Here is a 144,179-nt window from a genome sequence, read left to right on the forward strand (position 1 = left end):
AAGGTAAAGTTTGCCTATTTGCGGATGATACTAAGATTTGCAACAGAGTGGACACCCGGGAGGGAGTGGAAAGCATGAAAAGGGATCTGAGGAAGCTAGAAGAATGGTCTAAGGTTTGGCAATTAAAATTCAATGCGAAGAAATGCAAAGTGATGCATTTAGGGAGTAGAAACCCACGAGAGCCTTATGTGTTAGGCGGGGAGTGTCTGATAGGTACTGAGGGGGAGAGGGATCTTGGAGTGATAGTATCTGAGGATCTGAAAGCGACGAAACAGTGCGACAAGGCAGTGGCCGTAGCGAGAAGGTTGCTAGGCTGTATAGAGAGAGGTGTGATCAGCAGAAGAAAGGAAGTGTTGATGCCCCTGTACAAGATGTTGGTGAGGCCCCACCTGGAGTATTGTGTTCAGTTTTGGAGGCCGTACCTCGCAAAGGATGTTAAAAAAATGGAAGCGGTGCAAAGAAAAGCTACGAGAATGGTATGGGATTTGCGTTCCAAGATGTATGAGCAGAGACTTGCTGACCTGAACATGTATACCCTGGAGGAAAGGAGGAACAGGGGTGATATGATACAGACGTTCAAATACTTGAAAGGTATTAATCCGCAAAAAAATCTTTTCCGGAGATGGGAAGGTGGTAGAACGAGAGGACATGAAATGAGGTTGAAGGGGGGCAGACTCAAAAAAGATGTCAGGAAGTATTTTTCACGGAGAGGGTGGTGGATGCTTGGAATGCCCTCCCGCGGGAGGTGGTGGAGATGAAAATGGTAACGGAATTCAAACATGCGTGGGATGTGCATAAAGGAATCCTGTGCAGTAGGAATGGATCCTCAGAAGCTTAGCCAAAATTGGGTGGCGGAGCAGGTGGGGGAAGAGAGGTTGGTAGTTGGGAGGCGAGGATAGTGGAGGGCAGACTTATACGGTCTGTGCCAGAGCCGGTGATGGGAGGCGGGACTGGTGGTTGGGAGGCGGGAAATACTGCTGGGCAGACTTGTACGGTCTGTGCCCTGAAAAAGGCAGGTACAAATCAAGGTAAAGTATACACATATGAGTTTATCTTGTTGGGCAGACTGGATGGACCGTGCAGGTCTTTTTCTGCCGTCATCTACTATGTTACTATGTTTTCCCTCGCGGCACCTTATGCCTGGAATATTTTATTTTTTATTTACTTTTGTTACATTTGTACCCTGCGCTTTCCCACTCATGGCAGGCTCAATGCGGCTTTCATGGGGCAATGGAGGGTTAAGTGACTTGCCCAGAGTCACAAGGAGCTGCCTGTGCCTGAATAGACTTCCTGAGCCTACACGTCTAGCTCCATCTCTACCTGTTTTCAAATCTATGCTGAAAACCCACCTTTTCACCACTGCTTTTGGCTCCTACTACTACTCAATTACCTCCCCTTGTTCCTTCTCACCCAGTACTTCCCTCGTCCTTAATTGTCTTGTCCGTCTGTATTATTTTTAGATTGTAAGATCTATTGAGCAGGGACTGTCTCTCTGTGTCAGGTGTTCAGCGCTGCGTGTGTCTGGTAGCACTATACAAATGTTAATAATAATAATAGTCAAACCCTGAAAACAAAATATAAAAAAAAACAAACAGTGGATTTTTATAAATTTGTCCTAATAGTCCAGTAACATGTACTAAAGCAAGACAATAGTGCCACCCAGTGACAGAAGAAGGTATTACCCAAAGCCACTGTATTTTCACTTTTTCCCCCCCAGACTAGCAAGAAAAGTTATCCCTGATCTGTATTTCCTGTTATTCCATTGTCTGGGGCTCTGGGAATCTAACACATTAAGGCATGGTGGGGAGTAGGTCAGTTTACTGCACTGCATCCAATGTAGTCACAAGGAACCAGGACACATGTACAGAAGAATTTGCCCCTCCCCACCCCCTTCTTAGAGAACAGCATCTCCTGTTTAATATCCCTCAAATGGCAGCTTCTCCAGACTGCATGGCCCAGGGGCCCTTTGGACAGAAGCACAGGCAGAATGGCTCTGAAGTAAACTTCTGTGTTTCATGGAGAAGTTACCTTTCAGATTACTTTGAGTTACAAGTCTTGAGGCATAATTATAATAGCCTGTGCACTGCATTTGGTGGAGGCTTAAAATGCATAAATCCATTCCTCCAAGCCCTGCAACTTAAGGCTGTAGGAAGAGTGATGATAACCAATAGCGTAGCCAAGGGTGGACCGCAGCACACACATGATGTGGCTGGCGGGGATTCCCAAGCCCCACCAGCTGAAAACTCCCAACATCAGTCCCTCCTGCATCCCTTGTAAATAGCAGATCTTAGCATCAGTTTGAGGCAAGTGATGCCAGCTGCCATTTGGAAGAGTGCTGGCTGCTCAAGGAGGAGGAAATCTTTAGCTGGCAGGGTTTGGGGATCCCCGCCAGCTCAAGTATTTAATATTTGGGGTTTGTGGACAGAGAGGGGTGGAGAGAGGAGCAACCAGAGGGGGGCCGGGGGGAGGTAAATTCCATGCCCACCCACCTTGGGCTCAGGCCCATCCAAAATTAGCCATCTGGCTACGCCCCTGAAAACAACATGTGAATTCATAGTAAAATGGTAAATGACGGCAGAAAAAGACCAATCAATCCAATTTTTTCACAATGTCAGGAAGTATTTTTTCACGGAGAGAGTAGTGGATGCTTGGAATGCCCTCCCGCGGGAGGTGGTGGAAACGAAAACGGTAACGGAATTCAAACATGTGTGGGATAAACATAAAGGAATCCTGCTCAGAAGGAATGGATCCTAAGGAGCTTAGATGAGATTGGGTGGCAAAGCCGGTGGCGGGAGACGGAGATGGTGCTGGGCAGACTTATACGGTCTCTGCCAGAGCCGGTGGTGGGAGGCGGGACTGGTGGTTTGGAGGCGGGGATAGTGCTGGGCAGACTTATACGGTCTGTGCCAGAGCCGGTGGTGGGAGGCGGGACTGGTGGTTTGGAGGCAGGGATAGTGCTGGGCAGACTTATACGGTCTGTGCCAGAGCCAGTGGTGGGAGGCGGGACTGGTGGTTTGGAGGCGGGGATAGTGCAGGGCAGACTTATACGGTCTGTGCCAGAGCCGGTGGTGGGAGGCGGGACTGGTGGTTTGGAGGCGGGGATAGTGCTGGGCAGACTTATACGGTCTGTGCCAGAACCGGTGGTGGGAGGCGGGGATAGTGCTGGGCAGACTTATACGGTCTGTGCCAGAGCCGGTGGTGGGAGGCGGGACTGGTGGTTTGGAGGCGGGGATAGTGCTGGGCAGACTTATACGGTCTGTGCCCTGAAAAGGACAGGTACAAATCAAGGTAAGGTATACACAAAAAGTAGCACATGTGAGTTTATCTTGTTGGGCAGACTGGATGGACCGTGCAGGTCTTTTTCTGCCGTCATCTACTATGTTACTATGTAATCCATCTAGTTTGGCCAGCTATTCCTGCTGGTAGTCTTTGCCAGCAGCCATACAGCATGACTGCTCATTACATACCACTCCTTTATCACCATCCTCCTTTTCACTCCTCCACCTTGTGTAAACGAGCATATGAGATCCACTTTCGAGTTCACACCCAGCATCCCTCCCATCCCATATCTACTATCCACATAACACCCCCATCCTCAAAATATCACTGGCCAAAGAGAACAGCCAGGAGCTCTCAGCCATCATGCATACACATATGGGCCAATATTCAAAGTGATACCAACCAGGACCATTTCTGTCTGGCAGTGGCATAGCTACGTGGGGCCACGGGGAGCCTGGGCCCCCGTAGATTTGGCCCTGACCCCCCTGTCGACGACCCTCTCGACCCCCCCCCCCTCCCGCCACCAACCTGCCGTCGCCTGCCTTTGCTAGCGGGGGGACCCCAACCCCCGTCAGCCGAGGTCCTTTTCTTCCCGCAAAAGGCTTCCTTCTGTTTCTGACGTCCGATGTCAGACTCTCAGAACGAAGCCTTGCAGATCAGCTGATCTGCAAGGCTTCGTTCTGTGAGTCTCGTCAGAAACAGAAAGAAGCCTTTTGCAGGAAGAAGAGGACCTTGGCTGGTGGGGGGTTGGGGTCCCCCGCCAGCAAAGGTAGGTGACGGCGGGAGGGGGGTCAAGAGGGTCATCAGCCGGGGGGGGGGGCAAAGTTGGTGGTGGCGGCGGCAATGGCGGGGGGATTGGGTGTTGGCGGTGCCGGGGGGGCTAAAATGTGCCCCCTCACCTCAGGCTCTGGACTCCCCTCCCGCTGAAGTCTGGCTACGCCCCTGCTGTCTGGTTAAATCGCCTGTTCAGGGCTCACCAGTCATTTTCAATGGCACTAAGGTGGTTACTGCCCCTGAAAATGTCCATTTAGCGCCTATGTCAAAACCAGCTATTCTGGGGGCATCTCATGGGCGGAGTCAGCACTTGGCCAGATAATTGCCAATATTCAGCACTTAACCAGCCAGGGTAACCACACAAATAGGATGGCATAAAAGTCAGTCCTATCTTTCTGCAGTGACCCATGGCCAGTTAAGTGCTGAATCTCACACTTAACAGACTAGGCTGTAGCTAGCTCCGCAAATGTGGACTTACAGTAATCCAGTATTCTTTAACAGCAACTGTGCGTACAACTGTCATTAGAACGCATCATCCCAAGAATTTACCCCTATCTGTCTGCAGCGTCCCTAGTTTACCCCTTTTTAGAGTCTAAGGAAGGTCATTTCCCTCCAAGATTTAGCCAGATAGTACTACCTCTGAAAATGGAGAGGATACAATGGGAACTGTTTGCATTTCATATCTGTTAATAATTACTGAATAAAGTCTCATGGGTCACATGTAAATCCATTAAGATCTGTAGAAATACAAGGTCAGCAAACAAGTTGTAGGTATTATCTTTTCATTTTATTGTTATGCTACGGCCGTCATGTGTGTAAGCCCACCTGAGTCCTTAAGAGCAGAGTGGGGTTGAAATTTACAACAAAAAAGCATTTGATTGGACCAAGCTAGAATATTTCAGACTAATTTTCACAAGTACACACCCTTCATCAGGTTTGCACTGAATGTTCAGGCATCCTTACCTCATTTTGCACAGACGTCGTGAACAGACTATTACACTTGAAGCAGCAAATAACAATAGAGAGGGACAGCAGAACCCGTCTAGACTCGCCATTCCTGCTACATTACTCAGAGGCCACCTGAGCTCAGGCTTCATCCCCACATCCTGGTATCTTAGCATATTTTATGCTTATTATCCCAAGTTTCTTGAATTCTCTTCCTGTTTTGGGCTCCAGCACCTCTGCTAAGAGAGCCATTCCATCTACTGACCACCTTCCTATGGACAAGCACTTCCTTGAGTTGCTCCTCAATCTGCTCCCTTGAAGCCTCGCAGCTTAGCAGAGTTTAAAAAGGGTTTGGACGGTTTCCTAAAGGACAAGTCCATAAACCACTACTAAATGGACCTGGGAAAAATCCACAATTCCAGGAATAACATGTATAGAATGTTTGTACGTTTGGGAAGCTCGCCAGGTGCCCTTGGCCTGGATTGGCCGCTGTCGTGGACAGGGTGCTGGGCTCGATGGACCCTTGGTCTTTTCCTCTACTTGGCTCACTTTTATTACATAGAGCAGTGATTTAACCTATTGTGATGTCATAGTGGCTCATTCCACCAATAAGAGCCAACCTCATTAGTGATGTCACAATGGCTTGATTGTATATAATGTTTGTATGTTTGGGAAGTTTGCCAGGTGCCCTTGGCCTGGATTGGCCGCTGTCGGGGACAGGATGCTGGGCTTGATGGACCCTTGGTCTTTTCCCAGTGTGGCATTACTTATGTACTTATGTCCTCTACTTGGCTCACTTTTATTACATAGAGCAGTGATTTAACCTATTGTGATGTCATAGTGGCTCATTCCACCAATAAGAGCCAACCTCATTAGTGATGTCACAATGGCTTGATTGTATAGAATGTTTGTACGTTTGGGAAGCTTGCCAGGTGCCCTTGGCCTGGATTGGCCGCTGTCGTGGACAGGATGCTGGGCTCGATGGACCCTTGGTCTTTTCCCAGTGTGGCATTACTTATGTACTTATCAGGACCTCTTGTTCTAGGAACTTCCTTTGTATTAAAAATGTTTTTGATTTCTTCTAAAATATAAAAACTGTAACACTGACATTCTGCTGAACGCAACTTGATTTGTCAAATCAGATATGCTTGTTTCTGTTGCTGCTTTTCAATTTGAATAAAATAAAGTGAAACATAAAAACATTTTGCTTCTTGTGCATTATTCACAGTAGTTGAGTTTCTATCCTATCCCCCCCTCCCCACCCTCCTCTCTTGTTTATACTTTTACATAGTCACAACAAAAAGGTATCGCCCACAAATTATGTGTTGACATAACTACATAGGACCTAACTGTAGACATTCTGAAGGTCTCCTTGAGAAAGAGAAGATTTTCTGAAGCTGTTCTCTCACTTAGATGAACCAAATTCTTCTTGGAATAAGAAATTACGGGACTGCTTTGGCACGCTTAAAAGTCTTCTCTTCGACACATTCATCTGTAGCATTTCTCTTCTTTGGTTTCTTACAAACCTGGGCATCAGTCACCTCCTGAATAACCTTGTCTTCACCGTGAAATTGGAAGTTTGTCTTTAGAGCTCCATGGTCTTTTTCTTTCTTTTCCTTCGCAGTTGTCTTTTCAACAGGAAGGTCTTTAAAGCCCTGCAACTGAAAGACACAACATAAACACAAGCTTGAAACTTCAAACATCAGGATTTTCCAGATCACTCCAACATGAAAAGACATTTTTGGGGCTTTCTTCCCTTTCTTTGTGAGTCTAAATAGATGTATTTATTGGGGAGGAGGGGGGTGTCTGTCTTTACTTCCTTGCACTCTAGAGTTGTTTGTGTTATATTAATACTAGTAAAAATGGCCCGTTTCTGGCGGCGATGAAACGGGCGCTAACGGGCAGGGGACTCCCTTCCCCTCCCCTTATGCGTGTCTCTCTGCTGGTCTAGAGGTACCTGTTTGGTGGGGGCAGGAAAGAAAGAGCCCCCTCTTTCCTGCCCGTAGCGGTGTGGGAGTCCGGCTCTCGGCGTTTCAAAATGGCCGCCGAGAGTTGAAGTCTCGCGATGCAGCTTGAACTCTCAGCGGCCATTTTGAAACACCGAGAGCCAAACTCCCACACGATGCAGCAAGTAAGCTACCACCACCGCTACGGGCAGGAAAGAGGGGGCTCTTTCTTTCCTGCCCCGACCGAACAGGTACCTCTAGACCACCAGGGAGACACGCGTAAAGGAAGGGGAGGGGAGGTGACAGGGGGAGAGGGACGTTGCTGAGGGTGAGTGTGGTACCGTGGGCGGGGCGGTAACTTCTCGGGGCTATGTGGCGAAAGGGGCCGGGTTGATGTGGACGTCGTGGGCGGCTGGGAATTTTTGGAAGGGGAGGAGTAGGGAAACACGATCCGCGTGTTTCCGTACTGCTCCCCGTGCGTTAATTAGCCTTGTTTTCGTGTTCCGCCCTCGACATCATCACATGTGACGCGAGGGCGGGGCATGAAGATGTTGTGGCTTCACCACCATGAAACCACGAACCGGTGTGTGAGTGACGCATTACCAAAAGTGTCCTCAGAACGTTGAGGGCGCGTTTTATTATAGTAGATGTTATATGTATCAGTGTGATCCCTAGATAGGGGAAGAGAGGAGAGTAATGATGAAATCAGCACAGAGATAGATAACCTTCCTCAGCCTACTTGGGATTACTTTAGTTGCTGCAAGTAGAGGATGAGGGCAGTTCAAGAAAACAACTTTATGCACAGACACCCCCTGAAAGGGAAACCAAGTCAGAACTAAAGGAGAACTTTACTGATTTGAGACTTGAATTAATTGATTACATTGACAACTATACACTACTATTACTGCTTCACGGTTCTAAAGTGCTGATGGCCTTACACAGCACTACACAGATGCATTTTAAAAAGGCCCCATTATGCTGAACATTGGCTCTATCCGCTTAGACCCCAGAATGTCTCATTTTATTCAGATGGCTTTTAGGAAGACATCAAGATGTCCAGGAACAAGTTAACATGTTTGCTCATGGTTAACTCAAAAGTTCAAAGCAAGTTCTGTGGTTAAAACAAGGCAGCTAGACTTATCTTTGGAAAACCGCGATTTGAAAGCGCAAAACCCCTCCGCGAAAAACTACACTGGCTCCCAATCAAAGAACGCATTGCTTTCAAAATCTGCACTCTGGTTCACAAAATTATCTATGGTGAAGCCCCGGGATACGTGACAGACCTGATCGACCTACCAACTAGAAATACATCCGAATCAACACGAACGTAACTAAATCTGCACTACCCAAGCTGCAAAGGACTCAAATACAAATCAACTTACGCATCCAGTCTCTCCTACATAAGCACACAACTGTGGAATGCATTACCAAAACCCTTGAAAACTACGTACGACCACCTAAACTTCCGGAAAACACTAAACACTTATCTGTTTAAAAAGGCATACCCTACCGATCCAACATAAATGACTGATCTCTGCAACACAACAAAACTAAAGAACGTAATGGACATAACACAACTCTTCTGTTCTCCGATTCCCTAATGTGGCTGTGCCACATGAACTTGATCTTACCACAACATCACTTTGTATTTGTTTACACCGAGTCTGTAACGCCTCTCCGGTACTATGTAAGCCACATTTAGCCTACAAATAGGTGGGAAAATGTGGGATATAAATGTCACAAATAAATAACAAATAAATATATATTTTTTAAAGTTTTATTTGTAAAACAAACTGTAAGCAGCCAAGAGACACAGTTATTACTTCAGTGTCTAGATCAGTAAACTTAAAAAAACAAAGAGAACAATAACATTTCCCTTTTTTTTTTTTTAAATTGTCCAACCCCCTCCCCACCCCCATCTATCACCCCCTCCCACACCTGTACATGCCAGTAGGCAACAAAAATTCTGAATATACAGTCCAAAAACACAGTAACAAGTAAAACATATAAATTTCCCTTCCTCCAACCCCCCCCCCCCCCCCCGGTCCATATGACCCTTCTCTTCCCCTCACAGCGAGTCCACAAAATAAGCCCACATTTGCTTATATGAGTCCATCTTGTCTTGGCGCAATGTTGTTAATCTATATCGTTCTCAAAGGTTATGCCAACTTCCCTTTCACTTGTTGTATGGATAGAACATCCCTTATTTATTTGGATTTATTTACCGCCTTTTTGAACGAATTCACTCAAGGCGGTGTACAGTAAGAATAAATCAAACATGAGCAATAGACAATTACAGCAGTAAAAATAACAATACAAGGTATGGCATAGTATACTACTTCCTGATCAATGAAGCTTGAAGTAGAAATGTAGTAAGTTTTAAAGTGTCCCTTAAACAGGAGGAAAAAAACTCCAACCTTTACAGACTTTGAGGCATATTTTCAAAGCACTTAGCCTTCCAAAGTTCCATAGAAACCTGTGGAACTTTGGAAGGCTAAGTGCTTTGAAAATATGCCTCTTTATCTAACAAATGGAACCTCAAACCTCCAACAAGGGACCATGCCTAAGTACATATAACACCTTGTATATACAGGAGTGGATTACTATCATAGGTTCCTACAAAGGAGAAGAGAAAAAAAGCCCAAACGAAAAAAACTCATCTTAAATGAGAAAACCGTATGGGTTAAAAAACTGTCCTCCCCTCTTGTAAAAATTTAAAGACTCTGTAAAAGGAACACCAAAACCAAACCTACCTACGCTAACCCCAACCCAGAACCAGACTACCTATTAGGAGACCCCTCGGGAGAAGAGAGCCCTAAGAAAACTAACTCGAGCACTAAAGCAGTAGGGAAAACCCAAACCTGCCCGCTCTTAAGTAAACTTAGAAGCCCCCCATGGCCAAGCATCCAAAGTGAAAAAAGTTATTTATACTTAGCTTTGTCCCAACATGGAAACTTCAAAAAGAACCTGCATAGTTGTTTTGTTAGGAATGCTGGCCACTAGCGATCTGCAATCCCCCAAGGGCTCCGGAGCCTTGCAAAAAATATATTTGATTCGACGAAAAAACGCCGACCCTCCAACAAGAGCGCCTTGTTTCGCCACCCTCGTGGCTGCTTCAGGAAGGGCGCTTTAAATCCATCAGCTACTAAAAAACGACGCTGGAAACTGAGTCTCTGTCGTATAAGTGCCACAGATGGTATACTTCGGAGAAAATACAAATACGCCATAAAACAAACAAAAAGACAACACTACAAAACAATAATAGGACCAAATTACAAAGACACACATAAACTCTTCAGCCTTGTGAACAAATTGCTAGATACCACACCAGTTACAAATAACGGTGAAAATATACCAGACGTCGACAACCTTGCGAAGTACTTCAAGGAGAAAATCATACTATTACGACACAAAATACCCGCCAGTCCCATAGAATACGCCACTCTTCTAGACTGTCTGGACCCAGAAGAAGGAGCACACCCAGCAGACAGAACCTGGACCGAGTTCGAACCACTACCAGAAGACCTCATCTCTAAAGCTCTCAAAAAATATGCCAAATCCAACTGCAAACTAGACGCATGCCCAAACAGCCTCATGAAATCAGCCCCTCAACAATTCACAACTGACCTAACGAATCATGTAAATTACATGCTACAAAATGGACTCTTCCCAAAAGAAAAAGGAAAAATCTTACTCACCCCAATTCCAAAAGATACAAAGAAAAACCTGAGCGAAATTACCAACTACAGACCAGTAGCATCCATACCACTAATAACCAAGATAACCGAAGGGATGGTAACCAAACAACTCACAAACTATCTAAACAAACACTCAATACTACATGATGCCCAATCCGGATTCCGGTCGAACCATAGCACAGAAACAGTACTAGTCACCCTTATGAACAAATTTAAGCAAATAATAGCAACCGGGAACAATATACTCCTCCTACAATTTGACATGTCAAGCGCCTTTGACATGGTCGACCATGAAATCCTACTACACATACTTGAATACTTCGGCATTGGAGGAAATGTCCTAAGCTGGTTCAAGGGGTTCCTAACCCTGCGCTCGTATCAAGTTACATCACACTCAACCACGTCCAAGGCATGGATACCGGAATGTGGAGTTCCACAAGGATCACCCCTCTCACCAACTATTTTCAACCTAATGATGATCCCCCTAGCAAAACTCCTATCAAACCATAACCTCAATCCACATATATACGCTGATGATGTGACAATATATATCCCCTTCAAACATGACATCAAAGAAATCTCCAACGAAATCAATCAAAGCCTACACATCATGAACACATGGGCAGACACATTCCGTCTGAAATTAAATGCAGAAAAAACTCAATGCCTGGTACTCACCTCCCAACACAACACCAACGAATTCAACGCGATAAACACACCAAACCTAAACCTTCCAATCTCAGAAACGCTAAAAATCCTTGGAGTCACTATCGACCGCCACATAACACTGGAAACCCACGCAAACAACACAACTAAGAAGATGTTCTACTGCATGTGGAAACTGAAAAGGATAAGACCACTCTTCCCAAGATTCGTCTTTCGTAACCTAGTGCAATCCCTCGTCCTCAGCCATCTGGATTACTGCAACTCATTATACGCAGGCGGCAAAGAGCAAACACTAAGGAAACTCCAAACAGCCCAGAACACAGCAGCCAGACTCATCTTCGGAAAACCAAAATATGAAAGGGCAACACCACTACGAGAGAAACTACACTGGCTTCCACTGAAGGAACGCATCACCTTCAAGGTATGCACACTAGTCCACAAGATCATCTACGGCGAAGCCCCAGCCTACATGTCCGAGTTGATTGACCTACCACCCAGAAATGCTAGGAGATCTTCCCGAACATACCTCAACCTCCATTTCCCTACTTTCAAGGGCGTGAAATACAAGACGCTACACGCGTCAACCTTTTCTCACACGAGCACGCAGCTTTGGAACTCACTGCCATGCAACTTAAGAGCGATCCACGAACAAGCATCCTTCCGCAGATTACTGAAGACCCACTTGTTTGAGTCAATCTACGGAAAAAACCAAAACACATAGAGTCTACACTCACTTACATCAATGCATCACACATCCACTCAAGATCTCTCATTCCCCCCAATTCCACATTACTCATACATACACTTACAGGAATAGGTAAACCATGTGCCTAAATGTCTTAACACTACCATTAAACTTCCTATTATCTCCTCCCAAAGTCTCCCTGTTGATGTCCCATTGTGATATTCCTAATGATAATTTGATTATCTCGCATAACTTGTACAATGTAACCCATAACCAAATTGTATCAACTGTATTCTCTGTATTCATATCTTATTGTAAGCCACACTGAGCCCGCAAAGAGGTGGGAAAATGTGGGATACAAATGCAAACAATAAATAAATAAATAAATACTACTTGCAATGGCAACACAATACGTAATAGAACATTTTAATTGACAGTGAAGGGTATAAGCAAAGATGGAACCTATAGATAGATAAGAGAGTAACAGGAGTTAGAAAGTAAGGTGAACATACAAGGTGCATATACAATGAAACACAAACAAACCTCTCCCCATGTCTCATTCCACACATGAAGCACTCCTGGGATCAGGGCCTATGGGGGGAGGGGAGGGGAAGGGACAGCAGCAGAGTCATTTGGCCCAAGTCTTATACAGAAATGGGGGCTCTGTTTGGAAAAAAATGTTAATTTTGTGTTCAGCTAAAAAAAATGTATTATGAAACAAATTCAGCTGCTGGATTCTTCCTCAGTTATAAATAAGTCAGGCCACTGCTACAGCTAAATATTTGCCTGATATCCACTAACATCATTCTATTGAATAGAATGAAGTTGGTGGATATCATCTACTCTGATGTAAGATCTTCTGTTAACAGGAGCAAAGCTTGATTAAGGCACAGACAAACTAGACACTTGCCTAGGGCCTTGAATCATTCTGGCTGCTGCGAAAGTCAAAAGCAGAAGTCTATCTTTAGATTCATCAAAACCTGGAAGGCCACCTCCAGGTTGTTTCTGCCAACATGGCTTAAGCATAGTCAAAAACAGATCCCCCAAAACTGAGGTACCTTTAGAGCAGGGGATCTCAACCTATTCCTCGGAACAAACCTAGCCAGTCAGGTTTTCAGGATACCCACAATGAATATGCATGAGAGAAATCTGCATGCACTACTTCCCATTGTATCCAAATGTGTCTCATGCATATTCAGTGGGAGTATCCTGAAAACGTGACTAACTGTGTCCTGAGGATTGGGTTGAGAACCCCTGTCTTAGGGCAAACCACCACATATGCATATATGTCTCTCGGTCAGAGCAGTATCTCTAACATGTGCCCTGCACAATGAAACCCACTTATTTATTTTAGTTACATTTGTACCCCGCGCTTTCCCACTCATGGCAGGCTCAATGCGGCTTACATGGGGCAATGGAGGGTTAAGTGACTTGCCCAGAGTCACAAGGAGCTGCCTGTGCCTGAAGTGGGAATCGAACTCTGTTCCTCAGTTCCCCAGGACCAAAGTCCACCACCCTAACCACTAGGCCACTCCTCCACTTCACTCATTTACTCACTCCACTTACTCATTTCACCTGGCATATAATGCCATCAAAACAGCATTTTTAAAGTGTTTTCCACTACTTGACTAGCATATGAGATTTTATGAATTTGTTGATATATATCGCTCCATTCCCTGTTTTCCACAAACCTGTTGGTATCCTTCTCCCACGCAAGCGTTCTCACGGAACCCGGGATGGTGAGCCCGTGACCTCTGGGGAGGCGCATAGCAGAGGCGAACCAGGCATTGAATACAAACAAGATACCAGACATGGCAAATAGACTGAGCACACTCAAGACAAGGTGAAACCAGTGCCTGGCTAAAGCGAAAACCAGGAACGGAACTTAACAAAAGCAGGAACCAGGAACAAAGGAAGGGCACTCATACGGGCCGCAAGGACGAACTGGAACCCACCCATAACACGGTCCAAGCATACGGGCCGCAAGGCCGAAATGGAACCCACTCATACCAGAGGGAAGGGAAAAGAAACAGAACGGAATCTCTTGAGCAAGTACTACTCAAGCAGTGCACACACACTGCATAAAACAGAGTCACAAACAAGTGGTCAAAAGACCCTACATACAGGCACAAAGAAAATGAAGGGGAAAGGACAACCCCACTTAGACTCACATGGTAGAAACCACAAGTAAAAGATAAGAATACCACGCAGGGAGGCAGCACAGGGCTGTGCTTAGAACCACAGCTATAAACGAATAGTCCTAACCAAGTCAAACAGAAATCACACAGAGAGGTAAGCTCAAGGCTGAGCTAGTAGTCCCAGCTAACCGAAAGAGCTGTCCACTCGTGCCACACAGAGAGGCAGCTCAAGGTTGAGCTAGTAGTCACAGCTAAACAGAAGAACCACCCACTCAAACACAAACAGAACCAAACAGAGAGGGAGCTAAGGGCTATACTAGTAGATACAGCTAAACGAAAAAACAGCCCATTCATGCCACACAGAGAGACCACTCAAGGCTGCGCTAGTAGTCACAGCTAAACAAAAGAGCAACCCACTCAAACACAAACAGAAGCCAAACAGAGAGCTCAGGGCTGAGCTAGTAGACACAGCTAAACGAAAGAACAGCCCACTCAAACACAAACAGAACCAAACAGAGAGGAAGCTCAGGGCTGTGCTAGTAGACACAGCTAAATGAAAGAACAGCCCACTCGAACATAAACAGAAACCGAACTGAGAGGACTCAAACAGAAAGCACACAAGGAAAACTCAAGACAAGGCCACACAAAGGAACACTCACGGCTGTGCAACACAGCACTCAAGGGTAAGGGGTAGCCACTCATAGGAACACTCTAGGCTGTACCATACAGCACTCAGGAAAAAGGAAAGCCACTCATACACGGCTGTGCCACACAGCACTCAAGGATAAAGGGAAGCCCCTCATAGGAATACACAAAGCAGTGCCAAAGAGTCAAATAACAGACACTAGAGACAAAGGGAAAAGCAAGCAAAAAATGAAGGCTGCCTTTACATACACAAATCAGATAAGGAGCAATGCTCACAAGATCCAGGAAACAAACACAGCAGACAAAGACTTAAAGCATGCTAAAGGGAAGAGCTGCTTCTAATACAGAAGTCAGAAAGAATCAGTGCTTACAAGAGCAAAATAACAAACACTGCAGTCAAGGTTTAAAGAAAACAAAAGGAAAAACAAACAGTGTTCTTACCAGAACTCAGCCAGCACCCACAACCGGGTAGGGAAAGGGAAGGAAGGCAGAGACAGAGCAGACAGGGCACACACAGCTGCACAGAAGCAAAGTAATCAAGGAAAGCAGCTGGCAACAACCAGCTCTCTGAACAGTGAAGGTAACAAAGGAAACCACACAGGGTAACAGAACAGGCTACGCTGTAATGTTCTTCACTGGACACTAACAAAGATATTTCTCATAAATCTCTCCTCCCACCAGAATTCTTCAGGATTTCCTTCTCATGTTTAGTCCATTGTTTCAGAGCCACCAGGAAAACCAAGACTAAAAAAAACAGCACTGTCCAGTAATGCAGACCCCCCCACACACACACACCCTCACCTCTCTGCTCTTCCAGTGTCTAGGTTCACCATCTTGTGCTCTCTCTGCACCACGACCACCCCTCTCCTCAGAAGATGTGCAAGGATCATTGTGTCCTGAAAGAAAGAGCTGTGAGTTCACAGTAGGAGCAAACTCAGTTGCAGATTCAGGGCAGCTGGACACAGGGCCTTGTCCGGTCCTAAGCATCTCTGACACAGGGCCCAATGCACAAAGCTTACCATGCTTGCAACATGTGCTTTAGACAGGCTATAGCGTTATTTAGCGTGTAATAAACAAAGGGGTTCTGTGTCCCTTTTATCGTTCCCCGTAGCAGCTACCACAACCCTATGCAAATACATTAGAAGCTCATTAGTATTAAGATGAGCATTCCAAGGAATGCAAAAACATTTCTGTGCATGCAGCGCCTACCTTTAATGTGCAAATTTTATGACAGGTCTGGAGCTTTCCTTATGGGAAGCAGTTTGCTTGCACTGTGTAGTGCCAGCAGACTGCTCCCCAAAGGTAGGTGATCAGTGCACAAACCCTTGACCCTGTAGGAGTATTTGCTGTGATCTCACCCACCCTGTGTGCATATGAGAGCACCTTTACAGCCAACATGGACGCTGCAACCTTTCACCTATATGTCTGACTACCAACTGTGCAGAAGTCAGAATTTCAGCTTGTAATAGATTTACTGAAGCCTGCACCACCTCCAAGGTCACTCTGTATCGGGGGAGAATGCATGTCCCTGAGGGAGAGAGAGAGTGAGAGAGAGCTTACGAGATAAGACGGACAAAGGAAGCTTCATACAGATGCTGGGAGTACATGGTGGGATTATTTCTGATTGGCTCCCAGAAAACTGATTGATCTGAGAAGCGGGAACAGAAGGGGACTAGTTCCTGAGAGAAGAAGAAGAGGGAAGAACAGAAGAACAGAAGAGGAGAACACTTGCATTTCTGCAAGCACCTAATTTACCTGAGAGACTTACTGATAATACCTGGCAAAGCTTTTCCCCAGATTACAGCTGTCTACAGGATCTATACTGAGTCTGTATCATCTGTGGCTGATCAAGACAAGTGCATCACCTGAGCTTGTGGGACCTCGCTGAGACATTCGGCTGAGGCATCGGAAGGAATCTGATCTGGTAACCGGGACGGTGAGATCATAGTTTACTTCCTTCAGGCTGGGTTAGATAATTAGTCTGTGCTCGGACCCATCAGATGTGTGACGTCAGGATTTATGATCTCTAGTTGCTGTTAGCCTAGTATAAGATTTGTGTGGTAATCATTAGGATCTTGGTATTGTGTTTATCTGTCATTACAGATTAGCCAATAGGATAATCATAGTTATTCTCTATATTTTTGGTATCATTGTGCATGCAATCAGGAATTGCTGATGCTATAAGCTGATAAGAGTTTTCTATATTTTTGTATATAACACTGTATAAATAAACTAATATATTCCATTGGTCTGTCCGTTATTTTCCATGCAGCTAAGGTTGGGCAGAGGCCACGCCCCCTAGACAGAAGCGAGTACATAGGTAGGAATTGGCCTCTTACAAAATATATATATAACCACCTACAAATTGGGGCTCTCGTCCGGGACGGTTGGTGCAAGAATATCAGAAGTTAAAACTTTTCTGGGTCTTTTCAGAAAGCTGTTTTAACTCTCTGTTTCTTTTTGCACGAACTGCAGATTTAACCTAGCTGACGGCAGACTTTGTTTATACAGCTGTGTTTTATTGCTGTAATTGGTTGACAGATTTATTACTCTGAGCTCCAAAAGAGAAAGAAACGGTTTCTCTAACTCTCTGGAAGGAAAACAGGGTGTGTTTAGTCTTTAACATGGCGACCGGCACGGTTGGCACATTGCCTGAAATTCTCCTGAGTGAACAGGAGAAGGGCGTGCTTAAAATATTACTGCCACTCTCTCATAGTAAGACGAAACCAACTCCTCCTACAGTAGAGTCTGTACGTGCTTTATTTAGTAGCAGTTCACCGAATAGCTCAGAAGCATATGCTACGGTTTTAAATACAATTATAAAAGAGAAACAGCATTTGTCACAATGGATGCTTTGTGAACTGGGCGTGTCTCTTTTGGCAGTTAAAGACTCTTTGATGAATGAGATAAGACAGGTATCTGTACCTCTAACAGATCGCATAGCGGAGTTGCAGTTAGATTTGTCCCAGACTAGGGAAACTGTCCAGGAGCGAGACAGTGAGTTAGCTGCATTACGAGTTGATTTACAGACTGCCAAATCTGCTTTAGCAGGGACCAATGTAAGCCCCGCCCCACCTCATTCCTCTGAAGAGATTTGTACGCAGTGCCAGACACTGGATGATGTGTAAAACTTTGCAGTGTGACCTAACTGATTGTGAAGCACTTAATTACACATTAAAGCAAGAAATTGCCCAGTACCTCGTGTCTTTTGATTCGTTGCAAGAGAAATTTTCTCGTTTGACTGATGCATTACACAACCAGATTAGGGAAACAGATAAGTTGCAGACATTAAATCGGGAGCTAAAACAGGTCTCAGAAGGTGTTCAGAGTGAGTTGCGCAGGGAGCTAGTGGCCACTCAAGAACAATCTGTGTCTGTGTTTCAAGATTGGCACGCAGCCAAGCTAGAGTTGGCTGAGTTAAAAGAGAAGCAGGAGACAGTCTCACTGCAATTACAATGTACAGTGAAGGACAGAGATTCATTGTCTAAAGCATTAGATGAGTGCACTGTAAAGATTTTCACAATGCAGCAAGAGCTTACGCACATGGCGCAGGAAGAAGTACCGTATACCTTAGAGTTCCCCGACAGTTTTGCTGCGGGTCACCCAAGCCCAGCTCCCGAAATGAACCGTTACGTGAGCCGGGAGGGACCCGAGTTAAACACACCCATTGGGGGCATGGCTTCGGCTCTTTCCCGCCCCTCTGTACAATCCAGCCCCATAGTGGCTGGTGAACGAAGCAGCAGACCCGAGACAGTGACACACCCACTGGGGGCACGGGTCCAGGGACTGCCTGCTGAAATCATCAGCTCACTTGGTCAGGTGCCTAGCTCAGGGCCTCAGCCTTCGGCAGCTCCACCCAGTTTTAGCGATACACCTGCCCCGAGGTTCTCTACACCTGGTAGTGATCAGCGGCACTTCAAGCCGGAACCCAAGAAAGGAATGTCTATGGAGAGGCAGGCATATGTTATAAAGATGCTACGCACCGTAATAGCGCCTTTTAAAGCGTCTGCCTCGGTATCCATAGAAACCCATCTTAAGGCAGTGCATGAACTCCTGCAGACCATGCACGTCTCTTCTGAGGATGACATCAGAGCCCTCCTCAAATGGACCTTTAGTACCGAGTGCCATGAAGTTCTAGATTTGATCATGTCCGATAACCCCGATCTACGGTCAGTGGAGCAAGCCTTAGCGAAGCGCTACGGTCTCTTTGCCAACTCTCTGGAAGCTAAGCGTGCAGCGTATACTATTAGTTGTAATCCGGAGGAGAGTCCGCGGGAGTGGGCCCATCGCTTGAAGCGTGCATTTTACCAGGGGGGGGTCCCGCCTGATTCTAAAGATCTTGAATTTGGCGATTTCAGGGAACTTTTTATACAGGGTCTGCCTGATCTGATAAAGATTCCCTTGGCAGGAAAAAACGCAGAACCCTATTCCAGCCTTCTAAAGCAGGCTGAAGGAATTTTTGAAATCTGTCGCGCCAAGCCAATCGCAGAGACTCCGAAACCGGCATCCAAGAGTCGCAACAGGGTGATACCACCCGCTGTTTGTGCGGTCACTTCCACGCTTTCTCTGGAAAACAAAGCGCCGAGACCAACTACGCCGCCGGGCTCTCAGGCCCTGCCGCGGGATGCAGCGCCCCCTATTGCACAGGAGGGACAGCAACAACCTAAAAAGAAGCGGTTTAATCAGAAGAAGTGGAATGCAGAGAAGATCCGTGCTATGCAAGCTCAGCTGGACCAATTGCTGGCAAGATGTTCAATCGCGGAGTCTAGCAATGTACCTAAGACACCTCCATCTCATAAAAAGGTCAAATTCCAGAAGCAGAAGGACCAGTCTTCTAGACCGCCGACCCCTCCGGGGCTTAGTGTTAAATCTGTTGAGGTGGAACAGCCATCCTCTTCGGAGGAAGAACAAGCATGACTAGACGTGGCCACGACACCTGTTACCGCAAGCGTCCCCACTGTCCACGTGGATGCGTTGTCGTCCATCAGTGAGGAGTCCCCCGTGAACCATGCTGCGTCTCAGCCCTCGAACCCGGAAGGGCCTCTTTCAAAAGACTCATCCCAGGAAGTCAGGTATTTTCTAGGTAAGCTTATATCTAAAGGTTACAGATATACCGTGGAGTTGTTAATTCAACAAGTACTTTCCTGTGAAGGTCTCCTGGATACAGCCTCAGAGGTGACTTTGGTCACCCAGGGCCTGTTTCAGAAACTAGAGGCATCTCTAGGGGGGGGTCAGGATGTGCTGCGTGTCACACCGTGCGACTTGTCACTGGTGGCCTATGGCAATCAAAGTATTGGAACTGTGGGACAGGTTTGGCTATCTTTACAGCTTGGACAGATGACCGTCAGGCACCCAGCCATCATCACTACCAGTGAGGGTGAAGAATTTCTGATTGGAAATGACCTTTTGAAGAGATTTCGGTCTGTTTTGGATTATGACGAGGAAACGATCTGGTCTAAAGTCACTCGACCCCTTAAATATGTGCGAGGGAGATACTGGCGTACAGTCGGTGATGCCAACTCTGTGGAGCTACAGGACACTCCCCTGCGGACTGATCTCCGGTGTTCCGCGGATCCGCCCATGCGGGGGCCTCCGTTGACAGAGGCACCAAAAGGGGGTCAGAAGCATGAAGAGCTGGTGCAACAAGCGGACCATCTAGAGATTGTTTCACAGGACTCAGCATCACTTGACATCTCATCTCCTATCTCTGGTCCTGATTTTGCTCATCCTTGCAAGGTGACTGTCATCACCCAGAAAGGTGATGAATTCACCATACCAGTTCAGGTGGCTAACACCCAATTGCTTCAAGCTACTTTACTGTTCACTAGTGATCTCTCCTACATCAGTGACTCGTTGTACAGCCAAATTCGTAAGTCTGTACAACTTCCCTTCAGCAGATGTTCCTCTACTTCGGTACAGGTACCGGGACAAGGCTCCAAGCCGCTTGACGGAATATGTGGCCTTCCCTTGACTGTGGGAAAGAAGACATTCACTCACCACTTCTCTATTGTCCGGGGCTTGAGGGAACCCTTATGTTTGGGGTCAGATTGCCTTGCCCGACTGGGAGTTTATGTGGACCTGGTGAATCTAGTCCTGTGGAGTAGAATGCAGAACAACCCAGTGGAACTTGAACCTACGGCTGTTTGTTTGAAGTCTGGACAGACCATTCCCCAGGTCTGTGAGGTAGTCTGTGACAAGGATGTAACCATTCCAGGTAGGGTACGGGATTTTTCCCTCAAGCTTCGCCTCGCTCAAGGACAACGTCTGCTGGATGATGTAGTGTTCTTTAACCCACATGCCCACTTTCGAGACCTTGGATTGGCAATTGGTGTTCTGCCATGTTTGGAGGTCACCGGTACCACCTTATACCTGTTGGTCACCAATCCACAGTCTGCTGAAGTTGAGCTATCTGCTGGAGATTCTTTTGGCTTTCTGGTTGGCCAGTCTTTCCATGATGTCGAGGTAAGTTTGCCTATCCTTGGCAGGCTGCCTTCTTCTTGGGACACCTGCCAGGGGGGGGAGACGACTGACAGTTGGTTTACCTCTCCCAGGGGCCTCATATCTCTCGAGTTTGTTTGGCCCTATGATGCGACGTGTGCTCAGGTACAGGTGGAAGATGACTTCTTGTTTCTGTCCAGGGAAATGTCTGTACCTCAGAAGCCTCGAAGGGTGAATTCTGTGGAAACCTCAACCTTGCAGGAGGACATTGAAGAACAGGTGGAAATTTCATCCAACCAACCTTTCTCAGAGTTTGATGCTATGGTGAAAGAGCAAGTGGAACAGGCTGATGCTTGTACTACTCACATTGAGATGGTGACAGGTAGGGAAATGACATTACCAATTCATTTGTTGTACAGGACTAATGATGTGAACTTGTCCAGTGCTACCTCCACTCATGAATATGTCACCCATTTGCGTAAGCATTTGCAAAGTGCCTTTGCCTTTGCTCAGAAAAATTTGGAAAGTAGCGCTAGAGGTAGAAAAGCCTATTATGATCAAGGGACTACCTCTAAAGAATACCAAATTGGCGACAAGGTATTCTACTTCAATTTTGCCAGAAACAAGGTTAAAGAAAGGAAGTTTCTGCCTAGTTGGCGTGGTCCATTCCCAATAGTGGAAAAAGCTTCACCTGTGGCTTACCAAATTTGCCTCAAGAAAAATACTAAGGGTGAAGACACCCTTAAATGGGTCCACATCAATCAGTTGAGACCACGTCATCCCAGTCATTTGATTCCAGACGTAGGTGTTGATGACACGAACTGTACTAACACCCCAACAGCATAGTCTGTTTTCTTTGTACCTTGCAGATGCAGAAAAGAACCCTGATGATCGTGTTCTGGATCTCCGTGCTGCTGGGATCGTGGTCCAAGATGATCGAACCTGGTCCCATGTCTGGAGTTGTTCTGCAAGATACCCCTGGCTTCCTGATTACCCAGTCCCAGATTGTTCCCCAGAAAGTAGTTGTGTCCCTTGACCCAATGCATGTACTACTGAAACATTTCAATATGAGTCACTTATCTCTGTCTGCTGTTACCCATTCCTGGTTTTTCCATTATATGCAAAATGCCCGTGCACAAGTGAAGAACATTTTGCATCAACTGGACAAAGTCATGGTACAACCTATGCAACCTTATAATTCCAGGTCCAGATCTAAGCGTTTTCTTGGTCTGGCCGGTGGTTTGATTTTTTCGGCCATTGGTTCCCTTTTTGGTATTTCCATGTCTGTTGCCAATGTAGTTTCTGTCCAAAAGCTGCAGGCCAATATACAAGCCATCCAAGCAGACTTGAAAGCCATCGAGACCAAATTGGTAGTCCAACAGAGCCAACTTGTGGCCCAGGGTAAAACTATTGCTGATACGGTCACTCTTGTGAATTTACATACACATAAAATTAGTGCTAACACAGCTGATTTGTTGACAATTAAAGGTACCATGAATGAAGACCGTGTGTTTATACAACCTGTTAAGGACCTTATCCAGGATTTATTTAGGGAAGTAGATACCAGTGTTAGTAAGCTAATGCAGGGACAGATACCAACGTACCTAATACCATCTGATGTTGTTAAAGATGCCTTTGCCAAAGTTACCCGTTTGTCTATTGAACCTTTTCAAATTCAAATCGCATTTCATTTAGGTACTGCCTTTCCCCTTTATTTGGATATGGAGCGTATGGAAATTGCCTTCATCCTTAATTTGCCATTTATTATGCCTGAGAATGTATACCAGCTTAAACAAGTTGTAAATGTAGGTACGTGGCATGAGAATTTGTACCTTAATGTTGATACACCTAAGTATGTTGCTTACCAACAGGATGCTCCGCAACATTATTTGGTCCCTAACTTAGACCTTTGCCACAAAACTAAAGATGTTAATTGGCTATGCCCTGGTAAACCTTTCCTGAAAGACACAACAGAAGCTCTTTGTGGCTTGTCCACAGAGAATGTCCAAGAGAAATGTAAGGTTACCGTGTCAAAATATGACGATTTTTCTGATACCACTGTAGCTGTACTGGATACGGTATGGTTAGTTAGCACACCTAGTACGGAACTTACTGTCACCTTTCAGAAGCATGATGTAATTAACCGTTACACTCTTCCTTGCAATGTTTGTGTGATCGCTGTACCCAAGTATGCTGTTGCCCATGTAGGAGGAGTTTCCCTGTTTTATCTTGACACAGACCCGGTTGTTTCTGAGTTGGAAGTGCTTGATGTATTTCGTGGACATCCTATTGACTTTGCTATGGACCTTATACCATTTTACAGTCCAAAGACTCTCACACTGTTGAATTATCTGTCGACCATGAGACTCTCGAGGTTGCAGATTACAAACGTCGTTCATCTGATGTCACCCAGTTCCACATGTCCACTCACGTTGTCATCCCACTTTTGACCATCTCGTGGGTCATCATGTTCCTGTGTGCTGTAGTGTTTTGGAGAGACCTTCGTCATTTACGCTATCGCGTAAACACTTTGTCACCTACGGCGATGAGATTGCAAGACTTTATGTAGTTACCTCTAACCAGAGTTTTGCCAACAAGTTATTCCATTTTTACTTTTCTGTACTAATATGCTTTGCTTTGCATGATGTGATTTTCATGATCTATGTGATTATGGTTCATGATTTGTTTGATTAATTTTCATGTGTTAAGACTTTTAACTAACTGCACATGCGGGTTCTATTATTCAGTATTTTGCTGTATTAGCATTTGTGATTTCCTTGTGAACATTATTTTGCTTAATTGAACTGTTTGAAGAGTGTTAGTTTGCATTAGTTGAGATTTACTTGAAACTTTTTGTAGTTTTGACCATGAAGTTTGTACCTGAATCCTGACTGAACTGTCTGGCTTATTTTTGTAGTTAGGTTGGAGAAGGCCTTTACTCCTTTGTAGTAATTTCCATCTCCAAGGGGGGGAATCTGTAGGAGTATTTGCTGTGATCTCACCCACCCTGTGTGCATATGAGAGCACCTTTACAGCCAACATGGACGCTGCAACCTTTCACCTATATGTCTGACTACCAACTGTGCAGAAGTCAGAATTTCAGCTTGTAATAGATTTACTGAAGCCTGCACCACCTCCAAGGTCACTCTGTATCGGGGGAGAATGCATGTCCCTGAGGGAGAGAGAGAGTGAGAGAGAGCTTACGAGATAAGACGGACAAAGGAAGCTTCATACAGATGCTGGGAGTACATGGTGGGATTATTTCTGATTGGCTCCCAGAAAACTGATTGATCTGAGAAGCGGGAACAGAAGGGGACTAGTTCCTGAGAGAAGAAGAAGAGGGAAGAACAGAAGAGGAGAACACTTGCATTTCTGCAAGCACCTAATTTACCTGAGAGACTTACTGATAATACCTGGCAAAGCTTTTCCCCAGATTACAGCTGTCTACAGGATCTATACTGAGTCTGTATCATCTGTGGCTGATCAAGACAAGTGCATCACCTGAGCTTGTGGGACCTCGCTGAGACATTCGGCTGAGGCATCGGAAGGAATCTGATCTGGTAACCGGGACGGTGAGATCATAGTTTACTTCCTTCAGGCTGGGTTAGATAATTAGTCTGTGCTCGGACCCATCAGATGTGTGACGTCAGGATTTATGATCTCTAGTTGCTGTTAGCCTAGTATAAGATTTGTGTGGTAATCATTAGGATCTTGGTATTGTGTTTATCTGTCATTACAGATTAGCCAATAGGATAATCATAGTTATTCTCTATATTTTTGGTATCATTGTGCATGCAATCAGGAATTGCTGATGCTATAAGCTGATAAGAGTTTTCTATATTTTTGTATATAACACTGTATAAATAAACTAATATATTCCATTGGTCTGTCCGTTATTTTCCATGCAGCTAAGGTTGGGCAGAGGCCACGCCCCCTAGACAGAAGCGAGTACATAGGTAGGAATTGGCCTCTTACAAAATATATATATAACCACCTACAACCCGACCCACCCCCACAACCTTAAAAATCCTCCCTGGCAGTCCAGCAGAACCCCTCCCAGGAGTTCTTGCTGAAAAAGCCAATGGTGACTGCATGAACTCTTGGAAGTGTTTGGCTGTATAGCCAAGAAGGAGTCAGTTCAGGCTTTTCCTCTCGTTTTTAATGAAATTAGCAACATTGATGAAGAAGTGATAAGATTGGAGAGATTTGGAGGGGCATTTTGGATATGATGTCTAAGTCCGACTTTGGATGTTTTGCAAAAGAACGTCCAAAATCTAAACAGGAAAGAAGGCCATTTTCAAAAAAGAAAAACGTCTGTCTTTTTTCAAAAATACTGTTTTGAACAAAGTTTTGTGATTTGGACGTTTTGTTTTTTGGTCTATTTTCGAAAAAAAAAAAACCCGTCAAAGTGCAAAACACACAAAATCAAGCCAATGGGATGTAGCAGGAGCCAGCATTTTTAGTAGACTGGTCCCCCTGACATCCCAGGAAAACAATAGGGCATCCTAGAGGGCACTGCAATGGACTTCATAAAATGCTCCCAGGTATACATCTCACCATTGCTCCCTTACTTTGTCTGCTGAGCCCCTCAAAACCACTACCCCCAACTGTACATGACTACCATAGCTCTTACGGGTGAAGGGGGCACCTATATGTGGGTACAGTGGGTTTATGGTGAGTTTTGGAGGGCTCACAGTTTCATCCACAAGTGTTAACAGGTAGGAAGAGGTATGGGCCTGGGTCCACCTGTCTGAAGTGCACTGCACCAACCACTAGACTACTCAGGGACCTGCATGCTGCACTAATGGACCTGAGTATAACATCTGAGGTTGGCATAGAGAATGGCAAGTAAAAATTTTCATCACATTTTCCAAGGGTGGGAGGGGGTTAGTGACCACTGGGGGAATAAGGGGAGGTCATCCCTGATTCCCTCCAGTGGTCATCTGGTTATTTAGGGCACCTTTTTGTGCCTTATTCATTATAAAAACAGGTGTAGCTCAAAACGTGTTAGTTTTAGTCCTGGGCGGTTTTGTTTTGTTCCATTATGGCTGAAAAACATCTAAGTCTTAGGAATGCCCAAGTCCCGGCCTGAACACACCCCCTTGAGATTTGGACGCACTTCTGATGGACTTCATAGAAAAATGTCTAAAAATAGGTTTTGAAAATACTGATTTGGACATTTTTGTGAAAAAAACATCCAAATGCTGCTTTATGTCACTTTTTAGACGTTTTGTTTTGAAAATGAGCCCATCGATGTGTTAAAAAGGTGACATATACATACTTGTAGAGGATTATTTTGAAGTTAGAATGGAGGTAGAACATGTAAATTTATCCCACATTGCGAGAATCCTGAAAACCTGACTGGCTAGGAGTGTCCAGAGGACTAGGCCGAGAACTCCTGTGGAACTAATATGTTGTATAGCTTGTTTGATGCCATGAAAATAATCTTCCTGACAGGCCCAAAAGACACCTAAAGCTGCTGGATTTCTTGATTTTCTCCACAAACGCTCAGCTTTGCAGGTCTGTCTTTTGAGAAGTCTCAGTCCCTGATGATACCATGGGTGCGGATGTCGGCTTGTATAAGCGAAAGACTGAAGAAGAGCTACTAGATCAATGGCTTTTTGGAGGGTTTACTTGTGTGCTCCCTTACACGGAGATTAGCCAACAGATTGTCCAGATAATGAGAAAGCACTGGCATGTGGTTCAACTATATCCGTGTTTCCCAGATTTCCCTGTTATTTCTTATAAGCGAGGGCAAACTATAGGGGAAAGGTTAGCTGGGAATAAGTTTGGCCCGTCTAGACGGAGACAGAACGAGGGGGAGCATGGTAGACGTGGTAAATGTCAATGGTGCAAATGGTCAGTAGTACAATGGAAGGACCAGTTTGGACTGATCCTAATACTGGAAAAATTTTGAAGGCTAGGAATTTTATAAATTGTGATACCAGGAATGTTATATACTGCATCCAATGCTCTTGTAATTTGGTATATATAGGGAGGTGCAGTCGTCCCATAAAAGTGCGACTAACTGAACACAAGAATTGTGACACAGAACACTCAGGCCCCCTTAGTGGAGCACTGGCTCGCTAAACATCATGTAGTGGAGGAAATCAAATGGAGGGTCTTGGATTATATACAGCAGGGTATGGAAGGGGGCTCCATTAAAAAGATCTGAAATTATAGGGAACAATGGCATATTTATAACTTGAAACCAGTTGCCCCTGGAGGTCTAAATGCAGAATTTGAATGGGCTACCCTAATTGGTTCCAGCGCTGTCCAATAAGAGTAGGGGGGTCCGATATGTCAGAGAAGTTAACATTTAAATAGATGTAGGAAGAACGCCGTCGCCATCTTGGCAAGGGGAATACCGGAAGTAAAGTAGCGAAGCTGGCGCTAAAACGGCAAAAGGGTAACTACGAGATATTTATTAACTTTATCTTTTTGGTGTGAGATACATTCCATAGGGGAGGTCCTTGATACAGTTTGACAGCGAAACATGCATGTCGGACATCTTTGAGCCCCCAGTCCGAAAAATTTACACAGATAAGTGTTTAAATAATAAAAGTGTTGGAGGAAACATTTATCTAGGATCCAATATATTGATGGCTCCAAAATAGTTCAGCAGCAGCTGCCTCACTCCCCTCTCCCCCACACCCAGATCTGGCATTTGCATCCCGCCCGCAGCTCCACAGCACCTCCCTTCTCTGTTCTACCTCAGCACATTCCTCTGTAGCAGCTCTACTGCCTCCATCAGACCTAGAGGCTTCCCTTTGCCCTGCCCTCACTGACATCACTTCCTGTTTCCTCCCTGGCAAGAGGATGTGGCAGAGGGAAGCCTGTGGGGCTGGCCAGGCCGTGTATGTACATTGCTGCTGTCAAAAGTACTTAGGTATGGGGGTAGTTTCAGAGAGAGGGGAGATGCTGGGCAGCCCCAATAATTCTAAAAAGTTGGCTCCTATGCCTCAAGGAGGGGGAATGCTGGATCTGGGAGCGGAAGAAAAAGAGAAAAATGCAGGACAAAGGAGAGGGGATTTTGGAGGGCCCATCCATCCAAAGTCTGGGCCCACCCAAAATGAAAGGTCTGGCTACGCCCCTGGAGCAAGACATCCAGATATCCTGGAAAACAAAAAGCCCCAAATCTGTTAATGAACCTCCAGGACAAGAGTTGCACATCTTGCTTTAAATAATAGGAAAATGTCTTCTCCCATCCCGGAGACACTGTGTTAGCAAAGAAAGCACATCTGGCTGAGGTGAAAAGCAACAAAAATACTGCTCCATTCTGGAATTCTTCCAGGTTTTACACCAGACACACCGTCTCAGAGGTTACTGTTTCCAACTAGAACGCACTGGCTGACTGGATCCGGCTCAGCTGAATCTTCAACCAGATGTTATGGCGCTGGCTCCAGTCACCTGGTGCCTCCACTTCCCACAGGCGCTCCCGTTCCTCTGGATAGAACTGCAGAAATTTCTGGCAAACTAGACAGGAAAAAAAAAAATCAAGGCATCAAAGTTTGTTCCAGAGTCCTGCACCCTTTGAAGGGTGAAGAAGAACACGGCTTCTTCTGATTCTCTTAAACACGACAGGAACCAGATTTCAGTCTAGCAGCTAAGGGTGATCAGAATGGACACATGGGCTCTAGTTGTTCCCAAACATGACTCCCATTTAGCATTTGAAAATTCACATAACCCCAGACAGCGACCAAAGCAAATCATTACTCAAACAACGTAAGAACATTCAACGTGTTTCTTGGTTTCAGTAGCATATGACTAAGTAAATCCATGTTTTTGAAAGTAATTATTATATGATGTACCAGGGGCGTATCTGGACTCTGGCGGTAGGGGGGGGGGGGCAGAGCCAGAGGGAGGGGGCACATTTTAGCCCCCCCCCCCCCGGCGCCACCGATCCCCCCCCCGCCATTTCCGGACCCCCCCCCCCCGCCACTGCCAGACCCCCCCCTCGCCACCAATGACACTCTCCACCCCCTCCCGCCGCCGCCAACCCTCCCCCGCTGCTGTCACTTACCTTTGCTGGCGGGGGACCCTAACCCCCCGCCAGCCGAGGTCCTCTCTTCCATGCAGGCTGCAAGTTGCAATGCTTCCTGTTCTTCTGAGTCTGACGTCCTGCAACTTGCAGCCTGCACGGAAGAGAGGACTTCGGCTGGCGGGGGCTTGGGGTCCCCCGCCAGCAAAGATCGGCGACGGGTTGGTGGCGGGCGTGCGGGAGGGAGGGGGAGGTGGAGAGGGTCGATGGTAGGGGGGTCCAGGGCGAAATCTGCGGGGGCCCAGGCCCCTGTGGCCCCACGCAGATACGCCCCTGTGATGTACTCACCGTCTGTAAGGCATCCCTCCCCCAAGAGCCATCCAGTCCTCCCCCAGCTCATCCCTTATCCTCAGACTAAACCAGGGTTTCTCAACCCAGTCCTCGGGACACACATAGCCAGTCAGGATTTCAGAGCATCCACAATAAATATGCATGAGATAGATTTGCATACGCTCTCTCCATTGCATGGAAATCTATCTCATGTATATTCACTGTAGATATCCTGAAAACCTGACTGGTTAAGTGTGTCATGAGGATTGGGTTGAGAACCCCTGGGACTCCATTCCTTTTATCTTGCTGCACCTCAAGCCTGGAATAGACCTCCCGAGCCTGTACGTCTAACCCCGTCTTTGGCCATTTTCAAGTCCAAACTCAAAGCCCACCTCTTTACCACTGCTTTTGACTCCTAACTCACTTGCCCTGTCCTTTATCCTCACCTCTTTATTCCCTTAGAGAGGTGTGAGAGAGGTGTGATCAGCAGAAGAAAGGAAGTGTTGATGCCCCTGTATAAGACGTTGGTGAGGCCCCACCTGGAGTATTGTATTCAGTTTTGGAGGCCGTATCTTGCGAAGGATGTTAAAAAAATGGAAGCGGTACAAAGAAAAGCTACGAGAATGGTATGGGATTTGCGTTCCAAGACGTATGAGCAGAGACTTGCTGACCTGAACATGTATACCCTGGAGGAAAGGAGGAACAGGGGTGATATGATACAGACGTTCAAATATTTGAAAGGTATTAATCCGCAAAAAAATCTTTTCCGGAGATGGGAAGGCGGTAGAACGAGAGGACATGAAATGAGATTGAAGGGGGGCAGACTCAAAAAAGATGTCAGGAAGTATTTTTTCACGGAGAGGGTGGTGGATGCTTGGAATGCCCTCCCGTGGGAGGTGGTGGAGATGAAAACGGTAGCGGAATTCAAACATGCGTGGGATATGGATAAAGAAATCCTGTGCAGTAGAAATGGATCCTCAGAAGCTTAGCCAAAATTGGGTGGCGGAGCAGGTGTGGGAAGAGAGGTTGGTAGTTGGGAGGCGAGGATAGTGGAGGGCAGACTTATACGGTCTGTGCCACAGCCAGTGATGGGAGGCGGGACTGGTGGTTGGGAGGCAGGAAATACTGCTGGGCAGACTTATACAGTCTGTGCCCTGAAAAAGGCAGGTACAAATCAAGGTAAGGTATACACATATGAGTTTGTTTTGTTGGGCAGACTGGATGGACCATGCAGGTCTTTTTCTGCCGTCATCTACTATGTTACTATGTTATATGTTACTTACCCTTAATTGTTCTGTCTGTTTACCTGTCTTATCTAGATTGTAAGCTCTTCGAGCAGGGACTGTCTTTTTGTGTATGGTGTACAGCGCTGCGTATGCCTTGGAGCGCTATAGAATGATAAGTAGTAGTAGTAGGATAAACCACTCATACACTCTCCCCCTCCCCCCTCTGCCCTGCTAGGTTCATTCCCATACCTCTCTGTACTCTAAGACTCATGCGCTCCCCTTGATCAATCCTTCTTGCCTCTTCCAGCTCACTTCTTTCCGGGCCAATCCTTCATTTTCTCCTCCACCATCACAGGCAGGCCTCCTTCATTCTCTTTCCCCACAGACTCAATCATTCTTTCACTCTCCCCTCACTCCTTTGCTCTCTTATCCCAGGTTCACCTCCTCAACTCTCTCCTCCCCCCCCCCCTCAACCATTCACCTAATCCAATCTCCCCAGTTCACTCCCTCAATCTCTCCCTCCTCTCTAGCTTCGCCAGTGATCAGAAGGAAGGGGAGCAAGAACACTGTTAAGGTGTGCTACAGCTTATCTGGTTGGCTCTTTGCTCTTCTAAGCGTCTGCTAGCCGGCGGGCAACCATACAACAAAGCGGAGCTACTGGCTCTTTGCTCTGCACTCTCCCATATGTGGCTGATAGAAAGGTATCATGCATTCTTTTTTTTTTTAATCCACAGACATGCTCATGGCACCAGATGACGATTTTGTAATTCCCATTTGGGATTAGGATCCACAGTTTGGGAAACAATGATTGCGGATATAAATGGAATTGAGGCTTTTGTAAAATCCCTAGTGGCAGACTGATGTTACTGCAACTCAATTTAACCTTTGCTAACCAGCCACTTAGGGGATTCACAAAGCGTCCTTTTATGAAGCTGCGGCAAAAGGAGCCTGTGCTGGCATCGGCGCGTGTTTCTGATGCTCACTGAGGCCCCCATTTTACTGCAGCAGGTAAAAGGACCCTTTGCGCGCCTCTTTTTGGGTGGGAACAAGGACTCCCGCGCTACCCCAGCGGCAGCCCAATTACCACCGGTTACACACCAGCGCAACAAAAATAAAACTTTTTTTGTAGTGCCAGAAATGACGCGCGCTGGGGATGGGAACTGGTTACTGTGGTAGCCCGGCGGTATGTCCCTTTTAACGAGCAGTACACCCTCGTTGGTTGTAAAAGGGCCCCTTAGTGAGAAAGTGTGAAGTGTATTGAACAAACACCTGAACCTTTTACAGTACCATAGCAGTTAGACAGCACATACTGAGCTCAGTTTTTCAACCATTAAAAGTTTCATTGCACAGAAACTATGAAGTAGTAGAGATTTTTTTAAATGAATATTTAAACCCAAATAGAATAACACAGTTAAAAATCCATTTGTAAGATTAAAAAACTGTTTCAAGGTGCTTGCTTGCTTTGTACTTTAAGTGCACGTGAATTAATAAAACCTTTTAAGCTAACAATGTTGTACAACCTTTTTCTTCTCCAAACTCCAGTTATAGTTATTTCCAGAATCTCCGTCTGACCAACTTTTATTAGTTTACAGAGACTCAATTCAAGGTCTACATCAGATACAGTGGTGGAAATAAGTATTTGATCCCTTGCTGATTTTGTAAGTTTGCCCACTGACAAAGACATGAGCAGCCCATAATTGAAGGGTAGGTTATTGGTAACAGTGAGAGATAGCACATCACAAATTAAATCCGGAAAATCACATTGTGGAAAGTATATGAATTTATTTGCATTCTGCAGAGGGAAATAAGTATTTGATCCCCCACCAACCAGTAAGAGATCTGGCCCCTACAGACCAGGTAGATGCTCCAAATCAACTCGTTACCTGCATGACAGACAGCTGTCGGCAATGGTCACCTGTATGAAAGACACCTGTCCACAGACTCAGTGAATCAGTCAGACTCTAACCTCTACAAAATGGCCAAGAGCAAGGAGCTGTCTAAGGATGTCAGGGACAAGATCATACACCTGCACAAGGCTGGAATGGGCTACAAAACCATCAGTAAGACGCTGGTGACAACTGTTGGTGCCATAGTAAGAAAATGGAAGAAGTACAAAATGACTGTCAATCGACAAAGATCTGGGGCTCCACGCAAAATCTCACCTCGTGGGGTATCCTTGATCATGAGGAAGGTTAGAAATCAGCCTACAACTACAAGGGGGGAACTTGTCAATGATCTCAAGGCAGCTGGGACCACTGTCACCACGAAAACCATTGGTAACACATTACGACATAACGGATTGCAATCCTGCAGTGCCCGCAAGGTCCCCCTGCTCCGGAAGGCACATGTGACGGCCCGTCTAAAGTTTGCCAGTGAACACCTGGATGATGCCGAGAGTGATTGGGAGAAGGTGCTGTGGTCAGATGAGACAAAAATTGAGCTCTTTGGCATGAACTCAACTCGCCGTGTTTGGAGGAAGAGAAATGCTGCCTATGACCCAAAGAACACCGTCCCCACTGTCAAGCATGGAGGTGGAAATGTTATGTTTTGGGGGTGTTTCTCTGCTAAGGGCACAGGACTACTTCACCGCATCAATGGGAGAATGGATGGGGCCATGTACCGTACAATTCTGAGTGACAACCTCCTTCCCTCCGCCAGGGCCTTAAAAATGGGTCGTGGCTGGGTCTTCCAGCACGACAATGACCCAAAACATACAGCCAAGGCAACAAAGGAGTGGCTCAGGAAGAAGCACATTAGGGTCATGGAGTGGCCTAGCCAGTCACCAGACCTTAATCCCATTGAAAACTTATGGAGGGAGCTGAAGCTGCGAGTTGCCAAGCGACAGCCCAGAACTCTTAATGATTTAGAGATGATCTGCAAAGAGGAGTGGACCAAAATTCCTCCTGACATGTGTGCAAACCTCATCATCAACTACAGAAGACGTCTGACCGCTGTGCTTGCCAACAAGGGTTTTGCCACCAAGTATTAGGTCTTGTTTGCCAGAGGGATTAAATACTTATTTCCCTCTGCAGAATGCAAATAAATTCATATACTTTCCACAATGTGATTTTCCGGATTTAATTTGTGATGTGCTATCTCTCACTGTTACCAATAACCTACCCTTCAATTATGGGCTGCTCATGTCTTTGTCAGTGGGCAAACTTACAAAATCAGCAAGGGATCAAATACTTATTTCCACCACTGTAAGTATTTTTTTCCTTTATTTTTTTAACCCTTTAATTTCTTTAAATATTTTTTTTCCTAAGAACTGATTCTTTGTGGTTTAATTATATTTTTCAGGGCCTTCTGATTTATGAAGACCCGGTTCGGCAAATTTATGAATTCCACCCTAGCTCTATCATAAGTATCTCTATCAAGATTCTCTCCAGTATGTGCTGGTGTTGACGGTGACTCATCAGGAAGATCTCTTGACAAGGCTTTGGCCTTGCTTGCAAGGGGCCCTTGCTGCTCCAGCAAAGGAAGATCACGGACACCCTCAGGATCTGAGATACCTGTACTTTAAATAAATAAAAGGGATGCAAAACCCTTTCCTCCCTTATCAGTATTACATAGATAAATTTGATCTGGGACACTGTGGGCATTCTCTACTTGTTGCCCAAGATCCTCTGTAACACTAAATGTCTATCTTCTAATATATTTCCACCTTTCATGATGTATTGTAAGCCACATTGGGCCTGCAAAGAGGTGGGAAAATGTGGGATACAAATGCAATAAATAAATAAAATCTACATTTTGAAACCCCTCCTTTCCATTAATTTCTATGGAAAAAAATATATTTCCTTATAAAAGTCAACATTACTCAAATTTTAATAAAAATCACATTTGTATCAGGTGTTCAGCACTGCGTGCGTCTGGTGGCGCTATACAAATGCTAATAATAATAATAGCCACCCTTGCCGAAGGAATGGATCCTCAGGAGCTTAGTCAAGACCTAGAATTTACCACCTGATGGCACTGTGACGCTACAAATGATTTTTCAATCAAAGGGTCAGTAAATCCTAATTAAAATGACTTTGGACAATCAATGATTTCCACCCAGAGGGAGAGGGGTACTTGTTCCCTGCATGGATACAGATATGGCAAAGCGTGTCTCACACCAGCAGGGAGTAAACAGGCATCTGTGTACAAAATTCAATGTAAGCCCACGATTTCGAACCCAGGATGGACAGAAGTGAGAAAGTAACTGTAGTTCCCAATGTATCCGGTAAAATCTAGCAGCTCTTATCTCTGCTTTCTTCTCCAGTGCTAGTTCCAGGCTTTGGGCTTTCTGTCTTGTGGCACTGTGTGCCTGCAGTGGCCTTCCCGAGTTGGCATGTCACACCTCCTCTCTGTCCCATATTCGAACCCTGCTCAAGCGCCCGCCTTTCGAAGGTTGCTTTTTAAAGTTCAAACCCTGGCTCTTCCTGATCATAGCTCTGCTGATTTTAATCATATTTATTGTAATACGTTTCCTGAAGGCTCCTATTTGTCTTATTTGTGTGCTCCGACTAAATTCTAAGCTCCACTGAGAAGGGACTATACAAATAATCCAGTCCCTTTTTTATCCGTCTCTAATTTATATAGCTATTCCTGTTTATTACTGAAAATAAGGCTGAAAAAGAGCATCCTGCCAGGATTGGATCTAGTTCAATAAACTGCTGCTGTCAGCCAGGAACCTACTCAGCAACATCCTATTGAACAAATGCACGTGAGTTATTCATTGACCCCCCCACCCCCCTTCCCATGGTTCTGTGCCACATGCCTCACCTTGGTACATTTCAAAACATAAGTTTAGGCCTGTGATAAATATAGCTTAATTTTGTTGTTTAGAAAACATAGAGTCATATTTTCAAAGCACTTAGCCTCCCAAAGTTCCATAGAAACCTATGGAACTTAGCCTCCCAAAGTGCTTTGAAAATATGCCTCAAAGTAACATAGTAGATGACGGCAGAAAAAGACCTGTACGGTCCATCCAGTCTGCCCAACAAGATAACTCATATTTGCTGCTTTTTGTGTATACCCTACTTTGATTTGTACCTGTGCTCTTCAGGGCACAGACCGTATAAGTCTGCTCAGCACTATCCCCACCTCCCAACCACCAGCCCCTCCTCCCAACCACCGGCTCTGGCACAGACCGTATAAGTCTGCCCAGCACTATCCTCACCTCCCCAGCCCTGCCTCCCAACCCCGGCTCTGGCACAGACCGTACAAGTCTGTCCAGCACTATCCCCGCCTCCCAACCACCAGTCCCGCTTCCCACCACTGGCTCTGGCACAGACCGTATAAGTCTGTCCAGCACTATCCCCGCCTCCCAACCACCAGTCCCGCCTCCCATCACCAGCTCTGGCACAGACCGTATAAGTCTGCCCTCCACTATCCCCGCCTCCCAACCACCAACCCCTCTTCCCCCCACCTGCTCCGCCACCCAATTTCGGCTAAGCTTCTGAGGATCCATTCCTTCTGAACAGGATTCCTTTATGTTTATCCCACGCAAGTTTGAATTCCGTTACCGTTTTCATTTCCACCACCTCCCGCGGGAGGGCATTCCAAGCATCCACTACTCTCTCCGTGAAAAAATACTTCCTGACATTTTTCTTGAGTCTGCCCCCCTTCAATCTCATTTCATGTCCTCTCGTTCTACCACCTTCCCATCTCCGGAAAAGATTCGTTTGCGGATTAATACCTTTCAAATATTTGAACGTCTGTATCATATCACCCCTGTTTCTCCTTTCCTCCAGAGTATACATGTTTAGTTCAGCAAGACCTCAGTTTTTCGGAGTCATGGGGCATTCAATGGTTTTTCGCCTCCACTCTCCTATCGTCACCAGTCTTCATACAATTTTTAAATTTTTAGTTTTGTAATTTTTTTTATTATATTTTTGTTGTTCGTTCAGGCTTTTCATGCAAGTATTCAGTGGCACACTTATATAGATCAAATAAACAGGAAACAAACAGGCAAACGGTTCAAAAGGGGCAGACCAGCAGGGAAAAGTGAGCAGACCAGTAAAAGACTAAATAGTCCAAAATACAGTTAAAAGAAGCAATTTTATTGAATAACAGCAGCAGAGGGGTAAAAACGACCACCTCTTTACTTACTATATTACAGCTGCACCTATTTATTCTATATCACTTTGTTAACCTGCTCATATCCAGCAGACCGCCAAGACCTGTCGTTTCTTTCTTTACAACATCCGTAAAATCCGCCCCTTTCTTTCCGAGCACTCTACCAAAACCCTCATCCACACCCTTGTCACCTCTCGTTTAGACTACTGCAATCTGCTTCTTGCTGGCCTCCCACTTAGTCACCTCTCCCCTCTCCAGTCGGTTCAAAACTCTGCTGCCCGTCTCATCTTCCGCCAGGGTCGCTTTACTCATACTACCCCTCTCCTCAAGACCCTTCACTGGCTCCCTATCCGTTTTCGCATCCTGTTCAAACTTCTTCTACTAACCTATAAATGTATTCACTCTGCTGCTCCCCAGTATCTCTCCACACTCGTCCTTCCCTACACCCCTTCCCGTGCACTCCGCTCCATGGATAAATCCTTCTTATCTGTTCCCTTCTCCACTACTGCCAACTCCAGACTTCGCGCCTTCTGTCTCGCTGCACCCTACGCCTGGAATAAACTTCCTGAGCCCCTACGTCTTGCCCCATCCTTGGCCACCTTTAAATCTAGACTGAAAGCCCACCTCTTTAACATTGCTTTTGACTCGTAACCACTTGTAACCACTCGCCTCCACCTACCCTCCTCTCTTCCTTCCCGTTCACAGTAATTGATTTGATTTGCTTACTTTATTTATTTTTTGTCTATTAGATTGTAAGCTCTTTGAGCAGGGACTGTCTTTCTTCTATGTTTGTGCAGCGCTGCGTACGCCTTGTAGCGCTATAGAAGTGATAAGTAGTAGTAGTAGTCTCTTGTAACCAGAGCTAATATTGTGATGTCATAATGCCTCAGTCCACCAATAAGAGCCAACCTCATCAGTGATGTCACAATGGCTTGATTGTCCTATACTTGGCTCACTTTTATTACATAGCTCTTTGAGCAGGGACTGTCTTTCTTCTATGTTTGTGCAGCGCTGCGTATGCCTTGTAGCGCTATAGAAATGCTAAATAGTAGTAGTAGTAGTAGTAGTAGTAAGCCGCATTGAACCTGCGGGGAAAGTGCGGGGTATAAATGTTACAAATAAATAAATACATGAGTAAATATAGATCACTAAATACTTGCATGAAACGCCTACCTTTACATGGTAGAAGTTTTTAAGACAACTGCTGATGAATGAACAACAAAAATATAATTGTAAAAAATTTATAAAACTAAAAATTTAAAAATTGTATGAAGACCGGTGACGATAGGAGAGTGGAGGCGAAAAACCATTGAGTGCCCCATGACTCCGAAAAACTAAGGTCTCCTAAACAACAAAATTAAGCTATATTTATCACAAGCCTAAACTTATGTTTTGAAGTGTGAGAGTGTTTTTGGACTTGTGCTAGCTATCGGAGCTTCAAGACAGTCACCTTGGTACATAGCAGCAGAAATAGGACAGCTGACCCCCAAGGCACCTTCGGCTGAAAAAGAGTGGCAGAAGTCCCGCAGCATTCCCGTGCCCAGGCCACGTCGCCTGCACTTCATTCTGACAAACATGGTGTCCAGGACCGGAAGGAGGTAACAAAGGCTGGTGCAGCCATCACACAGGCTACCTAAGGACACACAAGAGAAATCATGACTCCCGTTGGGCTGAGCAGAGAGACACATTGTCAAAGTCTGAACAAACAAACGGAGGAAATTTATAAGGACTGTCCCCCAGTTTTCCAACTACCTCAGTGAAAATACATTGACAAGGGCCTTCCAATCTCTAGTTACTTGTTACTAAAAAGTGGCATATACATACAGGGTTCATTTTATGGATTAAGAATGGTTGGACATGACACATTCATACTTTTAAATCCTTTTAGGATATACAGCTTGGAGAAGAGACGGCTGAGGGGAGATATGAGAGATGTTTATAAAATACCGAGTGGACTGAAACAGGTAGATGTGAATCGCTTGTTTACTCTTTCCAAAAATACTAGGACGTACGCAAAGAAGCTACTGAGTAGTGGATTTAAAACAAATTGTAGAAAATATTTCTTCACTCAACGAGTATTTAAACTCTAGAATTCGCTGCCGGAGAATTTGGTAAAAGCAGTTAGCTTAGCAGGGTTTTAAAAAGGGGTTGGATCATTTCCTAAAAGAAAAGTTCATAACCTATTATTAAGATGGACTTGAGAAAATCCATCTAGGATAAGCAGCATAAAATCTGTTTTGCTGTTCTGGGATCTTGCCAGGTATTTGTGACATGGATTTACCACTGTTGGAAATAGGATACTGGGCTTGATGGACCTTTGGTCTGTCCCAGTATGGCAATGCTTATGTTCTTATGTTATGTTCACACATTTTTTTTTTTTTTTTACAAAACTGAAGTGACCCTGCTTGATGACACTAGTGTGGAAGGACCTGTACATGCATGGTACTCTACTCTAGATGGCCCTTAAGAGTTTTGTTTTTGTTTCTCCAGCCTGAGTTTGGTTGGATGGCATTGCCTACTTGTGAGGACTAATGTATTTCTGTCCTAGGAGAACATTTATTACAGACTTTCTTTCTCTCTCTCTCCTTTCTATCAGTTACTGGGTTTCTTTTCTACTCTGTTGTTTTAATATTGTATTGTTAACTACACAGAAAGTCTGCTACCGTGTTTCCCCGAAAATAGGACATCCTCCGAAAGTAAGCCCTAGTAGAGGTCTTGCTTAAATTTGAAAATATAAGGCATCCCCCGAAAATAAGACCTAGCAGGGGAGGCCTTATTTTTCGGGGAAACATCGGGGTCACCCCCCCCACCCGAGATCGCCGGCTCCCCCCCTCGATCAGCGGCTCCCCCCGCCCTCAGTCACTCCCGGAACCAACCTCTTAACCGCTTCCTTTCACCTTCGCACTCGCCGCAAGCAGCAGGGCTGGCCACTCCTTCCTTCCGTGTCCCGCCCTCGTCTGACGTTACGTTACGTCAGGCGAGGGCGGGACACGGAAGGAAGGAGTGGCCTGCCCTGCTGCTTGCGGCGAGTGCGAAGATGAATGGTGAAAGGAAGCATTTAAGAGGTTAGTTACTTCCGGGAGCGACTGAGGGCAGGGGGAGCCACCTATCGAGGAGGGGAGCCGGCGATCTCGGGGGGGGGGGGGGGGGAGTGACCCCGATGTTTCCCCGAAAAATAAGGCCTCCCCTGAAAATAAGACCTAGCAGGTCTTGGGGAGCAAAATTTAATATAAGACAGTGTCTTATTTTCGGGGAAACACGGTAATTGGGCTGAATATCAAGGCTGAAATAAACAAATATTAGCAATCTGGCTTTCCCTGCTCCTCTTTCTCCGTGCTTCAGTTCCTTTACCACAGAAGACGCTTATGACAATTATAATTCCCTGGTCCTTTCTGAGTTTTAGAAGAGTCTCTACCACTAGAGAAATTAAAGGGTACACGTACACAGACCCTCCTCCACCAATCAAGGAGGGGAGCACATGAACAGGATCATGAACCTTTAGGAAACCAGATTTATTACTCTGCCCAAGAATTGACAATGTCCCAATCAGAGAAAGGGAGGGGGAGTCTACGTTTCCCAAGAACATAAGAATGGTCCATCTAGCCCAGTATCCTGTTTCTAACAGTGGTCAATCCAGGTCACAAGTACCTGGCAGAATCCCAGAGTAGCAAGATTCCGGAATTCCAAAGAGTAGCAAGATTCCGGAATCCTTAAGCTTAACAAGATCCCATGCTACCAATCCCAGGGCAAACAGTGGCTTCTCCCATGTCCATCTCAATAACAGACTAACTTCCTACTGGGCATAGTTAGGGGGAGGAGGTGCAGCCCTTCTCACCTGAGCAAGCTCTGCAGGAACTCTTGGCTAAAGACTGGAAGCTCAAATGGATGGACTTGGGCTACCTGAAATTTCATTCAGGCTCTAAAAAGGCAGTAAGCTGGGTGGCTTGGAACGATAAAAACCTTCTGAGTATGGACTATGCCTTGGAGAAATGAAACTAGGCGAATGTATTGGGTTTTTGTTTTGTTTTTTTTTTCGTTTTTTTTTTGTTGTTCTTCTTGCTTTTCAGTGTAACAACAGCAAAGGTAACAAAAAAGTTCCAGAAGTAAGTTGGTCAGTCCACCAGTGGCATACCAAGGGCCCCAACTTGACATTTCGTCCTTTAGATTGTAAGCTCCTTTGAGCAGGGACTGTCATTTTTTTGTTAAACTGTACAGCGCTGCGTAACCCTAGTAGCGCTCTAGAAATGTTAAGTAGTAGTAGTAGTAGTGGAGGAGTAGCAGCCTAGTGGTTAGAGCAGTGGAACATGGAATGTTGCTATTACTTGAGATTCTACATGGAATGATGCTACTATTTGACATTGTACATGGAATGTTGCTATTCCACTAGCAACATTCCATATTTAGATTGTAAGCTCCTTTGAGCAGGGACTGTCCTTCTTTGTTAAACTGTACAGCGCTGCGTAACCCTAGTAGCGCTCTAGAAATGTTAAGTAGTAGTAGTAGTAGTAGTAGTGCAGAAATTTTATTGGTGGGTAACAAAGACTCAACACCAGCTGTGTTTCGGCCACAAGGCACTCTTCTCAATGGATAAAAACGATACTGAGATTAACATTAAAAAAAACTGCACTAATACTGCATGCAAACAAACTGCAGTTGGCGTCTTGACATTTGGACGTGCACGAGGCCGCCTTAACCCTAGTCCCTGAGGAAAGGAAAGTGAAACCCGCGGCGTCGACTGAATGTGATCTTTAGTAATGAGGAAGAAAATGGACAAATCATTACAACAATGCAGTCACGGCACGCCTCTAATGCAAGATTCAGATAAGTGACTGGGTGCAGGGCACGGCGCCCCCCCCAAAACACACCCTACCTTTCAGCGGGGGGCAGGCAGGAGGGCCGATCCGCCCCCAATGCACGTCACTGGGAGCTGCGTCGGCTCTGCTGCTTCCCTGCTTTCTCTGCCCCGGAACAGGAAGTAACCTGTTCCGAGGCAGAAAGAGCAGGGAACCAGCGAGCCGACACCCCCCCCCCCCAGCGCGTGCACCCGAGGCGGACCGCCCCCCCCCCCCCACTTCCTATGCCACTGGTGGTTGGTTCTGTGCAGCGTACAAAAGCAAATTAAAAATACATTATAACAGGAAAACACAATTATACATTCAGGTATTAACTACAAATTAGTTAAGAATAAAATAATAAAGAGTTAAAATATTTATTTATATATACACACTATATAAGTTTATGTATACATGTTTGTTATAGATACTGGACCCGACACAGACAATATTAGCCAAAACACTGCTGTCTCGGGTCACTCATGAATTAACTGTTTATGACTTTCACACCTCTCAAGGTAGTTACACTCATTGTCGTCTGGATTTCATCTGCGGGATTCATTGCTTCTTTCTTGTGGGATTACAAATCAAAATATACAACAATTTTAAAACAAAACAAGAATGGCAGGGCAGCAGTGGAAGAGGACGAGCCATCCTGAAGACGGACATGGAGGTTAAATAAAATTGGTTATTCTGCGCTACTTAAAATTAATTTGCTACAAAATTTTCATTCACTCCATCATAAAACATTCTTATGGTGCAGTGATAAGAGTATTGCAGTACCATGATGGCTACAGAAGTTTCAGAGCAGCCACACACGGGTATGTGATTGTGCTGTACGTGTGTTTTTGTATGTGCAAGTGAGAGATGAACAGGGAGTAGGGATATGAGGTGTTGGGTCCCACAAGTATTCTTCATTCATTGGAATAATATAAGTATCTTAATACGCTGTATACCGCCTTGGGTAAATCTCTTCATAAAGGTGGTTAATATATCCCAATAAATAAATATATATATACTCCACCCGATATTTAGCACTATTTAACAGGTCAGAACGGATGCTGACTGGTTAAATAGTGCTACCAGCTATGTGCGATATTCTGCAGGGGATAACTGGCTAACCTCCAATGAATATTCACAGCTGGTGGATAACCGGTTCTTTCCGCTGATTTTTAAACCAAGTTTGGTCGTCATATTTGGCCGCGTCAAACCCTGGTAAACCTTTGACCAGTTTAAAGGTAACCGGCTACCAGCTGGTATCCTGGGAGGCTGGAGAATCCCGGTTCTCAAAGAACAAGAGAGTCACATTTTTGGCTGTCTGGGGTCCTTATCTGCGAAGTCTAAGCCATAGAGGTCGTACTTTACTCTTAAATGCAGGGTGAACCCCTCGGGCTGTTACTGAATAGATCTCCAGGTCTGGGGGGGGGAGGGAGGGAGGGGGTAGAGGAGGGGTTTGGGGGAGGGTGGGGGGAGGATAAGTGCTGTAATAAAAGAATTCAAAAAATGATACATGTTCATTAACAAATGATTGTATAGTTAGATCGAGGTTTGATGAATGTTATATGCAGTGCCTTGTATGACAATGTTTATGTTGCTTGGATATAACAAAAGAGAGGGAACGAAGTACAAACTAAAGTCCAAACAAAAAAAACAGCACCAGGGGCCTTTAAAAATGGAACACAGTTCTTTAATGAATGAGCCTTGACAAAAAAGACCCGACACGGGCCGTGTTTCGGTGACTAGCACCTGTGTCAGGGGTCACAGTGATGACGTGGAAAACTTGGGGAATCCATTTGGATACAGAAAGTGAAAGTGTCTTGGTGCTTTGTAGCTTTTACTACATGAGACGTGGGGTAAGGAATAATATATTGTAGAGGAATATATTCGAGTTATTCCCCGACTTTTCCATGTCATCACTGTGACCCCTGACGCAGGTGCTAGTCACCGAAACACGGCCCTTGTCGGGTCTTTTTGTCAAGGCTCATTCATTAAAGAACTGTGTTCCATTTTTAAAGGCCCGTGGTGCTGTTTTTTTTGTTTGGTTTTTAATGTTTATGTTGCTGCAATATCAATAAAAACCGTTGTAAACATAAAGGTAACCGACTAAGTCTGAATATCGACATAGCCAGTTATCTCCAAACTGGGCGAAAAAAATCCAGATATTCAATGACGATCACTGGAAACAGCCCAGCATTGAATATCCAGGTTCAGTGCGGACTGTGGCTATCTCCCGCGGTCTAAATATTAGGGCTATAGTTTCTATCAATATTTAAATGCTATTCTATTTAGTATATTGTGTAAACATTTATAGTAATTACTTTTGTACAACTATGATTTTTTTTTGGGTGCATAACTTTGATTTTTCAGGCAAATTATTCCCTCATTAAGCTATGTCTAGTCCTATTCCCAGCAGTTCAGTTCTTAATCATAGCTCTCCTCCCTGTACCATCATCTCATCCAAGCATTTGCTGAGCCTGTTATAAACCAGTTGCCTATTTTTCTGAGACCCAGCTTACCTATCTGGACATTTATCCCAGTGGCGTAGCCAGACTGCCAATTTTGGGTGGGCCTGAACCCAAAGTGGGTGGGCACAAAATTTTCTCTCTACCCCCCCCCCCCCCCCCCAGCAAAATGTAGTCACACTCAGATGCATTTGTCACACAGGGTAAAGTGCTGCTTTTCAGTGCATCAGATTTCAGACAATATATTTAATAGCCTAATCCTTTTCAGTGAGCTTTCAGAGGCCAAAACCTCCTGCCTCAGGTCAGTATAATGCTGTTACGGTATCCTCTCCTGACCTAAGGAAGGAAGTATTGGTCTCTGAAACTTTATTAACACCATATTACTTTATCCTAAATTAAAAATAAAATTATTTTCTTTACCTTTGTTGTATGGCCATTTACTTTTTCTCATTGTGTTGCTCCCAGTCTCTAGATTCTGCTTTCCTTCGTTTTCGCTTAACTCTTCTGCCAGGGTTTCCTGGCCATTTGTCATTTTTCTCTCCTTTTTCTTTGCTTTCTTCAATATTTTTCTGCCTCTCTCTGTGTCCAGATTTAATTCATTCTTACTATCCATTCTTTAATTTCCTTCATCTACTTATGGCTTTTCATCTTTTTCTCACCCTTGTTCTCCCCATGCCCCTTCCTCTTATTCTCCAATCTTTCACTACTCCCCCTTTCCATGCAGCAGCTTTCCTCTTTCTCTCCCCATCCTTCCAGTGTCTCCCCTCTCTCTCCCCATCCTTCCAATAGTCTCCCCTCTTTCTTTCTGCATCCTTCCATCCAGTGTCACCTCTTTCTCCCTACCCTTCCATCCAGCGTCTTCCCTCTTTCTCTCCACATCCTTCCGTTTTCCCTCTTTCTCTGCCATCCTCCCATCTGTTTTCCCTCTTTCTCTCCCCATCCATCCGTTTCCCCTCTTTCTCTGCCATCCTCCCATCTGTTTTCCCTCTTTCTCTCCCCATCCTTCCGTTTTCCCTCTTTCTCTGCCATCCTCCCATCTGTTTTCCCTCTTTCTCTCCCCATCCTTCCGTTTTCCCTCTTTCTCTGCCATCCTCCCATCTGTTTTCCCTCTTTCTTTCGCCATCCTTCCATTTTCCCTCTTTCTCCCCATCCTGCCATCTGTTTTCCCTCTTTCTCTCCCCATCTATCCGTTTTCCCTCTTTCTCTGCCATCCTCCCATCTGTTTTCCCTCTTTCTCTCCCCATCCTTCCGTTTTCCCTCTTTCTCTGCCATCCTCCCATCTGTTTTCCCTCTTTCTCTCCCCATCCTTCCGTTTCCCCTCTTTCTCTGCCATCCTCCCATCTGTTTTCCCTCTTTCTCTCCCCATCCTTCCGTTTCCCCTCTTTCTCTGCCATCCTCCCATCTGTTTTCCCTCTTTCTCTCCCCATCCTTCCATTTTCCCTCTTTCTCCCCCCATCCTGCCATCCATTTTCCCTCTCCCATTCAGGCCCACCAGCCCCAGCTCCCATTGCCGGCCACTGCTGCTTTTCCTGATGAGCAGCAGTGGCCGGCGCTACAAAAAGAAGAAGCGCTCAGCTGATTGAGCTGAGCGCCAACGCTAACCCGACGAGAAAAAATGTTTTTTAAAAAACGCGGCACTGCACGCAGCCTCGAAGCATTGGCTGCTGGCTCTGCAGGCTCCTTCCGTCTCTTACGTCACTGCCCCTGCTTCGCTACAGGGGCAGTGATGTAAGAGACGGGAGGAGCCTGCACAGAGCCAGCAGCCAATGGTTCGAGGCTGCCTGCGGTGCCGCATTTTTTTAAAAACATTTTTTTCTCTTCCTTAGCGATGCGTTGGCGCTCAGCTCAGTCAGCTGAGCGCTTCTTCTTTTTGTAGCGCCGGCCACTGCTGCTCATCAGGAAAAGCAGCAGTGGCCGGCAATGGGAGCTGGCGCTGGGCGGGCCTGGACTGAAATTGGGTGGGCCTGGGTGGTAGCTACGCCCCTGATTTATCCTACGTTAATAAATTACTATACCATCAATTCTATTTGCCCTATTATCTTCTATATATATAAAAGGCAAGACCAACGTTCTATGAAGCCTCCAGCCGGAAGTGTGAAGCGCCAGAGATATCCGGTTTCCCCATGAGTGAAGGAAAACAGCACAGCACGAAATCTCACATAGTGAAGGACTCAGAGGGGGGAGGGAGAGGGCAGGGACACACACACTCCCACATGCACACTCTGAAGAAAACCTTGCTAGCCCCCGTTTCATTTGCATCAGAAACGGGGCTTTTTTACTAGTTTTGCTATATTTTGCACTCTTTTATCAGAGTTCCGTTGATTATCCTCTTTTCACCAGGTCTCTGAGATGACAGTTATAAAAACATCAAAAATGATGGCAGATACAAGACTATACGGGCCATCCAGTCTGCCTAACCACACCTCCTGCCCAGCTTTACAATCCTTCTGCTTAGGGTTACCATATTTTGTCCCCCAAAAAGGAGGACACATGCCCCGCCCCCACCACACACTCCACCCCGCCCCCTTTCACACACCGCCCTGTCCCGTCACACCCTCGCTCCGCCCCCCTGTCACGCACCCTGTCGCCCCTCCTCCCCGTCACCCCCCTCCCCTTACCTTACTACTGCCCTGGTGGTCTAGTGACCTCTTTGGGGCAGGAAAGAGCCCTCTCTTTCCTGCCCGGAGCACCATTTTTAAAAAAGGCTCCAGGGGAGATCCGGGAAATTATAGACCGGTGAGTCTGACGTCGGTGCCTGGGAAAATGGTAGAGGCTATTATTAAAAACAAAATTACAGAGCACATCCGAGGACATGGATTACTGAGACCAAGTCAGCATGGCTTTTGTGTGGGGAAATCTTGCCTGACCAATTTACTTCAATTCTTTGAAGGAGTGAACAAACATGTGGACAAAGGGGAGTCGGTTGATATTGTGTATCTGGATTTTCAAAAGGCGTTTGACAAGGTACCTCATGAAAGGCTACAGAGGAAATTGGAGGGTCATGGGATAGGAGGAAATGTCCTATTGTGGATTAAAAACTGGTTGAAGGATAGGAAACAGAGAGTGGGGTTAAATGGGCAGTATTCACAATGGAGAAGGGTAGTTAGTGGGGTTCCTCAAGGGTCCGTGCTAGGACCGCTGCTTTTTAATATATTTATAAATGATTTAGAGATGGGAGTAACTAGCGAGGTAATTAAATTTGCTGATGACACAAAGTTATTCAAAGTCGTTAAATCACGACAGGATTGTGAAAAATTACAAGAGGACCTTACAAGACTGGGAGACTGGGCGGCTAAATGGCAGATGATGTTTAATGTGAGCAAGTGCAAGGTGATGCATGTGGGAAAAAAGAACCCGAATTATAGCTACGTCATGCAAGGTTCCACGTTAGGAGTTACGGACCAAGAAAGGGATCTGGGTGTCGTCGTCGATAACACACTGAAACCTTCTGCTCAGTGTGCTGCTGCGGCTAAGAAAGCGAATAGAATGTTGGGTATTATTAGGAAAGGTATGGAAAACAGGTGTGAGGATGTTATAATGCTGTTGTATCGCTCCATGGTGCGACCGCACCTTGAGTATTGTGTTCAATTCTGGTCGCCGCATCTCAAGAAGGATATAGTAGAATTGGAAAAGGTGCAGCGAAGGGCGACTAAAATGATAGCGGGGATGGGACGACTTCCCTATGAAGAAAGACTAAGGAGGCTAGGGCTATACAGCTTGGAGAAGAGACGGCTGAGGGGAGACATGATAGAGGTATATAAAATAATCAGTGGAGTGGAACAGGTGGATGTGAAGCGTCTGTTCACGCTTTCCAAAAATACTAGGACTAGGGGGCATGCGATGAAACTACAGTGTAGTAAATTTAAAACAAATCGGAGAAAATTTTTCTTCACTCAACCTGTAATTAAACTCTGGAATTCGTTGCCGGAGAAAGTGGTGAAGGCGGTTAGCTTAGCAGAGTTTAAAAAGGGGTTGGACGGTTTCCTAAAGGACAAGTCCATAAACCGCTACTAAACGGACTTGGAAAAATCCACAATTCCAGGAATAACATGTATAGAATGTTTGTACGTTTGGGAAGCTCGCCAGGTGCCCTTGGCCTGGATTGGCCGCTGTCGTGGACAGGATGCTGGGCTCGATGGACCCTTGGTCTTTTCCCAGTATGGCATTACTTATGTACTGCCCTGCATGCATCCTTCCTGTTGCTGATCCTCGGCGCCGAGTCAAAATGGCTGCAGAGAATTGAAGTCTCACGAGGTAACGGCAACTCTCGGCGGCCATTTTGAATCGGCTCCGAGGATCAGCAACAGGAAGGATGCATTCAGGGCAGCGCTCCGGGCAGGAAAGAGGGGGCTCTTTCCTGTCCCGAAGGCGGAAGAGGTCACTAGACCACCAGGGCACTAGTAAGTAAGGGGAGGGGAGGCTAGCAATCTGCCCGTTTCTCCGGATTTCTGGACAAACGGGCAGGCTGGCGGGCGGGCCGTCCTATAAGCCTGCCCGTTTGTCCAGAAATCCGGACAAACGGGCAGATTGGCAAAACCCGTCCAGTTGCCCGGACATGCCTGGGTAAATCCGGACATATGGTAACTCTACTTCTGCTTGCCTCATGATTTCTTAAACTCCAATACTTTTTCTGCTAATTCGTATTATCTTTTGGAGACACACAATCGTTCTTTTACAATTGGCAGATCTTTTGAAGGATATAGTAGAATTGGAAAAGGTACAGCGAAGGGCGACGAAAATGATAGTGGGGATGGGACGACTTTCCTATGAAGAGAGGCTGAGAAGGCTAGGGCTTTTCAGCTTGGAGAAGAGACGGCTGAGGGGAGATATGATAGAAGTGTATAAAATAATGAGTGGAATGGATCGGGTGGATGTGAAGCGACTGTTCACGCTATCCAAAAATACTAGGACTAGAGGGCATGAGTTGAAGCTACAGTGTGGTAAATTTAAAACGAATCGGAGAAAATTTTTCTTCACCCAACGTGTAATTAGACTCTGGAATTCGTTGCCGGAGAACGTGGTACGGGCGGTTAGCTTGACGGAGTTTAAAAAGGGGTTAGATAGATTCCTAAAGGACAAGTCCATAGACCGCTATTAAATGGACTTGGAAAAATTCCGCATTTTTAGGTATAACTTGTCTGGAATGTTTTTACGTTTGGGGAGCGTGCCAGGTGCCCTTGACCTGGATTGGCCACTGTCGGTGACAGGATGCTGGGCTAGATGGACCTTTGGTCTTTCCCAGTATGGCACTACTTATGTACTTATGTAACAATCTGCCTGCAGAAATTAAGAATCAAACTAACTATTGCCATTTTCAGAAACACCTGAAGAGCTTTCTTTTTCTTAAGGCATTTAACAGTTTTGTAGCATCCTGAAGCCCAGTATTGTGGGCTTTTAGAATCTCAATAGTAGCAACGTTCCATGTAGAATCTCAAATAGTAGCAACAGAATCTACTACTACTACTACTTATCACTTCTATAGCGCTACAAGGCATACGCAGCGCTGTACACCATGCACAAAAAGACAGTCCCTGCTCAAAGAGCTCACAATCTAAAAATGGAATGTTGCTAGTGGAATAGCAACATTCCATGTAGAATCTCAAATAGCAGCAACAGAATCTCCAATAGTAGCAACATTCCATGTAGAATCTCAAGTAATAGCAACATTCCAGAATCTCAAATAGTAACAATATCCCATGTTCCACTGCACTAACCACTAGGCTACTCCTCCACTAGCAACATTCCATGTAGAAGCCTGCCCTTGCAGATCAGCAATGCGGCCACGCAGGCTTCTGTTTCTGGGAGTCTGACGTCCTGCACGTACCTGCAGGATGTCAGACTCACAGAAACAGAAGCCTGCGTGGCCGCATCGCTGATCTGCAAGGGCAGGCTTCTGCTTCCCACAGCAACAGAAGCCTGCGTGGCCGCGTTGCTGATCTGCAAGGGCAGGCTTCTACATGGAATGTTGCTAGTGGAATAGCAACATTCCATGTAGAATCTCAAAAAGTAGCAACAGAATCTGCAATAGTAGCAACATTCCATGCAGAATCTCAAAAAGTAGCAACAGAATCTCCAATAGTAGCAACATTCCATGCAGAATCTCAAATAGTAGCAACAGAATCTCCAATAGTAGCAACATTCCATGTAGAATCTCAAGTAGCAACATTCCAGAATCTCAAATAATAACAACATCCCATGTTCCACTGCACTAACCACTAGGCTACTCCTCCACTAGCAACATTCCATGTAGAAGCCTGCCCTTGCAGATCAGCAATGCGGCCGCGCAGGCTTCTGTTTCTGTGAGTCTACTACTACTACTAACTAGCATTTCTAAAGCGCTACTAGGGTTACGCAGCGCTGTACAATTTAAACATAGGACAGTCCCTGCTCAAAGAGCTTACAATCTAAAAGACAAGAAAACAATCTAAAGACAAGTGAACAATCTAGAGGACGAGTGAACAGTTAGTCTGATAGGGTGGATAGATTGGGGTATTTTATATATCTCGAGTGGTTAGGCGCCGAAGGCAGCATTGAAGAGGTGAGCTTTAAGCAGAGATTTGAAGATGGGTAGGGAAGGGGCATGGCGTATGGGTGAAGGAAGATTGTTCCAGGCATGGGGTGAGGCAAGGCAGAATGGGCGGAGTCTGGAGTTGGCAGTGGTGGAGAAGGGTACTGAGAGAAGGGCTTTGTCCTGTGAGCGGAGGTTACGGGCGGGAACATAGGGGGAGATGAGGGTGGAGAGGTAGTGAGGAGCCGCGGACTGAGTGCATTTGTAGGTAAGGAGGAGGAGCTTGAATTGTATGCGATAACTGATCGGAAGCCAGTGAAGTGATTTGAGGAGAGGGGTGATATGAGTATATCGGTTTTGGCGGAATATAAGACGTGCAGCAGCGTTCTGAACTGAATGAAGGGGGGATAGATGGCTGAGTGGGAGGCCGGTGAGGAGTAAGTTGCAGTAATCAAGGCGAGAGGTAATGAGAGCGTGGACGAGAGTTCTGGTGGTGTGCTCAGAGAGGAAAGGGCGAATTTTGCTGATGTTGAAGAGGAAGAAGCGACAGGTTTTGGCAGTCTGTTGGATATGCGCAGAGAAGGAGAGGGAGGAGTCGAAAATGACTCCGAGGTTGCGGGCAGATGGGACAGGGAGGATAGGGGTGTTATCAACAGAGATAGAGAGTGGAGGAAGAGGAGAAGTGGGTTTAGGAGGAAAGACGAGGAGCTCGGTCTTGGACATGTTCAGCTTCAGGTGGCGGTTGGACATCCATGCCGCAATGTCGGATAAACAGGCCGATACCTTGGCCTGGGTCTCCACGGTGATGTCAGGTGTGGAGAGGTATAGCTGGGTGTCATCAGCATAAAGATGATACTGAAAACCATGAGACGAGATCAGCGAGCCCAGGGAAGAGGTGTAGATTGAGAAGAGAAGGGGTCCAAGGACAGATCCCTGGGGAACTCCAACAGATAGTGGGATGGGAGTGGAGGAAGATCCATGGGAGTGTACCCTGAAGGTGCGGTGGGAGAGATAAGAGGAGAACCAGGAGAGGACAGGGCCTTGGAACCCAAAAGAGGACAGCATGGCAAGAAGTAAATCATGGTTGACAGTGTCAAACGCGGCGGAAAGATCGAGGAGGATGAGGATGGAGTAGTGACCTCTGGATTTGGCCAGGAGCAGGTCGTTGCAAACTTTAGAGAGTGCTGTTTCTGTCGAGTGCAGAGGGCGAAAGCCGGATTGAAGTGGATCGAGGATGGCATGAGAGGAGAGAAAGTCAAGGCAGCGGCTGTGAACAGCGCGCTCAAGTATTTTGGAAAGGAAGGGTAAAAGAGAGATGGGGCGGTAGTTGGAGGGGCAGGTAGGGTCAAGTGAAGGTTTTTTGAGGAGAGGTGTGACAACGGCGTGCTTGAAGGTGTCAGGGACAGTTGCAGTGGAGAAAGAGAGGTTGAGGATGCGACAGATGGCGGGGGTGACAGTATGGGAGATGGTGTTGAGTAGGTTGGTGGGGATGGGATCAGAGGAACAGGTGGTGCATTTCGAGGAGGAAAGAAGGCGGGAAGTTTCATCCTCGGTGATCTCAGGAAAAGAGGAGAAAGAGACCTGGGTAGGTTGGTTGATGGAGAGGGTTAAAGGGTGAAGAGGAGGTGGTGGCTTGGTCGTGAACTCAAGGTTGATCTTTTGCACTTTGTCGCGGAAATAGTCGGCCAGTGATTGAGGAGAGAGAGAAGGGGGAGTAGGAGCGGGGGGCACTTTTAGGAGGGAGTTAAGGGTGGTGAAGAGACGACGAGGGTTGGAGCTGAGAGAATTGGTCAATTGGGTGTAATAGTCCTGTTTTGCACGGAATAGGGAGGAGTGGAGGGAGGATAGCATGAATTTGTAGTGGAGGAAGTCTGGAAGGGTACGAGATTTCCTCCAGAGGCGCTCAGCGGATCGGGTGCAGGAGCGAAGGTAACGGATGCAAGGAGTCAGCCAGGGCTGGGGATTGGTGCGCTTTGTGGGACGGGAGATGGATGGCGCAAGGGTGTTCAAAGCAGAGGAGAGAGCGGTATTGTAGGCGGAGACCGCTTTGTCGACAGTTTCGGAGGACATGATGGAGGGGAGGAGATTAGAGATAGTAGATGATAAGGTGGAGGGTCAATAGCCTGGAGGTTCCTGGAGGTGGTGGTTAAAGTTGGACGGGGTGGAGGGGGGGGGGTGAAGAAGTGTGAATGTGATCAGGTGATGGTCGGAGAGAGGAAGAGCTGAGACGTGGAAATTGGAGGGTGAGCTGGAGGAGGAGAGGACGAGGTCAAGACAATGGCCGTCACGATGAGTAGGGGTGGTGGAGCACAGCTGGAGGTTGAAGGAGGATGTTAGGGTGAGGAACTTAGAAGCACGGGGGTCGGATAGGTCATCAGCATGTACGTTAAAGTCTCCGAGAATGAGGGACGGAGATGAGGGGTCAAGAAAGACAGAGAGCCAAGCATCAAAGTCGGTAAGGAAGGAAGGGAAGGATTTATCAGGGGGGCGGTAAATGACTGCCACTCTGAGTGGTAGCGGGTAGAATAGCCGGATGGAATGGGCTTCAAAGGATGAGAAGCAGTGAGACTGCGGTAGGTGGAGGGGTTGGAAACTACAGGAGGGTGAGAGTAGTAGCCCAACGCCTCCGCCGCGGCCAATTGGGCGGGGCGTGTGGGAGAAGAGATAGCCTCCATGGCAGAGGGCTGCAACGGAGGCAGAGTCTTCCGGGGAGAGCCAGGTTTCGGTTAGGGCGAGCAGTTGAAGGGAGCGAGAGATAAAGAGATCGTGGGTGAGAGGCAGTTTGTTGCAGACTGAGTGGGCATTCCACAAGGCGCATGAGAAGGGGAGGGAGGAGGGGGGAAGGAGGGGAATAGAGACGAGATTGGAGACATCCCGGGATCGTTCGCAAGGATAGGACGGGGACAGGTGAGGGGGACCTGGATTAGGGTTAATGTCTCCCGCGGATAGCAGGAGGAGGAGCAAGAGAGTGCGGAGGAGGGTGGGGGAGGTTGGGCGACGAAGGCGACGAAGACGGGGTGTACTGAGGAGGAAAGGGGATGGGTTAATGGCAGGAAGGAAGTGCCGAAGGTTGAGAGCCAGGAAGGAGGGGGACAAGAGGGATGGTAAGGTGAGGGATGGAGGTGAATAGGGTATTGCGGTGGCGGGCAGGGTGGGAGGGCAGCGAGTAGTTCTAATGGTAGACAGTGGGAGTGGGGGGGAAAGGAGATTAGGAAGGGACAGGGCAAGGAAGAGAACATGGACAGGGGCCATAGGTGGTGACTGAGGTGTAACAGGTGACAATATAGTGACTGAGGTGTTAAGCAGTTAACAGGTGTTAATGGGTGACTATGTAATGACTGAGGTGTTAAGCAGATAGATAGGGCTTGAAGCTAGGTTTTGGGTTGGCGATTAGATAAGTCAATGGCTGATAAGCTAGCAGGCAGGTAGGTAAGTCAATGGCTGAGAGGCTCGCAAGCAGGCAGGCAGGTTACTCGATGTGTTAACAGTCAGATGGATTGGAGCAAGCCGGAACAAGCTGAAGCAAGCAGGAACAAGCCGGAACAGGCAGGTACAGATGGACAAGCTGGAACAAGCAGGAACAGATGAACTGTGTCAGGATGAGCAGACGGACAAGCTGGGATCAGGAAGACTGGAACGAGCTGGGATCAGGAAGACTGGAACGAGGTGGAACACGCTGGAGCAGAAGAATTGGAGTAAGCAAGGAGAGGCTGGGTCAGGCAGGCTGAAACACACTGGAGCCGATGGACAGCAAGGGGAAGGCTGGATCGGCAGCTGAAACTAGCTGGACACGCTGGATCCGGTGGACAGGGGCAAGCCGGAAGAAGCTGAATCAGGCGGACTGGAACACACTGGAGCCGATAGACTGGAAGGATCAGGCGGGCTGGAACAAGCTGGGCTCAGGAGAACTGGAACGAGCTGGAACACGCTGGCTGGATCAGGCGGGCTGGAATACGCTGGAGCCAATGGACTGGAACAAGCGGGCTGGAACACGCTGGAGCCGATGGAGTGGAACAAGCGGGGAAGCTGGGTCAGGCGAACTGGAACAAACTGGGATCAGGAGGACTGGAACAAGCTTGAACACGTTGGGGTGGATTGACTGGAGCAAGCAGGGATTGACTGGAACAAGCTGGAGTGGGCTGGATCAGGTTGGAATGGGCTGGAACAAGCTGGAGCATTAGAGCAGGAACGAGCTGGCACACGGGCTGGAACAAGCTGGAACAGGCTAGGCCAGATGGGCTGGTATAAGCTGGATCAAGTTGGAGCAGAAGACAGCGGCACCGCAGGACTGGAACACGCTAGGACAAGCAGGTGCAGATGTACTGGGGCAAGTAGGAACAGCCGGACTTGGACAGGCAGGTGCAGGTGGACTGTAGCAAGTCGGAACAGACGGACTAAGCAAGCTGGAACGGATGGCCTGGATCAAGTTGGAGCGGATGGACTGGAACAGGCTCAGGCAGATGGGCTGGAACGGATGGACTGGAACAAGCTGGAACAGGCAGGAGTAGGAGTAGCAGGGCCCGAGTAAGCTGGAACAGACAGATTGGGACAAGCAGAAGCAGGAGGGAGCAGAGCAGCGGGCTGGAGCAAGCCGGGTCGGAGCAGGCTGAAGGGCCAGAGCAAGCCAGGACAGAGGGCAGGCGGCAGACAGGCAGGACCAGAGCCAGTGAGGGCCACGGGACATGAACATGAGGTCCTAGGGAACAGCTGCCTGTGGACACCTGGCTCCCCAAGCTCCCACGTCAGCAGGATTAACACCAGGGCCAGCTGCCCAGGTCTCCTGGCTCTCAGATGGGCTAGGGAGAACGGCTGCCACGTGGACGCGTGGTCCCGGCCGCCCTCCGCCGACTCACCACCCTACCTCAAACTCCCACGCTGTGCCGGTCGCCAGGCAGCGGAACGAGACGGCTGCCACGTGGACGCGCGGTCCTGGGCCGCACAGCTTCGATTGCCCCGCCACCGCTGCTCTCGACCTCCTGCCTGCTTGTGCGCTGATACAGCCACGCCGATCCGTACAGCGACACGAGGCAGTAGGAGGCGCTGACTCCGTGAGCGATTCCCTCCTTGGCTACTGTCCTGGGGTTCACGCTGCGATTGCGAGACACTGGGAACCGACCCTTCGATCGGTTCTCAGCGGAGCTCTTCGCAGTGCTTCGTCTCGGTCCGTTCCGGTTCGATCTAGGACGGTCCAGGATAGCGCTGAACAGCGCTGGTAAGTCCTAATCTTAGGACCTCCGGAGCTCAACACGGAGCCTCCTACCTGGCGGCCATCTTCCCTTGCATGACGTGCAGGACGTCAGACTCACAGAAACAGAAGCCTGCGTGGCCGCGTTGCTGATCTGCAAGGGCAGGCTTCTACATTACTACTACTACTACTTATCACTTCTATAGCGCTACAAGGCATGCGCAGCGCCGTACATCATGCATGAAAAGACAGTCCCCGCTCAAAGAGCTCACAATCTAAATAAGACAGGTAAACAGACAGAACAATTAAGAGGTAAAGGAATTAAAGAGGTGGGGTACAGGGCAAGTGAGTAGTGGTTAGGAGTTAAAAGCAGTATCAAAGAGGTGGGCTTTTAGCCTGGACTTGAAAACGGCCAAAGACGGGGCTAGACGCACATTTTTACACTGGTTGAACACCAGAGGGAACTCCGGAGCATACAGCAGAGCTCTAAAATAAAGCAGTGGCATTCCTATGTCGGCTGCCACCCGGGGCGAATCACTGGTTCCCGACCCGGCGCATCACCTCCACCACCACCCCCTGCGCATCACCTCCTGGGGGTACAGCAGAGCTGCCAGGGGGTCCCAATTTTTGAGAGGGAGATTTTTAATACATGCCCCCCCAGCCCCGCCCCACTTTGCATTGGCTCCACCCACTCTACATGGCTCCGCCCCCTGTCACACCTTTGTTTGCCACCACCCGCTCAGCCACTTTCTAGCTCAGAAGATCTTAACATGCCAATTTCTAACTTGATATCTTCATTCTAACTTTCCAATTTATTTTTTAGACTTCTCATATCTGAATACAGGCAACTAAATCAATGCTTTTGTTCCTAATTAGCTGCTGATTCTGCCAATATGGAATTAAATTTGCCTGTCCTTTACTCTAATCCAGATGAGCTTCTTCAGCTTTTAAACAGATATTCTCTAACAGGATAATTTCCCCTCACTCAGAACCATGCACCCTGAGTGATTATCAGCTTTTCCCTACGATTGAGTTTAAAATCTGGTCTGGTCAGCGAAGGGCGACAAAACTGATAGCGGGGATGGGACGACTTCCCTATGAGGAAAGACTAAGGAGGCTAGGGCTTTTCAGCTTGGAGAAGAGACGGCTGAGGGGAGACATGATAGAGGTGGATGTGAAGCGTCTGTTCAAGCTTTCCAAAAATACTAGGACTAGGGGGCATGCGATGAAACTACAGTGTAGTAAATATAAAACAAATCCGAGAAAATTTTTCTTCACCCAACGCATAATTAAACTCTGGAATTCGTTGCCGGAGAAAGTGGTGAAGGCGGTTAGCTTGGCAGAGTTTAAAAGGGGGTTAGACGGTTTTCTAAAGGACAAGTCCATAGACCGCTACTAAATGGACTTGGTAAAAATCCACAATTTTGGGAATAACATGTATAAAATGTTTGTACATTTGGGTAGCTTGTCAGGTGCCCTTGACCTGGATTGGCTGCTGTCGGGGACAGGATGCTGGGCTCGATGGACCTTTAGTCTTTTCCCAGTATGGCATTAGTTATGTACTTATGACTCCTTTCTAATTGTCTCTCCTTTCCCAAAATATTCCCAGATTCCTAAATTTAAAACAAATCTGAGAAAACTTTTCTTCACCCAACGCACAATTAAACTCTGGAATTCGTTGCCAGAGAACGTGGTGAAGGCGGTTAGCTTGGCAGAGTTTAAAAAGGGGTTAGACGGTTCCCTAAAGGACGAGTCCATAAACCGCTACTAAATGGACTTGGGAAAAATCCACAATTCCAGGAATAACATGTATAAAATGTTTGTACGTTTGGGAAGCTCGCCAGGTGCCCTTGGCCTGGATTGGCCGCTGTCGTGGACAGGATGCTGGGCTCGATGGACCCTTGGTCTTTTCCCAGTGTGGCATTACTTATGTACTTATAAACAAAATCTAAAGCATTCTTCCTTATACCATTTTCTCACCAATAGATTAAGATTCCAGAGATCAGTCTAATTCCAGGATCCTGCACAACGGCAAAAATGTATGAGCACGCTATGAATTTCAGTTTCCAACCTAAAAGCTTCATTTTGCTTCCACGGCTTCCCAGGAAATAAGAACCATACAGTCCTCTTACCTTTGCTTTTGACAGTATAAAAACCAACAGCTTCTCCAGCCTGCCAGACGATCTTCGCATACTCCTCAGCAGAATGGGCTACAAAGAAAGTGGATCCGTCCTCGCTGGGAATCCTCTCCAATGTGCCAAAAATAAGGCAGTTCAGGACAAAAAGGACAATCCTTTCTTCAAAAGAACGAACCTGGGAGGCCCAGCAAGACCAAAAATTAAAGGAGAACATTTAGACAATGAGATCTCCTATGAGGGTCCCAGACCTACCTCCGATTGCACACAAATTCTAATCTAATACTGATTTAAGAAGGTATAAATGTGCACATGCCCTCTACCCATATTATCCATGCATTTTATAAAATACATGCATACATCACAACTCTGCCTCCACTGCACCCAACCTACACTTCCAGGAACGTCTACACATCATCTAAATAAGAAGTCAATTGGGAAGCAAGAACAGACTCTGAAAGTTTAGGTAAAAGAGGAATGAGTGGAGGAGTGGCCTAGTGGTTAGGGTGGTAGACTTTGGTCCTGGGGAACTGAGTTCGATTCGCACTTCAGGCACAGGCAGCTCCTTGTGACTCTGGGCAAGTCACTTAACCCTCCATTGCCCCATGTAAGCCGCATTGAGCCTGCCATGAGTGGGAAAGCGCAGGGTACAAATGTAACAAAAATAAAATAGATACTATTGGAGATTCTACATGGAATGTTGCTACTATTGGAGATTCTACATGGAATGTTGCTACTATTGGAGATTCTGTTGCTACTATTGGAGATTCTACATGGAATGTTGCTACTATTGGAGATTCTACATGGAAGGTTGCTACTATTGGAGATTCTACATGGAATGTTGCTATTCCACTAGCAACATTCCATGTAGAAGGCTGCGCAGGCTTCTGTTTCTGTGAGTCTGACTCACAGAAGCAGAAGCCTGCGCAGCCACATTGGTGATCTGCAAGGGCCGACTGGGGAACTGAGGAACTGAGTTCGATTCCCACTTCAGGCACAGGCAGCTCCTTGTGACTCTGGGCAAGTCTTTTAACCCTCCATTGCCCCATGTAAGCCGCATTGAGCCTGCCATGAGTGGGAAAGTTCAGGGTACAAATGTAACAAAAATAAAATAGATACTATTGGAGATTCTACATGGAATGTTGCTACTATTGGAGATTCTACATGGAATGTTGCTATTCCATGTAGAAGGCTGCGCAGGCTTCTGTTTCTGTGAGTCAGACGTGCAGGACGTCAGACTCGCAGAAGCCTGCGCGGCCACATTGGTGATCTTCAAGGGCCGACTTCTACATGGAATGTTGCTAGTGGAATAGCAACATTCCATGTAGAATCTCAAATAGTAGCAACAGTGGAGGAGTGGCCTAGTGGTTAGGGTGGTGGACTTTGGTCCTGGGGAACTGAGGAACAGAGTTTGTTTCCCACTTCAGGCACAGGCAGCTCCTTGTGAGTCTGGGCAAGTCACTTAACCCTCCATTGCCCCATGTAAGCCGCATTGAGCCTGCCATGAGTGGGAAAGCGCAGGGTACAAATGTAACAAAAATAAAATAGATACTATTGGAGATTCTACATGGAATGTTGCTACTATTGGAGATTCTACATGGAATGTTGCTACTATTGGAGATTCTGTTGCTACTATTGGAGATTCTACATGGAATGTTGCTACTATTGGAGATTCTACATGGAAGGTTGCTACTATTGGAGATTCTACATGGAATGTTGCTATTCCACTAGCAACATTCCATGTAGAAGGCTGCGCAGGCTTCTGTTTCTGTGAGTCTGACTCACAGAAGCAGAAGCCTGCGCAGCCACATTGGTGATCTGCAAGGGCCGACTGGGGAACTGAGGAACTGAGTTCGATTCCCACTTCAGGCACAGGCAGCTCCTTGTGACTCTGGGCAAGTCTTTTAACCCTCCATTGCCCCATGTAAGCCGCATTGAGCCTGCCATGAGTGGGAAAGTTCAGGGTACAAATGTAACAAAAATAAAATAGATACTATTGGAGATTCTACATGGAATGTTGCTATTCCATGTAGAAGGCTGCGCAGGCTTCTGTTTCTGTGAGTCAGACGTGCAGGACGTCAGACTCGCAGAAGCCTGCGCGGCCACATTGGTGATCTTCAAGGGCCGACCTCTACATGGAATGTTGCTAGTGGAATAGCAACATTCCATGTAGAATCTCCAATAGTAGCAACAGTGGAGGAGTGGCCTAGTGGTTAGGGTGGTGGACTTTGGTCCTGGGGAACTGAGGAACTGAGTTCAATTCCCACTTCAGGCACAGGCAGCTCCCTTGTGACTCTGGGCAAGTCACTTAACCCTCCATTGCCCCATGTAAGATGCATTGAGCCTGCCATGAGTGGGAAAGCGCAGGGTACAAATGTAACAAAAATAAAATAGATACTATTTGAGATTCTACATGGAATGTTGCTATTCCATGTAGAAAGCTGCGCAGGCTTCTGTTTCTGTGAGTCAGACGTGCAGGACGTCAGACTCGCAGAAGCCTGCGCGGCCACATTGGTGATCTGCAAGGGCCAATTTCTACATGGAATGTTGCTAGTGGAATAGCAACATTCCATGTAGAATCTCAAATAGTAGCAACAGTGGAGGAGTGGCCTAGTGGTTAGGGTGGTGGACTCTGGTCCTGGGGAGCTGAGTTCGATTCCCACTTCAGGCACAGGCAGCTCCTTGTGACTCTGGGCAAGTCACTTAACCCTCCATTGCCCCAGGTACAAATAAGTATCTGTATACAATATGTAAGCCTCATTGAGCCTGCCATGAGTGGGAAAGGGCGGGGTACAAATGTAACAAAAAATAAAAAATGAATTCTGGGAAGGTTTTCCTGTGGTAACCTGGAGTGAAACTAATGTCTGAAATTTGTTGAGTGGCTGATGGTAATATTGTGTTATTGAGTTGTTTTATTCCTTGTTGATGGTTTTAATTATTGTGCGGAATATAAATGTAGAAATACATAAATAAATAAATCCAGTAGCAATAATGCCTACGTTGGCTGAAGGCCTGGTCATTATGCCTGCTCAAGCAGATCATGTAAAAATATGCACAGATTAGTGCATTTTTCAGTCAACGCATGCACTTGGTGACTCCACCCCCCAGTAAAAGCACATGTCATCTCAGGTTTCTAGATTCAGAGTACACATGGGGAAAACTGAATCCTAAAATCTTACTTTAGATAACACCACCTTGCACAGTACACAGGCATCCTTTCCTTTGTGCTGGTCGTGAAAGACAGTCTGAAATATCAGGGCTCTCTCTCCGGACATAGCCAGCTCTGCAACTTGTGGGGAGGGGGGCATTTCCCCATTGCATTGGCGAAGCCAAGGGTGGGCCTGGATGGGCCCAGGCCCAACCATTTTGAGCTGAGGCCCACCCAGTAGCAGCACACCTATGATGTGGCTGGCAGGGATCCCCAAGCCCCACCAGCCGAAACTCCCAACAACTGTCCCTGCTGCATACCTTGCAAATAGAAGATCTTGGCCTGCAGCGAGCAGTGACTGACACATACTGTTCACACCAGCCCCACAGCCTTCCCTTTGATGTATTCCCGCCTATGTGGAAACAGGAAGTTGCATCAGAGAGAAGGCTGTGGAGCCAACATGAGCAGTGCGTATTAGTTGCTGTTCGCTGCCGGTGAAAATCTGCTATTTAAAAGGTATGCAGAGAAGGGGGAATGTTTGAGAGACCATATGGCATGCAGGCGAGAGAGGGAGAGACCAAATCACTCGTGGGACAGGGTGGAGTTCTGCCCACCTATCTTGGACCCAGGCCCACTCAAAATTGGGTGTCTGGCTACGCCCCTGCCCCATTGGCATTTACACCTCCTCTGAATCATACACATGTGTAAGCTAACTGTTCATTGGGACCTGGTGTTTTGAGGAATGAGTGAGCGGGCAATTGTGTCTCCCTCTGGCTTTAAAAATCACCTCACAAAGCCAAAAAATTTTGACATGTAAAACTTGACTCCTTAATTAGTTGTACATCACAATAGTTTCACAAAAAAAATCCAGAATTTGCACGTTAAGTTGTAAAATCAGGGCTTCCATGTGGAGCACCCTGAGCGATGTTTATCCAGGTCTCATTGGTTGTTGAAACATTTTTTCTTAAGCAAAACAGGTTAGGAAATGATAGTCTTACTTAGGGGCCCTTTCACTAAGCTGCATAGGTACCTACACGCACCCAACGCACGTCAATTTCGAGTTACCACCCAGCTACTGCGTGGCCCTTGTGGTAATTTCATTTTTGATGCATGTCCGCTACACGCACCACAAAAAGATTTTTATTTTCCGGCGGGCGGCAGGCGGTAATCGTCATTCTACCCGTGTAGACGATTACCGCACGGTTAACGCGTGAGACCTTACCGCTAAGTCAACAGCTGGCGGTAAGGTCTCAGAACCAAAATGGATGCGTGCCGATTTTTATTTTGCCACACGTCCGTTTTCGGCAAAAATTTTAAAAAGGCCTTTTTTTTTTTTACAGGCGAGCAGAAAAATGGATTTGCGCGTGCCCAAAACATGCACCTACACCAGCGCAGCCCATTTTTCGGCGCACCTTAGTAAAAGGACCCCTTACATTCTATAGCTTGCAAAGCACGGCTCAGGACTTAATCATTAGCAGAACTGACCGCTACAATTCTTTTTATCCAGGTATGTCCAAGAGTTTATTGTGTAGGCTGTAAATCAGGGGTGGGCAACCATGAAAGCAGTGCATGAAAATAGATCTCATGCATATTCATTGGGGAAATCCTCGAGGACCAAAGTTGCCCACCCCTGCTGTAAATGATTCAAAATCTGCTAAAAAGTGAGAGCCCACACTATTGCCAGTGGTTCTTTCCTGGTTGAGGCTTAAAAAGATAATGGGTTTTATTTACTAGGAGGAATCAGTGATTGTATTTATTGCTTCCTGTATTTGAATATTTATGATCCTTGTTTTACTTTTGGTAACTGTATGTTATATATTTTTAATGTATCTACTTTGGCACGCATATGTGAGGTGGTATCTCAAATTCAAATCCTATATAATCATTCTCACCTCCAACATTCGAAAACCTGGCTGCCTGCATCCAAAACTTTGGGTCTCCGAAGCCTTGCTGACGTCATGATGCACTACGCCGTGGAATCTGTTTGTGTGGTGCGTCAGACGTCAGACGCACGAGCACAAACTGATTCCAACGCGGGTCCTCATTCAAGCCAGGTTGAGGTCCCAAGCCAGCACAGGTATGCGACGGCGGCTGGGGAGGTTTGCCCACGAGAAGGGGGGCTCAAGACGGTCGCGACAGGGGGGGCCACAGGTCGGGAACTACGAGGGGATGGGGGGGCAGCAAATCGGAGGGAGGAAGGCACAGGTCGGGAACTCAGAGGGAGGGAGGTGGGATCTGGAACTCGGACCGGGAGGGACGGGCCTCGGCCTGGACCTGGGGGGTGGGGGGAGTAAAGGAGGGGTCTGGAACTGGGGGAGGGGGGAACCTTGCTAGCGCCCGTTTCCTTTCTGCCTGAAACGGGCTTTTTCTATTTGTTGATAAATAAAAAGCCAAAGCTTTGTCCAGAACATGACAGGGTAGAAAACAATAAAACTGCTGCAAAAATGGTCCCCATGTGATGTTTTCAGCATCCTGTGTCACTGTTAAGTGTTCCCATCCTTGGTTATATAAGGAAAAGCACAAAGAGAACAAGGTGGAAAATGCCCAGAGAATCAAAAACATGATGAGCATGGTAGACATTTCAGCCACAAATACAGCTTATTAGAGTTCTACTTGTAAAAGTATACTGTTGAAATGATAATCAGATAACATGATAAATTATGTTTTAATTAGCACTTACCTCAGTCCATGTTACTCTAGTTCCATTATGAGATAAAAGAACCCTAAGTTGATAAATGCACTGGATGAAGAAACTGGATCAGATGGAACTCAAGCTTGTTTTCACTGTATCGAATGGAGGAGTGGCCTAGTAGTTAGGGTGGTGGACTTTGGTCCTAGGAAGCCTAGTGGTTAGGGTGGTGGACTCTGGTCCTGAGGAACTGAGTTCAATTCCCACTTCAGGCACAGGCAGCTACTTGTGACTCTGGGCAAGTCACTTAACCCTCCATTGCCCCATGTAAGCCGCATTGAGCCTGCCATGAGTGGGAAAGCGCAGGGTACAAATATAACAAAACAAAAAAAACATACTTGGCTTCTCAATTAAGCAGTAAGACAACCCAGAAACATAGTAAGTGGTGGCAGATAAAGACCTGAACGGTCCATCCAGTCTGCCCAACAGTCTCATTCATCCTCAATTCTAGATTGACTCAACAATGAACGTGATATTATACACTTGATCGTCGTCTTTCTTTATTATTTTAGGGACATAGGCCATAGAAGTCCGCCCAGCTCTATCTTTATGTTCCATCTACAGGAGCCTATTTGAATTCATCTTGTCATTTGCAGGACACAGACTATAAAAAAGTCTGCATGGCACTGTCCTCACGTTCCAAATTACTGCAGTTTCTGTCGAAGTTCTCTACAGAAGAGAGAAGAGAGGGTTCCAAGTACAGCAAGAAACCAAAGCAAACAAAAAAGCACAAGTGGACCTTCAGGCACAGGACAGAACAATCTTTTTATTGAAATGACTCCTTTCAGCGACCAAGCGCCTGCATCAGGGGTCAATGCAAATTAAGTGCTCATGTGTAGATGATTCACACTGCAATGCCATTGTTGAAGAGCTCAGGAAAACCTCATAGTTGCTGAAATCACCTATCTTCCACTCTCTCAAGGATATACTACTATCTGGGTGGTGGTAGTCCACTTTTCGAAGATGGCATACTTTGTTCCCCTGAACTCCCTCTCGTCAGTGGCTTCCTTGGCCCAGCTCTTTAGCAAAGAGATTTTTCATCTCCATGGACAACCGGAACACATTGTCAGCAATCGTGGAGTTCACCTCTCTCTTCTTGTAGAAGCTATGTAAGTACTTTGGCATTCAGCTAGACTTCTCCTCAGCCTATCACCCTAAGTCTACTGGCCAGACAGAAAGAGTAAAATGCTTCCTCAGAGCCAACATTAATGAGCGCCAAGATGACTGGGTGCCTCTACTCCTTTAGGCTGAGTTCTCATATAATAACCATGTTAGTATAGTGACCAGCACTTCTTCCATTTTGTGAGGTATATCAGCAACATCCCTGGATTACAGTACTGGACTGCCTTTCCACCTCCATGCCTGCGGTCCATAGAGTGGCCGGAGATATCCGGGAAATTTGGCACCAAACTCAGCGACTACTCATGCAGGTGTCAGCCAACTACAAGAAGCAGGCCAATCGCAAATGACAGCCAGCCCCCACATTTCACCCTGGGAAGGGGGTGTGGCTGAGCATCAGGCACCTTTGGCTCAAGATGCCCTCTCAGCAGTTCACACCCGGGTTCATCGGTCCTTTTGCAGTGCAACGTCAGCTGGGTCTAGTTATGCACTGATTACATCTTCCCCCACCATGCGCACCCACAACACCTTCCATTTTTCCCTGCTAAAACCTGTGGTGTTATTGAGGGCAGCGGCTAAGGAACCTACACCAGCTAAGGAACCTCCACCACCTACACCTGCAGTTACCACTGACCCACAGTTCAAGATACGGGACATACTGGACACTATGAGCATCAGGGGAAGACTACACTATCTCCTGGCCTGGAAGGGTTATGGACCGGTAGATAATACATGTGAACCGGCTGTCAACGTGTGAGCCCCAGTAACCATTAGGCGTTTTCATCACCTTTATCCCTTTACGCCCAAACCTAGGAGGCTGGGGAGGGTGCTTCAGGAGGGGATGCCCCTCACCTTGTTCAGAAAGCCGCTAGAGTCCTGAAGCATTCCGTGCCTAGAGTCTTGAGTTTTTACTTCCTGGTTGCTGCACTTCCCTTTTATAGCCCTAGATGGGGCACTTACAGAAGATTTTACTTCCTGGATAAGGGATATTTAAGGAAGTACTCTACACTCCACCAGTGCTTTGGCAACAGGCTTCTAAAGTTGTGCTTCTCCAGTGTTCGTTGCTTGGCTTCCAGCCCTGCTTGTTCCAGTTGTCCAGCCCTGATGTTCTAGTTATTCTCTGGCCTCGACTCAGTCGGGCCAGCCCCAAAAGGCTCTCTTAAGAGCCAACTCCAAGAGCTCTTTTAAGAGCCAACCTCTAGACTGCCCTTGTTGTGTTCCAGCCAGTCTGATACACATTGCCTAGTCCTATGCCTCAACCAGTCCGAGTCCAGTTCTACCTTCTCCAACTCCCAGCCTTTGCCAGGCGGTCCCATCAGCAACCGTTGACAAGGACCTGCATGGCACTTACGTAGCACAGAGCCAACCTCGTCACAATCCAAGGGCTCATCTTCCCCAAACTTGACATGCATAAGTATGCAATCTACACTGTAAACACTGTTATTTACATGAGGATAGGTTTGTAAAATAAAGGATATAATATTATGAAGTCCATAGAAATCCTGTCCTAGTATCACTAGGATTACTGAAGTATCCATACTCTAACCCAACTTGACAAATCCCAGGAGCCTGGTCGCCATGGCACCTAGAAATTGATCTCTTGCCCCCAAATTTATATTACTTATTTTTGTGCTGCCTCAGAAAACTTTACCTACCCGCCCACAGCAGTTCAGCTCACTGTTGTAAGCTCAGTGCAGAAAGCTCGGGTACTCTCGCGATTTTGAACCTCATGGGACTTGAAACCTTGAGAGTACCCAAGCTTCCTGCACTACATGGCTCAAGCTAACAACAGTGAGCTGAACCACTGTGGGTAAGTAGGAAAGTAGCAAGTTGCCCAATGGCAAGATGCGAGGGACAGACAGGCTTATTTTCGAAAGAGAAGGGAGCCCATCTTTCGACAAAAATCGGGAGATGGGCGTCCTTCTCACAGGGTCGCCCAAATCAGCATAATCGAAAGCCGCTTTTGGGCGTCCTCAACTGCTTTCCATTGTGGGGATGACCAAAGTTCACTGATGCGTGTTGGAAGCGCAGCGAAGGCGGGACGGGGGCGTGCCTAACTCATGGGCGTCCTCGACCGATAATGGAAAAAAGAAGGGGGTCCCTGACGAGCACTTGGGTGACTTTACTTGGTCCATTTTTTCTTACAACCAAGCCTCAAAAAGGTGCCCAAACTGACCAGATGACCACTGAAGAGAATTGGGGATGACCTCCCCTTACTCCCCCCAGTGGTCACTAACTCCCTCTCACCCTAAAAAAATACTTTTTAAATATTTTTTGCCAGCCTCAAATGTCATACTGAGCTCCCTGACAGCAGTATGCAGGTCCCTGGAGCAGTTTTAGTGGGTGCAGTGCACTTCAGGCAGGCGGACCCAGGCCCATCTCCCTCCTACCTATTACACTTGTGGTGGTAAATGTGACCCCTTCTAAACCCACCAGAAACCAACTGTACCCACATGTAGGTGCCCCCCTTCACCCCTTAGGGCTATGGTAGTGGTGTGGGGAGTGAGTTTTTTTTTTTTGGGGGGGGGGGGGGGTTGGGGGGCTCAGCACCCAAGGTAAGGGAGCTATGCACCTGGGAACAATTTCTGAAGTCCACTGCAGTGCCCCCTAGGGTGCCCGGTTGGTGTCCTGGCATGTCAGGGGGAACAGTGCACTACGAATACTGGCTCCTCCCACGACCAAATGGCTTGCACTTGGTCGTTTCTGAGATGGGCGTCCTCGGTTTCCATTATGGCTGAAAATCGGGGACGACCATCTCTAAGGTCGACCTAAATTTCACGATTTGGGCGTCCCCGACCGTATTATCGAAACGAAAGATGAAAACCCATCTTGTTTCGATAATACGGGTTTCCCCACCCCTTCGCCGGGACGTCCTGCGAGGACGTCCTCAGGGAAATTTGGGCACCCCTTTCGATTATGCCCCTCAGAGTTACATCGAAACTGGAGGGTGGTGAGTTATGAGAGAGACTGCATGAAGGCTGAAGGGGGGAGGGTTATGAGACAGACTGCATGAAGGCTGGGAGAGAGAGTTATAAGAGAGACTGCATGAAGGCTGGAAGGAGGGAGAGTTATGAGAGCAACTGCATGAAGGCTGAGGGGTGTTATGAGAGAGAGAGAGAGACTGCATGAAGGCTGGAAGGGAGTGAATTATGAGAGAGACTGCATGAAGGCTGGGGGGTGAGTTATAAGAGAGACAGACAGACTGGGTGAAGGCTAAGGCAGGGGAATATGGGAGACAGCGGTGAGGACCCATGCCATGATAATGTGAAAAAGAGGCCATTACCTCTTTGCTTCACCTATCGGGTGGGTAATGTCACAGTGCTGACAAGATGTTTCCAGAAGGGAAACTTCTGGCTTTTGGCTGTGATGTGCAATGGTACTTTAAGGGACTGAGGAGGGTAATTGTTGATAAAGTATTGGTGAGACATAATGTGGCTTGAGAATGGGAAAAGTCTTAGTAAATCAGTTTCTAACGGAGTCACTGCTGATCGTCGAAGGAATTCCACCCTCCAATATACACACTTCAGTTTCACTGTGAACAACTTTGGGTGTGGGGTGGAAGAGAAACGAAAGAGGTTTCAGCCGTCAGGTCCTAAGTTTTGGGGCGGCTCCTAGATTCGGTGAAAATTTGTCGAGGCCTGTTGTAACCGATGTCCACAACTTGAAAGCAAAACTACCTCAGTCTGTCTTCCTGTCACAGCAAATACAATATTGACAGTTCCAGTTTATATTTAAAAGGTACAGGCACTGCTCCACTACATGAAAATATATCTCACGAATAATCGTTTGGGAAATCCTGAAAAACAGAACTGTTTGTGTCCTTCATGGATTGTATTTGGGGGACCCCTGAACTCCAGAGATTAATTTCAGTGCTCCCTTAATAGACAAGAGGGCATTTTTATAAAGAAAAATTATTTTGCACTAACAGAAAACTGTTTAATTCCTTCAGCATAAGAATTATTGCTGGATACTGTGCAACATCATGACAGCATGGGGTAGGGTGGGCACTAGCCCGGAAGATGGAAGGTGAAGCCTACAGATGCAGATCTAAAACTTACGTGAGCAGATACGACCAGATGTGATTGATTTCTTGGCTGGCTCACTTACACTTATCCTTCCGTTTATCTTCTGATTTAAGAACTATTTTGCTCCAGTCTCCTGTTTCTTGGCCATATCTGTCCCTGCTGACCCACTATCTCCCCTTGAACATCTTCCCTTCCAAGAGAGATTTAGGGCTCTTCCCTCCTTACAGCTTTGGACGAGTACCCCATCGACTCACTCCCTTTTTGAGGAAACCTTTGTAGCAGCCAACGCGTTAAACACACAGGTACTTTTGGGAAAGGATGGAAAAAGAGCATAACAGAAAGAACTGCGTGATAAAAGAAATAACAGTGCCAAACAGAAGACATTTTCAAATCAGATGGCTAACCATGCAGTACAGGAGTTATAGTAGATAGAATAGCCTGAAAACGGCTGTGGAAGTGTACAGGACGAATCACAGCTCCACTCCAACAGCAGATACTAACCTGTATCACTCCCTTACGGTTCGGGTCAGACGTCTTCAAAATATCTTCCACGCCCCACCATGAGTTGTTCACATATACTGCCAAAACTAGGAGAACAACGAAAAAAAAAAAAAGAACCACCATTCTCAAATCTGCATAGAGACTAGCCGTTGAGCCCGTTTCCAACAGTGGCCAATCCAGGTCACAAATACCCGGCAAGATCCCAAAAAGTACAAAACATTTTATACTGCTTATCCCAGAAATAGTGGATTTTCCCCAAGTCCATTTAATAACGGTCTATAGACTTTTCCTTTAGGAAGCCATCCAAACCTTTTTTAAACTCCGCTAAGCTAACCGCCTTTACCACATTCTCTGGCAACGAATTCCAGAGTTTAATTACACGTTGAGTGAAGAAAAACTTTCTCCGATTCATAATTAAACTTACTACTTTCTAGCTTCATCGCATGCCCCCTAGTCTTAGTATTTTTGGAAAGCGTAAACAAACGAATCACGTCTATCCACTCCACTCACCATTTTATAGATAAGTACATAAGTACATAAGTAGTGCCATACTGGGAAAGACCAAAGGTCCATCTAGCCCAGCATCCTGTCACCGACAGTGGCCAATCCAGGTCAAGGGCACCTGGCACGCTCCCCAAACGTAAAAACATTCCAGACAAGTTATACCTAAAAATGAGGAATTTTTCCAGTCCATTTAATAGCGGTCTATGGACTTGTCCTTTAGGAATCTATCTAACCCCTTTTTAAACTCCGTCAAGCTAACCGCCCGTACCACGTTCTCCGGCAATGAATTCCAGAGTCTAATTACACGTTGGGTGAAGAAAAATTTTCTCCGATTCGTTTTAAATTTACCACACTGTAGCTTCAACTCATGCCCTCTAGTCCTAGTATTTTTGGATAGCGTGAACAGTCGCTTCACATCCACCCGATCCATTCCACTCATTATTTTATACACTTCTATCATATCTCCCCTCAGCCGTCTCTTCTCCAAGCTGAAAAGCCCTAGCCTTCTCAGCCTCTCTTCGTAGGAAAGTCGTCCCATCCCCACTATCATTTTCGTCGCCCTTCGCTGTACCTTTTCCAATTCTACTATATCTTTTTTGAGATACGGAGACCAGTACTGAACACAATACTCCAGGTGCGGTCGCACCATGGAGCGATACAACGGCATTATAACATCCGCACACCTGGACTCCATACCCTTCCTATCATATCTCCCCTCAGCCATCTATTCTCCGAGCTGAAGAACCTTAGACGCTTCAGCCTTTCCTCTTGCGTTTCTTGCTAAATTAATGTGTGTGGGTGTTGGGATATATCTTTGAGATTTAGAATGTAACTCCAGCATCCCCACACGTTCTTCGTGCTGAAATCTAGACGGCTCCTTACAGAAGACAGCGCATAGTTAAGTCGTGGAATCTGATGCCAGAGGACGTGATCAAGTGAAAGAGGTTTGGACAAGTTCCTAGAGGAAAACTCCATAAAATATTATTAGCTAGATAGATTTGGGAGAGCCATTGTTCATCCTGGAAATGAGCTCTGAGAAACAGACCTAATTTTGGGGATCTGGCCACTCTCAGAGACATAATGCTAGGCTAGATCGACTGTGGCCTCACTCAACAAGGTTTTCTTATATTCTATTTTTAAAGCTTAAGCTGGCAGGAGTGGAGACGTAGCCTAGTGCTTAGTGCAGTGGCCTGAGAACCTGGGGAAATGGGTTCGATTCCCGCTGCAGTTCCTTTTGACTCTGGGCCAGTCTCACTTAGGGGTCCTTTTACTAAGGTGCACTGAAAAATGGTTTGCGGTAGTGTAGGCGCAGGTTTTTGGGTGCGCGCCAATCCATTTTTCAGCACACCTGTAAAAAAAAGCCCTTTTTAATAAAAAAATGTTGCCGAAAATGGACATGCGGCAAAATCAAAATTGCCGCGCGTCCATTTTGGGTCTGCGACCTTACCGCCAACCATTGACCTAGCGGTAAAGTCGGACGCGGCAACCGGGTGGTAATGACCCACGTGCTCCAAATGCCACTTGGCGCCCGTCCGATACGCGCATCCGAAAATAAAAATTATTTTTCAGACACGCGCCAAATTACCACAAGAGGCACTGCGCCTCAGGTACAAAATAAATACCTTAAATAATATGTAAAGTGCTTTGACTGTAACCACAGGAAGGCAGTATGTCAAGTCCCATTCCCTTTCCCTTTCTGAGAAAAAAATAATCTAAGCCATCACTTGCAGGAAGCAAAGCTCAGATGCAAAAAACGCTTTGCAAAGTAAACAAGTGCAAACACAAGTGGCCAATTCAGCTCATCATACAGAAGAGGTCAAATCGCCCAGTCAGATTAGCTGGCATGACCTTTCTAATGCGCACACAGTGACCCTATGCAGGATCTGAAGGTTAGAATGCAGCCTTGTCCCTGCAGAAAGAACATTCCAGGCATTTGTTACACGAACTTGAGACGCTTAAAACAATGAAACACAGGAATGCATGAACAAAGCACTGTAATAATGTTAGCAGATGCTGACCTTGAGCTTTGTCCTTGGGATTTACTAAAACCAAAATTTTGTGCTTGGAGTCCTCGTGATACAAAGGTTGGAGAGAAATAGTGGATTCTTCAATTTGAACCTGAAAAATATGCACCATAATCTTTCAGAATGCACCAGACCAGCGAAATTTGATGATTTCTAAGCAGAGCTGTGAAGTCAGTACAGCAAACCTTTGACTCCGACTTTTCTATTTTTCTACTGTCCGACTCGTACTCTGTATAGTAAATCTAAAAGAAATTTGATTAATTACAGAAACATAGGATATTTCTTTATGTACAAAATTGAGACTAATAGACCACAAAATATATTTGAAATCTGAACAAAAAAAATTATAGATTTACTATATATTGTACTACAATACATTCTTGTGTAATTTGTAACAAACTCCAACAATCCAGCATGATAACATCAAGCTTTCACCAAAGACCAATAATAAGTCCTCATCGTCATGTTTTCTCCCTTTTCTCCTCAAACCCCCCATACTTATCCCCACCAAATCGTAAATATCAACATGGTTGTAAAATTCTTGGAAGTAGGTTGGACTGTTTCCCTTCAGGTCCCAACCTACCCTTGCACGTTAATGCCTTGGCTCCTGTTCCCTACCACCCTAACCCTTCCCTGCGATGCCTGGTCCCCTTTACCCAGCCACCCTCAACAGTCCAGGGAGAATCTATTCATGATTTGACTTCGAGCTGCCGGTAAAATTTTGTTGAAATAGGACTCCCAAATCGCAAGAAACCTTTGCTGCCTCCCCCCAGCAGAACTTGATCAACATTTTCCTTAGGGAGTCCAAATCTCTATGCAAGACTCAAATAGGGAGCGACTGCAACACATACAGCCATCTCGGGAAGATTATCATGCAATAAAGCTGAATCCGTCCCATAAGCGTTAACCAAAGTGCCCGCCTCTGCCTAGTGTCCCCAAGCAATTTAGTAATATTATCATATAAAAACTGTGGATTCATTGGCAACTGTATTCCCAAGTACCGGAACGAATCCTGAGCCCATCGTAACGGGAAGGTATTACCTCAAGATTGCCTTACCTTCTCTGAACTGGCCATTGCCTCCGACTTAGTTAAGTTTGAAGCCAGAGAAGTCCCCATGTGGCTTACATAGTGCCGTAAGGCATTAGCCAGTCCGGCAGAGAAACAAATACAGAATCAGGCACAAAGGGGTTCGAAGAAAGGGAAGATTATATAATGTCCAGTACGATCGTTGGTTATGCTGTGTTGCAGACTCTTCTGTTGTACTATTAGAGAATCGTACACCGGAAGAGTTGTGTTATGTCCATTACGTACTTTAGTTTTGTTGTGTTGCAGAGATCAGGCATTTATGTTGGATCGGTAGGGTATGCCTTTTTAAACAGGTTTGTTTTTAGTGTTTTCCCGAGGTTAAGGTAGTCGTACGTAGTTTTCAAGGCTTTTGGTAATGCGTTCCACTGTTGTGTGCTTATGTAGGAGAAACTGAATGCGTAAGTTGATTTGTATTTGAGTCCTTTGCAGCTTGGGTAATACAGATTTAGGTACATTCGTGTTGATTCGGATATGTTTCTAGTTGGTAGGTCGATCAGGTCTGTCATGTATCCCGGGGCTTCACCGTAGGTAATTTTGTGAACCAGAGCACAGATTTTGAAAGCAAAGCTAACAGCCGCACAAAATAGACCCAGGAACTGGGGTATTCTAAATTATACTGAAGGAAATTTGTCAAAACTGAAAAGTCGTACAAAACCCACAGCAAACATAGAAACATGACGGCAGATAAAGGCCATATGACCCATCCAGTCTGCCCAACCTCTGTAACCTCTAATTCTTCCTGTTCCTAAGCGATCCCACATGCTTATCCCATGCCTTTTTAAATTCTGGAACGGTCCTCGACTCCACCACCTCCACCGGGAGGCCATTCCACGCCTCCACCACCCTTTCTGTGACATAATACTTCCTTAGTAACTTAGTTACTACTAATTCCTTAGTTACTTCCTTAGTAACATAGTAACATAGTTAGTTATAATGTTACTAAGGAAGTATTATTTCACAGAAAGGGTGGTGGAGGCGTGGAATGGCCTCCCGGTGGAGGTGGTGGAGTCGAGGACCGTTCCAGAATTTAAAAAGGCATGGGATAAGCATGTGGGATTGCTTAGGAACAGGAAGAATTAAGGGTTACAGAGGATGGGCAGACTGGATGGGTCATATGGCCTTTATCTGCCGTCATGTTTCTATGTTTCTATTCCACCAATGCCTAAGAGCCAACCTCATCAGTGATGTCACAATGGCTCAATTGTCCTATTCTTGGCTTACTTTCCCCCCTTAGTGTGTTTCAGTCTCTGTTAACCAGAGCTGATATTGTGATGTCATAATGCCTCATTCCACCAATGCCTGAGCCAACCTCATTAGTGATGTCACAATGGCTCAATTGTCCTATTCTTGGCTTACTTTCCCCCCTTAGTGTGAAGAGTTTTAGTCTCTGGTAACCAGAGCTCATATTGTGATGTCATAATGGGAATAGGCTTAGGAATAACCTAAGGAAGTATTATTTCACAGAAAGGGTGGTGGAGGCGTGGAATGGCCTCCCGGTGGAGGTGGTGGAGTCGAGGACTGTTCCAGAATTTAAAAAGGCATGGGATAAGCATGTGGGATCGCTTAGGAACAGGAAGAATTAGGGGTTACAGAGGATGGGCAGACTGGATGGGTCATATGGCCTTTATCTGCCGTCATGTTTCTATGTTTCTATTCCACCAATGCCTAAGAGCCAACCTCATCAGTGATGTCACAATGGCTCAATTGTCCTATTCTTGGCTTGCTTTCCCCCCTTAGTGTGAAGAGATTCAGTCTCGTAACCAGAGCTCATATTGTGATGTCATAATGGGAATAGGCTTAGGAATAACCTAAGGAAGTATTATTTCACAGAAAGGGTGATGGAGGTGTGGAATAGCCTCCCGGTGGAGGTGGTGGAGTCGAGGACTGTTCCAGAATTTAAAAAGGCATGGGATAAGCATGTGGGATCGCTTAGGAACAGGAAGAATTAGGGGTTACAGAGGATGGGCAGACTGGATGGGTCATTTGGCCTTTATCTGCCATCATGTTTCTATGTTTGCTGTGGGTTTTGTACGATTTTTCAGTTTTGACAAATTTCCTCCAGTATAATTTAGAATACCCCAGTTCCTGGGTCTATTTTTAGGGATCAGTTGTGCGTGGCAGGTGTAAATACTCGTGCCCAAAGTTAGGCATGAAATGCACTCTAAACCAGAATTCTATAAAGGTCATTCTGCGCACAGCGCTCTTTAGAGAATTCTAGCTTAGCGCGGACCATTCCGACGCCTAGAGTGGGCACCATTCATTGAATTCCCCCCATAGTGCCCACCATTTTCATCTTCCTTCTTAAGCTTAAAGCTGTTAGGGGCAGAAAACTCCTGCGTATATTCTAATCACGTGACTTGCTTTGGGTGTTTTTGCATTGCCAAGGTTAGTGCAGAAAGGTAGGTACTACTACATTTGTCCTCTAGAGGGCACTGTGGTATGGCAGAACAAGCTGCTTTTAAAATACTACACGTTAATGCCAACTACCTAAAAGGACCACTGATGAGCCAAGACAGAGAGGATATAACCAAGTGATAGCTCCTCTGGAAAAGCAACAACAAAAGCAAGCAAGAAAAATCATCTTCATCAAAGTTTATCTCCTGCACTTCCAACATGAGAGCACAAAGCAGGATGCCAACAAATTTGGAAAAGCAAATAGAATAAATGCATTGAATAAAGAATCACAACTTACCTAAGTACATAAATATTGCCTTACTGGGAAAGACCAAAGGTCCATCAAGCCCAGCATCCTGTTTCCAACAGTGGGCAATCCAGGTCACAAGTACCCAATAGTAGCAATATTCCACGTAGAACCCCAAAGAATAGCAAGATTCCATTCAGAATCCCAAGCACATAAGTACATAAGTGTTGCCACACTGGAACAGACCAAAGGTCCATCGAGCCCAGCATCCTGTTTCCAACAGTGGCCAATCCAGATCACAAATATCTAGCAAGATCCCAAAAAGTGCAAAACATTTTATCCTGCTTATCCCAGAAATAGTGGATTTTCCCCAAGTCCATTTAATAACGGTCTATGGACTTTTCCTTTAGGAAGCCGTCCAAACCTTTTTTTTAAACTCCACTAAGCTAACCGCCTTTACCACATTCTCTGGCAACGAATTCCAGAGTTAATTATACGCAGGCTGCAAAGAGCAAATACTGAGGAAACTTCAAACAGCCCAGAACACAGCAGCCAGGCTCATCTTCGGAAAACCTAAATATGAAAGGGCAAAACCACTACGAGAGAAACTACATTGGCTTCCACTCAAGGACCGCGTTACTTTTAAAACTTGCACACTAGTCCATAAGATCATTTACGGTGAAGCCCCAGCGTACATGTCTGATTTAATAGACCTACCACCTAGAAACGCCAAAAGATCATCCCGAACTCACCTCAACCTCCACTACCCAACCTGCAAGGGCTTGAAGTACAAGACGATACACGCGTCAACCTTTTCCTACAAGAGCACGAAGTCCTGGAATACATTACCACGCAACCTAAGAATGATTAACGAACAAACCTCCTTCCGTAAACTACTGAAGACACACCTGTTTGAACAAACCTACGGAAAGAGCCAAAACACATAGAAACTACTGACTGTTCACAATGCAATACACATCCACATCTGATCCATCATCCCTTTATCCAGTCAATCACACATTCAACCATGGAACTATGTACACTATATGTCTAGGTGCCTATTAATGCCCCTTTTTCTCTCATTGCCTCCTCCTAATGTCCCTATGTTGTTGTCCCACTGCTATACTACTAAGGATATTTGAATGTCTCGCACAACTCTGTTCAATGTATTCTATAACCTAGTCGTAACAAATGTATTTCTATTATTCAAGTCTTATTGTAAGCCACACTGAGCCCGCAAATAGGTGGGAAAATGTGGGATACAAATGCAACAAATAAATAAAATAAATAAATAAGAAAAATTTTCTCCAATTCGTTTTAACTTAGAACCAGAGATGTCAAGTGATCGTAAATATAGAATACGTAATAAGGACAATAATCATCTGTGAAGGGGACCAGAGAGATTGTGTCGGCATTATATATGGCATGCATAGGGCGATTTCACTATGTACTGAAAGTCTTAAAGTGGTCCATGATCGGTCCGCTGAGACTGCAGCTGTGGTGGGACACAAGCTACTACAAAGAGCTGGGTTTTTGGTAGTTTCCCGAAATCTGGTTCTTGTGGCAGAGAGTTCCATGGGGCTGGAGCTGATGCTTCTACTGCTTGTATGGGCTGTTGTGGGGGCCAGCATGAGTAGAGGAGTTTGTGACAAACAGAACAGGGGGCAGGAAGGAGTACCATGAGATGACTGTCCGGGATCAGATTATGAAAGTGAAAAACTAGGAAATCAAACAAGGTCAGCTTAAAATTAGCACAGACCATATTCAAACAAGTTTTAATGTACCCCATGGTCCAATTAAAAAAAAAATCTTTTTATGGACAGATCACCAAACAAGACTTTATTGATATCTAAATTTAAACCACTTTGTCAATGGTTTTTGGTTGGTTTTTTTTAAGATCTCCAAATATTCATTTATATAAAATATGCAAAAATATTTTATAAAAGGGCCAGAATTCAGTGTTTTGTGCATCAGTAATTCAAGGTAGTGGTAATGGCCTCATTCTCTCTGCTAGAAGGGAGCAAACTTCACACAGAAAATAACCCCTGATAAACACAGTTCAATTTTCTTCTTAGCTTAGCCGTACATAAAGGCATATTTTGCTTTAAAAATGTTCTCCAGTTGCAACATTCAAGTGCAGTGACAGCTCAGAACTCATTGAGACCTCAGAACTCAAATGGCTGATGCGACACCAAAGTATTTTTGGGCTTGTGAATATTCTCCTTTTCACACGTCCTGACATCTTGAAATGTCTTCACTCAGCAGACTAGGGAGGGACTTAAGTACAGAACTGACTCTTTCACTGGTCCATCGGCAGGACCCAGTGCACCTGGGTTCTGTTTTGTTACCTTTTCTTCATCGGAAATGGAGAATATCTCAGTGGAAGATTCCCTTTGCTGGACAAGTTTTGAATAGTAGGCATTTGTCGCCACCCAAAAACCATCGGCACCATCCTGTGTGGAAACATCTACTGGATACAGAGGTCCTGGAAGCAGAAAAAAATTCAGGGCAACATGAGATAAACAAGAGCCTCGTAAAACATTTCGATAAGGGGTCCTTTTACTAAGGTGTGCCAAAAAATGGCTTGTGCTGGTGTAGATACATAGGCGCCAACTCCATGGGTACCGTGGGTGCTCGAGCACCCCCAATATTTCACCCACTGGAAGTTCGTTCCCTCCCTCCCTCCGAGTTCCAGGGTCGTCGTTCTTCCCTCCGAGTTCCAGGGTTGTCGTCCCTCCGAATTTTAAAAGTCATCTTGACTTACCTCATCAGGGTTACGGCGGTCGGCAGAGCTGAGAGAGAGAGAAGGGAAAACTGAACTAAGGGCCAAAGCTGCACGCTTTTTACCGCTGCTGCCGACCACCGTAACACCCCAATGAGGTAAGTCAAGGTGACTTTTAAAATTCGGAGGGAGGGGGCCTGGAACTCGAAGGAAGGGAGGGACACCGACCACGGAACTCAGAGGGGACGACGACCCTGGAACTCGGAGGGAGGGAGGGGGGATCTGTGGAACTCGGAAGGAGGGAGGGACCCTGGAACTCGGAGGGAGGGAGGGAGGGGTGGACCCTGGAACTCAGAGGGAGGGAGGGGAGACCCGGGGACCCTGGAACTGCGGAGGGAGGGAGGGAGGGGGGCTGGGGGTACGAGGGGGAGGGGGACAGGAACAGGGGAGGGAGGGGGGAATGCACCACCTGTAAAAAAAAAAAAAATTTCAGCACCCCCAATCATTTTGAAAAGTTGGCTCCTATATGTAGATACATGTATTGGATGCACACAGGTTCATTTTTCAGTGTGCCTGCAAAAAATACCTTTTTTTGGGGAGGGGGGCAAGGGCCAAAAATGGACGTGTGGAAAATAAAAATTAGCGCGCTTCCACCTTAGGCCTGAGACCTGACTGCCACCCATTGACCTAGCAGTAAACTCTCATGCAAAAACCAGGCGGTAATGGTCTACGACTTTCCTATGAAGAGAGGCTGAGAAGGCTAGGGCTTTTCAGCTTGGAGAAGAGACGGCTGAGGGGAGATATGATAGAAGTGTATAAAATAATGAGTGGAATGGATCGGGTGGATGTGAAGCGACTGTTCACGCTATCCAAAAATACTAGGACTAGAGGGCATGAGTTGAAGCTACAGTGTGGTAAATTTAAAACGAATCGGAGAAAATTTTTCTTCACCCAACGTGTAATTGGACTCTGGAATTCATTGCCGGAGAACGTGGTACGGGCGGTTAGCTTGACGGAGTTTAAAAAGGGGTTAGATAGATTCCTAAAGGACAAGTCCATAGACCGCTATTAAATGGACTGGAAAAATTCCTCATTTTTAGGTATAACTTGTCTGGAATGTTTTTACGTTTGGGGAGCGTGCCAGGTGCCCTTGACCTGGATTGGCCACTGTCGGTGACAGGATGCTGGGCTAGATGGACCTTTGGTCTTTCCCAGTATGGCACTACTTATGTACTTATGTACTTATGTACATGCATACAATGCCAATTACCGCCCGGTTAGCACCGCATGCCAGAAAATTTCCGGCATGCTTAGTTGACGCGCGTAAAAAAATGAAATTACCGCCCGGGCCACACGGTAGCTGGGCAGTAGTTCAAAACTGATGCACGTAGGACATGCGTGCGTGCCGTAGCGGCTTAGTAAAAGGGCCCCTAAGAGATTCGAAACCTGGTCAGGTAAAGGAAAACTCTTGTTTAGCAATGAGGATGAAAGAGTATATATATATATCTCTCACAATAAAGACCTCTCTCATACAAAATACAAATCAATTTACGCGTCCAGTTTTTCCTACATAAGCACACAACTATGGAACGCATTACCAAAAGCCTTGAAAACCACGTTCGACCACCTAAACTTCCAGAAAACACTAAAAACTAACCTGTTTAAAAAGGCACATCCTACCGATCCAACATAAATGCCTGATCTCTGCAACACAACAAAACTAAAGTACGTAATGGACATAACACAAATCTTCCGTTGTACGATTCCCTAGTGTGGCTGTGCCACATGAACTTTATTTTACCACAATATCACTTTGTATTTGTTTACACCGGAATCTCCAAACGCCTCTCCGGTACAAAGTAAGCCACATTGAGCCTGCAATTAGGTGGGAAAATGTGGGATACAAATGTAACAAATCTCTACTATAATAAAAGGCACCTTCAACGTTCTGAAGCTGACTCCGTGGCTTCAAGTGAAGGGTTCGTAAGGATCGTTAGGTTCGTCGGTCTGTAACCATCTCTCTCGGCCCCGCCCTCGCGCCTCTGATAGGTCCCCCGCCCTCGACGTCATCACGTTCGACGTCGAGTGCGGCGGACCTATCAGAGGCACGAGGGTGGGGCCTCGAGATGGCTACAGAGTGACGAACCTAACGAAAATTACGAACCCATCACTTCAATGAAGCCAAGGAGTCAGCTTCACAACGTTGCAGGTGGGTGGCGGGAGGGGAGGGAAAGAGAGGGGGGCAACTACCCTGGAATTGGGAGGGAGAGGGGGGGGGGCAACAATCATGGAACTGGGTGGGAGGGTGGGCGGCCGGACCCTGGAACTTGGAGGGGGGCCAGGCGCACCCAGAAACTGGGATGGATGGAGGGAGGGCGGGTGACCCAGAAACTGGGAGGGAGGGGGAGAGACCCAGAAACTGGGAGGGAGGGGGAGAGGGGGGGAAAAGACCCTGGAACTGGGTGGGTGGAGGGAGGGAGGGAGAGCGGACCCTGGAACGTGGAGGGGTGCTGGACCCTGAAACTAAGAGGGAGGGGGCGCAGGCGGACCCTGAAACTGGGTGGGAGGGGGCCCCTGGCACACACTCTCATTCTCACACACACACACACACTCTTGCACACACACTCACACATTCACTCTCGCTCTGTCACACACACTCACACATTCACTCTTTCTGTATCACACACTCACTCTCACACACACTCTGTAAAACACACACACTCCGAGGAAAACCTTGCTAACGCCCGTTTCACTTGTGTCAGAAACGGGCCTTTTTTCCTAGTAAATAAATAAATATGCAAAGTACCATTTAAACACTATATTCCTGTGGAGTACAAAAAAGTATGAAAGGGAAAAAGCCTCAGCAACCCCCACCTCCACTCGACAAACATTTACTGGGTAGAAAGGACTTAAACAGGATCAAAAGTCTTCATTGGCATAAAAAAACCCATTCATACAAAATCTTGTTAAAACTCTACAGAGTAGGGTAGAGCGTGGTGCTTCTTCCCATTTTGTGCCAGTGACAGAAACCAGTAAGGAGGGAATTAGGCATGCACTTGTAAGCGATTTTAGAGTAGGCGTGTTCAGGGGAGGAGCTTAGGTACAGCAGGAGCGATGTCACAATTTGCACCGATGTTTTGTAAAATATACATATATTTTATGAGCTAACATTTATCCCTGCTCCTGAGGCATGACTGCTGCAAGAATTGTGCTAGTATATTATAGAGACTTGAGAATTGAAAAATGAACTTGCAGAACTGTTGTTAGCAATAAGTAATTTATCTTTGAAACCGAGCGTGGTACCGGAAGATTGGAGGGTGGGCAATGTAACACCGATTTTTTAAACAGGTTCCAGAGGAAATCTGGAAAATTATAGATCGGTGAGCCTGAAGTCTGTGCCGGGCAAAATGGTAGAAACTATTATAAAGAACAAAATTACAGAGTGTATTCAAAAACGTGGATTAATGAGACAAAGCCAACATGGATTTAGTGAAGGGAAGTCTTGCCTCACCGATCTAATACATTTCCTTGAAGGGGTAAACAAACATGTGGATATTGTGTATCTGGATTTTCAAAAGGCGTTTGACAAAGTACCTCATGAAAGACTCCAGAAGAAATTGGAAAGTCATGGGATGGGAGGTAATGTCATATTGTGGATTAAAAACTGGTTAAAAGATAGAAAACAGAGAGTAGGGTTGAATGGTCAGTATTCTCAGTGGAGAAGAGTAGATAGTGGGGTTCCCCAGGGGTCTGTGCTGGAACCGCTGCTTTTTAATATATTTATAAATGATCTAGAGATGGGAGTAACTAGTGAGGTAATTAAATTTGCTAACGACACAAAGCTATTCAAAGTTGTTAAATCGCAAGAGGATTGTGAGAAATTACAAGAGGACTTTACGAGACTGGGAGACTGGGCATCTAAATGGCAGATGACGTTAAGTGCAAAGTGATGCATGTGGGAAAGAGGAACCCGAATTATAGCTATGCCATGCAAGGTTCCACGTTAGGAGTCACAGACCAAAAAAAGGATCTAGGTGTCGTCGTTGATGATACGTTGAAACCTTCTGCTCAGTGTGCTGCTGTGGCTAAGAGAGCAAATAGAATGTTAAGTATTATTAGGAAAGGAATGGAAAACAAAAATGAGGATGTTATAAAACCTTTGTATCGCTCCATGATGCGACTGCACCTCGAATATTGTGTTCAATTCTGGTCACCTCATCTCAAAAAAGATACAGTGGAATTAGAAAAGGTACAGAGAAGGGCAACAAAAATGATAAAGGGGATGAGATGAGTTCTCTATGAGGAAAGGCTAAAGCGGCTAGGGGTCTTCAGCTTGGAGAAAAAGCGGCTGAGGGGAGATATGATAGAGGTCTATAAAATAATGAGTGGAGTGGAGCGGTTAGATGTGAATCGTTTGTTTACTCTTCCAAAAATATTAGGACTAGGGGGCATGCAATGAGGCTACAAAGTAGTAAATTTAAAACGAATCGTAGAAATTGTTTCTTCATTACACGTGTAATTAAACTCTGGAATACGTTGCCACAGAATGCAGTAAAGGCGGTTAGCTTAGCGGGGTTTAAAAAAGGCTGGCTTCCTAAAGGAAAAGTCCATCGACCATTATTAAAATGAACTTGGGGAAAATCCACTGCTTATTTCTGGGATAAGCAGCATAAAATGTACTGACATTTTTTGGGATCTTGCCAGGTATTTGTGACCTGGATTAACCACTGTTGGACCTTTGGTCTATCCCAGTGTGGCACATAGGTGCAAATGTGTCATTATGAATGAGAAACTAAAATGCTTGGATTTGAGGGGCTAGAGGCAGGGCACGAACAGTCAGTATCATGGTTGCGGCCAAAGAGGATGACTGTTGATGTTCATGTATGCCACAGTGAACTGCCATACAAATGTCCTTTTCTGGATGTATTTCAGAACAGACTCTATGTCAGCAGATCCAGAACTTGGAATGTCCTGACCTGGATGCCTCAATCTGGATTTGCATATCCTTTCTAAAATGCCTCTCATACTATTCTTTGCTAAATGACGCACATGTGAGACAAACTGTGCAGGCTGTTTCATTCTCTTCTCTTCATTAATGCAATGTAGGTTTGCCTAAAATGGAGCAGGACTTGGGTGTGACTGTATGCGGTGATCTTAAGTAGCCAAACAGGTAGAAAAAGTGACGGCAAAAGTTGAAGGATGCTTGGAGGAATGGCCAGAAGGAAAAAAGGAGGTGATGATGCCCCTGTATGAGACTCTAGTGAGACCTCATTTAGGATACTATGTAGAGTTCTGGAGACCACACCTTCAAAAAGATATATGAACAGGATGGAGTCGGTCCAGAGGGCGGCTACGAAATTAGTAAGCGGTCTTGAATGCAAAAATTATAGGGACAGGCTTATGAACCTCAACATGTATACCCTGGAAGAGAGGAGGGAGAGAGGAGACATGATAGAGACGTTTAAATATCTCAAGGGCATTTATGTACAGGAAGAGAGCCTTTTCCAAATGAAGGAGAGCTCTGGAATGAGGGGGAGGGGGCATATGACAAAGTTAAGAGGGAATAGGCTTAGGAGTAACCTAAGGAAGTATTATTTCACAGAAAGGGTGGTGGAGGCGTGGAATGGCCTCTCGGTGGAGATGGTGGAGTCGAGGACTGTTCCAGAATTTAAAAAGGCATGGGATAAGCATGTGGGATTGCTTAGGAACAGGAAGAATTAAGGGTTACAGAGGATGGGCAGACTGGATGGGTCATATGGCCTTTATCTGCCGTCATGTTTCTATGTTTCTATTCCACCAATGCCTAAGAGCCAACCTCATTAGTGATGTCACAATGGCTCAATTGTCCTATTCTTGGCTTACTTTCCCCCCTTAGTGTGTTTCAGTCTCTGGTAACCAGAGCTCATATTGTGATGTCATAATGCCTCATTCCACCAATGCCTAAGAGCCAACCTCATTAGTGATGTCACAATGGCTCAATTGTCCTATCCTTGGCTTACTTTCCCCCCTTAGTGTGAAGAGTTTCAGTCTCTGGTAACCAGAGCTCATATTGTGATGTCATAATGGGAATAGGCTTAGGAGTAACCTAAGGAAGTATTATTTCACAGAATTTAAAAAGGCATGGGATAAGCATGTGGGATCGCTTAGGAACAGGAAGAATTAGGGGTTACAGAGGATGGGCAGACTGGATGGGTCATATGGCCTTTATCTGCCGTCATGTTTCTATGTTTCTATTCCACCAATGCCTAAGAGCCAACCTCATTAGTGATGTCACAATGGCTCAATTGTCCTATTCTAGGCTTACTTTCCCCCCTTAGTGTGAAGAGTTTCAGTCTCTGGTAACCAGAGCTCATATTGTGATGTCATAATGCCTCATTCCACCAATGCCTAAGAGCCAACCTCATTAGTGATGTCACAATGGCTCAATTGTCCTATTCTTGGCTTACTTTCCCCCCTTAGTGTGAAGAGTTTCAGTCTCTGGTAACCAGAGCTCATATTGTGATGTCATAATGGGAATAGGCTTAGGAATAACCTAAGGAAGTATTATTTCACACAAAGGGTGGTGGAGGCGTGGAATGGCTTCCCGGTGGAGGTGGTGGAGTCAAGGACTGTTCCAGAATTTTAAAAGGCATGGGATAAGCATGTGGGATCTCTTAGGAACAGGAAGAATTAGGGGTTACAGAGGATGGGCAGACTGGATGGGTCATATGGCCTTTATCTGCTGTCATGTTTCTATGTTTCTACAATTGCTGCAGAGCATAGAAAAAGATGGGAAAGAGAAACACCATTTTTAAATAACCTGAATTGACTCCCTTCAGTCTTGAAAGTATGTTTTAAACGATCAAATATATAATATCACGTTCATTGTTGATTCAATCTAGAATTGAGAATGAACGAGACTGTTAGACAGACTGGATGGACATCTGCCGTCACTTACTATGTTACTATGTTATTACTTTTGTGTAGCAAAATTAGAAAAGCTGCAGAGAAGGATGATGAAAATGATACAGGGGATGGGGCAACTTCCCCAAGAGGAAAGGTTAAAGAGGTTAGGACTTTTCAGCTTGGAGAAGTGATGGCTGAGGGGAGATACGATAGAGTGGAAGTGGTAGACGTGAATCGCTTGTTTACTCTTTCCAAAAATACAAGGACTAGGGGGCATGCAATGACGCTACTAAGTAATAAATTTAGAACAAATTGTAAAAAATATTTCTTCACGCAACAAGCGAGAATTAAGTCACCCACAGGGACAATAAAGTAAATTAAGAACAGATGAGAATAGGTGATGTGGAGGGGCATTTTTGAAAGGGACGTCCAAGTTGCGATTTGGACATCCTTGCAAACAGGCAAAATCCAGGGGCGGAGAAACCCGTATTTTCTAAACAAGATGGACATCCATCTTTCGTTTCGAAAATACCATCAGAGACGTCCAAATCCTTAAATTTGGACGTCGCTAGATTTGGTCGTCCCTACACATGGACGTTTCTGACTTTCGGCGATTTTCGAAACCAAAGACATCCATGTCAAAAACAGCCAAATGCAAACCATTTGGTCATGGGAGGAGCCAGCACTGGTCCCCGACATGCCAGGACACCAACCGGGGACCCTAGGGGGCACTGCAGTGGACTTCACAAATTGCTCCCAGGAACATAGCTCCCTTACCTTGTGTGCTGATCTCCCCAAAACCCACTACCCACAACTGTACACCACTACCATAGCCCTTACGGGTGAAGAGGGGCACCTATATATGGGTACAGTGGGATTGTGGTGGGTTTTGGACAGCTCGCTGTTTCATCCACAAATGTAACAGGTAGGGGGGGTATGGGCCTGGGTCAGCCTGTCTGAAGTGCACTGCAGTACCCACTAAAACTGCTCCAGGGACCTGCATGCACTGTCATGGACCTGAGTATGACATCTGAGGCTGGCACGACATATTTTGAAAGATGGTTTTTTTAGGGTGGGAGGGGGTTAGTGACCACTGGGGGAGTAACAGGAGGTCATCCCTAATTCTCTCCGGTGGTCATCTGGTCATTTCGGGCACCTTTTTGTGCCTTAGTAATAAGAAAAACAGGTCCGGGTGAAAACGTCCAAGTGTTCATCAGGGATGTCCTTGTTTTTTTCAATTATGGGTCAAAGACATCCAAGGGTTAGGAACACCCAAGTCCCGCCTTCGCTACACCTCCGGCACGCCCCCTTGAACTTTGGCTATCCTTGCGACGGAGTGCAGATGGAGATGTCCTAAATCGGGTTTCGATTATACCGATTTGGACGTCCCTGGGAGGACGTCCATCTTCTGATTTATGTCGAAAGATGGACGTCTTTCTCTTTCGAAAATGAACCCAATAGTAACACAGTAACCTGTATGGTCCATCCAGTCTGCCCAACAAGATAAACTCATTTTACATGGTATGTGATACTTTATATGTTTACCCGAGTTTGATTTGTCCTTGCCTTTCTCAGGGCACAGACCGTAGAAGTCTGCCCAGCACTGTTCTTGTACTACTACTACTACTATTTAGCATTTCTATAGCGCTACAAGGCGTACGCAGCGCTGCACAAACATAGAAGAAAGACAGTCCCTGCTCAAAGAGCTTACAATCTAATAGACAAAAAAATAAAGTAAGCAAATCAAATCAATTAATGTGAACGGGAAGGAAGAGAGGAGGGTAGGTGGAGGCGAGTGGTTACAAGTGGTTACGAGTCAAAAGCAATGTTAAAGAGGTGGGCTTTCAGTCTAGATTTAAAGGTGGCCAAGGATGGGGCAAGACGTAGGGGCTCAGGAAGTTTATTCCAGGCGTAGGGTGCAGCGAGACAGAAGGCGCGAAGTCTGGAGTTGGCAGTAGTGGAGAAGCGAACAGATAAGAAGGATTTATCCTTGGAGCAGAGTGCACGGGAAGGGGTGTAGGGAAGGACGAGTGTGGAGAGATACTGGGGAGCAGCAGAGTGAGTACATTTATAGGTTAGTAGAAGAAGTTTGAACAGGATGCGAAAACGGATAGGGAGCCAGTGAAGCGACTTGAGGAGAGGGGTAGTATGAGTAAAGCGACCCTGGCGGAAGACAAGATGGGCAGCAGAGTTTTGAACCGATTGGAGAGGGGAGAGGTGACTAAGTGGGAGGCCAGCAAGAAGCAGATTGCAGTAGTCTAAACGAGAGGTGACAAGGGTGTACTAAAAGTTCTGAAGCTAATGTCGAAGCCTCTTAAAATTTACACTCCAGCCCATCCATATCTATTCAGTTACGATCTGGGCATAGCCTGTAGAAGTCTGCCCAGCACTGGTTTTGCTTCTCAATTACCAACGTTGCCACCCAATGTCCACTAAGATTCTGTGGATCCATTCCTTCTAAACAGGATTCCTTTATGTTTATCCCACGCACGTTTGAATTCCATTACCGTTTTCCTCTCCACCACCTCCCGCGGGAGGGCATTCCAAGCATCCACCGCCCTCTCCGTGAAAAAATACTTCCTGACATTACTCCTGAGTCTGCCCCCCCTTCAACCTCAATTCATGTCTTCTAGTTCCACCACCTTCCCGTCTCCAGAAAAGGTTTGTTTGCGGATTAATACCTTTCAAATATTTGAAAGGTATTAATCCGCAAACGAACCTTTTCCAGAGGTATTAAAGGATAATTTCTAAACTGTATCCATATTGCCACAAGTTAACTCAATGGAAAAAATACAAACCTTGAATGAGTCTACACTCTCTCCACAGTCTCCCCCTCCCCCCCAAAGGAGCACACTAAGGAGAACCTTAGTTGTGCTTCTTCTTCGACACAACTTCAGAGACATGTCCTGCATCCGGCTTAACCACCAGCGATACCTGCCCAGGTCTTTTCACAGTGCGTCCTAATAACGCCACCGGGGTTGGCCATGGCTATGTCCCAGCCAACAGGCAGCGTTGCTCATCACAGGTGGACCAGACAGTACACAAAACTCACGTCTACTTCCCATGACAATATTAAATCCGTATCTTCTGATTTCAGCCCCTTCTGCTGAGCCTGGGTATGGTTCAAGAAACATTCTGATACCAGGCAGAGAAACCAGTGTTATAGAACTTACGCAGTTTCTGGGGAGCTGGAATTCCTTCTAGCAAAATCAGAATTCACAAAGTTCCTGCTGCGTCCCAAGAAAGGCTCACTAGGATTCCAATCAAGCTTTTCAGTTATGGCTCTGTGCCTGTGAAATATTTTGCAGAAGGAATTAAGACTAGAGCCAGATTTAATGTCCTCCTGGAGTGCCTTTATGATTGGAAAGATTTAACTTGCCAACTCTAAAACTTTTGGGTGTTGTAACATAGGCTCAATAGGGTAAAGATTTAGGAGAGGGGAAAGCTGAAGAGCTTTGGCTGTGTGATCAGAACTCTTTCAGGCCTTTGGGTTCATGGGTTCGAGTTCAAGTTCCATTTGCTATACCACAAATAGAATGAAAATCTAAGTGGTTTACACTGGCACTGGTACAAAATAGGTACCTGAATATATGTAAACCACTTTGAATGTAGTTGCAAAAACCTCAGAAAGGCGGTAAATCAAGTCCAATTTCCCTTTCCCCATTATTAAAAAATAATATGGAGGCAGGGGAAGTCAAACCAGTAACAGATAAACAAAACAAACAATCCAGAAAAGGAAAACAGAGGGGAGGGAAAGATACAATCTAAAAATAGGAAAGACGGGGAGGGGGGAAAAGAAAACATAAGGGAAGGGAACTTAGTACTAAATTAGTCCAATAAACATAGTAACATAGTTGTTGACGGCAGAAAAAGACCTGCACGGTCCATCCAGTCTGCCCAACAAGACAAACTCATATGTGCTACTTTTTGTGTATACCCTACTTTGATTTGTACCTGTACTTTTCAGGGCACAGACCGTATAAGTCTGCCCAGCACTATCCCCGCCTCCCAACCACCAGCCCCTCCTCCCAACCACCGGCTCTGGCACAGATCATATAAGTCTGCCCAGCACTATCCCCGCCTCCCGACCTCCAGCCCCGCCTCCCACCACCGGCTCTGGCACAGATCATATAAGTCTGCCCAGCACTATCCCCGCCTCCCGACCTCCAGCCCCGCCTCCCACCACCGGCTCTGGCACAGACCATATAAGTCTGCCCAGCACTATCCCTGCCTCCCAACCTCCAGTCCCGCCTCCCACCACTGGCTCTGGCACAGACCGTATAAGTCTGCCCCGCACTATCCCCGCCTCCCAACCTCTAGCCCCGCCTCCCATTACCGGCTCTGCTATCCAATCTCGGTTAAGCTCCTGAGGATCCATTCCTTCTGAACAGGATTCCTTTATGTTTATCCCACGCATGATAAACTCAGCAGGTGGAGAGATTAGTGCTGACCCGCCCTCCCGCCCATGGATGACAGGGGGGGTAGTTGTCGCAGCGAGGCGTAAGCTATGGAAGTTAGGTAACATTAGCACCGGGTACACAGCACCTCAGAGGATAACATAGCAAAGTGACTTACTACATATATGTTAATGAGCCGTTGCAAGTTGAAATACTGAGCATCTTATTTTCTTTTCTCTGTTTTATTTTATTTCTATTGATTTCCCAAAAAAGAGAAATGAGGTAATCCAGGACTGGATCAACCTGTCAGTTAAAAAAAAAAAAATTATTATTTTTTTTTTTTATTAAACCAGCTAGCAACCTTAGACGCAAGGACAGTCTGACTTTGTGAACATTAACACCATCAAGATGGATTCTATGAAGGAAAGTCTTTGTAGTGTAGCTGGAAGATAAGATAAGGTGAACAACCTTCCTGCACTACCCACTCATTAGGGATACACAGTCCACAGAGGTAAGGCAAGCCCCTCTTCACCCCCCCCATGCTCCCCCCAGTTCCTCCACTACACACCCGTTAAGGTCACACAATCTATAGGCATGAAAGGTTACGCAAAACACTCCAGGATGAAAACCAAATACTCTGGGATATTATTTCAGAATTCGAGAATTTCCTGAGAGGCTGTACTTAATAAAAACCTGCTTTTTTTTTTTTAAAGAGAGGGCTGGTTTCTGTCCGGTGGCTATAGAAAACATTTTGTGAGGATGCTGTGTGGCGGGTTAGTGCAGGATTCGGGACACCAGTATCCTCGATCAGAATGGGAGAAGTTGCTCGAATTAGCAAAGACCTCTTCTGTGCCCTGATACTTTACAGCAACCCTCGGGTTTTATCCATGCAAGGCCAATATGAGTTAGTCATTTCACGCAGAAAGGCTTTTGTCAGTTCTAACCAGAACGTGTAAGATGCTGGGAGACAGGGAGAGTTCCACCAGGGGTTAAAAATTAAACTTCTATAAAGGGGCCTCACTGCAGCAGCAGCATTGAAAGGTACCACAGCCCCGGCACAGTGTAAATTTAGAAGCCTACTGGGTGGTGAGAATTCCAGACATTCCAGCTCTCAGCATTACTGAGGGGCTGACGGGGGCAGCCATCTTAAGCTGGTAAACAAGGTCATTACATCACCCCAAAGCCTGATCCTCCAAAAAGGCCCGGTAGGGATCGCTTTTTGTGTGGTGCAATTTACAGGGCAAGCTGCTTCCCTTCATAGGGCAAGGGGGGGGAAAGAGGGAGGGAGATGCCGAATCTTAACCAACAGATGTTGACAGACTTGTGGAGGGCTTAAACAATCTCCTTCTATGTCCAAATGCAACTTAACAGTTTTACTTAGTTTGGGAACGGATGGCGGAAAGGGGGAGAGAGAGAGAGAGAGACGTGGGTCAGTTTTAGTGCTGAACAGGACAAGCTGGATCATGTCAGACTGCAGAAGGACGCAGTTCAAGCATCCCAACACAGAAATCTTGGCCAGTGGTTCTACCCCCCTGAGCTGTACAGTGGATTCTGCAGTAATCAAGCTGAGCTCTTAATTTAGTAAAGCCAAGCTAATTCAAGGGTTTGATTCACTCACTGTAGGCTGTTTATTAGCTGAACAGCCGGACTTTTCAATACGATAATACCCCCTGCTCTGTCGCCTCTACTGAACATGGATCCATCCATCAAATACCAGAACTGGATGCTTGCGTGAACTTTCCCAGAACTGACTGGAAACTGTACTTTATTTTCCTCTTTCGTTACAATAACTGTGTGTACTTTGCTCTCAGAGGTCTCCTTCTTGGTTTTCCTCAGTAACAGGGTAAATCGGAGCAGGAACTGAGCCACCATCTTGCCTGACACTTCCTTTTGATAATATACACAGTAACATAGTAGATGACAGCAGAAAAAGACCTGCGCGGTCCATCCAGTCTGCCCAACAAGATAAACTCATATGTGCTACTTTTTGTGTATACCTTACCTTGATTTGTATCTGCCATTGTCAGGGCACAGACCGTAGAAGTCTGCCCAGCACTAGCCCCGCCTCCCAACCACCAGCCCCGCCTCCCACCACAGGCTCTGCCACCCAATCTCAGCTAAGCTTCTGAGGATCCATTCCTTCTGAACAGGATTCCTTTATGTTTATCCCACACATGTTCGAATTCCGTTACTGTTTTCATCTCCACCACCTCTTGCGGGATGGCATTCCAATTATCCACCACTCTCTCCGTGAAAAAATACTTCCTGACATTTTTCTTGAGTCTGCCCCCCTTCAATCTCATTTCATGTCCTCTCGTTCTACCACCTTCCCATCTCCGGAAAAGGTTCGTTTGCAGATTAATACTTTTCAAATATTTGAACGTCTGTATCATATCACCCGTTTCTCCTTTCCTCCAGAGTATACATGTTTAGGTCAGCAAGTCTCTCCTCATACATCTTGTAACGCAAATCCCATACCATTCTCGTAGCTTTTCTTTGCACCGCTTCAATTCTTTTTACATCCTTAGCAAGATACGGCCTCCAAAACTGAACACAATACTCCAGGTGGGGCCTCACCAACGACTTATACAGGGGCATTAAAACTTCTTTTGTTCTGCTGGTCACACCTCTCTCTATACAGTCTAGCAACCTTCTAGCTAAGGCCATCGCCTTGTCACACTGTTTCGTCGCCATCTTATTGATCATTCGTCACTCTGATTTTACTCACTGCTTCTGGTCTGCCCCTGTAAGGTGTGGGCTCACCAGTCTGCTCTCTGTTCCTGCCTCCTCTATCTGTGAGGTCTCTGTTCTTCCTTTACCTTGGCATGCAGTCAATGGGAGCTCAAGTCACAGAACAATGCAATACAATGGAATACAAACTTTATTCTTATATTCTGAGGTATAGCAATACTGGTTCTAGACAGATCACATTATAAAGACAGTATCCAAAACTAGGAATTACAATACAGTGTAAACAGCAACACATTCTAACAATCCATTCAAAACCTTTTGAACAGATAAGTTTTCAATTTCTTACGAAAACATCTTTCCAGTCTAACATCTAAAAGTAGAGAATTCCACATCAACTATTCCTGCTGGAATTTTGCGTGACTGCGCAGCGCAAAATTTGCACAGAATTCCCCAGCCACGCAGGATTCAGTCTTTTTGCAAAGAATTGAGCCCCTTTAGCCCATAATAAAGCCACAGTGAAGGATGGAGTGAAAGCTTAGTTTATTTCGCATTTGCTATACCGCTTCGCTAACTAAGCAGATCAAAGCGGTTTACATAAAAAACTGGAAGATCTTAATTTTTCCTCATATATTTATTTTGTGTCTTGATCATTTATTGTGGACTAAGTAACGATGATATTTCTGTTCTCCTTGGTTATGTAGAGGAAAAGAATATTCTTCTTTGTTATATTTCTTGATTTTCTGACATTTATTTTGTGTGAATGTATATTTGTAATCTATAAATAAAGAATTTAAAAAAACTGGAAGAGACAAAAAGGAACTACAATATTCATATAGGAAATATAAAAGCCATTCACACAAGTTAAGAGTCAGAGAGGGAGAAGGGACCCAAGCAGGGGGGAAGGAGAGAAACAAAAAGGGGTACAGGCTGGCTGGTCCCCCCCCCCCCCCCAAGCCTCAGCCTACCTTAACACTCCCTGTTGGTCTAGTGACCTCTTTGGGGCAGGGGCGTATCTGGACTCTGGGGGTAGGGGGGGCCAGAGCCAGAGGGAGGGGGCACATTTTAGCCCCACCCCCGGCGCCACCGATCCCCCCCCCCACCATTTCCAGACCCCCCCGCCACTGCCAGACCCCCCCTCGCCACCAATGACACTCTCCACCCCCTCCCGCCGCCGCCAACCCTCCCCCGCTGCTGTCATTTACCTTTGCTGGCGGGGGACCCCAACCCCCTGCCAGCCGAGGTCCTCTCTTCCATGCAGGCTGCAAGTTGCAATGCTTCCTGTTCTTCTAAGTCTGACGTCCTGCACGTACAACACGCAGGACGTCAGACTGAGTTCCAAATTCTGAGTCTGACGTCCTGCAAGTTGATGTCAGACTCAGAAGAACAGGAAGTGTTGCAACTTGCATCCTGCACGGAAGAGAGGACTTTGGCAGGCGGGGGCTTGGGGTCCCCCGCCAGCAAAGATCGGCGACGGGTTGGTGGCGGGCGTGCAGGAGGGAGGGGGAGGTGGAGAGGGTCGATGGTAGGGGGGTCCAGGGCGAAATCTGCGGGGGCCCAGGCCCCTGTGGCCCCACGCAGATACGCCCCTGCTTTGGGGACAGGAAAGAACCCCCCCTCTTTCCTGCTCACTGCCGCAACTCTCTAGTCAGTGCTCTACTTCTTCAAAATGGCTGCCAAGACTTCGAGTGGTAATCTAGTGAGGCTGCCACAGAAAGTCTCGGTACTGGCCCAGAGCAGTGGCAGTGGGCAGGAAAGAGTCGTGTTCTTTCTTGCCCCGCAGAGGTACTTCTGATGCAACTTCTACCTTCCTGGTGAGTGCAGGTGCAGCAGGCGGGGCCTGTGAAAAAAACTGGATATGTGGGTGTGGAGGGGGAGGCTGGAAAAAACCATGGATAGTGTGTGGGTAAGGGGAGTTTGGAAAAAACTATGAATGGTATGTGGGTGTGGGGGCAGGATTGAAAGAAAAAAACTATGGATGGTGTATAGGTGCTGGAGGGCTGGAAAAAATATGGATGGTATGGGGGGGGGGGGGCTGAAAAAAAATATGGATGGTGTGTGGGTGCAGGAAGGGGTGCTGGAGAAAAGTGGATGCTATGGAGAAATTAGGTCTTAACTGATCATTTCCTTTCCATTAGTTCTTCACACTATTCCACGACCTGTGGGAAGTCATGACCATTGCCAGCAGGTGGGACTAGTCCAGTTCTTCAGTACGAGTCACCAAGAAGGAGAAAAAAAGAAACAGACCAGGAGCACGTCCAGCGATATGAACCATTACCAGAACAATGCCAACAACTATAAGGCATGGCCACTGGAAGGGCAACACAAAATGAAAGCGCACCGGGCCACCAAGGCTTGCCAAATAGACAGCCCCCCTCCCCCACTCGATACATAACACTACTCTCCAAGTCTCAAGCATGGCCTCAAATCATGGGTGAGCTCCTGGAATAATGTGAAGAACTAATGGAAAGAACACAGAATGATGCCCCAAACACGTCCTCCGATTGCTCTGCAATATCAACCCGACAGTGCTTACTACAAGTATGCAGTGATTGCCGCCTTATATATATATCCAACGGGGAGGAGAATGAGTTCTCCTCCCAGGAGGTCGCTATATGCCTGGTAGAGTGAGCCTTCACTCCCTGAGGGGGATGCTTCCTCTCCAGAACATAGGCCGAAACCACAGCCTCCATTAACCATCGAGCAATAGACGCCTTAGACGCCATGAGGCCCAACCTCCGTTTGCCGAAGAGGACAAAAAGCCTATCCAAACGACAAAAGTCATTTGTGACCTCGAGGTAGCGCATGAGTGCCCTGCGAACATCCAGGAGTCTCAGGGAGGCAAACCGAGCCCCCACATCCACCCGGCAAAAGGAAGGGAACTCCACAGATTGATTGACATGGAACGTTGACACCACTTTAGGTAGAAAGGAAGGCACCATCCGAAGCGAAACTCCTGCCTCCGAAAACCAGAGAAAAGAATCCCGTAACAACAGCACCCGAAGCTCTGAAATGCGATGCGTTGGAGGGCACCCCGACATAATAGCCCTGACAAAATAGCCTCGACAAAACAGCCTTGTAACAAAACAGCCCTTGACAAATCAGGGCCTAACAAAATAGCCCTTGACGAAATGGCCTCCACTTACAAGTGAAATCTTTACCGATAAAGGCTCCTACCAGCATTGCATTGTATAAAGCAGATATAATGAAACATAATTCTATAGCTACTAACTGGTATCCATGATCTGTTCTGCTGTTTAAGGAAACTAGCCTTCCAACAACATGCTAATTCAAAAAAACAATATTGTCATCATTTTCACAGTCTTACCAACCTTATCCTGTTTGGCAAGGTAAGATTATTAGGAGCAAAATGCAGTGCCATATTCTGGGTAGCCTGATCGGGCCATTTTGTCAGGGGGCTAATTGGTCAAGGGCTATATTGTGGGAAGGCCGTTTTGACAGTGGATGTTATGTCAGGGGCTATTATGACCGGGTACCACGTTGAAGTAATAGCCACTAAGAACACCATCTTCAGCGTAAGATCTTTCAAGGTTGTCTTCCGGAGGGGCTCAAAGGGAGGTTTCTGAAGAGCCCAAAGGACCAGACTGAGATCCCATTCAGGAAACAGCGCCCAGAACGGCGGACTAAGCTGACTCACTCCCTTCAAAAAATGAAACATGCCTGAGTGCACAGCCAAAGATGAGTTCTGAAAACGGACCTCGAAACACGCCAAAGCTGTTACCTGAACCTTCAAGGTGCCCAATACCAGTCCCTTGCGCACCCCAGACTGCAGGCACCATGTCCAATCCAAGGCCACCAGGATCGCCATGCCCCACAATGTGAGCTGCTGAGAGGTAGAGAAGATGCCCAGGCCATCAGTAAGCCGGCCCCCACCGCCAGCTGACTGCTGCGAGTCCCCCTGCTTATTGACGTAGGCCACCACTGTCGCATTGACGGAGAATAGCCACACTGGAGACCTCTCCAACAGCGGAACAAAGGCCACCAGACCTCTGCAGACCATCCAGAGTTACAAGCAACTGATGGGCCACGACGCCTCCACAGGAGACCAAATGCCTTGGGCCAGATGCCCCACATAATGGGCTCCCTCAACGTGATAGACTGGAATCCATGGTCACTACCTCCCAATGCACAATTGGGAATGGAAGCCCCAGGTTCAGGTTCCCAGGAAGCAACCAAAAATGCATATTCTGTCTGGTTGCCTGCATCCATGGTAGCTGGACGCTATAGTCCAGGGATACCAGAGACCAGCAACCGAGCAAGCACTTCTGAAGCGGCCACATATGTGCCCTTGCCCAGTGCACCACTTCCATCGCAGCCGTCATGGACCAGAGAACCTGGGCATGGTCCCAAGCCCGGGGTATGAACAGACAGAGGAGCAACTGTATCTGGTGCACCAATTTCAAGCTCCTTACCTCCACCAGAAAGATTCTGGCCTGCCGAGTATAGCCACTGCAACAGGACAATTTGCTCTTCTTGAAATTGATCACCCAACCAAACAACTGGAGGAGTTGGACAACTGTCGAGGTCGCCACCACACTATCTCGATAAGGTGGCATCTGAATGAGCCAGTCATCCTGCTATGGGGTGAACTACTACTACTTATTTCTATAGCGCTACTAGACATACGCAGCGCTGTACACTTGAACATGAAGAGACAGTCCTTGCTCGACAGAGCTTACAATCTAATTAGGACTAGGGTTACCATATGGCTCCAGAAAAAGGAGGATGGATTGAGCCAGCCGGGTTTTACTTCCATTGCTTTCAATGGAAGTTATTGAGCCAGCCGGGTTTTACTTCCATTGCTTTCAATGGAAAAGCAATGGAAGTAAAACCCGGCTGGCTCAATCCGTCCTCTTTTTTCTGGAGCCATATGGTAACCCTAATTAGGACAGATAAACAGGACAAACAAGAGCTAAGGGAATATTAAAGTGAGGATGATAAAATAAGGGTTCTGAACAAGTGAACAAGGGTTAGGAGTTAAAAGCAGCATCAAAAAGGTGGGCTTTTAGCTTAGATTTGAAGACGGCCAGAGATGGAGCTTGACGTACCGGCTCAGGAAGTCTATTCCAGGCATATGGTGCAGCAAGATAAAAGGAACGGAGTCTGGAGTTAGCGGTGGAGGAGAAGGGTGCAGATAAGAGAGATTTACGCAGTGAACGGAGATCCCAGGGAGGAATGTAGGGAGAGATGAGAGTGGAGAGGTACTGAGGAGCTGCAGAATGAATGCACTTATAGGTCAATAAGAGGAGTTTGAACTGTATGCGGAAACGGATAGGAAACCAGTGAAGTGACTTGAGGAGAGGGCTAATATGAGCATAACGAACTCTGATCCCCTGCCGTCTCAGAAAGGCTGCCATCACGACTATGACTTTGGAGAATATCCTCGGGGCCATAGCCAGTCCAGAAGGCATGGCTCTAAACTGAAAGTGCCAGCCTAATATACTACAAACCACAGGAACTGCTAACGAGGTGCCCAGGTGGGGATGTGCAGGTACATCTCTTTGAGGTCGAGCGTGATGAGAAGCTCCCCCCCCCAAACAGACAAGATCACCGACTGCAGAGTTTCCATCTGAAAGTGGAGGATTGTGGTAGCCGTGTTAGTCCACTCTTAAGGTTATCAATAGAAATCAAACAAAATAAAACATGGAAAAGAAAATAAGATGATACCTTTTTTATTGGACATAACTTAATACATTTCTTGATTAGCTTTCGAAGGTTGCCCTTCTTCAGCATTGTTTTGCTCACTGCGGGTTTGAACACCTTGGAACGGACACACAGGATAAGAATGAAAATGAAAATGCTATGGATAATACAAATTATGTTATGGAAGCACACCGGGTGGAAAACTATGAAGAGTTTTCATCCACCGACAACAATCTTCAATGCTACAATGAAAACGAGGGGTGTGAGGATGAAATCACTCAGCAAATTTCAATCAAACATAAAAGACTTCAGAAAAAGGGAGTGGCAAGATGGCGACCTGAAGCTTGCACGCTGAGAGGCCCCGCTGTACTCTAAAGTTTTCTACTTACCTAAATTTCTTCTTTAATACTGATGCCCCATACCAAGAGGAAGGGGACGGCTAAAGGCCAACCGCCGATGGCCAGAACTTCGTCCCCTGTTCAGCAAACTTTGGACCGCTATGCGACGAGTCGCCCACAAACTGCCGAGTTAGCGAGTCCCACGTTGAGCGCCGATGGAGCATCAACGCTCTTGGGCTCGGAAACAACTCTTTCGCCCCCGGAAATCAACCTGCCTCCATGTCCTGCGAAGTATAGGAGTTAGGAACTGAAACGGAGGTCGTTAGCAGCAGAACTCAAATTGGTGGTGCTACTCCTAAACCCGCAGGGGAAGCCAGCGTGGAGTTTTTGTCTCCCGTGGAGGTTACATTGAGTTCTATCTGGAAGGCGCTTCAGGATCTAACGGTGGCTGTAACTAAGTCAGCTCAGGATACAACTTTACTTGTGAGTAAAATGGATAGTTTAACTGAACCCTTTGAGAATGTTAAAACTGAAACTTCACATAAAGTTCTACAGGTACAGGAAGAGGTTAAGGTTATGAAATCAACAACGGACGCCCTGGTAAGAGACAAACTCTTAATCCACCAGAAAATTGAACAAATGGAGAATTATAATAGACGTTTAACCTTAAGATTGTTGAACTTTCCAAGAGCTTCAGGCATGACTTACAGATTTCTTCAAAAAATATTTAATGGACACAGGGAGGGAAGGCCTGAAGGGAGGCGATCTGCAGACTGCCGCTGCTGCGCTTCTTTCACATGGAGCGAGGTCGAGATGAGGCGCTATGATTTGAATTCAGGGGGGCCCGGCCCAGTGGTGGACAGAGGGGGGCGGGTGGAGGGGACTGAGGCGCCGGGCCCCCCTTGGAGGCCCGGGGAATTTTGTCCCCCCTGCTCCCCCCCTCTCGGCGGCCCTGTCCAGCTTGTCCTAGTTTCCCAACAGTAGCTGTATTGGTGCTCTAGGACTTGGTGTAATATTTACAGTGTCGTCCTGATATGGAAACTAAATTAAGAGTTGTAAGAGATGACAGGAATAATCTTCCTTCACAGTTGCATTTAATGAATAGTATTTTTTATTTCAAAAGCTTTGAAGACTTAATTGTTTACTAGATTGGGGGGGGGATGTAATTTTTTTTTTATTTAATATGTATTTTATAATGATATGTTAATTCCTGATGTGTGTTTTCAGCTTCTTGTATAATAGAATGTAACTCGCCTTGAATCTTTTAAGAGAGCTGGCGAGAAATAAGTCCCCGATAGCACAGCAAGAATAAAGGAAATGATTATTTGTAGTTTTCATCTATTCCTCTTGTCACGTATTTTCTGGAATGGCCCTGGAACTGAGGTGTACCGGAGGGTGCAGCCAGTAGGCAGAGCAGGGAGTGGCTAGGGACGTGTTCTTAAATCTCCCTCTCAAAACATTGGACCCTTTTGGCAGCTCTGGTGAAAGGCTCACCAGGGACAGAATTGACCTTTGGCATTCTAGAAACTTGAAACGGAGGTCACAGAAGCTGCACAAAGAGCTCAACCAGCATCAACTTTCCATCTCTCTTCCAACTGATGCCAAGTGAGGCCTGCATTTCCAACCCTGGCTTCTAGGGGCGCTGTACTGCTGCCCCTAAGTTATGAGGGCCTGTTCTCCAAGACCTGTACTTTAGACTTTTCAAAATACTGTATAAAGGTATCATTTTCATACCTCTTGTTATTCTCTTTACACATCACATACATACAAAATAAAACAAAAACAACAGACAGCAAGACCCACAACCTTTCTATCCCCCCCTCCCTTGAAGAAAACACACATAAAATATCAGAGAGCACAAAAATCTGAACAAAAAAAAAAGAAAGGCAGAAAATGCACGGATAAGATTTTTGAAAAACACAAGCTAATCAGAAGTAAACTTCCATCACAGACTAAAAAGGAACAGAAGGGCACACGTCCCTGTAATTTATCCAGTTGCAAACTATGCCAAAATATTTCACAGGACCCCAAAGTCATCCACAAAGGAAAGATATTCAACATAAAGGGATCTTTCACTTGCTCATCTTCCAATGTGGTATATATCATTCAGTGTAAAAAATTTAATGAAGGATGCTATATTGGAGAAACAGACCAGATGCTTAAGACAAGATTCAATTTACATAGACATCACATGAACAATACTGGTGCCAGTAGGGTTCCCACGCCTGTTGGTCAACATTTTACAGGACCAGGACACTGTACCAGTGACTTCACAGTGAGAATCCTGAAAGGTAACTTTAAAACCATACAAGAACGTAAGACCTTTGAAGTCAGAATGATTGAATATTTTAACACCCAACAGAAAGGACTTAACAAGGACCTGGGGTTCCTAGCCCATTATAAACCATAAAGCTGTATGTCTCTGTTGATCACCCTCCCCTCATCTATCCACACCCATCCTGTTAGAATATCAATGATATGCTTTGATGTCCCCATGTATACCTCCTACCCACCCCCATCCTCCTACCCTGTCAGACTGTCATAGTAATGCTTGAATGTTTTCACTTATATACACTGTCAGCTAGCACATTTGCTTATTTCCGATCTGACGAAGAAGGGCAACCTTCGAAAGCTAATCAAGAAATGTATTAAGTTATGTCCAATAAAAAAGGTATCATCTTATTTTCTTTTCCATGTTTTATTTTGTTTGATTTCTATTGATAACCTTAAGAGTGGACTAACACGGCTACCACACTCCTCTACTTGAAAAGGAGGAGGAAGAGAACTGAGAAAGGAATACCTTGATATTTTCTGGATTTTCGTTGGAACTGCAGCTTTAATATCCCCCGTATCTAAGAATTTTTAATGGAATGGCCGTGTAACCCTGTCCATTATAAAGGGTTTGTTGGTTCCATGTTATCACCACCCTATGGGTACGGGGGGGGGGGGGGGGGGGGAGAGGGGAAGAGAGTATACTTGGGGTGGTGGGCTTAAACACTCTATGGAGGGGGGGGAGTAGAGGTGGGGGGAGGATGAATACTAGCAGCAATGCACAAATTAGCTATGATGATGGTTCCTTTCTTCTGGACTGTTTGAAGAACTAGGTGTTATAGAGACTTGGAATGTTGTTTAAATATTTTTGTATTGTTGTTTGTCTGTTCCTCGAAACGTTCTTTAAAGCAATGTATCCCAAGTCCGGTCCTGGAGTACCCCTTGCCGGTCAGGTTTTCAGGATATCCACAATGAATACACGTGAAAGAGATTTGTATGCAAAGCAAGTTCATGCATATTCATTGTGGATATCCTGAAAACCTGACCGGCAAGGGGTACTCCAGGACTGGACTTGGAAAACACTGCTTTAAAGCGATTTAACGGGGAGGGGATTTAGGGTAGAGGTTGTTATAGTATTGTAAAATATTGACCATCTGAAGTATTTTATTGCTGAGCTGCATCCTTCTTTATATGTTCAATAAAACAAAAAAAAAAAAACAACCATTTAAATCATGATATCCCTCTCTGATCAAAAACAGGCACCACTCTGGAAGCCTCAGCTGAAGTGCAACCAACGCCCATACGCCATGCGCCCTCCCTGCCTATCTTCAAGTCCTTACTCAAAGCCCATCTCTTCTCCCTTGCTTATGGCGCCTAACCACCTTCCCCATTCATGTTACCTACACTGACTACAGAGTTTGTAACCTTTAGATTGTAAGCTCTCTTGAGCATGGACTATCCTTCCCCATGTTAAACTTGTACAGCGCTGCGTAACCCTGGCAGCGCTATAGAAATGCTAAGTAGTAGTAGTAGTAACACATAGGAGCCAACTTTTCAAAATTATTGGGAGTGCTAAGCCCAGTGGAAATAACCCCTCCCTAGACACACACAAGGAATTTTCTCAATTATTAGCATCCACAGCACCCACAAAGTCGGCTCCTATGAACCAACATAAAACAAAAGAATAATTCCAAATGAGTTTAAAAAACATAAGACAGAGGTAAATGAAAATAGAACATGTCTTCTGAATTGAGCAAACTCTGCCACTCCTGTTGCCTCCTTACCAAGAGCTGCTGGTATCCAAAAGGTGGATCTGTGACTGAAAGTGAAACTGTGGATATTCAACTGCGATTCCCCAGCACTGACATGTGTAATAATGCTCAGGTCAATAGCGTGTCCTTTAAATAAACAGACCGGGGAAAGCGATTGTTTCACTGCCAGATATATCAATGAGGTAATTAAGATATACCTGGACCATTAATATGCCTTCCTGGCAAGCTACAGCTGCAACATGAAGAGCCTAAAGTGACTGCAATGTTGTTTAATGCACTAAGGGTGGAAGGTCAGTCACAGCAAAGAGATTTATCAAAGGAACCGTGTGTGCAGATTAAGTTCATCTATCAAAATGCTTGGCAATTACCATTCTGAGAAGCAAAATGAAACAGAGGGTTACACCGATGTAAACAAGCATTAGTCACTACTAAATTAAAGGTCACGAAACGAGGTAATGCAGCACACGCGTGACACGGCAGCTGCAGACGCCTAATTGCGTTCCAAAACACATCAGTGTCACCATTCTTCACGTTACTGTGTCCTCTTCCCGTCTCTCTTTTCTTACGTCTTCATTCGATTGCAAGTATGCGTCTCTTCTTCGGAGCACATCCTTGATTTTTCCAAACCTCCAAGGCGGAGTGCCCCGGGTTCATGTAGCCGATATTACATAAGTACATAAGTAATGCCACACTGGGAAAAGACCAAGGGTCCATCGAGCCCAGCATCCTGTCCACGACAGCGGCCAATCCAGGCCAAGGGCAACTGACAAGCTTCCCAAATGTACAAACCTTCTATACGTTATTCCTGGAATTGTGGATTTTTCCCAAGTCCATTTAGTAGCGGTTTATGGACTTGTCCTTTAGGAAACCATCTAACCCCTTTTAAAACTCTGCTAAGCTAACCGCCTTCACCACGTTCTCCGGCAACGAATTCCAGAGTTTATGCGTTGGGTGCAGTGCAGCTGAAGAGCCTGTGCCCTGGGCTAGAATTGGCAGGGTGCCTGGTGGGCGGTGGAAGTATCTTGCTGGGTGGGAGGACCCGTGAAAGGGGTTTTTAAACCCCAGCAAACCCCTAGATGCCACCATCGGTGGGTACTCAGGAAGAAGTGCATCCCTGCCCACTATGACCATGCTTGTGTTCTGAAATGTCGCAGCTTTTGTTCAGCGGGCGTACCCGAGCCTGGATGGGTAATCATGCTTGCAGCTGAGACAGTTGCACATTGAGTCGAATCCCCCCCCCTCCCCCCCGGCTAGATAGTGGGGGAATTCTGAAGTTTTCAGAAATTATCAGTCTTGCGGCGGACTGGAACACTTACGGTTAGCTGGGGTGCACTTGTTCATGAATATTTGTTGCATAATCATGGTTTGGAATAAAGCTACGGCCAAGTTGTTCCCACCCTAATTTCAAGTTGTCGTGATCGCCGCAGAGATCCTAGCATCGGGCGCTCAACGCAAATAATCGCTGACAACTTTGCCGCTGACCCATGGTACGATAGGGGATCAGCAAACATGCACACCCAGAAGAGAGCGGCATGCATGATTTCCATCCTGCTGCAGGCAGATTCCCTGACATCAGACGCCTTTCCATTTAGAGACTGAGTAGCCTGAACCTGATTCTGACCTCTGCTAGCTGCCTGCCTGGCTGAACCTCTGACCTCTACTAGCTGCCTGCCTGAACCTGTAAGCCTAAACCTCTGACCGCTGCTAGCTGCCTGCCTGAACCAGACTTTGAACTCTGCTAGCCACCTGCCTGAAGCTGTAAGCCTGAACCAGACTCTCAACTGACTCTGACTTCTGGTAGTCACCCCGCCGTAGACCGTTAGCCTGAACCTGACACTATCCATTGTTGCCACGCCCCTCCCATGGCCACGCTCTTAAGATCTGTGCGCTAAAATTTTACGCATTTTACAGAATATGCTTTGAAAGTAAATTCTAATTAGTACCAATTAGTGCTGATAATTGCTTATCAATGGGCAATTCCATTAGATTGTAAGCTCCTTGAGCAGGGACTGTCCTTCTTTGTTAAACTGTACAGCGCTGCGTAACCCTAGTAGCACTTTAGAAATGTTAAGTAGTAGTAGTTATTGGTGCTGACTGGCTTCTTAACCAATTAAGTTATGTGCGCAATTTGGCCACATTAGCTCTGTATTAGCCAGTTAGCACACAATAAGTACAGCATGCTAACTGGCTAACACTTCTCTCTGCCCATGCCACACCCCTTCAAAGAAACATTTTTAAAAATACAATAACGCAGAGTAACAAGTTTGTACAGTAGCCTGTTATCACGTTAAAGTTTCTAGAACAGTAAATAAGCGCAGTTAGGTACGTAACTGCTAATAAGTGTCAATTAACTCCAATTATTAGCGTCAATAATTCTAGATAGTTCCTTGTTCTTACAAAGGCTTGGGCAGTGTGATTTTGTTCCACTTCAATCGATGGGCCTAGGGTCCTGCTTTTCTGGGAAAATTTGAAAATATAAGTTCATATAATTAACCAGCCTAAACCAGGACTGGTTGACTCTGATATTTCTTTGTCCTAGAGCCAGTCAAAAACTGTCCCTCACCCCAGGCCACGAGGGTACTGCAATGACCAATAAGTCACTTAATTCATTTCTGAGCACTCAAATTTCCTCATCTCGCAATTTTTAAATGCTACTGAAGTGTGAAAGAAATCTTGGAAAACACTGTCACAGACTGATGACCTCATATTTGAACACAGAGAAATACTATGACATCATCAGCAGTGAGTCAACTTGTTCTATCTTCTTAAAGGATAATGGAACTCCTCTCTAATCCTGCAAGATATTCCTTTTATCATATCAATCCCTTGTCCATAAGAAATAAAAATAATAAAATTCCATAGGGGATAGTTGGCTGTCGCTCTTTTATAAACATGTTTCCGTCCGACTCAGAATTCTAATTCGAGGTAAAAAGTGAATACGCAGCTGCCAAGTTAGCTGGTCTCAGAAGGGCGATTCTTTGCCAGCCTTGGTTTTGCAGGCCCCATCCCAGCACATAGTAACATAGTAGATGACGGCAGAAAAAGACCTGCATGGTCCATCCAGTCTGCCCAAGACAAACTCATATGTGTATACCTTACCTTGAATTTGTACCTGTCCTTTTCAGGGCACAGACCGTATAAGTCTGCCCAGCAGTATTTCCCGCCTCCCAACCACCAGTCCCGCCTCCCATCACCGGCTCTGGTACAGACCGTATAAGTCTGCCCTCCCCTATCCTCGCCTCCCAACCACCACCCCCTCTTCCCCCCAACTGCTCCGCCACCCAATTTCAGCTAAGCTTCTGAGGATCCATTCCTTCTGCACAGGATTCCTCTATGCATATCCCCACGCATGTTTGAACTCCGTTACCGTTTTCATCTCCACCACCTCCCGCGGGAGGGCATTCCAAGCGTCCACCACCCTCTCCGTGAAGAAATACTTCCTGATATCTTTCCTGAGTCTGCCCCCCTTCAATCTCATTTCATGTCCTCATGATAGCATGCACATGATTCAGCGTTGTATGTAACCGATACACCGGAATGAGGCTGTCAGAAATCCAGGACTGCTCTAGACTTTCCCTCCAACAGACTGAGCCAGACCTGATTCCACTCTGTTGCAGTTCAGATCGGGTAGGCCTGTCTCAACTGGAGAAACTGTAACTACTAATCCGCACTGGCACTCTGGCTAGTGATACAATGACACATTAGCAAATAAGGGGGGGGGGGCAAGCTGTGCCAAGGTAGTTGGCACATGTGTTCAGCTGGGTTGAGGAGCACACAGCTGCCTCTGGGTGAAGGAGTGTTGGAGCTGATATTGCTCTTGCTGCCTATGCGCATACAAGTACTGGGGGCCAAGGCCAGTCGGTTCATGCACTCAGCAGGCTAAGGAATGCATGAGCTGGTCGACAGATTCCCAGCAGGTAGATGAGTATCAGAGCCAAGTGGTGTGTACGCTCCCAGTAAGTCAAGCTAAGCCATGGCCAGCTGGCAGGAACGCTCAGCAAGAAGTGCCAGGCCTGCTTGGTGCACGATTCAGAGCTGCCAGTTCCAAGAGGGAGATGTTAGGCCGGCCCTGGATTTCTGACAAACCCCCATCCTGATGCATTATGAGATCTCAATGGACCAGTGGGTAATGGGGAACTGCTTTATTACATGCAGTTGAGGCATTATGTACAAAAGACATCAGGTCTGGACTGATTTAACAGCAGAAGAGACCTACATAGTACATAAGCATTGCCATACTGGGAAGGACCAAAGGTCCATCAAGCCCAGCATCCTGTTTCCAACAGTGGCCAATCCAGGTCACAAGTACCCAATAAGTAGCAACATTCCACGTAGAACCCCAAAGAATAGCAAGATTCTAGAATTCTAAAGACTAACAAGATTCCATGCAGAATTTCAAAGTGTAGCAACATTCCATGTGGAACCCCAAAGAGTAGCAAGGTTCCATTCAGAATCCCAAGCACATAAGTACATAACTGTTGCCACACTGGGACAGACCAAAGGTCCATGAAGCCCAGTATCCTGTTTACAACAGTGGCCAATCCAGGTCACAAATACCCGGCAAGATCCCAAAAATGTACAAAACATTTTATGCTGCTTAGCCCACAAATAGTGGATTTTCCCCAAGTCCATTTAATAACGGTCTATGGACTTCTCCTTTAGGAAGCCGTCCAAACCTTTTTTTAAACTCCGCTAAGCTAACCGCCTTTACCACATTCTTTTTTTAAAAAATTTTTATTTTTTGTTACATTTGTACCCCGTGCTTTCCCACTCATAGCAGGTTCAATGCGGCTTACATATTATATACAGGTACTTATTTGTACCTGGGGCAATGGCAATTCTCTGGCAACAAATTCCAGAGTGTATCTTGAAGAGTAACATAGTAGATGACGGCAGAAAAAGACCTGCACGGTCCATCCAGTCTGCCCAACAAGATAAACTCATATGTGTATCCTTACCTTGATTTGTACCTGCCTTTTTCAGGGCATAGAAAGAGTGAGGCACTTGTTTGTAATCCCTGATGCTTGTGTGTTTATTTATTTAAATAATCAGGTTACACACCTGGTGCAGCCAGTCGGGTTTTCAGGATATCCACAATGAATATTCATTATCTCAATTATAACCTAAATATTACAAAAACTATACTCAACCTTAACTAGTACATCAAAACCGTACCTTTATTAACATTCAACATAAAAAATCAACATGAAAAATCAAATTGGTAATGGAGATTCAATTTTACCCACCGAAGTAGGTTAATTATCAACTATAACAGATGTCCATAATTACCAAGCATACCTCCTTGAACTTTGCATATAATAAATGTAGTCTTTTACTTATCTTATTTGCATTCCCAAAAAGACACTGTAAAGTTCATCCATGAATAAATGTCAAATATTTTGTTCGTTGATAAAAAACCACTGTCATCAATCCAAACAGTATCAATCTCCTTAGGAGGGTGCAGTCTCTTCAAACGCAATCTGTTGCACTCCAAAATAATCCTTCTGTTGGATACCTCCCACAACGGTGTTGAAATCTCACATTATCCACTCAGTCCACGGATCTCAACACAGGCCGTGTTTCATGATTACTTCTTCAGGAGATCCTAAATATACACATACAAACTTACTAAACCCTATAACCAATATTAAAAAATCATTCTATCAACAATTATTTATTTAAATCTCTTACCAGCCACATTTAAGCGCTAGGCTCAAAAACCGGACAACCGTCACTGATGACGTACAGCATCATACTGAATTGAACGTCCAAACTTTATGCACAGCACCTACTTTTATACAGACATTAGTAATGCCCAATCAACCTCTTTATTGAGGCCATATGGGTGAACAGTTCTCCATTTAAAGATGAACCGCTGCTCCCTACGAATAAGTTCTCTTTCTATATTGCCGTAGCCATCTTGCAAACAATTAATGATAACAAATCTGAAATCATTTATCGAATGATTATGTTGAAGCCAATGGCCAACTAACGGAGTATCTATTTTTTGTAATCTGATATTACTCAAGTGCTGAGCTATACGTAATTTAATTTTCCTCGTGGTTTTTCACCTATGTACCACAGTTGACATGGACAACATATAGCATAAACCACATTATGAGTATTACAGTCTGTATGAGCCCTCAACTCAAAATATTTATTTAAAGACTGCACCCAAATTCGGGTAGTGCATAAAGCATACTTACAATAAACACATGATTTACAGCTAGTGTGTCCCCCCATTTCTTGATGACTCTTCCTTCGATCCAGTTTTTTCTTTGATAGAATCTCACCTAAATTTTTTTCTCTGTTACAAGCAAACCTAGGTTTAATTTGCAAACTATGATGAAGAGATAATACAGACCAATGTTTAAGGATAATATCTTGTATCTCACGTGTTTGCTTATAAAAAGGAAGGATACAATTTACCTGGGGGGTGGATACATCCATAGAGGAAATCTCACTATTCAACCAGCATCTTTGAGCATATTTGGCTCTTTTATAAGCAGATTTTATTGCATATTGTGGATAACCTCGTTTTTGAAATCTCTCAGACATAGACATCGCCTGTTGGTTAAAATCCACCGAACTAGAACAGAGCCGTTTAATTCTCAAAAACTGTCCTATCGGAATGCTCTCTTTTAATTTCCTAGGGTGATGGCTATTAAAATGCAAAATCGCATTTTTATCTGTAATTTTTCTAAATACTCCTGTAGTAAATTGACCATCCGCTATTTGTATATTTATATCCAAAAATTGTACCTCATTACCTATGGATTGTACCGTAAACCGGATATTGGTGTCACATTCATTTAAGTACTCCACAAATAACTGTAACTCATTCTCGTTTCCTGAACATATAATAAAAATATCGTCAATGTACCTCTTCCAAGTAACTAAATGAGATCTATTATATATAGAAGTATACACATATACAGATTCAAACCAGGCCATATATAAACAGGCAACTACAGGAGCAACCGTGGCACCCATGGCCACGCCCTTTGTTTGTAAAAAGAACTGATCCATAAATCGAAAATAATTTTTTCCTATCACAAACGTGGCCATCTGTAATAGAAGCTGGATCATAGAATAAGAGAGATCTTGCAACTCTAATGCCTGTTTAATAACCCGTAAACATGCTTCCTGTGGAATACTTGTATAAAGGGATGTGACATCCAATGTTATCATAGTAATATGACACCAATATCCGGTTTACGGTACAATCCATAGGTAATGAGGTACAATTTTTGGATATAAATATACAAATAGCGGATGTTATAGTTGATAATTAACCTACTTCGGTGGGTAAAATTGAATCTCCATTACCAATTTGATTTTTCATGTTGATTTTTTATGTTGAATGTTAATAAAGGTACGGTTTTGATGTACTAGTTAAGGTTGAGTATAGTTTTTGTAATATTTAGGTTATAATTGAGATAATTAATTGAATTAACTGATAAATAGGGTGTTGTGACCAGAAGTGTTAGTTAACAATGAATATTCATGAGAGAGATTTGCATGCACTGCCTTCACTGCATGCAAACCTCTTGCATGAATATTCATTGTGGATATCCTGAAAATCCGATTGGCTGCACCAGGTTTGTAACCTGATTATTTAAATAAATAAACACACAAGCGTCAGGGATTACAAACAAGTGCCTCACTCTTTCTATGCCCTGAAAAAGGCAGGTACAAATCAAGGTAAGGATACACATATGAGTTTATCTTGTTGGGCAGACTGGATGGACCGTGCAGGTCTTTTCTGCCGTCATCTACTATGTTACTCTTCAAGATACACGTTCAAAACCAGGACTAGCCAAAAGGTCGCCCTCCTGGAACTGGGTAACGCGGCATTTCTACAGAGCTGCCAAGTTACCCATTCCAAGAGGGAGACTTTTTGGCCGGTCCTGGTTTTAATCTTACATCCCAAAGCAGTGTAGTATTTGTAGTCAATGATTCTATTCATTGAAATCAGTGCTGCAGGTCCCATAATGTACCAGGATGAGGTTGACAGCAATCCAGGACTGGCCAGTCTCCCTCCTGGAATGGGTAAAACTTGGCAGCTCTGTTTCCGGTTTGATGTTGCCAGCTAGCTCCAGATCTTCAGTGGATTCAACTGCCTGAAAACCTGACGCGCACATTCTCCCAGTTCCAGGAGATTTCAAGCCAGTCCTACATACATGACCACCTGCCCGATGCATGATGGGACTTGTAGTACTCATTTACAACGGAGAGCCCCGCTACACCTCGTCCGTCTCTAAGTACCAAACCAGGACTATCCTGGCACTGGGTGAGCCGGCTGTGACCTTCGCGGCTCTGCGCCCACCTCTCTCTGACCTCTCCTACCTGCGCGTCGTCGCCCTCCCTCGGTCTCCATCACAACGTCTCGCGCCTGCTGCAAGTGCAAGCCCACACACCTGATTCGCCGCCTCACGCGGCCTGCCATTGGCTAGACCGGGCTGCCGCTAACGAGCTGGCTGTGATTGGCTGTCTCTCTCGCTCGGTCCCCGCCCATCCGGCTACGCGCTACACAAAGGGAGGGGCAAGAGCTAAGAGACGGAGGCGAAATAGTGCGCGCTGGGGGCAGAGTGGATTGTGGGAGTTGCAGTCTCTGCGGCCTCAGTCAGAATGCGCATGCGTAGACAACCATGTCGTGGAGCCCTGGTGCATACTGTGGTTGTCCTCCTAATGGAGTGGGGCCAGTCAGGGATGCTCACCATGAATATTCATAAAAGAAAGGTGGAGGCAGTGCGTGCTATTCTTTATAGGTATCCCGAAAACCTGACTGACGGGCTGGGTTGCCTCTAGGACCAGATTTGAAAACCACTGTCCTAATGCTTGGTATACATGTGTGCGTGTCTAAAATTGTTCAAGACTTCCAAAAACTAGTCATTCTGCTAACAATAACAGTGGCGGAGTGGCCTAGTGGTTAGGGTGGTGGACTTTGGTCCTGGGGAACTGAGTTCGATTCCCACTTCAGGCACAGGCAGCTCCTTGTGGCTCTGGGCAAGTCACTTAACCCTCCATTGCCCCATGTAAGCCGCATTGAGCCTGCCATGAGTGGGAAAGCGCAGGGTACAAATGTAACAACAATAAAATAGATACTATTGGAGATTCTACATGGAATGTTGCTACTATGGGAGATTCTACATGGAATGTTGCTATTCCACTAGCAACATTCCATGTAGAAGGCTGCGCAGGCTTCTGTTTCTGTGAGTCTGACGTCCTGCACATACGTGCAGGACGTCAGACTCACAGAAGCAGAAGCCTGCGCGGCCACATTGGTGATCTGCAAGGGCCGACTTCTACATGGAATGTTGCTAGTGGAATAGCAACATTCCATGTAGAATCTCAAATAGTAGCAACAGTGGAGGAGTGGCCTAGTGGTTAGGGTGGTGGACTTTGGTCCTGAGGAACTGAGTTTGATCCCCACTTCAGGCACAGGCAGCTCCTTGTGACTCTGGGCAAGTCACTTAACCCTCCATTGCCCCAGGTACAAAATAAGTACCTAAGCCGCATTGAGCCTGCCATGAGTGAGAAAGCGCAGGGTACAAATGTAACAAAAAGAAAATAGATACCATTGGAGATTCTACATGGAATGTTGCTATTCCACTAGCAACATTCCATGTAGAAGGCTGCGCAGGCTTCTGTTTCTGTGAGTCAAACTCACAGAAGCAGAAGCCTGCGCGGCCACATTGGTGATCTGCAAGGGCCGACTTCTACATGGCTAGTGGAATAGCAACATTCCATGTAGAATCTCAAATAGTAGCAACAGTGGCAGAGTGGCCTAGTGGTTAGGGTGGTGGACTTTGGTCCTGAGGAACTGAGTCGGATTCCCACTTCAGGCACAGGCAGCTCCTTGTGACTCTGGGCAAGTCACTTAACCTTCCATTGCCCCATGTAAGCCGCATTGAGCCTGCCATGAGTGGGAAAGCGCAGGGTACAAATGTAACAAAAATAAAATAGATACTTTTGGAGATTCTACATGGAATGTTGCTAATAATTGGAGGTTCTACATGGAATGTTGCTACTACTGGAGATTCTATGTGGAATGTTGCTATTCCACTAGCAACGTTCCATGTAGAAGGCTGCCCAGGCTTCTGTTTCTGTGAGTCTGACGTCCTGCACGTACGTGGAGGACGTCAGACTCACAGAAGCAGAAGCCTGCGCGGCCATATTGGTGATCTGCAAGGGGGAACTGAGTTCGATTCCCACTTCAGGCACAGGCAGCTCCTTGTGACTCTGGACAAGTCACTTAACCCTCCATTGCCCCATGTAAGCCGCATTGAGCCTGCCATGAGTGGGAAAGCGCAGGGTACAAATGTAACTAAAATAAAATAGATAAAATAAGAACATGTGGTTGTGTTTCTGCTTACATTGGAAAATTTATCTATGCTATCTTTTCCCACAACTGGATTTTAGCCTCTAGGAATGCATGAAACTACTACTACTTATCATTTCTATAGCGCTACTAGACATACGCAGCGCTGTATACTGAACATGAAGAGACAGTCCCTGCTCGATAGAGCTTACAATCTAATTAGGGCACACAAACTGGACAAGTAAGAGATAAGGGAACTACTAAGGAGGGAATGATAAAACATTGGTACTGAACAAGCGACTATGGGTTAGGAGTTAAAAGCAGCATCAAAAAGGTGGGCTTTTAGCTTAGGTTTGAAGACAGGCAGAGATGGAGCTTGAGGTAGCGGCTCTGGAAGTCTATTCCAGGCATATGGTGCAGGTAAGATAAAAGGAACGGAGTCTGGAGTTAGCAGTGGAGGAGAAGGGTGCAGATAAGAGAGATTTACCCAGTGAACGGAGTTCCCGGGGGAGGAATGTAGGGAGAGACGAGAGTGGAGAGGTACTGAGGAGCTGCAGAGTGAATGCACTTGTAAGTCAATAAGAGGAGTTTGAACTGTATGAGGAAACGAATACGGAGCCAATGAAGCAGTGGCATAGCTGTGGGGGGGGGGGGCAAAGGGGGCCTGGGCCCCTGGTTTGGCTGGCAGGGGTCCCCAACCTCTGCCAGCTGAAGCATTTGTCCCATGCTGGTCTTGCCGCATTGCCTACCCTGCTCTTCTCAGTCGCGCCATGCACACTTATTTTGGTGAAACTGAGCATGCGTGACACTTTCACCTGCTCAGTTTCGTTAAAACGAGAATGCACAGCGCAACTCTGAACAGAGTAGGGCAGGCAATGTTAGACCAGCGCGGCACAAATGCTTCAGTTGGCAGAGGTTGAGGACCCCCACCAGCCTAGGTACCATCGAGCGGTGGCAGGGTGGTAGTGGGGGGGGGCAGCAGCAGCAGAGAGGCGGCCCAAAATGTGCCCCCTCCGCTTTGGGCTCTGTCCCCCCACCCCCTTCCATCAAGGTCTGGCTACACCCCTGCAATGAATTGACTTGAGAGGGCTACTATGAACATAGCGACACTCACAGAATATTAGTCATGCAGCAGAATTTTGAACAGATTGAAGGGGAGAGAGATGGCTAAGTGGGAGACCTGTGAGAAGTAAGTTGCAGTAATCTAAGCAAGAGGTGATGAGTGTGTGGATGAGGGTTCTGGTGGTGTGCTCAGAAAGGAAAGGACGAATTTTGGTGATATAGAGAAAGAAAGGACAAGTTTTAGCAGTCTGTTGGATAAGTGCAGTGAAGTAGAGACAGGGAGGATGAGGGGAGAGGTTGGTTTAGGGGGAAAGATAAGAAGCTCAGTCTTGGTCATGTTTAGTTTCAGATGGCGGGGAAACATCCAAGCAGCAATGTCAGACAGGCAGGCTGGCCTGGATTCCTGCTGAGATTTTTTTTTTTTTTTATATAACCATTTAAATTTTTACAAGCGATAAAACAACTTGCCGGAAATACAGAGAAAGTAATATATAGGAATTATTTCAGGTAATTCTATTCTCTTCCTTAGACCACTAAATGGGGAGAGTAAAACAAGATAAGGAGATCAATTAAACAGTAAACAGAAAAAAAAACGTGGTATTAATCCGATTATCCCCAGATATTACTCATCTAATTCATTATTCCACATTGATCATCTGGTTGGCTTCCTCAAGACCAAATACGGCATATAGTCAATTCATTTCATTAAAAACATACTTATTGTCCAATATTAGTTAGAAATAATACATCTGATTACATTCTTTCTCTTTTAAAACCAGAAGTTATTTAACAATACATATACTTAAATCTCTAATTCAAATCCCACTGATTTAAAGTAATCCAAGTTTTCACAGGCCTCACTCCTTTTAAAGTAATAATTTGAGGAAATATTTCTCCTGCTGAGATTTCTGGTGTGTGGAGAGGTAGATCTGGGAGTCATCAGCATAAAGGCGATACTGAAAACCATGGGATGAGATCAGAGTACCAAGGTAAGAAAAGAAGATGTCCCAGGACAGATCCCTGAGGTACACCAACTGAAAGTGGGATAGAAGTGGAGTATATACTAAAAGCATGATGGGAGCGATAAGAAGAGAACCAGGAAAGCACAGAGCCCTGAAATCCAAGTGGGACAGCGTATTAAGGAGTAGGCAGCAGAGGCAGCCCGGGTTGGACCCAGCAGCAGCTGCATCCCCAGTGTGAGTGGGAGGGCCCGGCAGCTGTGTCCTGAGTGTGGGGGGGGGGGGGCAGCTCTGTCTCTCGGCAGCCTTGGATCATTCTAATGTATGACAAAGTGAAATGAAATTAAATAAAACTTATCTTAGAGGAACAAAGGAAACACCAAAGTGATCAATCAGATTATGTTGCATCATTATCTTCTAACTTGTTGTATTCCAAGTAGCTGACTATTCTTTTTTTTTTTTTAATTTTTAGAAGTCTTTATTGAGCAAAAAGAATATAACACAGAACATATATAACTCGGCTCATTACATCTTATTCCAAGTGAGCCCAACACAGCGTTAAATAATATACATGGAACATCGTATGGTGTCATCGGCCCCACCATAGTCACCTTGTGTACTTCATATTTTAATCCAGTTTTATAATACCCTCTTCCACCCTCCTACCCTAGTAGCTACTACTACTTGACATTTCTAAAGTGCTACTAGGGTTACGCAGCGCTGTACAATTTAACATAGAAGGACAGTCCCTGCTCAAAGGAGCTTACAATCTAAAGGACAAATGTACAGTCAGTCAAATAGGGGCAGTCTAGATTTCCTGAAAGGTATAAAGGTTAGGTGCCGAAAGCAACATTGAAGAGGTGGGCTTTGAGCAAGGATTTGAAGATGGGTAGGGAGGGGGCTTGGCGTAAGGGCTCAGGAAGTTTATTCCAAGCATAGGGTGAGGCGAGGCAGAATGAGCGGAGCCTGGAGTTGGCGGTGGTGGAGAAGGGTACTGAGAGGAGGGATTTGTCCTGTGAGCGGAGGTTACGGGCGGGAACGTAAGGGGAAATGAGGGTAGAGAGGTAATGAGGAGCTACTACTACTACTTAACATTTCTAAAGCGCTACTAGGGTTACGCAGCGCTGTACAATTTAACATGGAAGGACAGTCCCTGCTCAAAGAGCTTACAATCTAAAAGACAAATGTACAGTTAATCTGATAGGTCAGACAGATTGGGGCAACCTATATGTTCGAAAGGCTAGGTTCCGAATGCAGCATTGAAGAGGTGAGCTTTAAGCAAGGATTTGAAGATGGGTAGGGAGGGGGCTTGGCATAGGGATTTAGGAAGATTGTTCCAAGCATAGGGTGAGGCAAGGCAAAATGAGCGGAGCCTGGAGTTGGCAATGGTGGAGAAGGGTACTGAGAGGAGGGATTTGTCATGTGAGTGGAGGTTACGGGCAGGAACGTAGGGGGAGATGAGGGTAGAGAGGTAGGGTGGAGCAGCAGAGTGAGTGCATTTGTAAGTAAGGAGGAGAAGCTTGAATTGGATGCGGTATCTGATCGGAAGCCAGTGAAGTGACCTGAGGAGAGGGGTGATATGAGTATATCGGTTCTGGCGGAATATGAGACGTGCAGCAGAGTTCTGAACAGATTGAAGGGGGGATAGATGGCTGAGTGGGAGGCCGGTGAGGAGAAGGTTGCAGTAGTCAAGGCGAGAGGTAATGAGAGCGTGGACGAGAGTACGGGTGGTGTGCTCAGAGAGGAAAGGGCGACTAGTAGCTGACTATTCTTTCTTCAGCAGAGCCTATGAGGCTCATTTTCAAAGCACTTAGACTTACAAAGTTCCATAGGTTACTATTGGGCTCATTTTCAAAAGAGAAAAATGTCCAAAAAGTATCACAAACCACCATTTGGACGAATTTCTTCTTGAAACGTCCAAACCGGTATTTTTGAAACCTATTTTGCAGACGTTTATCTATGCAATTCATCTGCAGTGCATCCATATCACAAAGGAACATGTCGGGGGGGGGGGGGGGGTGTTTCAAAGGTGGGATTAGGGCCTGCCTAACGCTTGGACGTTTTACAGCTTTAATGAAACAAAACCAAAGCATCTAGGGTGAAAACCTCAACGTTTTGTTCTAGACCTGTTTTTCTAACCAATAAGACACAAAAAGGTTCTCTAAATAACCAGATAACAACTGGAGAGATTCGGGGATGGACCCCCTCCCTTAGTCCCCCAGTGGTCACCATTGGAGCCGACTCTGTGGGTGCTTGAGCACCCCCAATATTGAGAAAATTCCTTGTATATGTCCAGGAAGGGGTTATTTCCATTAGGCTTAGCACCCCCAATAATTTTGAAAAGTTGGCTCCTATGGTGGTCACTGACCCCCCCCCCCCCCCCCAAAATGTGGATTCATCTGCTGTGACTAAAGGAAAGAAAATCACCAAGGTAAGAACCTAATTTTCCCATCCACAAAGGAACCTGTTCCAGAGACGGGAAGGCAGTAGAACTAGAGGACATGAAATGAGGCTGAAGGGGGGCAGACTCGGGAAAAATGTCAGGAAGTATTTTTTCACGGAGAGAGTGGTGGATGCTTGGAATGCCCTCCCGCGGGAGGTGGTGGAAAAGAAAACGGTAACGGAATTCAAACATGCGTGGGATAAACATAAAGGAATCCTGTTCAGAAGGAATGGATCCTCAGGAGCTTAGCCGAGATTGGGTGGCAGAGCCGGTGGTGGGAGGCGGGGCAGGTGCTGCGCAGACTTATATGGTCTGTGCCCTGAAAATGGCAGATACAAATCAAGGTCAGGTATACATATAAAGTTGCACATATGAGTTTATCTTGTTGGGCAGACTGGATGGACCGTACAGGTCTTTTTCTGCCGTCACCTACTATGCTACTATGTTACTATGAGTAAAAATAGTACTCACCAGCCTCTATTGAGGCAGCCATGGCATAATTATATATATAAGAAATGATATTAAAAGCTTGAAGTTTGAATTCTAGCTTTTTACCTGGCAACTAAAGTGAAGGAATGTCATCTGGTTTAGGTTATTTACGTTTGCCGGGCTGGGTTAGAAAGGTCAGAGACAGGAATTTCTTTCACCCTTGTGAATAATGAAAGCTAGCTCAACAGCTGTATATTATTAGGCATGCTGAGTAGCCTTTGTAAGCTCTGGCATGAGCCAGATATATTGTAGTTTAAAATGCTTAGATAGAAAATACTATTTAGAGAGAGAGAGGCAATAGATTAGTATTTACAAGTTTTTGATATTTAGAATATGTCTTATAAGAAATACTGATTCTGTGTAGTTAAATGTAGAATACCTTTTTAAATCTAATGTTACTCTCTGCTGTATTTTCTAAGCAAGGACTGCAGTGAAGAGGCCAACATGTGGTTTGACTTAGCCATAGTTCTGGCTGGTTCAATGTATAAGCTGATAGGTGAACGAGGTCAGGGCTAGTCAGCTCTCTTCTCCTTGATTAATTATAGGTAAAATGTAGAAATGGTCTTGAAAGTGATAACCTGATACGTATGCTATTAAGTAAGATTGACTTTTGACCCCTTTAATGAATGCCAGAGTCCAGTAAGCAATTTAAGCTATAAGATGAGACATTAATCATACGGAAAATATAAGAGTTCTGGAGACCAAATGTCTGGCTTAAGGGGCCCCAGGTTAGAGGTCAGTTTGAGGAATACCAAACCTATGTAACTGATATTTCAAAAGTAATGATTGGTTGAGGCAAAGTGACCAATCTATTCCTTAACCAATTGGAGAGTAAGGGGGCTGGGCTAGGCTAGGCTGGATAGAACTGTATTTAAGTAGGAGCAGAAGCAGTTTACGTCAGAAGGAGCTCAGAAGAAAGGAAGAAAGCTGGAAGACAACAGGAGAGACAGCAGAAGAGAAGCAGCTGAGACAGAAGCCACATGACACAAAAAGAGCTGAGAGAAAGAGAAGAGAGCTAGAACTGATGTCTTGCTTTGTTTGCTGGCAAATAAAGAAGATTTTTCTCTCATACTGGTGTGTGCTGTCTGACTCCTGAAGCATCACAAATTCCTATCTCAATTCCTGCAACAATTCTTGGTGGCAGCGGTGGGATGAATCCTGCATTAATCCCAGCACCCAACTGACTGGAGAACATTCGCCGGGTATGTATTCTGTATTCTGTATTGTAATTCTAGCTAGAAAATTGTAAATCAGCCCCTCAAACAAATTGAGGAAGGAGAGCCTGATCAACTCTCAGCGAAGGCCCTAGTACCTTCTAATCTAGAGGAGATTAGAAGCGAAAACGCTTGAGCTTATCTGTATCTGAGAAATCTGAAATTGTTGGGTGGGATTTTCTGTATGGAATGTGTGATGCGTGAATGATTATTGAGTGCGGACTTCTTATAGCTGCATTTCCAATTAACGCGAGTTCAATTGGTCAGCAACGGAAGGAAGCGATTGCTGTCTGTCTACCTAGTGTCTCGAGAGTGCAGACCCCTTACTGCACTTTCAAAAATTCCCTCCCTTTTTGTGTGTTGTAACTGTAAGCATTATGGGTGGGACATCATCTAGACAAATTGATACCCCCCTAGATTGTATGCTTAAGAACTTCAAAAAAGGATTTTTAATTAATGACTATGGACAGACTTTAAGCTCAAGTACTCTAAGTACCTTGTGTGAAGTTGAGTGGCCATCTATGGGAGTGGGGTGGCCCCCTAGTGGCAGCTTAGATATTGAAGTAATCCGGAAGGTCTACAGCATAGTTGTAGGAGAACCAGAATATTCTGAACAACTCCCTTATATAGATTCCTGGGACAGCCTTGTGACTGACCCTCCCTCCTGGTTAAAAACTTATATGGGATCCCCAGTAAAATTTATGTTAGGCCGTGTTCAAAGAAAGATTAGAAAATCTAAACTAGAAGAGGGAAAGAGCCCTAGGAAGCCTACCACCCAATCGGTGGCTTCCGCCCCTACCCTGTCCGAGAAACCCATACTCTCTGATGACCCCTCAGACCTTGAGCCACCACCTTATGGCCCATTGTTGGGGTTCCGTGCCACCCCCAGAGATCCACGCCGCCCAGCCCAAGCTTCTCCAGCACAGGCTTCTCCGGATAGTTCTTCCCCTCCTGTGCAAAACCTGCCACACCCTAGGTTGGACTTTTCACCCGGCCTCTACCCTTCTGTGCCACATCCTCTCCTGTTAACCTCTGAAGACCCGTTTTGGGTTCCACTCCCTGACTCCTCAACTCCCGACAGCCCAGCCTCTCCTTCTAATACCCCTACCCACTCATCAGGGGCCCGGCATCCCTTTCAATGGACTGACTCACCTGTGACCACCTCTCAGTCTATGAGTACCCCTCCCCATCCCTCAGGGGTTCAACATACCTCCCCTGAATGGGTTAGACCTGCTGCAATCACCTTTGAGCATGATAGGAGGGTAGCTCCTAGCTCTACCTCAGGTTCCATTCCCACCTCCTCGAGAGTTCTGCCCCTCCGTCAGGTAACTACCACTCGACCGGATCCTAATAATCAGGGTCAGGTTATACAGGCACAGGCCTATCAGTATGTACCCTTCACAACCACCGATCTCCTGAATTGGAAGACGCATTACCCCTCTTATACTGAAAAGCCTCAGGCAGTGGTGGACCTAGTGGCTAGCATTATGGCCACCCATAACCCAACCTGGACTGATTGTCAACAACTTCTCCTGACCCTCTTCACAACTGAGGAGAGGCGGAAGATTTTGCAAAATGCTGAGGCCATCACGCGAGAGCGTGTCCCCGGGGGGACACAGGATCCAGAGGGATGGGTTAGAGCTCGGTTTCCTCGCGCAGCTCCAGATTGGGATCCAAATGATGGGCAGCACTATGAACTGTTGTCTGGCTATTGCCGGGACTTACTGGAAGGTATGAGGAAAGGCATAAAGAGGCCCATTAATCTGGCAAAGGTCTCTGAAATTCTCCAAGGGGCAACTGAATCCCCTGGGGCCTTTCTAGAGCGACTAATTGAAGCCTACAGAACATACACCCCATTTGACCCTGAAGCCCAAGAAAACCAGAGAATGGTGAATAGTGCATTGGTGGCCCAGAGTATGCCAGATATCCGGAAGAAGTTGCAGCGTCAGGAGGGATTCGCAGGGATGAATACCACCCAGCTAATTGAGATCGCAACCAAGGTTTTCATTAATAGAGATCAGGAGGTGCGCCGAGAGGCTGACCGGAAGATGCAGAAGAAGGCCGACCTTTTAGCGGCAGCCATTACTAATTCCACCCTTAACCGAGGTCGACCTCTAGCTAATGGGAAGCCAAAGTGGGACCCCGGACCACCAGCCAGGCCCCGAGATTCCTTCAATCAATCCCGGCCAAGGGGGGAGAATCCCAGACCAAGATTGGAGAGGGACCAGTGTGCCTACTGTAAGGAAAGAGGGCACTGGAAAGATGAATGCCCCCAGAGGCGCCAGGGACTGAGAAGGGGACCAGGAGATCGAGGAAGCCGAGGCCGAGTTCGAGAGGGAAGATATGAGCCTCCTGAATCTGACATCATCGGGATAGCCGAGATGGCAGAATGGGACGAATAGGACAGACCGGGTTCCTACAAACTGGGCTCCCAGGAACCTATGGTCAAGTTAACTATAGGGAGCCGCTCAATTCCATTCATGATTGATACAGGAGCTGAACATTCTGTTGTGACGGAGCGATTAGCGCCTGTGTCTGGAAAAACTGTCCGAGTGGTGGGAGCCACGGGGGTGCAGAACCGGAGGCCCTTCCTGACAACCCGTAGATGCCAATTAGGCTCACACATAGTCACTCATGAATTCCTTTATATGCCAGACTGTCCAATCCCTTTGTTAGGCCGAGACCTGCTGTCCAAGCTTAGGGCCCAAATTTCCTTTGACTCTGATGGCCAGACTTCAGTCTCCTTTCGGCCCCCAACATCCAGCCCTAAGGGTATATTGAGTTTCTGCTGCCCTCTTGAAGAAGAATGGCGGCTGCATCAGTCGCAGGGCCAAGTTGACCTACCCCTGGCAGACAGCTTTCAGGTCAGTGGGGTATGGGCAGAAGATAATCCCCCAGGGTTGGCCCGAAATATTCCTCCTGTACATGTAGACTTACTTCCAAATGCCCGGCCAATCCATCTTCGCCAATACCCAATTCCCAGAAAGGCTCTGGAAGGGATTCAAGCACATTTGAATCGTTTGTTATCCCATGGAATTATTCGTCCTTGTCAGTCTCCATGGAATACGCCACTATTGCCAGTTCAGAAGCCAGGGACTGAGGACTACCGGCCAGTCCAAGACTTACGAGTGGTTAACAAATCCACTATCTCATTACACCCTGTAGTGCCTAATCCATATGTCCTGTTAGGATTGATACCTTCTGGAGCTACCCATTTCACAACACTAGACCTAAAAGATGCCTTCTTTTGTATTCGGGTGGCCCCCGCTAGTCAATTGCTTTTTGCCTTTCAATGGGAAAACCCAGTAACAGGAAGGAAGCTTCAGTATACATGGACCCGCCTGCCACAGGGGTTCAAGAATTCCCCCACCATTTTTGGGACTGCCCTAGGACAAGACCTTAAGACTTTTAAATCTGAGCCTTCCAGGCGAGTTTTACTCCAGTATGTAGATGACCTCCTGATTGCAGCAGTGACCCAGGAAGAGTGTTTTGAGGCTACTAGAGAATTGCTGGAGCTACTCTTGGATGCAGGCTATAAGGTCTCACGCTCAAAGGCCCAACTTTGTCAGTCAGAAGTGAAGTATCTGGGCTTTTGTATTTCCCAGGGAAGTAGGAGACTGGATGTTAGTAGGAAGCAAGCAGTTGCTGCAATTCCCCAACCCAAGTCCAGAAGAGAAGTTAGGGAATTCCTGGGAGCAGCTGGATTCTGCAGAATTTGGATTCCAAATTTTGCATTGATGGCGAAACCCCTTTACCAAGCCACAAAGGGGGGTGAAAAGGAACCATTTGAATGGGGACCTACTGCTCAACAATCCTTCATTGCCATAAAGAAAGCCCTACTCCAAGCCCCTGCGTTAGGCCTTCCTGATGTGGAGAAACCTTTCTCACTGTATGTCCATGAGCGACAGGGGGTTGCTCTGGGTGTGCTGACCCAGATGATGGGATCCTGGCAGAGGCCTGTTGCATACCTGTCTAAACAGCTGGATGGAGTGGCTAAAGGATGGCCAGCCTGCATGAGGGCCATTGCAGCAACAGCCTTACTGGTCCAGGAAGCTGATAAGTTGACCTTGGGGCAAGAACTGGTTGTTAAAGTCCCCCATGCAGTTCTTACCCTCATGGAGTATAAGGGCAACCACTGGTTTACAAATAACCGTATGGTTAAGTACCAAGCCAGCTTGTGTGAGAATCCACGGATACACCTGGAAACAGTGGCTACATTTAATCCTGCTACTCTTTTGCCAGCATCTGAGGGACCACCAGATCATGACTGTATCCAAACCATGGATGAAGTGTATTCCAGTCGACCAGATCTTAAAGATGTTCCGTGGAGGGACCCAGATGTAATTTATTTTACAGATGGAAGCAGTTATGTGGAGAACTCCAAGCGACTGGCAGGCTATGCTGTGGTGACAGAGGACAAGGTGATAGAAGCAAGAGCCCTGCCCCAAGGAACTTCAGCCCAGAAAGCAGAACTTGTGGCCCTCATACGAGCTCTGGAGTTAGCAGCAGGACTGGTAACCAACATTTATACTGATTCCAAGTATGCCTTCACAACCCTACATGCTCATGGAGCTTTGTATAAGGAAAAGGGACTCATAAATGCTGCAGGCCAACCTGTTAAGTATGGACCCGAAATACTTCAGCTGCTAGAGGCTGTGTGGGCCCCTAAGAAGGTAGCTGTCATTCATTGCAGGGGACACCAAAGAATAGATACTCCAGTGGCCCGAGGGAACCGCCATGCTGATCGGGTGGCCAAAGAAGCTGCTCGAGGACCCCTAGCAAGTACTGTGACTCCCCTGTTCCAAATCCGATTGCAAGAATGGACACCTATGTATACCCAAACGGAAGAGAAATGGGCTCAAGAAGAAGGTGCAGTAAGGAGACCTGATGGCTGGTTACATCTCCCTGATACCAGAGTTCTGGTGCCACGCCACCTAGCTTGGCCTGTAGTGTCTCAAGCTCATGACCTATCACACTTAGGGAAAACAGCACTAGCCCGCCTACTCAATCGAGTAGTGGTGCTGGAAGGATTGGATAGTCTGGTTGCCACTGCCTCTGCCCGATGTACTCTCTGTGCCCAGAATAATGCCCGTCAGGGACCCCGTATTCCACCAGGAGTTCAGTCTAGAGGACTAACACCCTTTGAGTCCCTAGTTATAGACTTCACAGAAATGCCCAGGAGCGGTAGGCTCCGATACCTCTTAGTTATGGTCTGTACCTTTTCTGGGTGGGTGGAAGCATATCCTACAGTTACTGAGAAAGCCACAGAAGTAGCTCGAGCCCTCCTTAGGGATGTCATCCCCAGGTATGGACTGCCCCTTGCCATAGGTTCAGATAATGGTCCCGCCTTTGTTGAAGCTACACTTCAGGCCCTGTCCCGCGCATTGCGCATTACCTGGAAATTGCATTGTGCCTACCGTCCCCAGAGTTCAGGGCAGGTTGAGCGGGCAAACAGAACCTTGAAAAATAGCCTAGCAAAGATTTGTCAGGAAACCCAATTGAAATGGCCACAGGCATTGCCACTAGCCCTCTTTCGCCTCCGATGCACCCCAACTAAAGGAACAGCCCTCTCTCCCTTTGAAATTGTGTATGGGAAGCCCCCAGCCATTTTACAGGGAATTAAGGGAGACATAGGGATTTTAGGGTCTGCCCAGGTGCAGGAGCAGGTAGCCCTCTTGGGAAAGATAATTTCTGAGCTTCAGTCTTATGTGAGAGAAATAAACCCTGTCCCCTTCCAGGCTCAGGTACATTCCTTCCTGCCAGGGGATAGAGTTTGGGTGAAAGATTGGAAGCTCCAGCCTTTGGGGCCCCGGTGGAAAGGACCTTTTACTGTTTTGCTTTCTACCCCTGCAGCTGTGAAGGTCGCAGGGATAACTCCATGGGTCCATTGGTCTCGAATTAAGTCTGCTGACCAGACTGAGCCCAGCACGGATCAGACGGAGCCTAGACAGTGGAGAGCAGAAAGTGATCCAGCGGAGCCATTGAAGTTGCGCCTGACCCGAACCAAAGAATCTACTAGCTGAAAAGAAGGGTCAACTGCATACTGCAGGAGCGGCTGAACTTCGGCTTCACACTGAGACTCTTTCTTGCCCAGATTCTGGCTTCCTTGGAATTTGAGAGCTTGATCCTTATCAGTTGAGGGTCTATCCCAACTGGTATAAGAACTCAAAGACTGAGAACACTATATGAGAATAATCTGTGATTAGCACAGACTGTTGAAATATTATTGCCTAATTAGTTTGCTGTATTTGTTTTAGATTAGGAAGAAAGAAAATGTTAGTAGTTTGGATGCTTTTGTTGTTTTCTACTCCTTGCCTCCTTGTTCCTAATACCCCAACTCGCTCCAACCTTTGGTTACACTCTGTCCAGGAACTAATTAGCCAGGCAAAGATTACTTCCCCTTGTATTGTGTGTTCCCGATTTTCTCCTTATACCACAGATGTCCCAGCTGTTCCTGTCCCTGTGCAACTCCCAGCTCTTATACCTCCCTACTTTTCGAGTTCAGGTCCTTGGAGCCAGGATTATACTTGGTGGTCCTTTTATAATGCTACTTCCCCCTCTGACTCTTCTCTAAGGCCAGTTTTTACGTCTCCCTATCCAGCCTCTGGAGTGTTTTGTTTAACAAGAAGCATCTCAACTGTTCTTCCCATTCCCTGTAACTATACTAATGTTCTCCCAGAAAAAGGAGAATCTGTGTGGGTAGTTTCTCCAGGTACTCCTATGTGCCCTGCTACCATACCTGTAGATTATGACCCAGGTGATTATCTGGCTCCTAAGCGTACCACTGAGAAGACTATAGTGTCCAAGCTTATTTTCTACTTTCATAAGTCCCCGGGGTATGAAGAGTTACTAACAAATGAGCAGCCTGTCACAATTGGGGATTGGCGCCTATGGTGTGCAAAGTCTCCATTTCGTCTTCGTTCCCCCTGGGATAGGGGCTCGCATTATGGGCACCCTAAGTACCCTGTCCAGCCTGAGCCAACATTTATTGGGAACTTTCCTCACCCTCTCCTTGGTCATTACTGGCTCTGTGATAATGTCCTCCACATGATTCTTCCCTCCACATATGATTTTTGTGTATTGGTAACCTTGAATTATTTTCCTAAAGTTATTCCTCTTAAGCCACTATCCCCGCACCGCTCTAAGCGAGAGGCTTTGTCCTTACCCTCCTCCGTTGCCACAGAGGATGAGGCGATTGAATTAGCCCTCCAGTATATTAATTCTACTTATCCTCTGACTAAAAAGAGACTTGTAGCCCTTTCTGCCACGGCCTGGATTCCAATTGGAGGCCCGGTAGCGGGTATTACTGAACTAGGTATGGCTACCCGGAGACTTCAATCCCTACTCCATGTTTTAGTTCATGAGCTGAACGTGGTAGTCAATGCATTGCAGGATCAAATTAATGAATTAAGTATAGTTTCTAGGTATAATCGTATGGGCCTTGACTATCTCTTTGCAGCTCAGGGTGGTCTCTGCACAGTGCTAAATTCTTCAGAGTGCTGTACTATTGTCATAAATAGGACGCATGTAGTTAGGCATGCCATGGATAAAGTCCTACAGTTGGCCAGCCTTAATGTGGAGGATTACCGAGGAGGATTAGACCTTACCTCCTGGTGGTGGTCATTGACCTCCTGGATACGTCCCTTGTTCATTTCCCTAATAGTCTTAGTTTTAGCAGGGTTGTTGTTTTGTTTCCTGGCCTCATGTGCTTCGGCAGTATGCCGTCGGACCTTAACAAGTAGGGTAATGGTGGTTCATAAGTCTATTCCTAGTTAGGATCACTATAATCTCCAGAGTTTGAGTTGTGAGACTTATCTCTGCATAAGCTGATTTTAGTCTCAAAGGGGGGAATGAGGCAGCCATGGCATAATTATATATATAAGAAATGATATTAAAAGCTTGAAGTTTGAATTCTAGCTTTTTACCTGGCAACTAAAGTGAAGGAATGTCATCTGGTTTAGGTTATTTACGTTTGCCGGGCTGGGTTAGAAAGGTCAGAGACAGGAATTTCTTTCACCCTTGTGAATAATGAAAGCTAGCTCAACAGCTGTATATTATTAGGCATGCTGAGTAGCCTTTGTAAGCTCTGGCATGAGCCAGATATATTGTAGTTTAAAATGCTTAGATAGAAAATACTATTTAGAGAGAGAGAGGCAATAGATTAGTATTTACAAGTTTTTGATATTTAGAATATGTCTTATAAGAAATACTGATTCTGTGTAGTTAAATGTAGAATACCTTTTTAAATCTAATGTTACTCTCTGCTGTATTTTCTAAGCAAGGACTGCAGTGAAGAGGCCAACATGTGGTTTGACTTAGCCATAGTTCTGGCTGGTTCAATGTATAAGCTGATAGGTGAACGAGGTCAGGGCTAGTCAGCTCTCTTCTCCTTGATTAATTATAGGTAAAATGTAGAAATGGTCTTGAAAGTGATAACCTGATACGTATGCTATTAAGTAAGATTGACTTTTGACCCCTTTAATGAATGCCAGAGTCCAGTAAGCAATTTAAGCTATAAGATGAGACATTAATCATACGGAAAATATAAGAGTTCTGGAGACCAAATGTCTGGCTTAAGGGGCCCCAGGTTAGAGGTCAGTTTGAGGAATACCAAACCTATGTAACTGATATTTCAAAAGTAATGATTGGTTGAGGCAAAGTGACCAATCTATTCCTTAACCAATTGGAGAGTAAGGGGGCTGGGCTAGGCTAGGCTAGGCTGGATAGAACTGTATTTAAGTAGGAGCAGAAGCAGTTTACGTCAGAAGGAGCTCAGAAGAAAGGAAGAAAGCTGGAAGACAACAGGAGAGACAGCAGAAGAGAAGCAGCTGAGACAGAAGCCACATGACACAAAAAGAGCTGAGAGAAAGAGAAGAGAGCTAGAACTGATGTCTTGCTTTGTTTGCTGGCAAATAAAGAAGATTTTTCTCTCATACTGGTGTGTGCTGTCTGACTCCTGAAGCATCACAAATTCCTATCTCAATTCCTGCAACACTATGACAGCTTCAGATGTTACAGCCAGGTCCATTAGAGCAGCATGCAGGTCCCTGGAATAGTGTAGCGGTGGGTGCAGGGCACCGTAGACAGGTAGACCCAGGCCCATACTTGCTCCTACCTGTTACACTTGTGGTGGAACCAGTGAACCAAAACTCACCCAAACCCTACTGTACTCACATATAGGTGCCCCCTTCACCCATAAGGGCTATTGTAGTGGTGAACAGTTGGGGGTGGTGGGTTTTAGGGGGCACAGCAGACAAAATAAGGGAGCAACAGGGAGATGTGTACCTGGGAGCATTTATATGAATCCACAGCAGTGCCCCTCTAGGGTGCCCCATTGCTCTCCTGGAATGTCTGGGGGACCAGTCTACTAAGAATGCTGGTCCCATACTACATCTCAATGGCTTGATTTTGTGCATTTTTAACTTGTCCCCCTTTTTTTTTAATGGCCTAAAAAAATAGATGCATGAAGCACAAATTCTTGTTCGAAATGGATTTTCATTTTTTTTTTTTCAAAAATGGTTACATAGTAACATAGTAAATGACAGCAGATAAAGACCTGAACAGTCCACCCAGTCTACCCAACAAGATAAAATCATTTTACATGGTATGCAATAATTTATTTGTATACCTGAGTTTGATTTGTCCTTGCCTTTCTCAGGGCACAGACCGTAGAAGTCTGCTCAGCACTGTTCCTGTACTAAATGTTCTGAAGATTCTGGAATCCTAAAGAGTTACACGATTCCGGAATCCCAATTAGTAGCAACATTCCATGTAGAACTCCAAAGAGTAACATTGTAGCATAGTAAATGACAGCAGATAAAGACCTGTACAGTCCATCCAGTCTGTCCAACAAGATAAACTCATTTTACATGGTATGTGATACTTTATATGTATACCCGAGTTTGATTTGTCCTTGCCATTCTCAGGGCACAGACCATAGAAGTCTGCTCAGCACTGTTCTTGTACTAAAAGTTCTGAAACCCCTTAATATTTACACTCCAGCCCATCCATATCTATTCAGCCACGATCAGGGCGCAGACCGTAGAAGTCCGCCCAGCATTGACTTTACTCTCCAATTACCGGCATCGCCACCCAATCTCCGCTAAGATTCCGTAGATCCATTCCTTCTAAACAGGATTGCTGTGTGTTTATCCCACGCATGTTTGAATTCATTACCATTTTCATCTCCACCACCTCCCGCGGGAGGGCATTCTACATATCTATTACCCTTTCCATGGAAAAAAATACTTCCTGACATTACTCCTGAGTCTGCCCCCCTTCAACCTCAATTCACGTCCTCTAGTTCTACCACCTTTCCGTCTCCGGAAGAGGTTCGTTTGTAGATTAATAGCTTTCAAATATTTGAACGTCTGTATCATGTCACCCCTGTTTCTCCTTTCCTCCAAGGTATACATGTTCAGGTCAGCAAGTCTCTCATACGGTTTGCAACGCAAATCCCATACCATTTTCGTAGCTTTTCTTTGCACCGCTTCCAATCTTTTTACGTCTTTAGCAAGATACGGCCTCCAAAACTGAACACAATACTCCAAATGGGGCCTCACCAACGACTTGTAAAGGGGCACCAACACCAACATTTGCTATTCAGATTTGGGACGTTTAGTGCAAAACAAAGTCTGACTGAGAAGTCATATCGATAATTCCCCTCTATATAACTTTGTACATCTATATTCCCTACACCTAGTTTGGGTGTTTTTGTATATCAGTCGCTATATAGGAGTCAAACCAACAGGAGTAGAGGCTGACCAACAGACAAAACCAACTCGGGAGATAGCACTTGGACTATGCTTTATTGATTGCTTGAATAAAGGACCCGGCACACTCCGTGTTTCGGCTTGATAAAACGCCTACTTCAGGGGTCACAAATGATATTACTACTTACTACTTATAATTTCTATAGCACTACAAGGCATACGCAGCGCTGTACACCATACACAGAAAGACAGTCCCTGCTCAAAGAGCTTACAATCTAGATAAGACAAGCAGACAGACAGAACAATTAGGGGTAAGGGAATAAAGAGGTGAGGATAAAAGGACAGAGCAAGTGAGCAGCAGTGGTAAAGAGGTGGGCTTTAAGTATGGACTTGAAAATGTCCAAAGACGGGGCTAGACGTACAGGCTCGGGAAGTCTATTCCAGGCATGAGGTGCAGCAAGATAAAAGGAACGGCGCCTGGAATTAGCAGTAGAGTAGAAGGGGACAGATAAGAGAGAGATTTATCTACAGAACGGAGTACCTGGGGGGGGGGTGTAGGGAGAGACGAGAGTGGAGAGGTGCTGGGGAGCGGCAGAGTGAATGCACTTATAGGTCAATAAGAGAGGCTTGAATTGAATGTGGAAACGGATAGGGAGCCGGTGAAGTGACTTAAGGAGAGGGCTAATGTGAGCATAGCGACTTTGGCGGAAATTGCCAACAAAGTATTTACTCTGTGAAGTTAAAAACGAAGTTGGCAATGCGCATGCACGCAAAGGAACTGACAAACAGCGTGCCGACAAGTATTAACTTGCTGTAAGAAGGAAAGGACGCCGAGAGATGTTAAGTGGCCTTACACTTCTCTTTCTCTAAGGCAGGCGTCGGGTCAATAGAACATGAACACAATTGAAACAAAAATTGATCTTTTGCAAAAGGAGCTGTACGTAACAAAAAAAGAGAAGCCAAGACATAATCCCAATCATAGCCTTATATCAGGATATGATCACTGAAACACCAATGCAGTTAAGTTAACTCAGTACCAATGACGTGTCTCTGAGGTTATTCTTGTCTTGTTTAGATCACTGCTGGTTCATCGAGTTTTGCCCATAGTTCTATGGATAAACAGAGCCCATTATTTTTACATCTGTCTCATTAGTCTGCATATAGAAGTGCATATCCCAACCCTCAGCTGACTGAGCGAACACGTGTTTGCCACGTAGGGAAGCAGGAATGTTCAGCATGGGAGAAATCCCGTGGGCAGTACTTTCAGGAAAGTGTATTTGGCCACCAGCATTCATCAGTAGGTAGCCGTACCATGCGAGGCCTCGGTGGTGCTGGTGCAGCTGCACAGCAGTTAGAATCATACAACTGACTTAAGTTTTGATCAGCAGGACCTATTAAATAGGGAAAAAGGTTCTCAATGTTTCAAGCTGTAAGAGAAGAGACTGTAAAAGTGCACTAGATAAGTTTCAGAACATTTATTCATTTATTTAAGACAATTAACATAGAGGCATATTTTCAAAGCACTTTGGGAGGCTAAGTTCCATAGGTTTCTATGGAACTTTGGGAGGCTAAGTGCTTTGAAAATGAGCCTCATAGTAACATAGTAGATGACAGCAGTAAAAGACCTGCACGGTCCATCCAGTCTGCCCTACAAGATAAACTCATATGTGCTACTTTTTGTGTATACCCTACCTTGATTTGTACCTGTCCTCTTCAGGGCACAGACCGTATAAGTCTGCCCAGCACTATCCCCGCCTCCCAACCACAAGCCCCGCCTCCCACCACTGGTTCTGGCACAGACCACATAAGTCTGCCCAGCACTATCCCCGCCTCCCAACCACCAGTCCCGCCTCCCACCACCGGCTCTGCCACCCAATCTCAGCTATGCTCCTGAGGATCCATTCCTTCTGAACAGGATTCCTTTATGTTTATCCCACGCATGTTTGAATTCTGTTACCGTTTTCATTTCCACCACCTTATACTCCACATTATCCCAAGTTATACTCGAGTTCAATGTGGCTAACAATTGAGATCAAGTAGACAAGAATAAGTGTACAACAATCCAATACAGTCAATATTTAAAGCACAGACAAACAAGAGAAGATACAGGGGGCCCTTTCACTAAGCCACGTAAGCGTCCACGCGCGCCCAGCACGTATCCAAAATGGAGTTATTGTACGGCTACCTCGTGGCCCTTGCGGTAATTTCATTTTTGGCGAGCGTCCACTATGTGTGTCCAAAAAGTATTTCGTATTTTCTGGCGTGCGTAGGTCATTAGCGCCCGGTTACAACGTGAGAATTTACAGCTAGGTCAATGGCTGGCGGTAAGGTCTCAGACTCAAAATGGGACGCACGACAATTTTCATTTTGCCGCACGTCCATTTTTTCAGCAAAAACTTTTAAAAGGGCTTATTTGCAGGAGCGGTGAAAAATGGACTGTGCGCATCCAAAACCCACACCTGCACTAGCGCAAGTCATTTTCCAGTGCACCTTAGTAAAAGGACCCCACAGCTTGCACTATTCGGATAAGTAAAGACATGGTTCATAAGTGATATGCCAGATAACATGCAAGTTAATTAATCCTGGAATTTATAAACCATTGATAAGGTTAGGAGTCACAGACCAAGAAAGGGATCTAGGTGTCGTCGTTGATGATACGTTTAAACCTTCTGCTCAGTGTGCTGCTGCGGCTAAGAAAGCAAATAGAATGTTAGGTATTATTAGGAAAGGAATGGAAAACAAAAATGAGGATGTTATAATGCCTTTGCTCCATGGTGCGACCGCACCTCGAATATTGTGTTCAATTCTGGTCGCCGCATCTCAAAAAAGATATAGTGGAATTAGAAAAGGTGCAGAGAAGAGCGACAAAAATGATAAAGGGGATGGGACGATTTCCCTATGAGGAAAGGCTAAAGCGGCTAGGACTCTTCAGCTTGGAGAAAAGGCAGCTGAGGGGAGATATGATAGAGGTCTATAAAATAATGAGTGGAGTTGAACAGGTAGATGTGAAGCGTCTGTTTACGCTTTCCAAAAATACTAGGACTAGGGGGCATGCGATGAAGCTACAATGTAGTAAATTTAAAACGAATTGGAGACAATGTTTCTTCACTCAACGTGTAATTAAACTCTGGAATCATTACCAGAGAATGTGGTAAAGGCGGTTAGCTTAGCAGAGTTTTAAAAAGGTTTGGATGGCTTCCTAAAGGGAAAGTCCATAGACCGTTATTAAATGGACTTGGGGAAAATCCACTATTTCTGGTATAAGCAGTATAAAATGTTTTGTACATTTTTGTGATCTTGCCGGGTATTTGTGACCTGGATTGGCCACTGTTGGAAACAGGATGCTGGGCTCGATGGACCTTTGGTCTTTCCCAGTATGGCAATACATATGAAACTGTGAAAAGAAGGCGAGTGGCAGCAACTCCCGTAGGCTGCCCTGCCACCTGTCCTGGCCCCTTCTCTCTACTGTGGGCACCCACCTCCGAGGAAACAGGAAATGACATCAGAGAGGCAGGGCGCCGCAGTAGAGAGGAGGAGCCGGACCAGTGGCAGGGAAGCTTTTGGGAGTCGCTGCCACTGCCACCTTCATTTGGAAAAGTATAGAAAAGGTCATTTTGGGCAAGGGCGGGAGGCAGTGGCAGAGGAGCTGGGGCAGCAGCTCATTTTCTGTGGGTAACAAATTGTCTTGGGCCCCCCTTTCTGGAATGTTCATTTTCCAGAGAAATCTTTGCCCTGGACACTGCAGGGCAAAGAGACTGCAAGTTATCTGTCCACACTGAACTGAATAGGTTTTTTCTCCTTTATTTATTTATTTTGGTGCATTTGTACCCCACATTTTCCCACAAGAGCAGGTGCAATGTGGCTTACATTAATTCATAAGGAAACAATACAGGACAGAGACGGCACAGTTACGGATTATGACAGGAGGGGAAGGAACATGGGATTACACAGGGGGAACCTAAGGGGCATAGCACCCAGCGAATAACCGAATAACCCTGCACAGTCAACTAAAGAGAGAGGTTAAATATGGGAGTTGCCAGTAGAATAAGAATGTTTTTAAGGTCTTCTTGAACAGTTGGTGGTCAAGTAGTTCTTTAGGGACTAGAGTGAACCAAGTCTTGGTGTCACGGTAAAAGTTTAGTCACAGAAGTTGCGTACATTCTGCTCGATATCTGGTCCACAGCAGTAAGTGACACCTGAGCCGCTCACTAACTGGGTCAGTTAGTTTGGGGAAAACATGGAGCCAGCTAACGAAAAGGTTTTAAGAACTGAGCTGATGAAAGTATTAAGACCACCTATTACTAGGGAGGCAGAAACACTTCCCTGTGGGGGAGAGGAGTACAGATCTATGCTTAGAATCAACTTCCTGAGCCCTTACGCCAAGCCCCCTCCCTACCCATCTTCAAATCCCTGCTCAAAGCCCACCTCTTCAATGTTGCTTTCGGCACCTAACCCTTTTACCTTTCATGATATCTAGACCGCCCCAATTCGACTGCCCCTTGACTGACTGTACATTTGTCCTTTAGATTGTAAGCTCCTTTGAGCAGGGACTGTCCTTCTATGTTAAATTGTACAGCACTGCGTAACCCTAGTAGCCCTTTAGAAATGTTAAATAGTAGATCATGGAATCACATATTTATAATAATGACTTAACCATGTATTAAAACGATAACTCTGTTTCTAACGGTGCTGTGGGGCTGCCGAGAGGGGGGGCAGGGGGGACAAAATTCCCTTGGCCGGGGCCACAGTCCCCTCCACCTGCCCCCCTCCGTCCTCCAGCGGGCCGGGCCCCCCTGAATTCAAATCATAGCGCCTCACCTCGACCTCGCTCCGTGTGAAAGAAGAGCAGCAACGGCAGTCTGCAGATCACCTCCTTTCGGGCCTTCCCTCCCTGTGTCCCGCCCGGAAGGCCCGAAGGGAGGCGATCTGCAGACTGCCACTGCTGCGCTTCTTTCACAAGGAGCAAGGTCGAGGTGAGGCGCTATGATTTGAATTCAGGGGGGCCCGGCACATTTCAGAGCCATGAGTGATGTCAAAAAGCATGTCAATTGTTATCTTAGTGCATAGAATCAGGGATGCCTGTTATCATGTTCTTTTCATAGCAAATTTGTCTCAAGACAACTGTAAACTTTTGCAGCTATTTATTTCTCTGTTTGGATATGTAGAGGGCATTCAGATCCTGCCTGTCAGAGACGAGTGGGCCACCCAAATGTTGGGTTGACAAAGAAGTCCAGATGTAAGCGCTTGTGATATTGTGAGACTTTTTCTCCCCCTCTGATCAAATCGAGATCAAGATTTAAATTAGTCTACATCAAGAACATTTTGGTGAACTGACTATCTTTAATTTCAAGCAGTTGCTTATTGTCGATAGATCAGTATCGTGTTACATGTGATCTAAGGGTTCTGTCAGAGACAGCTGAGCACTGCTATCTATCGCATTTGTTAGAGTGCTGTGTATGAGCTTTTGGTCTTTATCAGGAACGGGAGAGTGAACTTTTGACTGGTAAAGGTCTTGCAATTTTTAGATAGAACTAGGGCTGACCTTTCTACCCAGCAACTGCAGTAGAAGCCATCCCTTTGGAGGGGAACTAAGGGATTATAAATACCCCACCCAGGAGGGAAGATAATTGTCTTTGGAGCCAGATCTCTGGCCACTGCACTTTTCAGCAAGGGGACCATGGTTGGCTCTCAGGGGCATGATGTACAGAACTCCAGCGCTGTAACACCGAGTCGGAATTACCAACCAATGCGCTACATGTGCGCATATAATTTGCATCGCCATCACTGGCGCACTGTACATTATCTGGCAGTCACAGGCTTTAAACCCATGTTTCAGAGATTCCCAGATCTTACAGAGCAGCTTTTTTTTGTTATAGCTGAAAGGAAGCTGCAGGATCCATAGATCTGTGGCATCCAAATTATATGCACACAGTTCGTGTTGAGCATCGGACGTTCAAGAGGGAGAAAAGGTCCTGGTGGGTAGGCCCCAGCTCTTGTGCGCATGCCCAGTCAATAGGCACCACAAATCAGGAGCATAGCCAGACAACAGATTTTGGGTGGGCCTAGGCAAGAAGTGGGTGGGCACCAAGTCTTCTCCCCCCCCCCCCACCCCCCACAACCACCACCAAAAACAAAAATCACAGTTGGCGGGAAAATGCTTCTTTCCACCTTGGCAGTCTGCAGCAGGTATGTGCTGAAAACTGAGCATACGCAGGTGCCAGTATCGTGGAGAGTAACGTTTTTGTTGCTATCAGGGGGCAGTCTTCAGCTGGCCGAGCTTGGGATCCCCACCACCAGCTACTGCTAAACGTGTGCCCACCTGTGGCTACGCCACTGCACACATGCAGAAAGTGTGTGAACAACAAATCAGCGGGGAAAGACGCGTGAAAGACGAAGCATGATGTTCGAATAAAAGTGACGTACAATTATTTAACTTCGTTGCTATGTATACTGAACTACTAATGCCAAAAAGGGGCAGAGATCTGGGGCAGAATATTAAAAGAACTCACGGGGCGGCTTTGTGCCTGCACCTGAAAGAGCTGGGCAGGTAGAGAGCAGAGTCCATTGCTCGGTTGATGAGTAGCAGAGTGTGCTACGGATTTGTACACTTCAGGAAGCAGGGAAGAGCTCTGTGCATGTGGGACAGCTCAGAGCTGTCACTAGGTTTTAGTTATTAGGGCAAGGGGGGGGGGGGGGGTCCGTGTGCCGTTTCTCTGAACATTGCATGGAATCGCTAAAGGCCTCATTTAAAAACCAGTCAGCTCATTTGCAAAGGACTTTTGGTGGCTGCTTCTGTACATGGGAAAAGCAGCCCTGCCCTGTATTTGCTGCACAATAACTAGGCGTGTAGCCAGACCTTGAAGGGGGGGGGGGAGGGGGCACAGCCCAAAGTGTGGGTCACATTTTCACCTGCAGTCAGCTAGTATGTAGTTTCCATGAAGGGAGTGGTAGCAATCTGGTTTGTTGCATTTTCCCCAACAGGATGTGTATCAGGGTTGCCAGGTGGAAAAATTTTTTCCCACCCAAACCAGCCTAAATCCAGCCCAAAACCCGCCCAAACTCAAACCCCGCCCCTGACACCCCCACCCCCGCCGTCATCAACCCCCGCCCCCGCCGTCATCAACCCCCGCCCCCGCCTCCCCCGTCATCGGCCCCGCCCAAAACGTCACTAACCCCGCCCAAAATGTCATTAACCCCGCCCCCGCGGCCGAAAAAACGCCCAAAAAACCGCAACCCGCCGCGGGCAAAAATTTCCCGCGGCGGGTCACGGAAAACCGCCCAATTGGGCGGTAAAACCGCCCACCTGGCAACACTGATGTGTATTAGTGCTCTTGGCAGTGCTGCCTTTTCATAGGTGCAGTTGATATAATATAGGGAGTGGCCTAATGGTTAGTGCAGTGGACTTTGATTCTGGGGAACTGGGTTCAAGTCCCACTGCAGCTCCTTGTGACCTTGGACAAGTCACTTAACCCTCCATTGCCCCAGGAACCAAAATTTAGATTGTGAGCCCTCTACGGACAGAGAAAGTGTAATGTGTACCAGGGGCGTAGCCAGACTTTGGCAGGAGGGGGGTCCAGAGCCCGAGGTGAGGGGGCACATTTTAGCCCCCCCGGTGCCATTTTTAACCCATCCCCCCCCCCCCGCCATTTTTGACCTCCCCGCCACCACCACCACCACCTTTGACCCCCCCCCCAGCGCCAACCCTTTTGACCCCCTCTTCCCGCAGCCGCCAACCCTCCCCCGCCGTCAGGTACCTTTGCTGGTGGGGGTCCCCAACCCCCGCCAGCCGTAGTCCTCTTGTCTGGCACGTCCACATTGCTGATCTGCAAGGGCAGGCTTCTGTTTCTGTGAGTCTGACGTGCAGGATGTCAGACTCACAGAAACAGAAGCCCGCCCCCGCAGACCAGCAACGCGGCCGCGCCGGAGAAGAGGACCTCGGCCGGCGGGGGCCGGGGACCCCCACCAGCAAAGGCACCCGACGGCGGCGGGGGAGGGTCGGCGGCGAGGGGGCCAGGGCTAAATCTACGGGGGCCCATGCCCCCACGTAGCTACGCCCCTGATGTGTACAGCACAGACATAGCACTATAAAAATGCTAAGCAGTAGTATTGTTTGCTTATGTAGACTCTTAGTAATTTTTCGGGGTCTTCCCTTACTTCACAAAATGTCTGGAAGTGGAAGCAGAGCGTTGCTGCTGTTCTTGAGGTGACGCCGCAGTTTGAATATTTGCTTTTGTATAGTTGCATCGTAATGAGAAATGTCTTTACTCCTGTGTTATAGAACTGGAGGGTTCAGGTTGATGCTGAGGTTGTTTCCCATGCGTTACAGAATTCAGACTTCACTCCCCCCACACAGAAGAATTTGAATGTTGCTTTTAAAATAATTATAATGATAATTATACTGTGTGCCGAATTTGGCCTGGAGGGGGGGGGGGCATTATGCACTGAAGACCTTGGACAACTTCTTACAATCTATTTTATAGTTAATTTAGAGGGGAGAGGAGGGGGCTGTTACATGGCAGCCTGATGCTCAGAAATATTACTTTGGCTTGCCCTGTTCTATACCTATCTTGCACCCCATTACCACCCCAAACACTTCTGTCTAGACGCCACTGGTTGTCTAGAATACAATATTAATGCACTGTTGCCACTTAATTCAAGCAGCTATAATACATCTGAAGGTCAGGTTCTAGCTTTTTGTAAGAGGAACTGCAGAGAAGGAAGGAGCGAATCTAAGAACCTTCTTAGAATGGAGAATAAGGAAGAGCCATGTGAAGGAGAGCGCTTTGAAGAACAGCTTATACTTTTGGGCTCATTTTCAAAAGAGAAAAGCGTCCAAAAAGTGACATAAATCTGCATTTGGACATTTCTCTTTTCTCACAAGAACATCGAAATTGGTATTTTCAAAACCAATTTTTTTTTAAATGAATTTTTCATTTACATGTATGCACTTACACAAACATGAGCAAATCAGCAAAACCCTAAGGTTACATAATCATATAGGAAAAAGAAAATAAGAAGAAAATATTAATAATATCTTTGTCCACAATATAATGATCCAAGTACTAGGAAAATTAGTCAGTCAAGCAACTTTACACGTAATAACTAATTAGAGCAGAAGAAATACAAGGATACACAGCCAAGTAGTGTAACTTTCAAGGATAATGGAGTGGAGGAGTGGCCTAGTGGTTAGGGTGGTGGACTTTGGTCCTGAGGAACTGAGTTCGATTCCCACTTCAGGCACAGGCAGCTCCTTGTGACTCTGGGCAAGTCACTTAACCCTCCATTGTCCCATGTAAGCCGCATTGAGCCTGCCATGAGTGGGAAAGCGCGGGGTACAAATGTAACAAAAAAAAAATAGATACTATTGGAGATTCTACATGGAATGTTGCTACTATTGGAGATTCTACATGGAATGTTGCTACTATTTGAGGTTCTGTTGCTACTATTGGAGATTCTACATGGAATGTTGCTATTCCACTAGCAACATTCCATGTAGAGGCTGCGCAGGCTTCTGTTTCTCTGAGTCTGACGTCCTGCACATACGTGCAGGACGTCAGACTCACAGAAGCAGAAGCCTGCGCGGCCACATTGGTGATCTGCAAGGGCCGACTTCGCTAGTGGAATAGCAACATTCCATGTAGAATCTCAAATAGTAGCAACAGTGGAGGAGTGGCCTAGTGGTTAGGGTGGTGGACTTTGGTCCTGAGGAACTGAGTTCGATTCCCACTTCAGGCACAGGCAGCTCCTTGTGACTCTGGGCAAGTCACTTAACCCTCCATTGCCCCATGTAAGCCGCATTGAGCCTGCCATGAGTGGGAAAGCGCGGGGTACAAATGTAATAAAAAAAATAATCACAACTTATTCCTTACTATTTATAAATTCCAGTAATTTCCCAGGTTAAAAAAAACATAATTAGTTGAACTTAAAGAGATAATACATCTACAAGGGAATTCAAAACCAATTTGTAGATGTTTTTCTATGAAGTACGTCAGAACTGCGTTCAAATCACAAGGGGGCGTGTTAAGGGTGGGATTTGGGCGTTCCTAACACTTAGACATTTTTGAGCCATAATGGAAGAGAACAAAACCGTCCAAAACTAACACTAAGACGTTTTGAGCTAGACCTGTTTTTATAATGAATAAGGCACAAAAAGTTGCCCTAAATGACCAGATGACCACTGGAGGGAATCAGGAGTGACTTACTCCCCCAGTGGTCATTAATTCCCTCTCACCCCCCAAAAATATGATTAAAAACATTACTTGCCAGCTTCTATGGCAACCTCAGATGTTATACTCAGGTCTATTAGAACAGCATGCAGGTCCCTGAGTAGTCTAGTGGTGGGTGCAGTGCACTGCAGACAGGTGGACCCAGGCCCATACCTTCCCCCTGCCTGTTACACTTGTGGAGGAAACTGTGAACCCGCCAAAACTCACCAGAAACCCACTGTACCCACATACAGGTGCCCCCTTCACCAGTAAGAGCTATGGTAGTAGTGTACAGTTGGGGGTAGTGGGCTTTGGGGGGCTCAGCAGACAAGATAAAGGACCAATGGTGAGATGTGTACCAGGGAGCAGTGGCGTACCAAGGGGGGGGGGGCGGTGGGAGCAGTCTGCCCCGGGTGCACGCCGCTAGGGGGGGTGCCGCGCGCCTGTCGGCTCTTCGTTTTCATGCTCCCTTTGCCCCGGAACAGGTTACTTCCTGTTCCGGGGCAGAGGGAGCATGAAAATGAAGAGCCAGCAGGCGGGTGGCACCCCCCCCCCCGGCGGCGTGCACCCGGGGGGGTTTCTTTTGCCGTGGGGGATCGGGGGTTCTTTCGCTGGGGGGGGGGCGTCGCGCTGTTCCGGGGGGGGGGGGGGCGCTGCGCATCGGTGATCCGCCCCGGGTGTCAGCCCCCCTAGGAACGCCACTGCCTTGGAGCATTTTATGAAGTCCACTGCAGTGCCCCCTAGGGTGCCCTAATTGCTTTCCTGGGATGTCAGGGGGGTCAGTCTACTAAAAATGCTGGCTCCTCCTACATCCCAATGGTTTGATTTTGTGCTTTTTGCACTTGGACGTTTTTTGTTTGAAAAAAGAAACAAAAAACAAAACGTCCAAATCAGAAAACCTTGTATTTTTGAAAAACAAAAGATAAACATAGTAACATAGTAGATGACGGCAGAAAAAGACCTGCACGGTCCATCCAGTCTGCCCAAGAAGATAAATTCATATGTGCTACTTTTTTATTTGTACTGTCTTCTTCAGTGCACAGACCGTATAAGTCTGGCCAGCCCTATCCCCGCCTCCCAACCACCAACCCCGCCTCCCAACCACCAGCTCTGGCACAGACCTTATAAGTCTGCCCAGCACTAGTCCCGCCTCCCAACCACCAGCCCCAGCACAGACCGTATATGTCTGCCCACACTAGCCCCTCCTCCCAACCACCAGCTCTGCCACCCATTCTAGGCTAAGCTCCTGAGGATCCCTTTCTTCTGCACAGGATTCCTTTATGTTTGTTACAAGAAATTCTACCCACTTCTCCAGCAATTAATATGTTGGAAGAAATGATTTATTTTGGGGAAAATAGCTCGAGAGCAACTCGCTACTGTTTATAATTTAAGAGCAAGCGCTGTATTTATAAGTTTTAGGATATTAATTTCTCCACCAATCACCAAAGGTGATAATTGCAATAAATTAAATAAATTAAATATATATATAGCTTCAATATACTCAGAACACAAAGAGACCGTATTTTTAGCTTCAAAAAGATTGATTTAATATACAATTGCACACGAGAGGTAGGTTTTAAGAGGAATCTTTACAGGTAATCTGTGCATAAAAATAGAACAAAGTAGCAGGTAGATCAAAAGTTATGTTACTTACAAGTCCTTGTTACACAGTATAAACAGCATTAGGTAAGCACATGTTTTAGGAGCAAGGCATCAGCGGACCCCAAAGAGAGCAGCAGTTTCCAAGAGAGGCAGGTTTGCAGAGGAGGCAGGTCCCAAGAGGAGCAGGTTTCAAGAGAGGCAGGTCCCAAGAGGGAGAGCTGGGCTGTTTCCAGGCCTTTTATAATGTTAGCAGAGAAGCATGGTGTGTGCATGTCTTGGATATTTTGCAAGGCATTATGGTTAATGTAGTCTCATGTCTGCACACGACCCCTGAGTTGGTCTCATGTGTTATGACATCACGAGACTTACAGTCTGGACTTTGCTGGCAAATGTCTTTTGATGTCCTGTTCAGTCTCTGGGGCAGATACACATTACAAGTCCTTCCTTTCTGCACATGTCTGGAAGCTGATGGGAGGGGCAGGTATACCTTTGACAAGCAAATGTCCTGTTTATGGTTCCCCTGAGTTTCTTTGTTTTATTCAGGTGTCCACCTTAGTCCATCTTTTGTTAGGTGGGAGGGCAGAGGAAGCTCTTTTGTGTTTGTTAAGTGTTTGTAGTTAACTTATTCCTGCTCTCAGAAGCTCCCAGAAAAAGGAATGGAGAGAGAGAGGCTTGAAATGAAACTATTCTCTAAAAGCTGCACAAACATATATCTTCAAAAGATACACAAATACATTGGTGTATATATAATCCAGCAAACATGCTACATATTTCAGTAATAAACTGATACCATTACATGTTTATCCCACGCATGTTTGAATTCCGTTACCGTTTTCATCTCCACCACCTCCCGCGGGAGGGCATTCCAAGCATCCACTACTCTCTCCGTGAAAAAATACTTCCTGACATTTTTCTTGAGTCTGCCCCCCTTCAATCTCATTTCATGCCCTCTCGTTCTACCGCCTTCCCATCTCTGGAAAAGGTTTGTTTGCGGATTAATACCTTTCAAATATTTGAACGTCTGTATCATATCACCCCTGTTCCTCCTTTCCTCCAGGGTATACATGTTCAGGTCCGCAAGTCTCTCCTCGTACGTCTTGTAACGCAAATCCCATACCATCCTCGTAGCTTTTCTTTGCACCGCTTCCATTTTTTTACATCCTTAGCAAGATACAGCCTCCAAAACTGAACACAATACTCCAGGTGGGGCCTCACCAACGACTTGTACAGGGGCATCAACACCTCTTTTCTTCTGCTGGTCACACCTCTCTCTATACAGCCTAGTAACCTTCTAGCTACGGCCACCGCCTTGTCACACTGTTTCATCGCCTTCAGATCCTCAGATACTATCACCCCAAGATCCCTCTCCCCGTCCGTACCAATCAGACTCTCACCGCCTAACACATACGCCTCCCGTGGATTTCTACTCCCTAAGTGCATCACTTTGCATTCTTCGCATTGAATTTTAATTGCCAAACCTTAGACCATTCTTCTAGCTTTTTCAGATCCTTTTTCATGTTTTCCACTCCCTCCGGGGTGTCCACTGTGTTACAAATCTTAGTATCATCCGCAAATAGGCAAACTTTACCTTCCAACCCTTCGGCAGTGTCACTCACAAATATATTGAACAGAATCGGCCCCAGCACCGATCCTTGAGGCACTCCACTACTTACCTTTCCCTCCTCCGAGCGAATTCCATTCACCAGCACCCTCTGGCGCTTTTCTTTTTTGAAAATGACCTTCTTTCCTATTCAGATTTTGGATGGTTTTTTTTTTTTGTTGTTGCAAAAAAAGGGCTGTAAATAACTTATTTGGGAGGGGGTGGAGTTACCTAATAAAGGTGTTTAACTTCAAAATACTATTTTGCCTTCTCACCTTTTGCCTCTTTTAACTGGCTCCAGTGTAGGCCACAAGCTCTGTCTCCCGCTGTCCTCCACGACCCTTTACTTTACTTTTGATGTACTATCCTGCTGTTTTCCAATATTTTCTCCCTGCTTAAAGCAACAGGCACCCATATAAAATTATTTTCAGGAACCTCTGTGCCTACTTGGCCCCTAGTAAGGGGCTGGCTATACTCCCATGCCCTGATCTGCCGCTGACCTCTCCCTCCCCACCAAGCCCTGAACTGCAACATTTAATAAGTTTTGCATTGCAGCAGCAGGGTGCTGAACATCTTGCATTTGTTCTCACCTTGTGCAATAAAATCAGGTCTCTCTATGTAACAGACATACAGTACAGAGCACCGTCCTGCTAAGACATTGTAATACTGACGTCTTTGGACGTTTTGTGCTGGGATCTCAATAGATCCCATTTCCCACAAGCTGCTGGGTCATACTGACCTCACTGCAGCCCAAAACAGAATTTCCCAGCAATGAGCACCCTTCCACCTCTTCCAAGGAATGAGTTTATAACTTGGCTAACAGAGGAAGGCCAGCAGGTTCCTGAGGTTTCCCATTGGGGCCTTACTTATAGTAACATACATAGTAACATAGTAAATGACGGCAGATAAAGACCTTTACGGTCCATCCAGTCTGCCCAACATGATAAACTCATTTTACATTGTATGTGATACTTTATATGTATATCCGAGTTTGATTTGTCTTTGCCTTTCTCAGGGCACAGACCGTAGAAGTCTACCCAGTACTGTTCTTGTACTAAGTTCTGAAGCTAACGTCAAAGCCCCTTAAAATTTACACTCCAGCCCATCCCTTATCCAGTCACGATCAGGGCACAGACCATACAAGTCTGCCCAGCTCCC

At 46.0% G+C, this 144,179-nt stretch overlaps 1 protein-coding gene across 1 annotated transcript; it reads right to left on the reverse strand.

Annotated features, from left to right (window-relative positions):
- Window positions 1-5,959: 5,959 nt before the first annotated feature.
- Window positions 5,960-110,860, reverse strand: FAM169B (family with sequence similarity 169 member B). Its single transcript, XM_030192706.1, is given in 11 exon segments — window positions 5,960-6,313; window positions 6,349-6,461; window positions 6,464-6,653; window positions 15,578-15,672; window positions 28,562-28,690; window positions 38,265-38,447; window positions 57,934-58,114; window positions 69,419-69,504; window positions 71,941-72,040; window positions 78,023-78,159; window positions 110,761-110,860. Coding segments are annotated over 11 exon segments (1,338 nt in total). The 3' UTR covers window positions 5,960-6,289.
- Between the last annotated feature and the right edge of the window lie 33,319 nt (window positions 110,861-144,179).

This window comes from Microcaecilia unicolor, chromosome 1 (genome assembly GCF_901765095.1).
Source record: "Microcaecilia unicolor chromosome 1, aMicUni1.1, whole genome shotgun sequence".
In the NCBI taxonomy this organism is placed as follows: Eukaryota; Metazoa; Chordata; class Amphibia; order Gymnophiona; family Siphonopidae; genus Microcaecilia; species Microcaecilia unicolor.